The sequence below is a fragment of the Girardinichthys multiradiatus genome, chromosome 15 (assembly GCF_021462225.1).
Source record: "Girardinichthys multiradiatus isolate DD_20200921_A chromosome 15, DD_fGirMul_XY1, whole genome shotgun sequence".
In the NCBI taxonomy this organism is placed as follows: Eukaryota; Metazoa; Chordata; class Actinopteri; order Cyprinodontiformes; family Goodeidae; genus Girardinichthys; species Girardinichthys multiradiatus.
Window position 1 is genome coordinate 19,531,347 of NC_061808.1, and position 140,908 is coordinate 19,672,254.

Genomic DNA, 140,908 nt, shown 5'->3' on the forward strand with positions numbered 1-140,908 from the left:
GTGTACAAATCTGTAACACCATTGCCATAGCATAGATACACGTAAACATTTTTCTTGGACATTTTTTTGGACATTTTATACCCCATTAAAAAAAGTTAAAATTTATTTGCAATATACTTTGTCAATAAAATGTGTTTGTTATTAAATCCTCACTAGCAATTAATGACCCTGGAGATAATATATTGCCAGTTTATGTGCAAGTATTTTGCAAACACTTGAAGTAGTTTGTAGCTTTTCAGTGAGACTTTATTACATCAGTTTCATTTTAATAATGAGACATTTCAAAACAAAGTTTATTATACCTCAGGAAAAACAATGTGTTTAGGAAATTACAATAAAGATGCACTGCATGTTTAAATGTGGCAACCTTCTCTAAAAGCAAACTAACTAAATATACAACAAAGCTTCTTGGCTTATGTATCTCCATTTTGAGTGTCTAAGTTAGAATCTATATCAGTTGGTTTTCTACTCGCCCTGCATGCAACTTTATTTTAGCAAACTAAAATGTGTTTGTTATATCAGAAATATGAAAACACACAGTGTTATCCAGAAACGGCAGTTCAATTTGGATTAACAGAAACAATGTAGGGATTTTATGTGAACACAAATGTTGTCTCCCATTCAGACCCTACTCACAGTAACCACACAGCATTATAATGTTCAAGCAGTATATGAACAGTACTCGCACTTGTCTATAAGAGGTGAACAGAGTATGTAACTGCACAAGCCAATATCAAAAATACGCTGCGTGTTAAGCGTCACAAAGATACGCCTCCCAGAGATGATAAGTTACAGTGTTTTGTATTGCAGTCATAAAGCAAACACCCAGCAAAGACATTAGTGTTTTCTGCACCATGGATTAACATTAAATCGAGTCCTATTAATCTGCAGGGGAACAGTTTTTCAGCAATTCTAAGGTGTGTCTGTGTCAGAACACAAATGTATGTGTTTTCCCCAATATAAAACTAATGCATATCAGTCTGTTGACACCCTTTCATCAATCAAAGCGTTATAAGTAGCTCACATCTTCTCTGCTTTTCTCTGAGTGTTTTTCTCAACGGGGAGAGAATAAAAAATGCATTAACAGTTGAAGATGTAGTAGTTCAAGTTTGGCCCTCTTCTTCTCAGACTTCAATGATGTTTATGGATGGCACAGAGGGGTGAAACTGCAAAAGAGAAGAACAAAGAAAAGTATGGTTTAATTTAGCTTCATTTGTAAACCTTCCCAGGTTGTTCTCTAAAGTCTAAAGACATTATTTCCCAAAAATGGCAACTAGACTTTCTTTAAGGCTTGTAAGATTTCAAGAAACTTCAGCAAATGTTTGTAGTGTTAGTATGGAAAAGCATGTGCTGTTGAATTTCATGTATTGTAATTTGGTGTGTGACTGTCCTCCATTGCTAGCCTTGTTTAGTCCCCCCCCCCCCCCCCGGTAAAAACGTGTTTAATATCTAGTTTAAACCGTATCTGGTTTTTGTCTGAATCAAAGCAGTTTTATTTTATCGAATGGAAGAAGTTAAGACCTTAAATTCATCTGTTTAACTTCAAGTTAACGAGCACATGACAAATTAGGTTATCATTTGAGATGCAAATCACCATCTAACCAGTTTAACCATCTAGAGTTGCACTCATGATGTAATTAATAATATTCACATCAGACATATTTTTCACAACTGAATAAACCAGTTTGAACTCTCCAATGTTGCCTGATAAATTAAAGGAATATTAAAAGAGCAGAGACAGAGACACAGCACCATGCTTGTTAGTCCCAATGTTGAATTCAGTCCCGTTATATAATAAAACACTGAATTTTACACAAGTATGATTACCATCCAGTGTCAGTAACAAAAATAATTTTTTTAATGCTTATTTTCCCAGTTTATTCTAGTTTACCCTGTTTTGGGTTCCCATGCAGCTACTCTACAGGCCAAATGTTTAGAAGCAAGATTACTTTTGTACAAAAACATTATCATTAGTGTAATTTGTATACTTTGCAACAAAATACACTATTATTGTATCGCTTTTCAGAATACATTTTGCTAATACAAACCCCTTCTTTTCTTTTGTAAACATTTGTTAACAAGCATTGTAAATGAAAACAAACTGATCATGCATTACATACAAACCAAAATCCAGAGAATTCATATTGACTTTAAAGATGATGACATGAAGTCCAAATGTTTAGCCTGTATTGGCTTTGTCTCCAAACTTTTTTGGCATTTGTTGTATGTTCTCTGAAAAAGAAAATTAATAAGTTCATATGGTGATTTTTAACTAACAAGCTTTGTTGCTGTTGTGGGTCTCTTATCAACTTCTCAACGTAGAAGGACAAATTCTGCAGAAAACAACAAAGGTAAAGGACAGACCACAGTGAAGCGTGTCAGTACATTACCACAGGAACTGGTGGTCTGCAGCCTAATTTAACAGTACATTAACCGCGCCAAGACAGCATTGTATTTAGTCATAGCGAGGTTGCCTAAGGGAAAGTTATCAGTCATACAAATATTGGCTTTTAGTTACAATTTATGTACAAGCTAGTGTTTGCACTGTAACATAGCTAGCTGGTACAGGAATTTAGGAAAATATCAGTCTAAAAGCTCCAGTAGCCCATGTTACAAGAGTTAATTGTTCACGATTTTTTTTATTATTTATTCATTTTTATTTTGTTTTTTTTAACAGGATTACCATGATTTTTATTGTTTTAAAATGATCATTACCAGTATTTAATAAGTAGAATATCAAAAACTCAATTTGTTTTGTCAAGGCCATCGTCTCAGATAATGCACACGTTGTTTGCATTGTGTGTTTGGACTGCAGGCTTTAATGTGTTCCACACATTTAATAAATATAGTATGGTACTACCAGTTCTACTTCTACTACTACTACTACTACTACTACTACTACCACTACTGTTATTACGAATAAAATAAAATAATAATGTTTATAACACATTTATGCTGCTGGCTGTACATTAACGTCCGCCTGCATTACTGTTTACATATTTCCAACACATTTTACAAAAACTATGATGTTAACATCAGTAATGAAGTTGCACACAATAATCCAGATACAAACATTTCATAATGTTACACGCCTAGTGGTAACCAAGTGAATGATTGTTGTAAATGTGTCCATTAGTTTCCAGTGTTTATGTTTCTGAAGATATGCCTTTAAAACTGGTTATTATTCAGAATCAGCTTTATTGCCAAGTTTGTGACACAAACAAAGAATTTGACTCTGCTACACTTTGCACTGAGTGAACGTTATTATTTTTTTTTATACAATAAATGGAAATAAAAAATATATATTTTTAAATGTACATATATTTAAGTATGCATGGTGTTGTTCTGAAACTCTGACTGTGTTCATCAGAGAAACAGCTTGGCATCTGGTTTCAGCACACAATGCTCTGTAGCGTCAACCTGAACGTACACGCCTAAATATTTTCTGTGCAGGGTGTGTGGGGTCTGCAGAGAATATTTCAATAATAATATTAAGTTCTTCCAGCAATTAATCATATGCTTCTACAAACTCTGCTGGATAGCAAGTCAGAAAAAAAGCCAAACCAATCACACAACTTCATTCACTTGTCCATGGTATAGAGCATTAGTGATTATGTGTGCTAAGTCCTGCTACCCACCTATCCCAGATGTCTTCCCACCCCCATGCATTGTGGGGGATGCAACGGTGATAAGTGGAAAAACCCAGACAGTAACTTTCACATAGGGCAAGGCTAGTATATACCAACAGAGATACCGGAGGCAACATGTTTAAGTCAAAGAAGTAAATTTAGTTAGCCAGAATTTCTAAGCTATGATTTTTATTCATGTTTACCTTGCTCCTTAGCAGTCCTCCGCTTTGGTGCTCCGGCGTGCTCCTCTCCGACAACGGCTTGACCTTTTCCTTATTGTTGCTGGAGTCATTGTCCTTTATGATGTCATACTGCCTGCAGAACAGGGCTATAACAGCTGCCAGGAGGACAGAGGAGGCCACAAGTGAAAAACTCACACTCACACAACAAACAGGAACTCAGTCATGAGGAAACCACTGTCATTCACACTTCCTGCACCGCCACACACTAAAATACCATGTGGGTAATGGAACTTGGCTCCCCAGGGAGCTCGATAGCTGTGCCTTCATTTGAAAAACGGAAAGATGATACAGTTTGGCTTTTTATGTTCTGCAGTCTTTTAGATGCGGCTGTGCTTCCTGTCTGAATTGTATTGTGAATTCAGTTAACTTCCTGACATCACTAAGGCTATGAATTTCTTTAAGGACCTTGCCATTACATTTTCAGAAAGGAATATAGAGTTCTGATAATGAGATCCTTATGAGACGCTTTTTTTTTGTTGTTGCTTACATTTATATCCATGCTGCAATTAAGCCTTATCCAATGTTGCAGCTGTTGTTTGATTAGCAGATGAGAAGAGATGTTGATCTTGTTGATTATGCTCATCATGTTCATGTTCGTCATGGTTAGATTACATTAGATTAATATATGAGACCTGAAAGTGTAGTTTGATTTCTTTTCTTATATGTGGTTTTATTAATATGGACTCAGCTTATGCAGGGATACTCAGATTCATTGTGTTGAGGTCAAATGTTTATGGGAGTGAATACAAGCCAAAGGATTGTGTAGTTGAATACACATTAGCTGGAAATTGAAATTAGAGTTCTGCTCTACCTTTCTATTTTCTATTCAGTCATTGTACCTGACCACAACATCACATTTTGCAGCGTGTACCTAAAAGATGAGAAAAGTGGACAGGTGGAGGATAAAATAAGACTTGTCGAGCATTGTGTGATGTTGTGAGGCACAGAATGAGAAAGAAATGTCTTGAAGATCCAGCACAGACCTGACACAGGCAATGAGAGAAGCAGTATTAATAAAGCAAGTTTTCAGTTGTTGGCTCTTTGGGAATCACTTTGTTGATGCTGAAATACTATAATATTTATGTCAAAATTAGTTATTTGGTATTTGTCATAGTTGTAGTTTAAGAACTGAAAGTTAAGTGTGTCATGACTTGTGGCATCAAAGTGCCTAATAATCCTGTTTAGATTTTTTTAGCTATGTTACCTGTTATGACAAAATTAAATTGTGATTATATATATGTTATTTATACAGTACAGACCAAATGTTTGGACACACCTTCTCATTCAAAGAGTTTTCTTTATTTTCATGACTATGAATATTGTAGCTTCACACTGAAGGCATCAAAGCTATGAATTAACATATGTGGAATTATATACTGAACAAAAAAGTTTGAAACAACTGAAAATATGTCTTATATTCTAGGTTCTTCAAAGTAGCCACCTTTTGCTTTGATTACTGCTCCGCACACTCTTGGCATTCTGTTGATGAGCTTCAAGAGGTAGTCACCTGAAATGGTTTTCACTTCACAGGTGTGCCCTGTCAGGTTTAATAAGTGGGATTTCAAGCCTTATAAATGGGGTAGGACCATCAGTTATGTTGTGCAGGAGGTGGATACAGTACACAGCTGATAGTCCTACTGAATAGACTGTTAGAATTTGTATTATGGCAAGAAAAAAGCAGCTAAGTAAAGAAAAACGAGTGGCCATCATTACTTTAAGAAATGAAGGTCAGTCAGTCCGAACAATTGGAAAAACTTTGAAAGTGTCCCCAAGTCCAGTTGCAAAAGCCATCAAGCGCTACAAAGAAACTGGCTCACATGAGGACCGCCCCAGGAAAGGAAGACCAAGAGTCACCTCTGCTGCAGACGATAAGTTCATCCGAGTCACCAGCCTCAGAAATCGCAGGTTAACAGCAGCTCAGATTAGAGAACAGGTCAATGCCACACAGAGTTCTAGCAGCAGACACATCTGTAGAACAACTGTTAAGAGGAGACTGTGTGAATCAGGTCTTCATGGTAAAATAGCTGCTAGGAAACCACTACTGAGGACAGGCAACAAGCAGAAGAGACTTGTTTGGGCTAAAGAACACAAGGAATGGACATTAGACCAGTGGAAATCTGTGCTTTGGTCTGATGAGTTCAAGTTTGAGATCTTTGGTTCAAACCACCGTGTCTTTGTGCGGCGCAGAAGAGGTGAACAGATGGACTCTACATGCCTGGTTCCCACCATGAAGCATGGAGGAGGAGGTGTGATGGTGTGGGGGTGCTTTGCTGGTGACACTGTTGGGGATTTATTCAAAATTGAAGGCATACTGAACCAGCATGGCTACCACAGCATCTTGCAGCAGCATGCTATTCCATCCGGTTTGCGTTTAGTTGGACCATCATTTATTTTTCAACAGGACAATGACTCCAAACACACCTCCAGGCTGTGTAAGGGCTATTTGGCCAAGAAGGAGAGTGATGGGGTGCTGCACCAGATGACCTGGCCTCTACAGTCACCGGACCTGAATCCAATCGAGATGGTTTGGGGTGAGCTGGACCGCAGAGTGAAGGCAAAAGGGCCAACAAGTGCTAAGCATCTCTGGAAACTCCTTCAAGACTGTTGGAAAACCATTTCAGGTGACTACCTCTTGAAGCTCATCAACAGAATGCCAAGAGTGTGCAGAGCAGTAATCAGAGCAAAAGGTGGCTACTTTGAAGAACCTAGAATATAAGACATATTTTCAGTTGTTTCACACTTTTTTGTTCAGTATATAATTCCACATGTGTTAATTCATAGTTTTGTTGCCTTTAGTGTGAAGCTACAATATTCATAGTCATGAAAATAAAGAAAACTCTTTGAACGAGAAGGTGTGTCCAAACGTTTGGTCTGAACAGCATATAAAATTATGTAGAAGCCATAAAAAGAAAATCGATAAGGAGTCCAAATATATATACGTTTTACACCTCCATCCTCTCCCTGAATATGTAGCCATAAAAGTTCTGATATTATTTAAAAGGCTGTAAATATTATTGTACATTTTCCAAAAAAGTATAAATGAAATGAAAAATGAAATTAGATCATAATTTACTATGAAAATAAATTGGAATGAATGGAATTGACTTTGTGTCTGTCTGTCTGTATGATTGTATTGTATTATGTAGTTGTTAAGCTGCTGAGTAGCTGTAAGATTAAGAAAAACAAACAGGAAAAGGATTCCTTCAAAAACTGCTGAGTACTCTACTGACATTTTTCTAAGAAAGCATCCAAATTTCAATGAAAGCTTCGAAAGAGCTTCAGAAAGTGTAAAATGATATTCATTGCAACCACTTTGAAAGACTGCAAGAAAGTTTAACTCAATGAAAGGAACGAAACAGTGGATGACAGAGGAAGAACTTCGCAAAGCTCTTACCAATTACAGCCAAAGCAGATCCATCAGCCATGTACATTAGCACAGCCCAGATTACTATTTTAATTAATCCATTGTATTACAAATTAGAAATATCTTATTATAATTATTATATAAATTGTAATCTCCAATTCTACCTCTGTATGTTGTTAAATTCCACATGTTGTTGCTTTCGGTACAACTAGGTAAGACCTAAATTATTTGGACCCCTGATTTAGATTTAAAACTATTTTAATTCAACCAAGAAGTTTGTTTGAATGGGAAATGTGACAGACATGTCATAACAGCAATCATACCCTTCTTACAGCCGCTGAGCAGCTTTTTGCACATTTTCACTGGTAGTTTGATGATTTATACAGGTCCTTCTCAAAATATTAGCATATTGTGATAAAGTTAATTATTTTCCATAATGTCATGATGAAAATTTAACATTCATATATTTTAGATTCATTGCACACTAACTGAAATATTTCAGGTCTTTTATTGTCTTAATACGGATGATTTTGGCATACAGCTCAAGAAAACCCAAAATTCCTATCTCACAAAATTAGCATATCATTAAAAGGGTCTCTAAACGAGCTATGAACCTAATCATCTGAATCAACGAGTTAACTCTAAACACCTGCAAAAGATTCCTGAGGCCTTTAAAACTCCAGCCTGGTTCATCACTCAAAACCCAATCATGGGTAAGACTGCCCGACCTGACTGCTGTCCAGAAGGCCACTATTGACACCCTCAAGCAAGAGGGTAAGACACAGAAAGAATTTCTGAACGAATAGGCTGTTCCCAGAGTGCTGTATCAAGGCACCTCAGTGGGAAGTCTGTGGGAAGGAAAAAGTGTCGCAGAAAACGCTGCACAACGAGAAGAGGTGACTGGACCCTGAGGAAGATTGTGGAGAAGGGCCAATTCCAGACCTTGGGGGACCTGCGGAAGCAGTGGACTGAGTCTGGAGTAGAAACATCCAGAGCCACCGTGCACAGGCGTGTGCAGGAAATGGGCTACAGGTGCCACATTCCCCAGGTCAAGCCACTTTTGAACCAGAAACAGCGGCAGAAAGCGCCTGACCTGGGCTACAGAGAAGCAGCACTGGACTGTTGCTCAGTGGTCCAAAGTACTTTTTCGGATGAAAGCAAATTCTGCATGTCATCGGAAATCAAGGTGCCAGAGTCTGAGGAAGACTGGGGAGAAGGAAATGCCAAAATGCCAGAAGGTCCATTGTCAAGTACCCACAGTCAGTGATGGTCTGGGGTGCCGTGTCAGCTGCTGGTGTTGGTCCACTGTGTTTTATCAAGGGCAGGGTCAATGCAGCTAGCTATCAGGAGATGTTGGAGCACTTCATGCTTCCATCTGCTGAAAAGCTTTATGGAGATGAAGATTTCATTTTTCAGCATGACCTGGCACTGCTCACAGTGCCAAAACCACTGGTAAATGGTTTACTGACCATTGTATCACTGTGCTCAATTGGCCTGCCAACTCTCCTGACCTGAACCCCATAGAGAATCTGTGGGATATTGTGAAGAGAACGTTGAGAGACTCAAGACCCACCACTCTGGATGAGCTAAAGGCCGCTATCGAAGCATCCTGGGCCTCATAAGACCTCAGCAGTGCCACAGGCTGATTACCTCCATGCCACGCCGCATTGAAGCAGTCATTTCTGCAAAGGATTCCCGACCAAGTATTGAGTGCATAACTGTACATGATTATTTGAAGGGTGACGTTTTTTGTATTAAAAACACTTTTCTTTTATTGGTCGAATGAAATATGCTAATTTTGTGAGATAGGAATTTTGGGTTTTCATGAGCTGTATGCCAAAATCATCCGTATTAAGACAATAAAAAACCTGAAATATTTCAGTTAGTGTGCAATGAATCTAAAATATATGAATGTTAAATTTTCATCATGACATTATGGAAAATAACGAACTTTATCACAATATGCTAATATTTTGAGAAGGACCTGTATTTGGTGATGAGCTCCAAATGGAAGTTTGACGGTTTGAAGACCTCCCTGCCATCATCCTAATCTTTAGCTTCATTCACAGATTCTCTTTCAGATTAAAGTCCAGACTCTGGCTGGACTACTCCAAAATGTTAATATTTCTTCAATTTTTGTAAAATTAAAAGATTTCTTTACACCTAAGTTTGCTTCAGTAATTAATGTTATTTGATAGCACTAAACTGGTGATCATATTAGATAACAATTAATTTACTGACAAGGTCCTCGAAACATGGCGTTACTCATTAAATGCCTTTTCTAAATGAGTCAATATGTTACTCCGCTTTCCCCTTTTACTGGTGGGAATCCTACACACTCCCAACCAGCAAGAGACAAACCCCAGAAACTACTTTAAAAGGTTTTGCCTACTTTCCAATCTAAAACTTTTAACTCCACACATTCACAAACCTACCTGCCCACATGACCAAGACCACGACAATTATGATCATCTCCCCTGTCTGAAGATGCCGAGACTTGTCCAGGCCCTGCACGGTGGGGTCATCTAAGAGACGGCACAGTTAAAAGGTAATCGCAACATATTTTTAACAACTTTGCAGTAACTATAATGGTTAGAATGCATAAATACAAATTCTGGCAATTCGATCCTTGTGTTTTAAAACGTCCTGCTGAGTAAATTACCTTGACATGATTTGTTTATAATATACCATTGATTTACATTGCTTCTGCATTGATTGTCAAAAACCTTTATCATCTCTATAGCTCATGATGACTGTTATTAGTATTAACTTTCAGAGAATGCAATTGGAGTCACAACAAACCAATCTACAACAATTAATCCTACTCTAAGTGTATCAACTAGACCCTCTGTTATTTCCTTACTTGGGTAGATGGACGTGTTCCAGAGCACCACTCTTCCTAATTGGCCCCTTTAGTGAATCAACTTGTCAGGGAACTGCCCCAAAAGTGACAGTCTGCCAGCTCGTTTCACATTACAGCAGTTTCAGAGAGTGTTCAGTTGTTCTTCCAAAATTCTTAAGAGATATAGTGATGTGGCTTTGTAAGTGGACAGAGCAAGGAAGCCAAAGTATCTTAAAAATGAGCATATAGAACTACTTAAAGCTTTGACCATAATTGTACTAAAGAGGGTATATTTTGTTTGTACTGTATCTTAGCAGAATTACACCAAAATGTTGGCAATGCTTTTGATTAAAGTTGTGCCGTTGATGAAGTTGGAGAGATTGATACATGTAATTTCTAAGCAGTTTGTCCAGTCTTACAATTAAGAATCCCATTAGATTTCTTTGATCAAGCTGTTTATGTCAAACTAAACAGTTTAGACATTGGTGTTGTTGTCAAATACCAGCATATCATTGTAGTGCTTCTTGCGCAGCATCAACTGCAGAACGTCTTTGTGGTAAGAGAAGCATACAGATGCAAAGAGGGTATCACTGGTAGAGTTTGCTGAGGTTTCTGCCTTTGACAAATATTTTTTTTAGCTGGTTGTATTGTATATAATTTGCAGTGTTCCATATCTTGTCAACTTCACAAGAGGACTTCTTTCCTTAATTGAGGTCCATGCCATCTTGGTGTCATTTTATTATTGACTTTCCTCTCTGACATGCCTGCCAATCTATTAACCAGAAAAAATATTGTCATCATGCCTGATCTAGATGAACAGAAGAATCTATGTTGAAATATCTGTTTTTAGTTTCCCTTCTGAATGACCCTGGCAGCAGGAGCTAAAGGGGCAGCAGTGTTGACAGTGAAGCCAGGTGAAAGAATTTGACAACCCTGTCCTGCTGTAGGAAATCTCAACTAAATTCTTTGCAAATAGGCATATACCAACAAGCTGTTCAACAAGTTTAAACATTTGGAGAACAATTTCAAAATGATTCTCCTCATAAACCATATGCACATTTATTAACAGTTTAGTCAGACTGAAAATGAAAAATGTTGAATGAAAAGAGGAGCTTTTCTTCTCCCTGTCTTTCTGCCTATTCTTGCTCATGTTATGTCAAGAGAAGTGACATATAAAAAAAAAAAATCCTTTAAAAATTTGGTAATTTTTTTAAAGATTTTTAATATTAACTGTATTTGTGTATTTATTTCATGAAAAAATAAACATTTTTGAGACTCACCATTTAGATGGTGTGCAATAAGCTCTGTGTAGAAATTAGAAAGGAACATTACCTTTTAAATGCCAGGTCAGGACTGAGGTCAGTGTTTGATGGCTTTCTCAGTGAGCTGTTATCCAGTGTATTACTCCTACACTTCCTCAAGTTGCCTGAACCCACTCAGCAGTTCCTTTTTAGCAACTGGTTCTTTCTAATTAATTTCCTTCTTTCCAGTATGGAAAGAACTACGCAAGTTTGACCAAAACCCACACTGAGACATTAGCAGCATGGCCCTTTAGTCTATAGAGGCTTCAGAACTCTTATGGATCAGTTATTCCATCACATCCCCCAACATCCTGACAGTTGCCCATGTTTTTCTATCAACTACCTCATGCTAATTTCAACAGGGACTCTCTTCTAATAACTTGAAAACCGCAAACTAAAGAGAATCTGACTCGCTCAGAAATGTTTTACTTTTGCCTTTACAGTATTTGTTCTTTTTCTTTCAGTTGAGCATATTGTTTTAGATTTTTATCATATACCCTCGCTAAGGATGGATATGTGGATATGAGAGGCAGCAGGTTTTATACTACAGACTAAGAAAAGCGCTCATGCAGATGACCTGAGTATCATTGCAGTGCATTTTTCTATGTGTTGCATCTTTGCACCACTCTCATATTGTTGCGTGATTATTCGCTAAAGCAGAACAACATGATTTTTGAGCCTCTGGTACATAGTACCGTCTGTGCTAAAATGATTACTTGAAATTCCTTCTGCTCACCCCTAATCCCACGGTGCCGATTGTAACTCAGAGCTGTGACGGGAAGATGTGTAACAACACACCACGGACTCAGTACAAGAGTTGTTACCCATCTTCTACTGATTAATTCTTTTATTATGCTTCTCCAACATAAAACAGTTGTGCTGGCGTACAGTACCTTGCAAAATTATTCATATCCCTTTTAAGGTTTTACATGTCGTCACGTTACAATTACAAATGTCTACGTATTTTACATGGAATTTATGTGCTAGATCAACACAAAGTGCTGCATAATTGTGAAAATAAAAGTGTGGATTTTATGTAACCAGCCTTCTTGAGTCAATACGTTGAAGAACCACCTTTACCTTCAGTTACAACTGCAAGTCTTTGTGGGGAATGTCTCTACCATCATTGAATCTAGAGGCTGAAATTTTAGCCCATTCTCCTTTGCTTAATACCTCCAGCTCAGTCAAATTGGATAGAGAGCGTTCGTTGACACCGGTTTTCAAATTCTTGAATGGATTTAGGTCTGGACTGCAGTAACGACTCTAACATGACTATGCTTCAATCCAAAACATCTTTATTGGAGCTCTGGATGAATGTTCAGGAAGGTGAATCTCTGCTCAAGTCTCAAGGTTTTTCCAGCCTCTTACAGGTTTTCTAGGAGTTAACAGCCCAGGTTCCCTATCTCTGCTGAAGAAAATCAACACCACAGCACCACCATGTTTTACATTGGGCATGATATGTTCATTTGATGTGCAAGATTAGTTTTCCACCACACATAGCATTTTGGAAATAGACCAAAAAGTTCAAGTTTGGTCTCATTGTCTGAACACCTTCTTCTACAGGTCCTTCTCAAAATATTAGCATATTGTGATAAAGTTCATTATTTTCCATAATGTAATGATGAAAATTTAACATTAATATATTTTAGATTCCTTGCACACTAACTGAAATATTTCAGGTCTTTTATTGTCTTAATACGGATGATTTTGGCATACAGCTCATGAAAACCCAAAATTCCTATCTCACAAAATTAGCATATTTCATCCGACCAATAAAAGAAAAGTGTTTTTAATACAAAAAACGACAACCTTCAAATAATCATGTACAGTTTGTGCACTCAATACTTGGTCGGAATCCTTTTGCAGAAATGACTGCTTCAATGTGGCGTGGCATGGAGGCAATCAGCCTGTGGCACTGCTGAGGTCTTATGGAGGCCCAGGATGCTTCGAAAGCAAGCCTTTAGCTCATCCAGAGTGTTGGGTCTTGAGTCTCTCAAACGTTCTCTTCACAATATCCCACAGATTCTCTATGGGGTTCAGGTCAGGAGAGTTGGCGGCCAATTGAGCACAGTGATACCATGGTCAGTAAACCATTACCAGTGGTTTTGGCACTGTGAGCAGGTGCCAGGTTGTGCTGAAAAATGAAATCTTCATCTCCATAAAGCTTTTCAGCAGATGGAAGCATGAAAGTGCTCCAAAATCTCCTGATAGCTAGCTGCATTGACCCTGCCCTTGATAAAACACAGTGGACCAACACCAGCAGCTGACACGGCACCCCAGACCATCACTGACTGTGGGTACTTGACACTGGACTTCTGGCATTTTGGCATTTCCTTCTCCCCGTCTTCCTCCAGACTCTGGCACCTTGATTTCCGACTGCATGCAGAATTTGCTTTCATCCGAAAAAAGTACTTTGGACCACTGAGCAACAGTCCAGTGCTGCTTCTCTGTAGCCCAGGTCTGGGGAATGCGGCACCTGTAGCCCATTTCTTGCACACACCTGTGCACGGTGGCTCTGGATGTTTCTACTCCAGACTCAATCCACTGCTTCCGCAGGTCCCCCAAGGTCTGGAATCGGCCCTTCTCCACAATCTTCCTCAGGGTCCGGTCACCTCTTCTCATTGTGCAGCGTTTTCTGCCACACTTTTTCCTTCCCACAGACTTCCCACTGAGGTTCCTTGATACAGCACTCTGGGAACAGCCTATTCGTTCAGAAATTTCTTTCTGTGTCTTACCCTCTTGCTTGAGGGTGTCAATAGTGGCCTTCTGGACAGCAGTCAGTCGGCAGTCTTACCCATGATTGGGGTTTTGAGTGATGAACCAGGCTGGAGTTTTAAAGGCTCAGGAATCTTTTGCAGGTGTTTAGAGTTAACTCGTTGATTCAGATGATTAGGTTCATAGCTCGTTTAGAGACCCTTTTAATGATATGCTAATTTTGTGAGATAGGAATTTTGGATTTTCATGAGCTGTATGCCACAATCATCCGTATTAAGACAATAAAAGACCTGAAATATTTCAGTTAGTGTGCAATGAATCTAAAATATATGGATGTTAAATTTTCATCATGACATTATGGAAAATAATGAACTTTATCACAATATGCTAATATTTTGAGAAGGACCTTTACATGTTTGCTGTGTCCTCTACATGGCTTGTGGCAAACTGAAAGCCAGTTTTTGTTTCAGGAATTCCTTTTTGTTTTTTTGCAACTTTTCCAATAAAGCCAGATTTTGAGAAACCAATAGTTTTCTTGCTGACAGATACTTCCACCTGAGCTGTTGATCTATGCAGTTCCTCCAAAGTTACCCTGGGGCTCCTAGCAGCATCTCTCAATTAATATTCTTCTTATTCCACCTGTTAGTTCAGGTGGACAGCCATGTCTTCATAAGTCAGTGGTTGTGTAAAACAATTTTTCCATTTTGAACATGAGCTGTTCAAGCTTTGAATATTATTTTATAACATAACCCTGCTTTATACTTATCCACAGCTTTATCTGTCTATAAATTTCTTCCACATGGGTGGGAAACTCCCCATGTATCCGACAAAATGCCGCATATTATTGTGTCAGTGCTTTTAAGGATAGAGTCTAAGTAAAGGTGCTGCCTTGGAGGAGACAGCCGAGCATCTTTTTGAAGTATTATACAGTAATCATGCCTATGGGACCACCTTCTTAGTTAGTGAGAGCTCAGAGAACCATATCGAGAAAATTATCTTTTATCTGAAACAGTAAAGTAGATTGGCAGCAGTTAATATGGCTCTCTTTAGGGGGTGATTTATATTACACCAGTGAAAGATTTTCACACCTGCAATGGATCCTCGGTTCACACAAACAATGCTAATTTACCCATTTATTTAAAAGCACCCATAGCTCATAGCCACCATTCTTATCCACTAAAAGATGTAGATATTTGATGACCAGAATCCATGGGAACAATATACTATATACTATTGTATGTAGATGAATTTTGTTCAGGTATGAACAGGCTTAGTATGTCTTCACATTATTTTAAAGAACTTCATTAATTCATGAGGGCCATAGTCCTAAATGTTGGGAATGTTCACCATATTGTGTGACAGAAATTAATATGGTTTCAATAGGAAGCACTAAACCCTGACAAAGGATCTCTAAAATTGCCCTTTCATGTCAGAGTTAGCTGGATCAAAGAGGCTTTTAAAAGAAACAAAGGTAATAGACAACAAATAGCTTACTTGAAATTATTATTGATTAAAGCCTTGCACACTTTTTTAGTGTGGATAATATAAATATATTTTTCAGAATCTGTTCATACTAGTTCAGTGACTAAAAGAAAACATGTGAGGCATACATTTAATTTATTTATTTAGTAGTAGGATAAGAACCAGTGAGCATGTGTTGAAATGTTCTTGTTTACTACCGGTGATAAGATGCCCTCTTGCATCTTTATATTGGATGTATATGTCTCACACCCACTCCATAACGTTCTGGACACAGCGGCGTGTTAAGCAACAGACTTGTGCAAATGCACTTCAGAACGTCACAACAAATCCTTTCTGACAGGACCCATCCAGCTTTACAACTTCTTCAAGGCTTTTAAACATTTTTTATTGGTTATATTTCTTATAAGTTTATCCTTTGAACGTGTCTGTTGGGTTTTTTCCCAACTGAATAAAACAACACTTTTAGCTGATGTAACTAACAATCTCAATTTCCAATTGACTTTAATATTATATTTTGATTCCAAATTTGAAATCAATTTACACAATAATAGACAGTATTCCAGCTTAGCTTTGAGTTCACTGCTACCAGTAAACCTGTCTTTGTTTATTAGAGGTAGCTGAATGCTGTGCAAGAATGGGTCGATTTTCAGTACAAGGACTGATTTAAGGATACATTGTAGTTACTCTTGCTGATGGTTTTCATACAAAAGACAGAAAGCAATGTGCACATGAATGACAGATAAAATAGATGTTGGTTTAAGCAGATTGCAGCTAACCTTCATTATATCTCCAGACTTGCAATTAGTGGTAATATGTGGAAAGTAAAATGTGTGTACTGCTGATTAGATTTAAAATAAAAATATATCAATTTCAGATTTTGTTTTTATTGATTTATTTTGTACATTTCATGGCGAGATACGGAGGTAAAATTAAATCTTTAATATGCAGCTGTATTTTTAAGTGCAACATGAACTATAATAACTGGGGTTAGCAATAAAACTGGACAAGAGGTTTTGCGGCCTTTCTCCATAAAGTTTGCATGTTTGTCATGTACCTGCAAGATTTCCTCCAGGCGCTTTTTCAGTAAATTTCCTGGCAATTCTACATATTCTAATATATATACATTCCCTATATGGTTTCATAAGTTTTATGTTAAAAACAATGATTTGGAAAAGTGTTTCTTCTTTCTGAATTTGGTATTTCGTAATTTACTTTATTTATTTCCATCTTTAAAATATCAGACTTTGCAGATAACTTTACGTTTTATTTGATAAAATCATGTTCAAATATTAAATCAGATGTTATGATCAGTACTTGAGTAGCCTTTTCACCAAACATTTTATTACTCTTACTTGAGTAATTATTTGACTGGATACTTCAGTAAAATATAATGAAGCAGTGCTACTTTTACTTGAGTACAATTTTGGGTACCTCTGGTCAGTGTTGTGAAAAACTGTTGTGGAAACTTAAGAACAGTATTATCTGGCTTCTTGGTTGTTTTTTATGTTGGAAATGTTCCATGAGTGGAGCGTGTTAGTTTAGGCTGTTGTCATAGTGATTCAGTTTGAAAGTGCGAGGAAAAACCTACAATCCAACCATGGATATATAAATGAATGCTTTTTTACTTTTGTGTAATAAAATGAATAGCATGATTAAAACTCATAATCTGAAAAGAAAATGAGCCAGAAGTTCAGAAAAGTTGCATGATTAAAAGTGATGTTACTGAACTTTAAAACTAGGACATGAAGAGTCAGCATCGCTGGCATTAGATTATGAAAAGCTGGCAGTGATTGCTTTAACACGCCAAAACAAACTCCTAAAAAAATGAATCTCGTTCCACTGAATGGGCTGTTTTTTTGACCCAGTTGGGCGACCTGAAGGGGCTGCAAATCTTGATAAATATTTCACAGTAAGTCTCTCAAACAGTCGGCGCTGGCCAAAACCCTGTTTATGGGCAGTACTTTACTGAGATATATTAATAGTAGGGTAATTGTCTAAAATTAATTGAACAAATTGCAACAAAGGTAACGTGTTGGATTTGTAAAGTAAAGTAAGTCAATACATCAGCACCCGTGTTACTTCATATATCGTGTACAGGCTCTTTCAATGAGCTACTATGTGTTAAATTGTTTTCCCCCTTGGACAGTCTTGCTTGCTTAACAAATTAAGCCAAACCCGAGTCAGCTAAAGAGGAACATTTATGATCCCCTTATATCAGCGTTTCCAGGTTTTCACAACCTCCAACCGGTGTGAATTCATTAGGCAAAATCAACTCGAGGCATCCGGCCCTGCTCACACACAAGTGTCAAGTGAGGCGCCAAGACTGAATACATTTGGCTCATTATATAGTCATGCCTGAGTTAACTTAGATGACTTTACAGACATTTTTTTTACCCTGAGCTAAAAAAAATGAAAGCTGTAGAATTTACTCAGAGCCATCACAGTCTTCCTCTTTCTACCAGTCCCTGATCTGAGCCCATACATTGAATTTAAAATGTTTTGGAGTCTGTAGAGAATTACCACAGGTTATGTAACATTGCATAAATTCAGAGCAGCTTGCCATGCCTGAAGAATCCGTCAATAATGTATTGATGTCTGAGAGAAAAGCATTCTCCCTTCGTCACCACACCCGATCCCACTGTGAGGTTCTGACAGGAAGCCTTCATGTTGTTGCACTCCACAACACTTGCCTTCACTTTGCCTTCACTTTTCAATGTCAGTTTGCTTCAAAAGGATTGAGAGGAAAAAAGGAGGCTTCAGCACAACAGCAGGAGAAGTGTCTGTAAAGGATTGCCTCTGTCTGGGAATTGGGATTCATGCTGAATTAGAAGGAAAAATGTTCTGTAACAGCTTAGTTCACAATTGTTTAAAAAGCAGCTCAGTGTTTAATTGGGTTTAGATCATGTGATCGTGGAGATTCTGCTGTTTTTAATGTTTATTCTTTAAGAAGCAAACAACAAGAAACATTAAGAATCTTATTGTTTTAGTCACAGGTAGTAAAGAAACAGCTCCATTTAACAAACGTCTTTCAACTACTTCAATTAGACTGATGCAACTCATGGCAATGTTTGCCTTTGTTAAGCAGAAAAACAATTTGTGAATGCTGAACACATTTGTTAACAGATGAGGAACAATTTCAAGGTTTCTGAAGACATCGAACTATCTGATCATTTTCTTTTTTTAAATATAATTGTCAGATTTCTGTTATGGCTGTATGCACAGCATTGTATGTATTACATACATTACAGCACCTTCCAAAAAGCATTTGTTTTAAATTTTCCTTATCTTTGTCTTGTTGCAAACACAAATGTGTATTTTGCAGGGATTCATTAACACAACTTTTCACATTTTTTACTATACAAATCTAGCAGCATTATGCTATGGGGACAGTGGCAGTGGAGGTGGGTGGTGGCAGGGGTTATGAGCTCCCAGTTGTCACTCCCGTTATTTACAAGGCATCCCCGGCTTTCTACTGAGAAAAGGAGACAAAGGTCCATGCCTGCACTGCATTTTATTCTGCCCCAGAGTCACAGATAATGTCTTGCATTTTATTTGATTGGAGGGCGACAAAAGGAGGGGCTTACCCAGGACGCAATTCATGGCAAAAAAACCCACCACTTTATGGGGATGTTTTTCTTCAGCAGGAGCAGGAAAGTTTGCCTGGTATGAAGTATCCAGAAATTCTCCAAAAAAAGATCATGTGCCTGAACATCTTCAGCTGAATCCCTTCAGTGCAGAGGAGCAGCAGCTGTATTCTGAGCTCCCAGTAAATGAGGGAAGTCCTCACTCACCCTCGATCTACAATGCTGAGCCCAGCCACCATACAGAGGAAGCTAATTTCAGCCGGTACTATCTGGGCCTCCTCTGCAAGAATGCAGGCTCTGCTCTGGTCTTTTGTGTTGAAGAAAGAGCTGAGCTAAAAAGTGTTCCCACTTGGCTTGTCTGTCTACATTCAAACCCTCTCATATGACTGTTAGGAGGATCATGACCAAGAGAAAAAATCCAAAAGATAAGCTGGTCATATGATAATACACCCTTCCTATTTCTGTATTTGACTGAATGCTGATTAAATTGTTTAAATTATTTGAAAGTCAGAAATTACTACTTATATAATATTAGGATTTTGCTATTATGTGTAGGTTTGTGTACCTTTTTCAGCTTGTTTGAGCCTAGCACAGTTTTCTTTAGCTGACCGATTCAGGCTTAATGTACAGTCTTATTTATTAAATTAGAATATGCGTTCTGATAAGACATGTTGGTCAGCTTAAATGTAGTTAAAAAACTACCATTAAGCAGCTATTAAGCACACTTTCCATCAACTGCTACTTCTGTTGAGAAGTCTGTGTGGATGCTTTGAAATCCATCAGACACGTATCCGATTTAGTGCCACATATAAATTGACGCAATTCTGATTTTCTCAGAGGTGGGAAGATTGGAACTGGGTTGTTCAAATCATCATGAAAAACTGATATGGGTCGCATTTGGGCTAAAAACTCGGATATGGGCCGTATTCGTCTGCTGTGTGAATGTAGCCTTAGACTCATGCTATAAAGACTTGAGTTCCAGACTATGATAACATTTTTACACCAAAAGAAGTCTTGTTCTTGAACCAGTTTGGTTCAGGTGCCTTCAAACTTTGGTGTGTTGTTGAGTACCAACTGGTGTTTCCACCAGTTTTGGGAACTAAGCATGAGTCATCAACAGTGGGCGTTACACAACGTGGGTGGAAAGTGTGGTAGCCGGACAGAGAAGCTTGCTGAGCTGCACACGATGTTCCTTTTTAATACAAAAATACAGCATCTATAGTTATTATGCAAAAGAAGATGGCTACTCCATACAAAAACAATTGTATGTGCAATGTTTTCATTTGCATATGTTCAGTATCCGCTAGTGTAATGAAACGAGTAGTTATACAATGCGTGCTTAGTGTGTTTTTGCAAACATACATTATCCTTAAGTATTCTACAGTGCCAAGTTAAACCAGAGTTCACGCCCTGGAACCTCTTTTCCTTAGTGGAAACACATGCCACTGGTTTGAAATCACGTTCGGACACTGAAATTTAGTTGTTAAGATTATTTGAAAAAATAAATAATCGTCCCCTCTGAATACATAAAGAACTGGTTGTCATAGTAACCTCATGCACAGTTTGGGTTCTCCGTTGTGGAACTATGGACTATTAAGGGTTGATAACAACCTGTTCATAATAATCAAACAGATGTCTCTTAAACTGAAAAATTACTTTAGTTTGTTTCCGAACAAAATAAATCTGGCTTTTTCCCCCCAACGTCTTTTTCTCTTGCTGTTAAGCCTGCATCATTACAAAGACTTGTCCAGTTCTTCAAAACAGAAGCACTTTCTGTTTTATTTGTTCAAAAAGTAGACATCTACTAATTTTCTTTAACATAAATGTATGAGTTTGCTTTTAGTTAGTTAAATATCTCACCTTATTAATTTTTAAGACCATTCACAACACATCAAATTTATAGTTCTGAAAAAGACAAAGATGCTAAACGTTTATGTTAAATTAGTTTACAGGATAATTTAGTGTTTCTAATCAGGCTAGATCCGATGTCAAAATGTTCATTTTAGTCATTTGGTACTTGAAACCTAAATTAGGCTTAAATATAAATGACTTGTGACCATCTCTGATTAGTAACAAAACCTTATAAGAAAGGTGATGAGAGATTCTCTAGCTTTTAGAGCAAAATCAGAATCAACTTTATTCTCCAAGCTTGGGACACAAAAAATGTTTTAAAAAAGCTTCTTTTGTGTATATATATATATATATATATATATATATACAGTGTTTTTACACAAGTGGGAAAGAAGGTTTAATTAGCAGAATAAAATACTACAGACCACAGTGCAGGTTGGCATCTGCAGTGCCATCTTAGCTGTGTAAGAAGCATACCTTGGTTAGAGCTGTTGGAAGAGAACCGGTCCGTTTTTTTGAGGGTGCGAAAGTGAACTTTCTTGCTGGCTTGGCTTTCCCCATATAACCCAATAGACTGGACCTGGATAATGTAGTCCATCTCTTCCTCCAGGTCCCAAAGAACACAAGAGCGACTGGTGGTGTTGACCTCACGAATGAACCGCTGCATGTGTCCATCCTGCCTCTGGAAGGTAAAAGAAATAGAGACAACACAATAACTTAAACTGTTGAGCAATACCAGCAAAGATCAATACTGAGGGAAGTTAGGAGATCAGGGTGACCACACAGCCCTGCAAAACAAGTCTCTTTGAGAGGCATTGTCTTCTCTTGAAATTGTCATCGCTTCGCATCATTAAATTTGATGGGCTAATGTTAAAATCGATAAAGTGTCATGCTGCAAAGGCATTGAAAGGCTTTGAAACAAACTGACCTTCCTCAGAGTCCATACCAATGTGCAACAGAAGGGACCAGCAAAAAAATTACTTTGGAGAACAACAGGCAGAACTCTCTGTCTCAACATTTTATTATAAAGGTTAATTATATGAAAGCCCGTTGAGTCAAAATTGGGATTATTTTTAGACTGTACGCATTTCATGAGAAAAATCTTTAAAATATTAGACTTTGAAACCTTTTCTCCTAGTCAGAGTTTTGTTCTCATCTTTGGGCCATATGTCTCGTTAAAAAGACTTTCCACGCATAAAAATAATGAATAATGCAATGCTTAAACTCTTATGTATGCTTAAGGCAATTATGAGAGATGTTCAGACCCAGCTGCCAAACATGATGAAGAACCCTGAGGAGAGAGACTATTCAGTCACGCTCAACAGAAAGTTAAATGAAATCAATGCATTATAATGTAAGCTGCAGAGAGCATAAAAATTATTACAGGACAGCATGTTGTATTGCATCAGTCAGTAGCAAGAGTCATCAGTTGTACTTTAAGCCTCTAAAATATTTTATCTTTAGAAAAATAAAGTTTGTGTTGTAAATGTATGGAACAACTCTCCTGACTTTACTTTAGTTTTATTTAGACTTTAGGCTTTAATATACCTTAAGAAGGCATATTTCTTAAATGAAACGGAGTCCACGACTTTACAAAAATCATTACATTGATTACAAATCAGTTTTGCCATGCAATCTATAAGCTTCTCAACTAAATATTGATCTGAAAATGGCTAAAGTTCAATATATAATCCACTTCTTAATTTGAATGTAGAATCATTGCCTTAGAAGATAGGCTATTGAAGAAAACTACTATGCTTTGGATTCTTAAAATAACTTGCTCACATTTATGACTGTGCGTGTTAAGAGTAAAGAGCATATAGGTGTAGAAACAAGATTCTCTCATGCGTGAGCTAGGATATACTGAAAGCTGAAATGGGAACAACTTATTCAATTCATTCCTTGTATTTCTACCCAAGCAATTCCCCAACCCTTCCCAGAGTCTCCTTTCCTATTTAAAGGTCTCCTCTACATAGGGGAATCATCTTTATGCCAAAGAATACTTTTTGTACATTTCTATTTAAAAATAGCTCAAGCTCTGTCAAATTGAATGGAGAGCACCTTTCAGCAGCAAATTTCAAGTCTTGCCTCAGGTTTCCAGTTCAGTTTAGGTTTGGAGTTTAACTGAACCAATTTGCCAATGTGCGTTATAAAACCATGTCGATTCCAATGGACTGAGCAATGCTAATAGAGATGTCCAAAGCTTAGGACACGTCTTATAACCTAACCCTGTTTTAACCCTCTCTACAACTTCATCCTTAGCCTGTCTGTTGTGTCCATTAGTCTCCATTATGCTGTTTACTAATGTTCTCTAACCTCTGAGGCCTACACAGATCAGCTTGATTTATGCTGAGGAGAAATTGCACACAGGTGGGTTCTGTTTACTAACTGGGAGACTTCTGAAGGTAACTAGTTGCACTGGAGATAATGTACGGTATCAGAGCAAACACGGCTGAATGCAGTAATGTATTTAATACTTTTCAGATTTTTATTCATAGAAAAAAATTTTACCTTGCATCATTTTCTTCCATTTCACATCCATGTACTAATCTGTTTTGGTCTATCACATAAAATCAAGATAAAATACACTGATGCTTGTGCTTGTAACATGATGTGTGGATATGTGACCTGGATTTTGAGAATTTAAGTCATTACCTGTTGTGAGATGGAGAATCCTATTATTATATCCCCCTCTGGAACCTCCCAGGACACGGTTGCTGAATCAGCTCGCAGGTGCATAACAGACACATTGACAGGGGCAGGGGGCCGGTCTGCACAAAGCAAACAGGAGGACAGAGAATCTTAAAGTAAGCTGATCAACAAACGTTAGAAACAATGCAAGGGCTACAGATTCATGTAGATATTTCAATTAAAATAATACTGAATAAAGAAATTAGGAAATGGTATTTGCCCTAAAAAACACAAAGGAGGTCACCAAAGTGTTACTATTTTATTTCTGCATTTCACAGAAGTACATGTACGGGAAAGAGTCATATATTAAACCTATGTAAAATTGAATTAGAAAGGATCAACTGGAAAAAATGTGGACACAAAAAGATAATTTTTTGCAGCATTATAATAGATCTGACAAATTGTGTTTTTAATGCAGAGAGGGGAGAGGGATCTGTAATTAGATTTATGGTATGTCTTGAACATTCTGTTTGTGATTTAAACATTTAAGCATAAATGTTTAACTTGTCAAAATATTTATTGAAAACCTGGCTTTCAGAATCATTGAAGGTGAGGCAATGAGAGACTGAGCACAATATTTGACCCAAAAACAAACCCCTGGGTCCCATTTTTGATTAGTAGTGCCCTAAAATCTCCAGCTTTGTTGCACCTGGGATTTTTCTGGAGTTGAACATCTCTGTTCTTTGTCTAGGATATAGATTTAAATGCTTTCTTACATTAATAAACATACAGATTTATTAAGTAGTGTCCCCATGATTATATTTGGCATTAACTTAGCCATCAAAACTAATAACTTATACTGAGTTGAGGGTGTGTATGACTGTTTTGGCAAGCGTGCTTCAGGCACCAAGGGTGCTCAGATCTCAGCGTGCAAGCATTTGTGAAAGAATTACAAAAACCACTGAGAAATCCAGCATAAACTTTTGTTTTTACTTACTATCATATATCTAAGTGTAGCTGTACACAGCAAAGATGTCTCTAATTAACTTGAGTGGAGGTGTGTCAGCTGATGCTGCACTTTAATAAAATAAGGTTCTAGTATTGATGTGCAGCAAGATACTTTGAAAAAGGATGTAATAAAACATTTCCTTAATGCTGCTTTTAAGTTTAAATTTGTAGTGGTACTTTTTGATGACCAGAGTAAATTGGGCTGAAATTCCAATGCTCTATACACAGCATACGAGTGCCCCAAGTGGTCAAATAATTGCCGAGTTGTTGAAAAAGTAGGTTGGGCTGCCTTCCGCTGTAGTTGCTCCAACAATTCAGCATCTCAAGATAAGTGAATCTTCATCAGTGTAGACAGATAATCTGCCTAGCTTAGTTTAGCATAAAAAACCTTAATGTTATGATTGCATCATTGCCGCATCATGGTGTAGCATGTGTGTCAATTCCTGTAGTAGTGTTTTGGTTTTTTTTGCTGCATATGTGGTGTACACAAAATGCAGTACCTATGCCACAGAAGCGGTCCAAAAAATGTGAAACAGCCTGGCTTATATGATGAGCAACTGAGGTAGACTACAGTGTGCGATGGCGATGCTGGAGAATTATATACCTAAGGCAGCTCATCTTCCGATGCCTTTGAAACACAACGTTGTGATGCTGAAAATATTCATTTTAGTACACAGAAAATAAAAGAGTTAACTAAAGCCAGATTGTAAATAATACATGATGATACAGTTATGGTGTGCTATTTTATACTTGGAAGTTATAAGTTCTGAGTTCGGAAATAAAAACACTGGCATACCCCCTGAAGTTAGAAATCTGACTTTGAAAAACCCTGTCCTAGAAAACCAACAAGGCTGCTGCTTGTACCCAATATTGTAAAAAAGATATCACATTGTTATTTATTTGCAAGAATACTGTTTTGTGTCTCATTAAATCTGCAGCATGTGAAGTATTGTACAACAACATATATTGTCTAATGTTTTCTCAATGCAAAAAATTATAAGAAACATATTTTATTTTTAAGCTTTTTTTGCTAATGATTGTTTTTTTTAACACTTTATTTATATTGATTTTCAAACAAACATCAAACAAATTACATTTTCACAATTATAGTATATGTAATCCTATATGACAATAAAGACTCACATGACTCAGACAAAAAAGAAAGAGAGAAAAAAAACAACCCCTAGGCATCCTATTACATTTTAGCATAGACAAGACTGATCAACAGTGCATAATAAATGACACGCATAACTATGGCTCCAGACCGAGAAACACATTCACATAAAGAAATGGGTTCCAGATTTTATCAAATTTGTCAGTAGATCCATTCATGGTATATCTGATTTTTTCCAGTTTTATATTTTGCATCATATCTCTTATCCAATGATGTTGGAGATAAGTTGGAGGTTTTGTGTCTTTCTATTTAAAAAGAATAACCCTCCTAGCCAGTAGAGAGGAGAAGGCGATGGCATGTTGTAGCTGATAATGACTGTTTCATGTTGGAACACAACAATAATGTGCTAACTAAAGAATAGTGTCACCTATAACATTGAAAAACATTGTTTAAATGAAAAAATGTATCTCACATGTCCTAGTTGGAGGTCAGTACATTCAATGTATTGAATTCTGTTTCAGTCGGTGTGGGCTGACCTAAGAGCTACTTCTTTTGAAGGGTGACAGACAGCACTGATAGACAAATATATTTTATAGAAATGTCTGATTCAATTCAATTCAATTCAATTCAAAGATACTTTATTGATCCCCGAGGGGAAATTAGAATTCCAGTACAACCCATCCAAACATACATCATGACACAAGACAATGGGGGGACGGGTCACCGAGGCTTTGCTGCCCACTCACAGGCGCTGCCCTTGCTAGATGAGAAAAGAGGCCACATTAGGTAAGTAGAGGGGAAAAAAATCATATTTCACACTTTATCCTTAGCAGGATACAGTTTGAGATTGCAAAAAACCTCGGCACAAAGAAGCAACAAATTTACAAAACAACATCATGCCGGGAACGGTGAAGGTGGTGTGAGGGGGTGCAAATGTTTATCTTGAGCATGTGTGTGTGTGCAAGTGAGTGTGTGCAAGTAAGTCCATGAAGCACTGTCACAGAGGCCATTGTCCTTGATGGTTCGTTGGAATGTACATCAACCGGCCACAAAGTTCTGAGCAGGTCCACAGATATCCTCAGGGAAGGGAGGGGGCAGAGGGAGCAGAGCGTCATGTTTACATAACTTCCAGAAGAAGTTGAAGATAGCCAGCCATCAAGGCCGCGCAGGGGAGCCAGATTCAGAAAAACAATAATTATTTGGGTTAGGCTGACTCTTAATTTTCCGTCAGCCTTGAGAGTCTCACTGGTGCTTCTCAAAGGCGAATCCAAACAGCCAAATTCCTGGTCTTTCTGCCAGATCCGAGCAAACAACTTTCTCCAAGATTTATACCATTTAACCCCTGAGTCCAGGAACCGCAACCCGCTTGCGATCCTGTATAAGGATCACATCCAGTCTGCGATTCAGCTCACGTAACATCTCAGTCTGAGTGTTGATCACTCTGAAGATCCCATCACACATGCCAGGCAGCCTCACAATGGCCAGAACAGCTGATGACATTCTCCGAATTTCCCGATATGCCAGGTAACCGCTGACTCCAAAAAGCAGAAATCCTGATATCAAACATCCAATTATATACACATCTTCCACATCCTCGACTGACATTATCGACAGACACACAATCCTCCACTTCTGCCAGGAGTCCATCGTGTATCCGGAGAAAAATGTCCCGTCCGGGCAAGTGGGCTCTCCCGACCCCTGTCTTCTCGTCGAGAAAATTTGATCAATTGCATTGAGAGACCAGCTGACCAAATCCATAATTCGGAAGAATTTGAAAGATGTGCAAAAAGAGGCTCCAAAAAAAAAGACAAGACACAGAGCTGAAGCAGGGCAGATATGGGAGGGGTGCGGGAGACAGAGAAAAAGCGTCCACCTCCACCGAGAGCAGGAAAGAAGGATGCAGTTCTTATGTCATGTCCTTAACTGCACTGCATACTAAAGCAAAGAGTATAATCGAAATTCAGGTTTACTCTGAAACCTGATATAACGTTTCAGGCAAGCCCTTGAACATAATGAATTTTCTGACTTATTAGCTATCATACACTTGAGATTTGTAAATTATGATTTTAAAGGAGGGCTGCACGGTGGTGCAGTTGGTAGCACTGTTGCCTTGCAGCAAGAAGGTCCTGGTTTGACACCTGGCCGGGGGTCTTTCTGCATGGTGTTTGCATGTTCTCCTTGTGCATGCGTGGGTTCTCACCGGGTACTCCGGCTTCCTCCCACAGTCCAAAGACATGCCTGTTAGGTTAATTGGTCTCTCTAAATTTCCCTTAGGTGTGTGAATGAGTGTGTGCTTGGTTGTTTGTGTGTTGACCTGCGATGGACTGGTGACCTGTCCAGGGTGTACCCTGCCTCCCGCCCATAGACTGCTGGTGATAGACACCAGCTTCCCCGCGATCCACTATGGAAGAAGCAGTATAGAAAATGACCGAGTGACTGACTGATTTTAAAGGAAGGAAACTGAGACTTTGTCCGTTTTCTGACCTAAAATGTTCTGTGCATTAATTTATACTCTATTCTACTACTGAATATACATTAAGGATGTGAAGCTATGAAGCTACAGAATTCCAATTTGCAGATTTTTTTTCATGCCTTCAATTTTAGTCTGACACACATTTGATTATTTAATTCAAGTTCATATGCCTCAGACGGGGTGATTTTCCTTTCCCCTTTATCACTTTGTCGTCATCTGTCACAGTTTTGTTGGCAGCAAACATGCTTGTTGCAAAGTGGGAACAAAAGCCTGGGAAGAAAAGCGCAGGAGGAAAAGGGGATGACAGTTTTAATAGAGGAGCCTGTTGTCTCTGAGCAATCGCACAGGTCAGATGGACAGGAAAGATGGGATTGGCTGTAAACGGCAGAGCTTTTTTTCCCAGGGCTTTTGTGTTTACTGTGTGTCTTATCAAGTTTGTGAGGTGTCAAATAAAGCTGCAGAATGCTATTTGGAGAGGATCAAGTCAGCAGAAATCTCAGAAATATGAAGAACTGACAAAAAAAGCACAATATTTCAAAGACTAGGACTCACATCTAAAGGTAGACACGCTGAATGCCCATCACTTTTGGTGGGATGGCAGTCAAAGTCATTTGCTGTGCACGGGAAATATTTTATCCAGAGTCAATTTTGTGAATGAAAGATTAAAAGCAAAACAATAAAACTACATTTGCAAAAGATTTGCAGCCTCCTTGTACAGTCCTGCTCATAGCAGATCTTTTAATGATGTCGACTCTTTCATCTCACTCTACTTCCCCTTTTGGTTTTTTACCTTTGTCTATTTTATAATGGAAATAATCAAGGTGTTTAGGACAAAAGGAGAACTTGATGTAAAATTGAATTCACTCAGGTCAATCAGGACTAGCAATACCCTAATTAGGGACAAAGAAAGTTGGGTTAAATGACAAGCATGACGATTAGTTCCTCTGTCTCACAATCTGCTAAGAAATGTATCGGTGGGGTGAAAACATAAGTGTAATAAGTTGACAGCTGTTACTTTCCCGGATCTAAAGACTGGGAGATGTGCATAAAGGGCATTAGAAAGGTTTGGGCCATTTGTCAATCAATGCAATTGATTTGGCTTCCTTAGATTGAAAACATTTTATTATTTCGCATAATAAACTAAACCTTACTGCACAAATTTATAAATAGGATTTATTGGAATGTATGTCAGTGACTTTGAATTTTTTTATATCAGATTGAACAGACTGAACTAATTATATCCAACATTCATTAGATCTGTTAGCTTTGTAAAGTACCTTGAGATGACATTTGTCGTTATTTTGCGCCCTACAAGTCCATATTTATTGAATTTGGACTCCTCTAATCCACAGTTAAACAAATCCAGTATTCCCAAGATGGGTTGGTCAACAAACCTAAGTGCAATTTAAAGGTATAGAAATGTTACTATCAAGATTGCAGGCTCAAAACCACTACTTTCTATAAATACACCATGTTGCCCAATGGTTGTCTTAAACTGAAAAGTTTAATTTTTTTTGGAATATCCACCTACAGCATTTGCACCTAATAACCTCATTCCATCTATAAAGCATGGTGGTGTTAGTATCATGGTTTGGGCTTAATGTTTTTATTATCATTTAGTCTAGGGTAATCGCCATAAATGCTGAAAGGATGGTTTTATTTATTTGACAACTGAATCTAGACAGAAAACTGTTCAATTATTGAGACAATGACAATGACAGCAATGAATGGTTAATAAAGAAATAAACTGGGATTAACTACCTGTACCTCTACAGTTCCTCACAGATTTTGAATGTATAAAATATTCAGTTTGCCTTGGTTCTGGTTAAATTTGCTTCTTAATCAACTGTAAATATTTTGTGAAAGTCTGAACATTCATGCAAGAGAAGAAAGGTTTTTGAGGTTTGAATCTTTAAAGCATTAGTTTATTTTTATGCTCATGTCAGAGTTGGAATTTTGAATTTAGAGCAGTATATTACCTTTCTTTCTCATAGGTGGTTACATTTTTCATGTAATCTTGCTCCTGTTAAACACTACAGGCACACTACAGGTTACTGAAAAGAGGATTCTTTAGTAACACTGCTTTTGTTTCTGTTGTGAACAAACACCATCAAGCCTTGATTGCCATCAGCACTTGTCTTAAAGTGAGCCCTCAGCAGGAACAGGTGTAATGTTTATTTAGAGGAGGACATGTTCATTTATCTTACAGCTTGTTGTCCTTTAGGTAATGAGGGTTGCAGTCAGCTAAACGTAGGTGCAAACGTAGCTGCTATCTGTGATGCAATGCCGGTGGGTCATTTAGATGGAGGAAGTGATTGCTCAGTCAAAAAAGGTGAAGAATCATCACTAACATTTAAAGGCTTTATCTTATCCCATGCTGTTCTTATTTCAAGCCGTTGTAGCGCAAATAAGCAAGAAATTAGTTTATAAATGCAAACACTTTTCATGAATTTTTGGCCCACTTATAAATTCCTACTCCCAGTTCACCCCTTCTGTTAAGTCTTTCAGCAGAAATAGTTGTCAATACAAATACCTATGTTGGTTGGATACTAATGTTTTTCTGGCTCTGACTAAGCCCCACAACGTGTTATGTAAGATCTGAAATTAAAGAGCAATATGTCACAGAGGACACGGTCTGTGTTGGTGCGAATAAATGGTACGACCCTCCTGGGATGCGGGAGCGCTGCCAGGATGAATCACAGAATATAGCAAAAGCCCAGTGCATTAACTAGAGTGCACATGGAGAAATTGTGAAAGTGCAGCTGGATCTTTGGATGGTCGTGGAGCCCCGTGAAAAGGAACCCAGGAGGAATTTGTCGGCATAAAATATAAAGCTGTGTCATCTTATATTTCTGACCTCTACGTTTGCTAGCAAAGCACAGTGGACTGTTAGTTTATTGACTGCATATACATTTACATCAAGACTGACAGGAGATGTTTTCATTGTCAGATAAAAGGACAGCCTTGTCAGCTTTTCAATGATGTATTATGTTTATTACAAGTACAATTCAACCGTCAATTTCTGTCTGTATTTTATTATAAGATGTTATGTATAGTTGGTATTATATATAATGTTCAAATCAAAGAAAGAAAGAAAGAAAGAAAGACTCTTATTAGTAAAAGTAGTTTTATTACATTTTTATGACTGAGACCGTGATAAACGAAAGCCATTCAAGTATTTTCAACACGTTAATAAAAATATGTAAAAATTGTACAAACTTAAGGGCTAATCATTGGCACTTATTGGCACTCCTAACATTTCCTATAAAATTAACAATAATAAAATAAAATTAATAGCAGTTTTCTCATTTATACTAGTAACCTTCGACTACTAAAAATCCATGACTGTCTCTTTCTCTGGAGTATAAATATAAGGTAACGCAGATTCTCCTTTAACTTTGCCACTCTTCAAAATAGGAAAGGCAGGAGTACATGCCTTTGAATTGAGGCTGTGTAAGGACCTTCACAACAAACAAAATGTGTGCCTGTCTGATCTGTTTGTTTTATAATAAAAAAGGTTACTGGCCTAATTACCAAAATAGAGGACATTTATTATCCAGATACACTGCAAGTAGGGAACCACAAACGAAATTATAATTAAGAATAATATGTCCGTTTTGAAAAGTACTTATAGCTATAGTAAAGATGTGTAAGAAATATAAAATAAAACAATCTTTCATTGAAGTAGCATATTCTTACCATCTAAAATGTATAGAAAATTTTAAAAATGTCACTAAATAGTTGGTTTTATAACAATTATTGGTACCCGTGTTACCCACTTTTTAATTAAATAAATGTGACTGAAACATTTACAGTTTTTAGTTGATCAGATTATGTTGAAACTTTAAATTAGAAATCAATGACTTTCTGTTTTCCTGGGCGTATACTGTTAAAAAGATGTGGCATAGTGGTTTTATGTTGGCCCATTTTTCCAAAACGGAAAAGACACGAGATATTCAAGCAAGGATTTGGTCTATCTTCAAAAAATGGCTATGAGAAAATACTCACCCTAAGTTGCCTCAAACTATTCATAGGCAGAGCAATAATTAAACACAACTAGAATTGTGGCAATCAAGGCAGGATGAGAACAAGCAGAGAGAGGCATTGTGGGGTCTTTAAGTCTTCATAACAAGTTATTTTAAGAATTTTATACACATTGTTACCAGCGATGTCAATCATTGTGGAGGGCAACAATTGAAACCCCGGATGCATTACCACAATTAATTTAATCGGCCAAATAACTTTACATTTACCTGTAAGATTCTGGAAAAAGCTTAAATCTCTTGCTAGAAACATATTTTTGAACATGAGGGACTGGTTTACCTCACCACCCTCACCAAGTTTGTCTTGTACCTTGCATCAGGGATGTGTGTGTTCTCCAAAGCTTTTAATTCTAAAACAGACAGCAAGATCCCTAAATTATGTTTATTGGATTTTTGTTGTCATTTAAAATATGAGAAACATACATTAGTTTCTCCACTGCTGTTATAATGTTTTAGATAAAGGCAAAAAGTGATTCTGCTTCAAACAGAAAATCATGTCTGACATGAATGAATGCTCTCCTGGCTCATCGGCGGCTATAAATGGACCATCCAATTAATGACTTCAGTAACAACACAATAAAACTCTCACAGTTACATAACTCATGTTGCTTAATCCAGATTTAAAAGGCAAAGCTGTTTTTTACCAGAAGAGGGGACCTTATGTCACAGTATAAATAATCAGATTCCAATTACCTCTGTGATAAGTTTAAAGGACTGTTAAAAAGCATTGTATAGTGTTTAACTGCTGAAACAAATAATGGACTCTTGCATAAGACAGTAAGGTGGTCCAAAATTTGGACTGGTTTCCCAGTCCTCCACCTGTTTTTTTCACATACACTATGGTGGAAAGCCTAAATGTTCTTGTTAGCACTACAGGAGGTTGTCTCACAGCTGCTTGCAATCCCCACTATTGCAAATCACCTGGCAGCTGGGCGGTTAGGCAATATCATGCTGGTTTAATATCATCTGCAGCTCTGCCTTCCCAAATGTTACATTTGAATGTTACCTTCTCTAAATCCCATGCATTCCCAGACTCCCCGTCTTTACATGCAATGCAAGGTGAACTAATGGGATCTTTTTGTAAATCACCTCCACTAGTCCATGGGGATGGGATGAAACCAGAGCAACATCAAGCAATAGGTTAGACATTTACCCCACAAGGCATTACTAATTGCCAGGATTCTTGCAAATCATATGCTATCAGGATAAGGTGTGTTTACTGTCCTTCTTTATGCAAAGCCAGACTTTCACTTCACAGATCCAGGAGCTGTCAAGCAGCAGAGCAACCAGATGGGATTAAGTGGCAGTCTAATGTTTACTTATTTTCTCAACCTAAGTCTGTGGCTTTTTTTAGGTGAAACTCCACACCTCAGTCATCCAAAAACTACAAAATAGACTTTGCAGTGATAGTGCACAGAAGATTCCTAACCAGATTTAGAAAATAAATCAGGGTTTGTAGCCCTAATTGTAACCAACTATGACACCTGTTTACAGGTGTTTAAAATGTATTTCATGTGAGAAGAAATGAAATTATGACAACAAACATTGGCTTTTATTTAAATTGATTCAGCTTGTATTCAGTGTGGCTATTTGTGAAAAATGTCAGCAAGTTTATGAACAGCAGATTGCCAATTTGATTTGAGCCTGGCTGTCCAATAAATGGAATAAATCTTAAATGCAATTTGTCTCAAGCCTGCTTAGGACTTGTATAGAATTAAAGAGTTTAGTTTGAATGTAAATGTAGAAGGAAATATATTGCATTTCTTGTTACTTGATGTAGAAAATGGCAATTCTTGATTTAAATTTATCTGCAATCAGTGGCAGGCTTGTTTGTATTTTCCATGGATAAGTAATTTTACTTAATGCAGTTTTAAAGAAGTAAAAAAGCCTGCTTAAAGATGCATGTGGGGTATTAGATCTCATTGCTACATACATTTTGCAGCAGTAATTACATAATTTTTTGTTGCACTTTCAAAGTAATTACAAGAACTTTATGAATCCAAATCTTAAATCCATTAAATCTGTTTCTCATCTCTCTCTGTTCCTTTTAATTAAACAGTGTAATTAATGTAAACCCTATCCTGTAAGATGTCACTATGAATCATGTAGTCTCCTGGCATGTCAGTTAACTCGACATTTATGTTGATTCAAGTCAAGTGAATACCCTTCTGAATGCCATGTTTGTTATTAAAAAGCTGCTTTCCCTGTTATTGATGGCAGCATAGGTAAATGATCAGAGATTCTTCTAACATTGTCAAGTGTTCTAGTGACTTTGAGGTGCCCACACTTGAAGGACCAGGACCAGATTTCAGATTTCACTCAGTTTAACTTTAATTGACCAGTGCAGACAAAATAATGAAACAGGTGAAAAACTTTCAAAACAGAAAACACAGATAACTTAATTTAAATGCAATGAATAAAGATAAATATTTCAACAAGGGTCAATGTCTCTCAGTTGCTCCAACTGCTCATAGATGGATTCTTGAGACTGCAAGTATGCGAGGAGCTTGTCAAAGCGGTTTTGAGCATTTACCACATTTTTCTTGTCACCAGCATAGGTAAGCCAGTCTTTCTTCAGGGTTTCTGGAAGCTTGCCTTCAATGGATTTTGTTACTAGTGGGTTTTTTATAGCATCTGCATTATTCAATTCATTTAAATCATAGAGACCCTTTTCAACTGCTTGGATGAGCGCTATGATTCTTCTTGGCTGATTACCACGGTCGGCTGGAAGAGCTTGTGGATCTTCAATGATCTCTATGGCAATAGTGGCTCGGTTCCCATAGTGGTTTTCCAGGACTCTAAAGATCTCAGCTGCTATAGCGTACGTTGACAGATGTACAGGTCCTTCTCAAAATATTAGCATATTGTGATAAAGTTCATTATTTTCCATAATGTCATGATGAAAATTTAACATTCATATATTTTAGATTCATTGCACACTAACTGAAATATTTCAGGTCTTTTATTGTCTTAATACGGATGATTTTGGCATACAGCTCATGAAAACCCAAAATTCCTATCTCACAAAATTAGCATAATTCATCCAACCAATAAAAGAAAAGTGTTTTTAATACAAAAAACGTCAACCTTCAAATAATCATGTACAGTTATGCACTCAATACTTGGTTGGGAATCCTTTTGCAGAAATGACTGCTTCAATGCGGCGTGGCATGGAGGCAATCAGCCTGTGGCACTGCTGAGGTCTTATGGAGGCCCAGGATGCTTCAATAGCGGCCTTTAGCTCATCCAGAGTGTTGGGTCTTGAGTCTCTCAACGTTCTCTTCACAATATCCCACAGATTCTCTATGGGGTTCAGGTCAGGAGAGTTGGCAGGCCAATTGAGCACAGTGATACCATGGTCAGTAAACCATTTACCAGTGGTTTTGGCACTGTGAGCAGGTGCCAGGTCGTGCTGAAAAATGAAATCTTCATCTCCATAAAGCTTTTCAGCAGATGGAAGCATGAAGTGCTCCAAAATCTCCTGATAGCTAGCTGCATTGACCCTGCCCTTGATAAAACACAGTGGACCAACACCAGCAGCTGACACGGCACCCCAGACCATCACTGACTGTGGGTACTTGACACTGGACTTCTGGCATTTTGGCATTTCCTTCTCCCCAGTCTTCCTCCAGACTCTGGTACCTTGATTTCTGAAAGACATGCAGAATTTGCTTTCATCCGAAAAAAGTACTTTGGACCACTGAGCAACAGTCCAGTGCTGCTTCTCTGTAGCCCAGGTCAGGTGCTTCTGCCGCTGTTTCTGGTTCAAAAGTGGCTTGACCTGGGGAATGCAGCACCTGTAGCCCATTTCCTGCACACGCCTGTGCACGGTGGCTCTGGATGTTTCTACTCCAGACTCAGTCCACTGCTTCCGCAGGTCCCCCAAGGTCTGGAATCGGCCCTTCTCCACAATCTTCCTCAGGGTCCGGTCACCTCTTCTCGTTGTGCAGCGTTTTCTGCCACACTTTTTCCTTCCCACAGACTTCCCACTGAGGTGCCTTGATACAGCACTCTGGGAACAGCCTATTCGTTCAGAAATTTCTTTCTGTGTCTTACCCTCTTGCTTGAGGGTGTCAATAGTGGCCTTCTGGACAGCAGTCAGGTCGGCAGTCTTACCCATGATTGGGGTTTTGAGTGATGAACCAGGCTGGGAGTTTTAAAGGCCTCAGGAATCTTTTGCAGGTGTTTAGAGTTAACTCGTTGATTCAGATGATTAGGTTCATAGCTCGTTTAGAGACCCTTTTAATGATATGCTAATTTTGTGAGATAGGAATTTTGGGTTTTCATGAGCTGTATGCCAAAATCATCCATATTAAGACAATAAAAGACCTGAAATATTTCAGTTAGTGTGCAATGAATCTAAAATATATGAATGTTAAATTTTAATCAGGACATTATGGAAAATAATGAACTTTATCACAATATGCTAATATTTTTAGAAGGACCTGTAGATCTTTAGCCACCTTTTCATCGAGGCTATAAAGCAGTTGGAATTTCTTCAGCTCTCTGGACCCTGTCGGTTCGCCTTGGTTCTGCAGAGCCTCCCAATCTTTCTTCCATCTGTAGAAGTCATGCTGGCAGCCTGTGAACTTTGGTAGGGCTGTGGCTTTAAGCTTTATGGTTCCGGCGGTAGCTGAGCTGTGAGCTGTAGTGGGTTCTATTCCGGTGTCCTCTTTGAGATTTGCTGCTTTTATCAGGGCAGCCTTCCCCGACACCAACTTGGGAAGGCAGATCTCTAGCTCCATCAAGCAAAAATTAAAATCTTGCTTCTCAGCAGGTGGAGCCCAGCGACTCCAGGTTTGATGTGCTCCTTTGGCTTTATGTACAAGCTTCTCCAAATGAGTGAGCATAAAGTCATAAGCCTCCAGGGACTGGGGTTCAGTGGAGGTGACATTGTCACACTCTGCCTCTGCAATTTGTAAAGCGAGGGACAGTTCTTTCTCACCATATGAAGTCCATAGTGTATCTTGGATCAGGTGCTTTGCTGCCTTTAACTTCTGCTCACACTCTGTCTTCTCGATGTCGGTTTTCTGCTGGTCGCCTAGTGCACCCTTTGCATCTGCTGCGATGTAAGTGGCCTCAAGCTCTTCATTTCCTTCCATCACTTTAGAGCCCTCCACTGTCAGTCTTTTGAAGTTCTCCTCTAGACATGTCCATATAAATCCTCATAATATGGTTGGTGAGTCTTGAAAAGAGTCTTTTTACTGTGGTTCGCTCTACTTTCAGATCTTCAAGTGACTTGAACTCGGCCATGTTGCTCCTCTTGGCTGTTGGACAGACAGATGGCAGACTTCCTCCAGGCCCCCAGAAGGAGTCTTCCCTTCTTTGTGGTGGGCGATTGTGGAGTCTTCACTGATCAAGCAGTTCCACAGGCTAGGGGGGTTTTCACTGTCAAGTGTTCTAGTGACTTTGAGGTGCCCACACTTGAAGGACCAGGACCAGACTTCAGATGCAGACAAAATAATGAAACAGGTGAAAAACCTTCAAAACAGAAAACACAGATAAATTAATTTCAATGCAATCCAATGAATAAAGATAAATATTTCAACAAGATTATGTTAATACAATAGTATGTTTAATATAAAACTGGATATGTTTTATTTCTAAGCACAATACATTAAATTCTATATGAAGTATATTTAATTTCTGAAGAAAAATATAATTCTTTAAGTAAAGGTTTTTTCCTGCATAAACATTTTTAGCCAAATTTGATTTATTTGTATACATTTTACTAATTTTAACTAATGTTTAAAGATGAATTTGGGTTTCCACTTAATTTATACCAACCAGGTGAAAACTCAACTGATTTAGCATTTTAGCTGAATACTTATTTTAAGGCCAAATACATATATATTTAAACCTTTACTCAGAAGACAGCATTCAAACTTCAAATATTTGCCCAAACAAAGATTCCAAAGTGCAAATCAAAAGTGAGCTTACCGATAGTCCTTTTAAAATCAAAGTCCTATTTTCCCTCGCAGTCTTTGTGCCTTTCTTGTAGCTGCCATCTGTTCAGTCAAAACTGGTTTGCTCTGCATCCATGGCCTTTAAATAGGAGCTGCTGATTGCCCAAATTCACCACACCTGGTGGAGTGCTCATGGCACACTGCTGTGCAACTGCTTACAGCATGTGTGCTTGTATGATGGCATGCAGTTCCATAAAGATGGGAAGACAGGTCACCGCGACAAACATCATGTGTCAGAGCAGAATATTAGAAAAATGTTTTTAAGGATGGCAGCACACACACCCACATACAAACACTGATGTGTCAAGTCTGATTCTCTCACAGGTTGGAAACTGTTCCACTGAGAGGCAAAGGAGGGTGTGATAAAGGTAGACAGAGATATAAAGAGGCAAATATACTGTTGCAGACATGCAAACATAATCACCGGAAATGGTTGTGAGGAGTGGAAAAAAGTCTTAAAATACATTTCTGATTTTCTGATTTAAAGATAGCTCAGAAGCTGCCAGTACAGTAGAATCAATCTGTCTAATAGCAATATTTGCTCTCCGGCTATTGTTTGTGTGGTATTTCTAATCCTTTGGGCTAATGGGGCACCCAAGATTATGTTTTTGCTTTTACTTTGTATTTTTAGTCAAATATCTTGCATTTTAGTATTTTCAAAAGAAAAACATGACAAAATATATATAACATAGATGGACCTGTTTAGACGTTTTAGGCGTCTCTTTGTGGTATTAGATTTACTATTCTATTAAGGTTTTTACTGAGAGTTGCAAGGTAATGCAAGGTCATGCTTTATATAAAAGTTGATACATAAAACAGGATCTTTCGTAGCAGACATTTTCGGTTTGTTATGAAACAGCGGATAAATATGTGGAAAAGCACGCCATGCCCACTGTTAAACATGGTGGATAATCTGTGATGTTGTGGGTCTGTTGGAACCTAGAGTCATGAACCATTTGAAATACCAGGACATTTTATATAAATATCTGGTCGACTTTATTAGTTAAAAAGAGGGTCGTGCTTGGATCTTTTGGCAAAATAGTTATCCAAAATATGACCAAATCAAGATAGACACAATTTGCCAGACATAAAATCAACCTTCTTTCATGGCCTCAGTACCCAGATGCAAATCCTATAGAAAACTTGTAGGGGTGAGAGAAGCCCCTGCACTGTGGACAACCTAGAGATGGTGCAAAGAGGATTGGTCCTTCTCTCTGTAAGCTTCAGCCTTGTGAAATGTTACAGAGGGGAATTTAGGATATAGAAGTAGACTAATGGCTGTCTAATTGTGCCACAAGTAATTTTGTCAAAAATAATTATTTTTTTTATTTTAGCTTGACATGAAAATTAAATAATCCTTTCTTGGTTTTGTTATCATTCTAGTTTAAAGTGACCAATACTAAGCCCATTTTGCATAAAATAATGTTTGTAATCTTCAGGTGTCACCTAACAATGAAAGGAGTCCGAAACATAATCTTTGATATATTTAAGTCATAACTAACAATTATGTATGAATTCTAAGACATATGAAGGTACATACAAACGCAGAAGGTTTGCAATACTTACTCGCTCCTACTAAGAAGATGTCGCTGCCAAAAAGCAACAGGAGCACGGAGTTGACCAAAACAATCAGACCAGCCATGCCTCGGAAGGAGGTGGTTGCTCTTCTTGGATTATAAACACCAATTTTTAAAGTGCAAATAAATTACAACAGTTCATGTTTTTACATACAGGGCTCTAAAATTCCTCAGGGGATGAACGGTCACCGGTTGAATCTGGCTGGAGCTGGTCAGTCGGTAGGTAACCTGTGAAACAACGTAACGCACGATGTCTTCAGAAACATTTTGTCACTCAGCCTTTAACAATCCAGCGGCTCCTTCTTCCATGATATCACGCTGACCAACTGTGACAACGTGGGAGGGTTTGTTCGTCTAAATCCGGCGGCAGAGACTGCGGAGCTCCATCATCATTGAGGTCATCGATCATGGGTGCGCACAGGTGCGAACACAGCTCATGGAAAAAAAAATAAAAGGACGACAAAATAATGGACCTGGTAGGCAGATTAAGAGGCGATTCTGTGCCGCGGACAGCGTCTCGGTTTTCGCAGACTGCCCACCTCCCCCTTTCTTTCTCCCTCTTTCTCTCAGATCTGAACGTGTTCATTAACGGGGTTGGTTCTTCTGCGGTACTTTCCATTAAACCCCAACAAGCCAATAACGACACAGGTCCCTAATTCGGATGCACACGAAACACGCACTGATTTATCATCCACGTGTTATCAGAGCAGATTGTTGCCATCGATGCGCTGCCACGCTGCACATGTCCACCTGCTTTACTATTGCGCAATGCCAGAAGATAATATTTACAGCACTATATATGTGGATTTGTTGCAAGACAAGCAACGTGGAGCAAATTCGTATTATATTAAATTGCATCCAACCCCAATTGAAACAATGCACTTCTACATTTATTACTAAGAAGAAACGCTATATAAAAACAACATATTCCTTTCTGCGCTCTGTGCAGCTGCAGGTCGATGCGCCTCTCACCCTTTGTGCACTGCTGGGCCCTAATACACGCCAGATAATCAGGAAGATGAATCATGTTGATAAGATGTGCATTGCTTAATGGGACCATCGTTTTAAGGCAAATTGCTCGTCTAAAGAAGGAACTATCAAATGACTGGGTGCTTTTAGATCATTTGTTTACATTTTACTTCTCAAATGAAAGAAGCCAAGCAATAACTGAGTGTATAAGTTTTGTAAAATATGATCACGTCCTTATAATGTCTTTCAGCTTAATCACTCATAGCTGATTATTGGTTGAGAAATGATTGCTGCCGATAGGTTTTAGATGGTGGGTAGGCTGCTTATCTGTTATTAATTTGCCTGACACATAGATGCATTTGAAAAGAAAAAAAAAAGTGAGCTACAGGAGTTTCCATGACAGCTGTCTACTTCTAGCTGATATTTCTGTAATAGTTATCTCTAAAACTGATTTGTTTCATTACAAAACCATTAAACGTTGAGCCAGTTCTTACTTTTTTTTCCATTTTCTTCTGTAAATTTCACTCCACAATGGTAAGTGCAATCTTTCATTATAAAGTTGTATCTAATTTTGTTTTGTTTTGTTTCCCTTTTCTATTTTGCACAAAGCCCAATTTTTTTTCACTTCTTTGTCAAACTTAACTGAAAAAAACCTGAATCAGATAAACCATTTATTCTCAGTTAAATATCAAATATTTTTTCACTTTGACTTCACATAGCAGGCAAATTTCAATGTAAAATAACTTGTGGTTAAACATAGAAATCACAATATTGTGTTTCTTCTGCAGCAAACTCGCAATCAAGCAGTTACAACTGCCACCTTCCAACCACTTATGATTAATCTTTAAAAATGCAATATATATTGCAAGAAAACACAAAAGCAGGTTTTGGCTTAGACTCATTGAATAAGAATTAAAAGCTTACATTTCTTCACAAAATCACCAAGATGAGAAAGGATTCACAGCATAGAAAACCAGCCTTACAGGTTTTCAGAAGGCCTTTTAAGGTCCTTTTTAACAGTTTCTTTGAGTAAAATCTGACTCCTGTGAAGCAGCACACAGAGAAATGAAAGCTGGCTTATGATTTTCGCAAAGGGCTGTGCTGCTGCTGTACCTGAAACCAGCTAAAGTTTTTGAGGAACAGCATGAAAGAAAATACTTCAACATGTGAATTATAACTTTATATGGATAATAGAGGACTTCTGTGAAGAGTATTTGTCATTTATTAAATCCCTGACATTATTTTGTCCTCTCATTGTTATAAAGATCTTTTGCTGGGAACTGAACACAAAGCAATTAACATTTTAGGTCAGCCTCGTGCCAGGTGAAAGTAATTTGGGAACTTCCAACTTTTGTTCTTGTTTCAAACTTTTCACATTAAACGCTGATGTTTGAAGTTTTGACCTAAAAATAGAATATTGGAGGACAAAAATACAAAAGGGCCCTGCTTTTAAACAATCTTTTGCTCCTTTCCTCATGAAAGTCAGCTTGCTTTAAATTATTTAACAATTATTATTGTTAAATATTAATAATTATTATTAATATTATTGTTAAACTGATTTTTGTTTTAAGTTTCAAAATAAAGAATTCTGAAGGAAATACATGCACACTGAAGGGAAATGTCAAGTTATCTGCTTGTGAAGTAAATGTCTTAGAGAGGATAAGTCAAAGTCCATATCCTATTCAAAAATTAATACTGTGACCAAAAGAAAAGGATCTTTAGTCTTTTGGGACTAAATAGGATAATTTATGTCATATTTATGAAGATATGTAGAAGACTCTTAAGAACCCCCCCACTGTAAACATAGTAAATGGTAGACTGAACACATTCCATATTTTATGTAAACATAACTGTCACAGTACATCTTTTTTACAGAACAACTGGTGAAAAATGGCATTACATTTAAGATTCATGCAAGAGATTTGGCACATTTTCCCTCTAACTGTGAAAACATCAAAAACAAGAACTGTCTCAGAGGAAGAAAAAATCCAAAGATGTCATGAGGTATTATATCCATCAATTTTCTTAAAGGCAACACACACATCAAACAGACAGGGGCATGACATCAAAATGAAAGTGGAGAGCTATCCATTCTTTTGGAGAGCGCATTGGAGACACACAGATATTGTTGCTTTGTGAGGTTTTATTACGGTGGGTACACATCAAACCCTCCACATTATCAAATCAACAGCTGAAATATTGTGTTATTGGTCTTGCTGTGCTGGGGCACTAGAGTTAGAATTAGAATTAATGATAATCACAGCAGATAAAGGAAAAAACTGAGTAAATGAAGAACTAATCAGTTAGAGCAGTGGGTGTATACGTCAGTCAGTCAGTCATTTTCTACCGCTTATTCCATAGTGGGTTGTGGTGGAGCTGGTGCCTATCTCCAGCAGTCTATGGGCAAGAGGCAGGATACACCCTGGACAGATTGCCAGTCCATTGCAGGGCAACACACAAACAACCATGCACACGCTCATTCATACACCAAAGGTCAATTTAGAGTGACCAATTAACCTAACAGGAGTACCCAGTGAGAACCCACACATGCATGGGGAGAACATGCAAACTCCATGCAGAAAGACCCCAGGCTGGGAATTGAACCCAGGACCTTCTTGCTGCAAGGCAACAGTGCTACCAACTGTGCCACCGTGCAGCCCGGGTGTATACGTATGGAAGCAAATCGTTACCATATTTCAAATGAAAATGCATTTTCAGAAATGCTTTTTCATTTTAAGAATGTGGCTGCATTGTTTGACTCATAAATGAAATTAGTAATCAATCGTCCTATTTGCATTTTAATTTTCTTCTTCAAGACTGCTCATTCTGTCACTTAATTAAAACGAAAAAGACAAAAAAAGATTTATTTTTCAAAATGTACCCCAGCAAATAGATACCAAAATTCAATTTGAAATGTAAAATTTGAAAATGAAAAAGCATTTCCAGAAATGCTTTTTCATTTTAAGAATGCGGCTGCGTTATTTGACCCATAAATAAAATCAGTAATCAATCATCCTATTTGCATTTGCATTTTCTTCTTCACCACTGCACATTTTATGCCATAATCAAAAAGAAAACAAAGCAGACATTGCTTTTTCGTTTTTGTGGTCTGCCCGCAAAGTCCTAATGAAATCATTATGTAAAGGTAACAGGCTATAACAACAATGACATCCCGTTTCCCAATAATCAGCATTGGCATCACTTCCGGTGGCAGCTCCATAGACACTATTAACAATAATGACAACCCATTTGCCGATAATCAGCATCAGCTTCCACAAAAACAGCAACCGCAACCGCATTGGCAAGCTTTTACGGCCGGTCTGGCACTTTCTGGCATCCTCGCGGAATCCCCTGCCACCCTGCGGCAGGCTGTGGCAGCTTCGGTGGCAGTTCCGGTGGCAGGCTGTGGCGGAACCGCCACAGCCTGCCACCGGAACTGCCAGTTCTGCCTGCCACTGCCACAAATTGAGCTCGGCCCTGCTGCAATTCAATCAATTTCTCTTGCAATGTAATGCAATGCAGACGTGCACAGCGCCCCCTACCGAACAAGATGGGTAGCTCGGTCAGCAAGGAGCTGAGGTAGAGCGGCTGCTGACGTCACTCTGCTACGGTGGCCGTGGGGTGCAAAACACTTTTACAAGTACCGAAACAAATTTACATTTCAGAAAACAATTTAACAAGATGCGAAACAAATTTACATTTCAGAAAACAATTTAACAAGATGCGAAACAAATTTACATTTCAGAAAACAATTTAACAAGATGTGAAACAAATTTACATTTCAGAAAACAATTTAACAAGATGCGAAACAAATTTACATTTCAGAAAACAAATTTACATTTCAGAAAACAAATTTACATTTCAGAAAACACTTACATTTCAGAAAATCAACCGGAAAGGGAATGTACCAACGCCGAGGCTGACCCGGAAGTCAGCCTCAGGGGCGGCATCATTTGAAGGCCGTATTTGTAGGTCGATTACGTTACAGCGCGGCGACGAAGGCTGTCCCAATTCATGAATCATTCCGAGCAAATGCTGCCGACAAATGTGTCCTTATTTTGCCCGATTTGAAGGATGCGTTGTGAGTATCCTTCGCGGCCCATCATTTCCCATCATTCATTGCGGGTCGAAGCGGATTGGTCAAGCAGGGGAAGCCATGGCGGACCATAGCAACAAAAGCTGTGAGTAAATTGTGGAAAATTACACTTTCTGTGACACAAATTAAGTTCTACAATGTTTTTAGTGCGGGAATATAACTATGTAGACGTGAAATATCTGCTTGATTTATCTAGACATCGCTTAATTTCAAATGTGCTTAAGTTCAAACGTGTTCGGAGTTTTCCGTTCCCGGCGTAGTAACCGGCTCGTCTCGCCAGTCCTACCGGCGGTGAGGTGAGCTAGCCCGGTAGAGATCTGACCGGACTATCGGCACTAAGCTCCCGCTGGCAGTCATCACAGTGAACGTTTAACACAAGTGATTTCTAACAATTTATGTTACTATTTTAATTGTTACTGAAAATCGATTTAACATTTCAGGTGATATTAAGGTTAATCAGAATAAATGGTCAGTTTTATGTAATCCAACTGTATCGCTGGAGAGTGTGATTGAGAATAAATAAGCTTTACAATATTAAATTTTAATGAAGAAATGTGCTATATGTTTTAAAAGTTTATTTATAATTCAGTTAGCATTATAGTTTCTGATTCCAGGTAAACCCGACGAGGAATACACCTCCAAATGTAAGTGAATCTCAGTAAAGAAGTGAAAAGTTTGAAAGAGCTTGTTTTAGACATTTGCATAGAAATATTTTCTTCAAATTAAGACAAATGTGAAATTAAAAAAGGCTTTATTTTTGCTCTGATATTAAGCAAGATGTTTTTTTTTGGTATTTTCATATATTTTTTTTAGGTACAAAGAAGCAGACGGGCCAGTTTATTAAGCTCAGGGGTGAGGACCACCACCTTTTTACTGGAGCTAAAAACTCAGCCACCGTGGCTTGGAGGTACAATAACAACATTCTTTGCAGTCAGTTTCTGTCCAGTTTCAATAACTCCTATCTTTCTAACTTTCATAAATATCCATCCAGTGATTAACATACTTCTTTTGGTTCAGGACAATTCTGGAGAAGATGGACCAACAGGGGAAGGTCACCCCCTTTGCAGGACAAAACAATGTGGGACATTTGAAAAAAAAAAAGAATTTAGATTATGTTCAGAAGTTCTCATGTCACACACAAATAAAAAAATATTTCTAAAAGTCTTGTTGGTTTCTCTGTTTAGTCAACTCTTTTTTTTTTATTCCATCTAACTTTAGGATTGTAAGTATCCAGGGTCAGGAGAGGGAGTCAGTGAAAAGCCCACTGCTGCTACTTGGCCCTGGTTTGTCTTTATGGATGAGGTGTTGGGACAGAGGTCTTCCACAACACCTCCTGTCCTAATTGCCTCCATCCCTGAGGACATTCCAGGGCCAAGCGGAGCGGTGGACAACCAGATGGAGAAGGAAGACAGTGAGCCAGCAGGAAGGGGTCAGAAAAGAAAGAGGGACAGAGATGATGGAGTTGATCAGGGAGGACATGAGGGCACAGAGAATGGACAGACTGTTTTCCAAAGAATGGCACCAAAATAAGATGCTACATAAAAAATATTAAGTTTTGTTCAGATTGTTTCTTAAAATTTTAAGGTGTTCTAATAAATTTCAAAATTGTTTTTGTCACTAGTTATTTACATTTGATCTAACAATACATCAACTTCATTTAAAGTTATAAACAGAATTTATTATGAAAAATACAAACAGCACTTTAAACAGAATGGGGGAAGAAAACATTCAAACAGATCAAGATTACAAGACAAAAGGCATAAAATAAATCTATGTACAAGTATTTACAACGGTGACAGCAGGATCAACCTGAGTGACCAGTTCCTGGAAAAACCTCTTGAACAGAACAAAGAGGCAGATGTCTTTCTGAACAGAAAGTCTCTGGCGATGTGGCTAAATCTTTCACAAGGTCAGAGACTTGGATGGGACGCTGCAACTGAGATCTGTGGTTTGTCTTTCTGGATGGTGAGCGAAGCATCACACAGGTGGTCTGCAGATGTTTGTGATGCCTCTCCGCTGTCCATGTCATCGTCCATCAAGTGGGTTTAAAGGGCTGGCTGAATTGACGGCTGCCACATCACTCAGAGGTAATCGGAAAAATGCAGAATTAGAAGATGGTGCTCACAAAATATTACAGTTAGTTATACCCCTCAAAAATTAATCACATCTATAATATTATACTTGGCTGCACACAGTAGTAATGTTCTGGTGGTACCTCCTCCAGGGCAGACACCTCAGCTGAAAGCTGGTCCCGCCAGAGAGCAACGCTGACTGTCTCAGTCCCGACCTCACCCTCATCCTCTTCTACAGCCTCCTCTGGGTCATCCTCTGGGGCCATGACACCCCCAGCACCAAGGCAGATGTTGTGGAGGATGGCGCATGCTGTTATGACCTGAAAACAATTTAAAAGAGGGTGCATATATGTGTATATATTATGTATAATGTATATATAAAATGGATCTAGGTCAAAACTTACGTGAGGTACAAAGGTGTCGTGCACTTCCAGTGTTGCAGGAAGATGACCCTGAATCTGGTTTTCATCATTCCAAAAACACGCTCTATTATAGAGCGTGTTTTTGGAATGATGGCTGTTAAAGCGCTGGGCTCCCACACCTTGTCTTGTCCTCTTGTAGGGAGTGATGAGGGGGAGTGGATATTGGAGGCATGGGTACCCTCCATCAGCAAGGATAAAATGCCCTGGAGGAGGATAAACTGTACAGTGGGCTGTGGCGGAGCACCCTAGAGTCATGCACTGACCCAGGCCAGCCCACATACGTGTCAATAAAATGGCTCTCAGAAACTGCCAGCAGGATTATGGAAGGGAAGAGTTTCCTGTTCCTGTAGCACTGACCATCAGGGCTGCTTGGACACCTGAAGCGGATATGGCAGCCGTCAATTGCACCCACAGCTTTAAGAAAAACTCTGTGGCGTGCCAGACCTGCAAACTCACGGGACGCTGCCTTAAGTCCTCAGGGGTCTTTAGAAGGTAGATGACCTGGTGACGAATAGCCACGATCTCCTCTGTAACTCTGTGGATGATGCGATGGACAGTAGAACGAGGCATCCCAAACACTCTGCAGACCACTCTGTAGGATGTGCCACTTGCCAGCCAGAAAAGAAAAACCAAGGTCTCAATAGTAGCACCCATCCATGTCACCTATCTTGGTGCAAAAGATTAAGCAGCACTGCCAGAGACTTCCTGCTCAGCTGAAAATCTGGCCTGGTGTCCTCCTGGTTGAAGAAGTGTTTCAGGACTGGGACACTCAGGTTGATCCTGCAGTAAAGGGGTCTGGTCTAGAAAAGGGAAGAATGGAGATGGAAAAACACGTTATTTTTAAGGCATGCTTCTGGATATTTTAAGTGATCAAAGCAAGTAGATACCAATACACCAAAAACACTGCAGTATTATATAATTATCTAAGAACAGCCAGAGGGGATCAAATTTGATAATTCCCATCTATCTTAAAATTTAAAGTTGTTGTTTATAATATATATATATATATATAAAATATGTCAACATACATTAGCCATAAAGTTGCTATCTCTTTGTTTATTGGCTAGTTCAATCAAACATCTTTTTTACCTGAACATGATTGTCTCTGGATTGTACCTGGAATCAGAAACTATAATGCTAACTGAATTATAAATAAACTTTTAAAACATGTAGCACATTTCTTCATTAAAATTCAATATTGAAAAGCTTATTTATTCTCAATCACACTCTCCAGCGATACAGTTGGATTACATAAAACTGACCATTTATTCTGGTTAACCTTAATATCACCTGAAATATTACATCGATTTTCAGTAACAATTAAAATAATAACATAAACTGTTAGAAATCACTTGTGTTAAACGTTCACTGTGATGACTGCCAGCGGGAGCTTAGTGCCGATAGTCCGGTCAGATCTCTACCGGGCTAGCTCACCTCACCGCCGGTAGGGCTGGCGAGGCGAGCCGGTTACTACGCCGGGAACGGAAAACTCCGAACACGTCGGAGCACGTTTGAAATTAAGCGATGTCTAGATAAATCAAGCAGATATTTCACGTCTACATAGTTATATTCCCGCACTAAAAACATTGTAGAACTTAATTTGTGTCACAGAAAGTGTAATTTTCCACAATTTACTCACAGCTTTTGCTGGTATGGTCCGCCATGGCTTCCCCTGCTTAACCAATCCGCTTCGACCCGTAATGAATGATGGGAAATGATGGGCCGCGAAGGATACTCACGAAGCATCCTTCAAATCGGGCAAAATAAGGACACATTTGTCGGCAGCATTTGCTTGGAATGATTCATGAATTGGGACAGCCTTCGTCGCCGCGCTGTAACGTAATCGACCTACAAATACGGCCTTCAAATGATGCCGCCCCTGAGGCCTCGGCGTTGGTACATTCCCTTTCCGGTTGATTTTCTGAAATGTAAAAGTGTTTTCTGAAATGTAAATTTGTTTTCTGAAATGTAAAAGTGTTTTCTGAAATGTAAATTTGTTTTCTGAAATGTAAAAGTGTTTTCTGAAATGTAAATTTGTTTTCTGAAATGTAAAAATGTTTTCTGAAATGTAAATTTGTTTTCCGAAATGTAAATTTGTTTTCTGAAATGTAAATTTATTTTCTGAAATGTAAATTTATTTTCTGAAATGTAAAAGTGTTTTCTGACTTACTAATATCCAGTGAGACTCAGGTACTGACAGATTGATTAGTTTTGTTTTTCTTTTGTAGTCTTAATCAGAGCACAAGAATGAATTAGGTTTGTCCTTTTCCTCACTTATCTGTGAAATATACACAATAAATGTTTTGCTGACTTCTGTTGTCAGCGTTTCAAGAGCCCTCAGTCTTTCTAGACCGCACACTTGTGATTGATGGACTCCATTAATTTAATGACATCAAAGCCCAGGAGAAATAAAATGTTAATAATCCAAACTGAACACAGTTCAAAACATCACTGGAAGATGAAAGCCCATCTCTTTTCATCTGTGGCGACGTGCTTGTTTCTGTCCCTGAGGAGAGAGCGGGGTTATCCTGAACAAATGCTAATAATATGTTGCCTTCTGCCTGGATCAGTCATTAATCAGTGTGGGAGCCATCATTATTCCTTTTAAGGCAGCCAAGATGCAAAGAGGGAGGAGATGGGTTGGGGTGGCCTTGTATCCTTTAGCCTATGTTTCATCACGTGAACATTACAGGTCATTTAGAACTGGAGCTTCTGATCATTTATTTTTGTATTAAAGTGTGAAAATATTAAAATAGCATATAAGTAATATAAATATATATATATCATTGCAAGAACAATATAAAATATATAGATTTAAAGGGAAATAGTCATGTAAACCCTATGAAAGTTTGTTTTTAACAGATTTGGACAAGTGGATATTTAATATAAACCTTTCTGTAAAATGTAATAAAAAAAAGCAATTTCAGGTGAGGAATAAATTAGGACATCCACACATTGATTCTTATTTAAAATGGTAAAGCTTTCACATGGGAATATCACATCAGGTACATTGTTACTCTGCATTTTAAGGAGGTGTGCTCCCTATGTTTGAAGACAGAGTGAACATCACAGTGACATTGAAAGTCCTGTCTACGGTCTTCATGTAAAAAAGCTTGAGTCAGGTGAGGGATTTAAAGAGGTCTCAAAAGGTTTGCAAGTGAGCCATTCTACTGATCAAATAGAAATCCGAAAGTGAAGGAAACTCAAAACGACCATCAATATGCCCAGACCTGGCTGTCTTTCATGAGAGAGGTGCACAAGAAAAAACATCTATGAGGACTGAAGCCAGGGCAAGAGAACATAGACAAAGACCAGGACATATGGAATAAGGGTATCCATTCTAGATGAGTCTAGAATTGAAATATTTGGACATCATCTGTCATGTTTCGTGGTAGTAATGGATCAAAATGTAGGCAGACTGGTAGCAAAAATAATTTAATAATGAAAAAACCTTAAACTTACAGTTTATGGCATAAAGGAAACAGGACATCAAACTGAAGAGAGAAGAATGGAAGAATCCAGCAGTGAACAAAGGAAAACCAAGAGTTTTCTTGCTTCTAATGGTTCTAATTCTAATGGAAGTCTGGAGAATGTGTTTCTATTATTGAAAGGTGTGAACTAATTTGAACTGCTGTCAAAAAATATTGACATAGATAAAGAGTGGAAGCAAAAATTACTTGAGAAGCAACTATTTATAACAATCTACGTTTAATTTGATTTTGCTCTGAGTATTCCCCATCTCTATAGAGCATTATGTATGTGATAACAAATTAGCTCAAATGTAATATAATTAAAACTTTGGCCACATTGACAAGAAAACCCTTAGATGCTAAAGCCAGTGAGAACATGTGATCAGTTCTCAAAGAATCAGATAGATAACCAGATGCCAACAAATTGTGATCGACTCCAAGCAGTAATGAGACAAGAATGGATGACCATCAGTGAGGATTTGGCCCAGACGTTAATATCCAATCACCCAGAGACACACAACCATCCACCTACGCACATACAGCTCTCTGTCGTACCTCCAATTAACCTTTCGGACTTTAGCAGGAAACCAGAGTATGAGGAAAGAAAACCTTGCGTGCATCGGAAAACGTCCCCAGGCAGAATAAAACCCAGGATCTTCCTATTGACAGTCTATACCACTGCTTCACCATGCCAACACTGTTAATACTAATATTCTTTCAACTCATATTTTGTATTAATTTCAGTTCAATTTCATGTGTGTATCATTAATCAAAAACAATACCCATTTAGAAACCTGTTGGTTCTAATGGTGTCCAGTTAAAAACAGTGAAATTCAGCTATTATCAAATATAAAGATTGCCTATCTGAATTCATTCACATTTAACCAAGTAAAACCCAGTTCAAAAGTGCCATAATTTAATAAGACGTTTCTCATAAACAAATTAGCCTTTACTTTGGATTCCTCATCTCCTTTGCAGGTTACTATCAAACATGGATACTTGGTAGGATGTTGTATGACACTGACCCCTGCAGGATGATATAATTCCTGCAACATCTTAAACTTGCAGTTTTTATTCATATAAAAGTTCACTTTCTCCTTTCAAAACAAAATTGTTGCTTTACAGTGGTTGATTTGTCAGTGTTCAGCAAAATGTAATAAATATATATATAATGAAACATGGATAATCTATCCCTTGTAACTGTGTTGTGTTCATTTTGTTGTCATAAAAAATAAACAGTAAATGTTTACTAAACCATATCTTGTGTTTTATTGTCCAGTAGGTTTCAGTTGACATTTATTATTGCACTGAGCAAAAGAATTGAACTTTTAATTTAACTTTTGTTCTAACCAATTAATGTTTTCAGTAGAAAAATATTGTCAAGATGTTAGCCAATTTAACTTAGGCCCTTTTCTCTATGTGGCATTTGAGGAATGCTGACTCACACTTCCTGTTTCCTTTCCATTCAGGAAATGGCAGGGTTTAACCCTTGGCTGCCATGGCCATTCCATTCTCTTATCTTGAAGATACTGCCAGGGCCCCATGGGAGACTTTTAGTTACAAGGATGCAAACTGCTGCAATTTAATGTAATTTGTTGCATTTGAAGGCTTCCTGTACATCGTAGATTGTGGGCTTTTAACAATCAGAATGTAGGTGAAGTTGCGCAATCATTTTGCTGTTTTTTTTACATTTAACATCAACACCATTAAAATCATAACCAGTATAAGTGATGATGCAAATGTTAGTTTATGTTGATTTTATCTTAGCGTGGAATCCTGAGCATACAAACACCAATAGCTCTTTTTTTATTAGCATTATTATTCCTTTATTTATACAGGTGGTCTCATTGAGACACGAGTTCTCATTTACAAGAGAGATCTGTTTCAAAGCCTGAAAGAAGCCTTTCATAGTTCTCCATTTAAAATGTTTTAAATGCAGGTTGAGGAGAACGTCTTTGCAATGACTATATAAGAAATCATAAAGAACTTGGTGCATTCAGAGTCTACAAAGTCCCTGTGACTTAAACAGATGAACAGTGTTAAACGCGAGTATGTCGGTTCTAATCACTATAAATCCCGATATGTATAAAAACTTTAACGCAGCAGTAATTTCTCTTTTAAAAGCGCTTTTATTTTCAAATACAATTAAATGAAGAAAAAAAGTGCAAAGTATTGTGCATGTAATCTCAGTCTGTTGCTTTTGGTACCCTGCAGATGTTTCATCTCCAGCCTTTTTCTGCGTAGAGTCCCGCTGTTGATTATACTCACATTCCATTGCTTCAATCAAGAATAAGAGGCATCTACAGCTGAAGCAAAGTGAACATAATGAAATCGTGTTGAAGTTTTTGACTTTGATATGTTTCTGATGCTCGTTTCCGTTGTAGATAGTAGAAGCCAAAAATAACTTTGACATTCACTGAGAGGAATTATTTTATATAAATCATTTGTATGAGTCATAAAGGAGATGCTAAGTGAGTACACACATAATTACCAAGGAGCCTTTCTGTTTTTGCCACCTATGGATGCATCTCATATTGTCCCTCTGTGGCAATAAAAAAATCATTGAGAGTGTTCTGCAGAAAATCAAAAGTGGGCCGTTCCTCAGGCTTTTGTTTCCAGCACATCATCATGATACTGTAGAGTTCCTCAGGACAATCGTCCGGCTGTGGCATCCTGTAAAACTTGTCCAGGTTCCTGATCACTTCTGGATTGGTCATTCCTGGTTGAAGCCAAGAAAACGTAAAATTAAACTCACATCTATGTGAACTTACTACATATTCCATTGTGTATATACAGGGGTTGGACAATGAAACAGAAACACCTGGTTTTAGACCACAATAATTTATTAGTATGTTGTAAGGCCTCCTTTTGCGGCCAATGCAGCGTCAATTTGTCTTGGGAATGACATATACAAGTCCTGCACAGTGGTCAGAGGGATTTTAAGCCATTCTTCTTGCAGGATAGTGGCCAGGTCACTACGTGATACTGGTGAGTTGAGGTGCACATTTAACTCTGCCGTGATTTGGGCAGCCGTGGTTTTATGTTTTTTGAATACAATCCAGGTTAGCACCCGAACATCCCTTTCAGACAGCTTCCTCTTGCGTCCACAGTTAATCCTGTTGGATGTGGTTCGTCCTTCTTGGTGGTATGCTGACATTACCCTGGATACCGTGGCTCTTGATACATCACAAAGACTTGCTGTCTTGGTCACAGATGCGCCAAAAAGACGTGCACCAACAATTTGTCCTCTTTTGAACTCTGGTATGTCACCCATAGTGTTGTGTGCATTTCAATATTTTGAGCAAAAATGTGCTCTTACCCTGCTAACTGAACCTTCACACTCTGCTCTTACTGGTGCAATGTGCAATCAATGAAGACTGGCTACCAGGCTGGTCCAATTTAGCCATGAAACCTCCCACAATAAAATGACAGGTGTTTCAGTTTCATTGTCCAACCGTGTATATATATATATATATATATATATTATAATGTTATAATTAACAAAAAACATGGACAGTCATGGTTTGGAAACCTAAAGTGCCACCTATTGCTCTTATCAGGGTAATGCTCTTTTAAACCTCCAGCTGGCCTGCTATGATCTAGTTAGTGAGGTCATTTAAATAAAAGCAGTTAGATCTTGTCATGCATTTTTGTTATTATCATTAATACGAAAGAGAGAAACTGAAGTATCTTTCCCAAGGTTATAATAGCATGGGAATCTTATATCGGTCCATTCTTTCAAGTAGTTATTTCTTAATGCTTTTACCTGGATATGGTATTCTTCCATAGGTGACTATTTCTGTTAGCAGGATCCCAAAGGACCAGACATCTGATTTGATGCTAAACGTGCCAAAGTTGATAGCCTCTGGAGCCGTCCATTTAATGGGGAACTTAGCACCTGAATATTGAAAAAGATAAAACGTTTTACTGAGAAATACCTGCAAATACTTCATGTTTGTTTATTCCTGCTTGAAGATTTGTCAGATACAAAGTTTATTTGAATCACATTTTTGGGGTTTGAAAACTTTGCAGGGACCAAAAACAGCCCAGTTAGCAGAGAAGATAGGTATCCAGAAGATCTAATTGTTTTAGGTATAGAAATTTCACAGCCTATCACAGTGTGAGGCTTTTTGTGTTTATAGTTTACATGTATGTGTGAATTACTGAAGTATTGTTTTGAATTAGCTGAGCAGCATATGACAAATGACGAGTTTGAGATAACCTTTGTTTTTACTTTAGAAGACTAACAACATCCAGCTCCTTTAGATCACAGTATGGCTCAAGACTTTCACACAGCAAATAAAAACAGTCTCATTTGAAAAAATATACATACTAATTGTAAAATTCATAATTTAGCTGCATAAAAACTATGCAACGTAGTAAATATTTGATTTTAAACTTTAATTTTAAGTTACACAAAGATGCCTATAGGATAAATTTCTGCTTATACTTCACCTTCCTGTGCTGTGTATTCATTCTCAATGATTCTGGCCAGGCCAAAGTCGGCTATCTTGCAGTGCAGTGTCTCACTGACCAGTATGTTAGCTGCACGAACGTCACGGTGAATAAAATTCCTCTTTTCAATGTATGCCATGCCTTCAGCTATCTGTCATAAAAAAGACAAAAAAGTTGAGATTGTGTTCTCAAATGCGTTCTTAAGTGCGTAATGTATAACTAGACACAACAGATATTTCTTTTTGCAGACTTCTGGACATATGGATAGCAGTTTGCATGCTGTATGTCTCTGTTTACCCTTGCCCCCATTTGTAGCACGTGTGCTTAGTCTAACAGGTGGGCTTTCAGCAGTAAGAGAGTTTAACAGCATGTGCCAAGTATAAAGAAGTTAAAAAGTTTGTCGGAGCGGGCAAAAGACTTCTTGTGTGAGGGGAGTAGATGGAAAAATAGCATGACTTCCTGTCCGGATGTTAATAATTGACGTAGCGCAATGCTTTCAAGCCAGTTGAGCGAAAGCCCCACCACAGAAACCACACAGCTTGTGTTGACAGTTTCCATGTGTGCTCACATTACAACTGGTGTCAGAGATTATAATGCAGTCTTAAAGACGTTCAAAGCGTTACTGTAGAACAACTAGATTATAAATAGGCTTTGAGGTCAGAATAAAAGCTAATAAATCTTATTTTGATGGAGGCTTCGGGAAGTCAAAGAGCTAAATGCAAATGTCAGACTGTTACAGACAAAACCTGCAGCAGTTATAGTAACAATGACAACAATTTCTGATTGAGAAATTGACTCATAGGTAATCACTTTGAGGAAATTGTTGTGTTATAGCATGGACATTTGAGATGAAATAATCAAACCAGTTTCCCACCTGCGCTGACATATCAATCAACTTGTTCATCTTGAGATTTTTCCCTGCATCTGTTTTTAGAAAGTCTAGAAGGCATCCTGTAAGAGAAAAAAGAAACACATGATACTGTCAGAAAAAATGCCAGCCTAGGAAAAAGCCAGAGTATAACCATTTTGTAAAAGTGATCATTTATGACATTTTATGATACGCTACAGTACACTATAGTGTAATACAATGTGCTACAATATAGTGAGATATGTTACGTAAACCATGTCATAAATGTAATTCACACTATGTTTCCATCCACGTGTTTTTCACATGCATGGTCATATTGGTTAAATAAATGTATAATTACCCCTTTGACTGAGGCTACAGGCTTAAATCTTTTTTAACACAAAAGTAACAAGCTTTTTTCATTTTTCACTAAATAATGAATACCATTAGGAAACATGCTAATTAATCTTTCTTTTATTAACCAAGTACTTTTGGAATTAAACGTACCACAAATAACTCTACAGATCTTTATTCTAATCAGCTAATTTTCAATAAAATAAAAATAGCAATTTTCTGTATTTTCACAGTGGGTTTAATTTATTTTGGACTGTAAAGAGAGCAGGAAAAACTGTAAAAAAAAGTCATACTAGACCTTAACAAACCCAGACCTTTAGTTGGGGTAGTTAGTCTAAGACCTGGAAATAATTTTGGTACATACATATGTAACTCAATCAGTTATTAAATATATTGGGTGGAAAAATCCGAATATTCTCCATTAATGTGAAGATTAAGTTAAAAAATATTTAATTCATCCTGTTTTTTTCTGCCTTCTGGGTGTTTTTTAAGTTTTGGTTTCTAAGTTCTAGACAACACTGTTATAAATCTGAATGCAGAACCATGAAAGGCTGGCAAACAGAGAACATTTCTTAATTTAAATAACCCTTCTACCTACTCAGAAAGAATGTGCCACAGACTATACTACTGTGTCATAGTATATGCCGTCCTTATTGTGACTTTTATAGTTTCATTTAACAGTGTTTCCTCTAATAGGAATTTATGGAAATCAATCTACCCCTCTACAAGCAATGTTTATCTAACATGCCTGCAAGCAGCCAACTACACCAAGTTTCTATAAACACTTTTTGTACTCCCCTGACTTTTTGGTATTTTTTTTTATTTTATATAAAAGATGTGATGTGTTAAATGCATAAAATTTGTTAGTGTATTTTAGGGGAAACTTTTATCTTTCAGGATTTTTTCTCTTTAAGTCTTGCAGCCTTAAAGCAATCAGTTTTCCATTCATTTATCCCATCAAAAATGTATTTTTATGCTGCATTTAAATTTTTATATCTATTTTTCCTCCCTTTTTGTTGAAATCCCTTACATTTTTTGGCATTATTGTTTTTCAGCAGGTGATAGTATTATTTCACGTACTGTTTTATTATTTTTGCCCAAGCAACGGTCAGGATCAATTTTAAAAATAGGTTTTGACACTCCCCAGTTTGCATATTAACCTCGTCAGATGGTTATTATAAACCTGTAGACGCATCCTCAACCGATCAGTTCTGTACTTTCTTCTTATGTGGATAATAAATGACCTACAGGATATTTTCTTGATTTCTTTTGATTTCTTTGATTTTCATAATTGATAATGATTCATTAAAAATAATTTGTTACTTTACAGAGGTGTATTGTGTGGCTGCAGCTCTACTGTGATCAAGATACGTGTTTTCTTTTGATGGATACAATTTGATGAGAGAAATCAGGTCAGTGTCTGCAAATTCTCTACTCTGTTTACAGTTAGTAGTGCAGTCAATAATATATTCCTCTACAAGCCTCTTAATATTTCTTACCATTAACCATAAACTCAGTCACAATGAGAATAGGCTCCTTGGTCACCACAGCATGGAGTCGTACAAGTCGCTCATGCTGCAGCTCCTTCATGAGGTTAGCTTCCTGAAGAAAGGCCCCAGGCTCCATTGTTCCCTCCTTCAGCGTCTTAATAGCAACCTTTTGGGTATTCTTGTAGTAGCCTGTCAGGATTCATGGAGATTAATTAATAAATTACACTTTTCCATCTTATGAGACCTCTTTTGCTTATAAATTCTGTCTTACCCATCCAAACTTCTCCAAACTGCCCAGCGCCCAGTTTCTTCACCATTTTCAGTGTTTCTCGGGGAATCTCCCATTCATCCTGAGCCCACGGTTGCTTAGGGGCCTTTGACTTACAAGGAGCATACAGCCGTAGACACAACCCATCTGCTGTCTCTGCACCCAAGTATGATATTTTCTAATTTAAATAATATTTCCATATCTCACTGATGCTAAAGTAAAGTTACCCATATGGGGGAAATTTACTGCCAAAATTCAAGAGCAAATATTTTTAATTTGAGAGCAGGATTTCATTCTGCTTGTACTCAAACTTAGTAATGCTTGCACTCAAAGCTAGTAATGCCTGCACTCAAAACGTCTGCTTTCTTTCAAATATACTCTGTTCTCTCTCAAATCTTTGTTTCTGCGCTCTGATCTAATGCTTGTTGCATAGATAATTTCTCCTCCTGCTTGCTTCATCCTCCATGTGCACTAACATGCTCTCTGCTCGGATCAAAACTGCACTCTCAAGTTTCTTCCCTGTTTGCAAATTCTTTTTGCTCTCTCTCAGATTAAAGTCGTATCATCTCCTAGCAACCATATCAGCCAATAGAATGACAATGTGCAACTGCTAGGTCACAGGTTTAGTTGGGGTGCGCTTCTTTCCTTCTTCTGAGCGTACCTGTGTTGCTACTTCCCTGACACAGGTCATACGGAGCAAAATCTGGAAGTAAGTGTTTCTATGCATCCGGCGCGCGTCGCAATTTTGTGAAATAGCTCAATCTATTTCAATGGATAGCTCAACTCAGCAAAGTACAATGACAATGGATAATTCAAATTATCCTTAAGTAAGTGATTTTAAACATTCAGTAGTTTAATATGAACGTCTGTTTCTATCAACATAAACAACATTAAAATAAAACATGACAATCAAACACATCTTTTCAGTGGAAGACATATTTAAGAATTGCATTGTAAATTTGCTAATTCATCTTGTGTATCAAAGATAACGAAGCGCAAAAGCGGAAGCGGAAACAAGCGCACCCCAACTAAGCTTGCGACCTAGCATTTGCACACTGTCATTCTATTGGCTGATATGGTTGCTAGGAGATGATACGACTAATCTGAGAGAGAGCTAAAAGAATTTGCGAGCAGGGAAAAAACTTGAGAGCGCAGTTTTGATCTGAGCAGAGAGCAAGTTTGCGCGCATGGAGGATGAAGCAAGCAGGAGGAGAAATTATCTACGCAAGAAGCATTAGATCAGAGCGCAGAAACAAAGATTTGAGAACAGAGTATATTTGAAAGAAAGCAGACGTTTTGAGTGCAAGCAGAATGAAATCCTGCTCTCAAATTGAAAATATGTCCTCTTGATTTTTGGCAGTAAATTTCCTCCATATTACCACTGAACCAAAACTGTTCTTGTTTCATCTATGATAGTTAAAGCAAATTTATTTGCTTACATGAACAACTTTTATCAGGAGCAGCTGTGCTTTGGCAGCTACTACGGGGTTCAGCTTTTTTATCTTGTGGTTTAGTCACAGGAGAGGAAGGACTATCAATATACACTCACAAGAAATACAACATGCATCAAGAGGGTCTAACTTCCTGATTTAATTCAAACTCAGATAGAGATGTCAAAATTCATTGCAGTGAAATCTGCACGTCATTTGTGAAGAATAAATTCTGCAGCACTAAAATTTATAGATGTGTCCACTTTTATGTGATGTAACTTTAAACCTATGATGAAAAAGAAAACTTTGCGTGTAAGTGAGCTGCAAACTTACGGGTATAGTACTTGACCAGCTCTTGTAAGGATGGGAAGGTGTTGGAGGGAGAGATATAGTAACCACCTTTGTCCAGACAGCGAATCTTGTAGTGTTTTACTACATCTCCTTGTTCTCGGTCATCGTCTCTTATCGACAGCGAGTACGACCCTGAGGGAGGAGTAGATACAAGTGAGCAGAATGCTGAGTTTTACTTTTGGAAACACTAATTGTTTAAAACCAAAGATTTTTTGCACATTTTTAACTATGCTGCTAATATTAAGGCTTGCAAACTCCCACCTTTAGAGGTCTCACTCTCCCGAACAAGGAAAGAGCCCGGTTTATTTCCAGGAGCTAGAAGCAGTCGTTCGGTCTCCCTTCGACTCAAATCTTTAAAAAACCATCTTCAACACAACAACACATTTGTATATTTTTACTTTCATTTCAAATTACAAGATCACATCATTAATAGTTGCACTTCAAAATATGAGTGATGTCTGATACTGTAGCACCATCTATTATTATCGGCACCCCTGATAAAACATGAGGAAAAGCATTTAAATAAATACTTACTATTGAAACCTGATGACCCCAAGATGCCACTTGGGGCCTTCTCCAGGCTTGTAGGTCACAGTCTCGGTTATTTTAAACATTTTAAAACTTGCTCTGACTTCAGATTGGTGCAAGTTTATTTTCTTGCTGGTATTTCTAGATTTACAAAATGGTTCATACCTCCAGAAGATGTATGTTTAAAATTATCTTAAATTTTTGCCAACATGTTCCTCTGACTGTAAGTAATACAACGTAATAATACGTTTTGAATTGGCACAACCAGAGTCCCGACTTGAATCTGACAGAAAATCCATGGAGGGAGCTAAAGTTTAGGGTGATGGGAAGGGGGCCTTCCAGCTGGAAAGACCTGGACCTCATAACCAATGACAATTTGTCAAAATTTCAGTGGAAGCACATGAAAACCTAGCCAGTAATAATAAAATAGATTTCATTGCTGTAAGACCAGTAAAACGTTTTCCATTGAGCACTGGGAACAATATAAATAATTTTCAACGTCCATTGTTTTTAATAAAATGTCAATAAAAACATATATATATATATTTTTTTTTTAATCTATACTTCTTTTCTATTATTACATTAAACTACCGGTCTCGTTTCCCACCAGAAACAAATTTCTTGGCTAAATGAAAATAAATTTAAATCTAAATCTACCTGGGGGATGGGTAATTTTCTAACCAAATGAAGATCAACAAATTTACCTTACTTAAATGGTGTCTCTCGCATCTTTTCTGTTTTGATCAGTGACTTTGAAGAGAAACGGATGGCTGCATCACATCATATTTATATCCCAACGCAACAAGAAGTCATTGTCTACTAATTACAGATTTTTAGACACTCTGTTAAACTTAAAAAGTAAAGTAAAAAAACAGGACAAAATAATTGAGTTATACTCGTCGTCTTCCGCTTTAATTGAGTTATATTTACTTTATATTTATTTATGATTGGTAATAATGATGCCACCATTGAATTTGTTAAAATAAATTATTTCATAACATGGGACGTTCTTCTCTAGTGAATAAATATACTTCAATTAAAGTTAGGATCTTCCTACTTTTTTCAAGATTATGCAACTGCATTAAAAGATACATTTATTTTAAGCCTTTTACACATATTTACCAGGGGCACCCATACTCTGGGAGAGTGTTATATGTGGTCTTGATTAGAAATTGTTTCCATACTTCTCCACTTCCAGCGTGTCTGCTCGGGCTACATAATTAGATGGAATGAAGCCCTCTTGTTCTGAGAGAAGCGATTTAGCCAACCACCATTCTCCACTCCTACAAACAAAACATGCGACACACATCATTTTTGTTTCCAGGGTGAATGGTTTTAACAAATTTAATGGATTAATGGATGGAGACTGGGATGACACTTACTCTTGCAAAACTTTGAGTTTGTCCCCTTTTTTGAAAGGAAGATCACTGCTATTGGTTACGTTGAAGTCATGCAGCGCTATAAACACATTTTCTTCTGAAAAACAAAGATCAGCAATTCTTCTTTACCAACATGCTTTCTCTGCATGCTCCTTAATTCATCCTCTAATTTTGATCGCTGCTTTGTGTCAGAGCTTTGTATTATCAACGAGTGTTTTTCAATACCAAAGAGGCAGGCTTTTTTAATTCTGCCATGATGTTAAAACTACTTTCTTTTGCGTGCAGCCTTGTCTATCTTATTCCCAGAAGAGAACGGAGGAAATGAAGCTGCGATTTTAATCACAGTGTAGCTTTGTGTTACTGACACTAATATCTTGTTGGCCGTATAAATGCAGACCCAATACTTTTGAGAAGAAAGCTTGTTGTAAGCAAAATGTTTAGTAATTACCGTTAGATGAATAGGCGTTAGCAGTTCGTTCCTAAAAACAAAGAGAAGGATGTTTTTGTCTTCTATTATTATTAATGCAGATTTTATAACTATTTATGGTACTTTGAGGAGATAGAAGGTATCCTTTTAGTATTTTACTTACTGTATGGTTTGATGAGTTGGATGTCTGGGGGTTCTTTATTTTGTAAAATGTATCTTCAGCTTCTATTTCTTTCTGGCCACTGCAAGTGCAGCCCATCCTGAGATTAAAAAATAAAGGTACATAAGCTGTGCTGTATGCCAACTACAAAATGCACTGATAACAAGCATCAATAAGTTCTTAATATTGTAACAGCACCAGCCAGATTAGCTCATGAGACATGATGAAACATCTTTTTCCCTTACCTGATTAAGCCGATGAGCTTTCTGATTTTCAGTCTCCACTCCTCCTTCTGCAGGCCCACGTCTTTGACCTCATGCCCTGTCTGAAAAGCAAACAGAAAATAACTACATAGAAATCATTCAAAGCTGCTAATCTGTCTTTATTAATTCTCTTCAGTTTCATTTCTTAGAAATTTGTCTTCCGATGAATTTAAACTATTCTGAAAAGAGGAAGTTGCTTGGTGGCACTTTAGTGTTGTGTATCTCTCATAAATTGCTAAGAACTGATTAAGAAGGCGATTCAGAAATCCACATTTACCTCATCTTATCTACATTAGTGTGAGAACATCATATTTTGTTCCAGACCTACAAGTTGTTGAGTGTTTATTAACATATTTAAAGTCATGTTTCATTCTATGATGGGCTTTAAACTGTTGTAAGTTAAAAAATTCAAAGAAACCTTTGTTTTTCTTTCCATTATATTACATTAGCAACTTTCTAATTTGTCTTCTGAAAGGATTTGCTGTTTGCTGTGGAATATAAACTTTATGGCTCAGGATGCAAATGAGCATAAATGATAACACTTGTGCCCATTAAACATTGTGCCTCAGCTCATCTAAAAAAAAAAACTATTTTATATTTATGCTTTGACAATATTTTACCCTCCTTGAAATTTGGTTTCTGATACCATGAGCAGAGGTCCAATTGACAAATGTCTTCGCAAAGTTTGGTAGGTTAAGCCTTTAAAAATTTAGTTATTACTTAAAGGTAGTTAATAGCTTTCTATAGCATTGATACAAACATTTATGCAAACATTTTAACCTTATTAAGATATTTTTCCCGCCAAATTCTTAATGTATATAATTACATAATGTCATCACCTTTATCAATTTCTGATTCATAAGTAAAACCTTTAGTTGCATTATCTCTTGTAATTCTTAATATAAATGCATGTGGTGTGTTTCTCCATAATTTACCATACAATAATTCTAACAGAAGTATTTTTAGTACTTCTTTTGATTCTATAATAATAATAATAATAACACAGGAGGTAAATACCTTCAGTTTGTCCTCAAAGGTAACCCAGATGCAAAATGTCCTGAGTGTCCTAAATGAAAACAGACTGCTCATCAGCGTGTCACTCTCACTCACTCACTCTAGTTTGGAAAGTTTCTCTCTCTGTCTGTTTCTCTCTCTCTCTCTTCTACACACACAGTGATCGGACCTCCCCAAGGGACTCTAGTGCAGAGTTTACTGGAAAACAGTCAACAGTTTAGGTCGCTCTGTAATTATGTCTCTGTGTGTTAAACCTCTATTACCTTCAGTCGCTGAATTAATACAACAAACAGTATTCGTCCTCGATCTAAGCATTTACAAGCCTTATGTATCAAAGCTTAATTTCTACAAGGTTTCGCTCCAAACTATATATGTAGTGGAAAAGTAACACTGTTGTACTCGCTTTGTTTGTATAGCTACTGAGTGTCAACCTTAGGTGTGGTAAGTAAAACAGGCTGCATGGTTTCCATGACACATTTCTCAGTTCCTCTAGTGGTCTGTGCTTTATCTCTACAGTACATCTTATAAGCTAAGCAAAGCATACATGCTTACACTCTAGTATAGGGCTGTTTGTGTGTATGGAGATCAATTGGGGAAGTAGCCCCTTCTTTATTTAACTTATTTATTTTTTTGTAACTATTAATAGTAGAAGAATATTGCAAAAAATATTTACAACAATCATAATTATATGCAGTCATAGTACAAAGTCGATGAATCCTCTTTCATTTTTATGTAATTGAGGAACCTGATCCTTAACAGAAAACATGTTGTGGAAAGCTAAGAGAGCGACTTAACAGTTTTCTCTTAAAGTAACTGACTTAAATCTCTCACATCACTGTGGAGGAATGCATACAATTATGTGCAACTCCCTTAGGATCCTACTTCAGATTATCAGTAAGGTTTCATTGACTGTGTTTCAGATTGTTGTCCTGTTTCTGACTTGAGGGCACTTTTATATACAGAGGACGTGGTCATCTCAATAAACTACAAGACACCCATGTCTCCAGAGACATGATTCCTATAAATGCTTTTCAAATTTGTTTTACAAATAGAAAATCTGAAAAGCGTGGCATGCATTTCTGTTCAGTCGCTTTGAGTCAATACTCAAGCAGAAACATCTTTTGCAGCTACAAGTCCTTAGAGGTATATCATATATATTTAGGGTCTGAAACTGTTCTTTCACAGTCAAAATGGATGGAGAGAGTCTATGAAGAGCAATTTTCAAGTCTTGCCACAGATACTCAAATGGACTAAGGTCTGTTTTTTAATTGGACCATCCTACAAGATTAATTTATTGTGATCTAAAGCATTGCATTTCTAGCTGTATGTTTAGAATTGTTGTCCTGGTGCCTTGTATTTAGCTCCATTCATTCAATGTTCCTGCCCCTGTTAAAGAAACAAATTTCCACAAAATGATGCTACCACCTCTATGTTTTCACAATGTTTTGACAGACATATGTACAGCGTCTGTTTGCATGGCTTATGGCAAACTGAAAATAGAACTTCCTTTGACTTTTTTTTAATAATGGCTTTCTTCTTGCCACCCCTCCATAAAGGGCAGATTTTTGGAGTACATCAGAAATAACTCTGACCTAACCATTGCATCTCCTCCAGAGTTACCAGGCGCCTATTTACTTCTTTGATGATTAAGGCTCTCCTTGCCCAACTTCTCAGTTTTAGTGGACAATCATGTATTGCTGGATGAACTTGTGCCATGCTGTTATCACCAGGTAATACATTTAACAGCACTCTGTGATGTTACTGTATAATCTAACCCTTCTTTACATTTCTTCACAACTTTATCCCTGACCCACCAGCTGTGTTCCTTGGCCTTCATGAGGTTGTTTGTTCACTTAGGTTCTCTGACAAACGTCTTAGGTTGCTGTGCTTATAAATTACAATCATGAAATCTATTCAAATGTTCGGTAATTTTTGAAAGTAAGTGGCTGCACTTGTTTTTTTTTTTTTTTTTTTAGGCAGGTATCAGAGTAAACAAAGCTAAATACACTGCTCACAAAATAAAGGGAACACTTAAACAACACAATATAACTCCAAGTAAATCAAACTTCTGTGAAATCAATCTGTCCTCTTAGGAAGCAACACTGATTGACAATCAGTTTCACAGCTGTTGTGCAAATGGAATAGACAACAGGGGGAAATCTTTGGTGATTAGCAAGACACTCAATAAAGGAGTGGTTCTGCAGGTGGGGACCACAGACCACTTCTCAGTACCTATGCTTTCTGGCTGATGTTTTGGTCACTTTTGAATGTTGGTGGTGCTTTCACACTCGTGGTAGCATGAGAAGGACTCTACAACCCACACAAGTGGCTCAGGTAGTGCAGCTCATCCAGGATGGCACATCAATGCGAGCTGTGGCAAGAAGGTTTGCTGTGTCTGTCAGCGTAGTGTCCAGAGCCTGGAGGCGCTACCAGGAGACAGGCCAGTACACCAGGAGACGTGGAGGAGGCCGTAGGAGGGCAACAACCCAACAGCAGGACCGCTACCTCCACCTTTGTGCAAGGAGGAACAGGAGGAGCACTGCCAGAACCCTGCAAAATGACCTCCAGCAGGCCACAAATGTGCATGTGTCTGCACAAACGGTTAGAAACCGACTCCATGAGGATGGTATGAGGGCCCAACGTCCACAAATGGGGGTTGTGCTCACAGCCCAACACCGTGCAGGACTCTAGGCATTTGCCTAGAGAGAACACCAGGATTGGCAAATTCACCACTGGCGCCCTGTGCTCTTCACAGATGAAAGCAGGTTCACACTGAGCACATGTGACAGACGTGACAGAGTCTGGAGACACCGTGGAGAGCAATCTACTGCCTGCAACATCCTTCAGCATGACCGGTTTGCCAGTGGGTCAGTAATGGTGTGGGGTGGGGTGGCATTTCTTCCCACCATGTGCTCGCCAGAGGTAGCCTGACTGCCATTAGGTACCGAGATGAGATCCTCAGACACCTTGTGAGACCATATGCTGGTGCGGTTGGCCCTGGGTTCCTTCTAATGCAGGACAATGCTAGACCTCATGTGGCTGGAGTGTGTCAGCAGTTCCTGATGAAGATGAAGACATTGAAGCTATGGACTGGTCCGCCCGTTCCCCAGACCTGAATCCGATTGAGCACATCTGGGACATCATGTCTCGCTCCATCCACCAACGTCACGTTGCACCACAGACTGTCCAGGAGTTGGTGGATGCTTTAGTCCAGGTCTGGGAGGATATCCCTCAGGAGACTATCCACCGTCTCATCAGGAGCATGCCCAGGCGTTGTAGGGAGGTCATACAGGTACATGGAGGCCACACACAATACTGAGCCTCACTATGACTTGTTTTAAGGACATTACATCAAAGTTGGATCAGCCTGTAGTGTGTTCTTAAACTTTAATTTTGTGTGTGACTCCAAATCCAGGCCTCCATTGATTAATACATTTGATTTCCATTGATGATTTTTGTGTGATTTTGTTGTCAGCACATTCAACTTTGTACAGAACAAAGTATTCAATGAGAATATTTCCTTCATTCAGATCTAGGATGTTATTTGAGTGTTCCCTTTATTTTTTTGAGCAGTGTATTTATTCAAGGCACACTTTTCAGATTTTTGTTGGAAAAAATACTTAATAACCATGATATTATTTCACAATTATGATCTACTTTCTATTGGTCCTTCAAATAAAATCTGAAAAGTTACGAGTATAAACACTTTTATAAGTCATTGCAGTTTCATTTTGTTGTGCTGTGAAAAATGCCAAATATCTCCCCTTTTGCACAATTTTCCTTACATTTTATTAAATTAAAACTGTGTAAATCAAAAAACAACATTTTACCTCTGGCATATTTTTGAAATATTTCATTTTTTTATTCTCTCCTGAAGGTAAAGATTCAACATCTTTGGTAAACCCTGTAAACTTTGAAATCTAGATTGTTTGCTTTTTTTGTTTGTTTCTTTATTAAAGCATTACATCACGAACTCAACAGATGACTTTCAGCATTTTTATTGTGAATAATCATTTTCAAAATAGATTGAGGAACTAAAAGCTAATTAGAAAAAATGTTTTTTACCTCATGTGCTGGAAGACTAATTTTAGAACTTGAAGAAGTTGCATCTACTTTTTACCTTGATTGTATTTTGTCTTATGAGGAGCTAGCAGGTTACTGTATTAATTTTGAATTGCTGCTGTTGCTCAGTTTGGACACCAGGAGGTGTAAACACTCATGCTTTATTTAATCCAAGACCCTCCTGGAGGCCAATGCCTTTTTCTGTCCGTTTCAACAAGCTCTTCCTGAAATTATTCAATTGCTATTCATAACTAACCCTTACGGTGACCTCATGCAGCAAGATGATTCTATAAGTATTGGGCTTTGGGGATTTTCATTGTGTGTTTTTTTACATCTCTATGCAGGGGGGTGGAAGTGTGCAGATGTGAATGTAGTTGCAAAGTCAGTCAAAAATGTAAACTTGTATGTGGTCAATCTATCAAAGTATAACAATGCTTTGGTTTTTCCTCTCTATACAGCACAGCTAACCAGCTCTTTCCTTTTCTCACCACACAATACACAGAGGAGGGAATTCTCCCCTCTTCTTGAGTGAGACAATGAACACAACACAGCACGTCCTGGAGTTCCATGTCGGTGATAATGAGCCTATAATCTGTGCTTATTGTTGGTAACATACTGTGGAAAGGTGTTGAGAATGACTAATATCATTCACATTATACTGTAACCTGAAAGTGCAGGGGTGAATAAATCTTGCAGCACTGGAAGTGTTTGTTTCCTATGGGTGGGCTTAATACAAAACACAACGTGGAGATATTACTCTCTGGGCAACACTTCACAGGTTTTTGTTTGGACCACCTGTGCTGTGTGTGGTGACTGTGCGGTGGTGTAGTTCTCTGACGGAATAACCTCACTTGGCTACACACGCATACACTTACACACAGACACACACAGAGGCTGCAGGTGCATGCTGAGGGTTATTGAGTGTGTCCTGGTTCCTAACTGTTGTTCCTCTTTAAACTCCTTTCTTCTAGTTTTTCCATCAGCCCTTGTTTTCTTCCCAGGGCTTGGCGGATGCTTGTGTACGGCTCTGTTGGGGTCCCCAGACATTGCATCCTGCCTGCAAAAGGGTCATAAGTGGCCCCACAGGATAACCTGAACAACAGTGGGAAAGAAAGGGAATGTGGGTCTCTTCTGGTAATGTAGTTCTGACCACATCTGTGCCAAAAACATATACAACTACTGCTTTCAGTTCCCATTATTAATGTGAGTGTGCACTATATGAAACAGAAAATGTCTCCTGTGTGCACTTGTGAGAATGTTACAACTGTCTTTGTATGTGTGTGTGTGTGCGTGTGTGTATTATGCAAAGATAGGCAAAATTAAACATTTGAAGGAAGTTATGCATTCAGTGAGTTTATCAAAGCTTTGATTTATTCACAAGTACACTCTTTTCAGCACACACACGCTTTCCTTAATTTTGATCCCCCTCTACATCACAAGAGGCCCCTTTTTGACTTCCTGTCTGTGTGGGAACCATTTCTATCCTTTGTCACACATGAAGTGAGAGGTCTTGTTTCTCTATTTGCCATAGAGACAAAGTGATGGACAATAAAAGCAACAATTGAGCTCCACGGTTCGATGAACATGCACTACTGTTCTCCCAAGAAAGAGACACTTAATTTTTCTTTAATGTAATATCAGTAGCTGTTTTGCAGATCTTACTACATGAAGTTCATTGTTTCGTGTATTTTTAAAGTTTAATGGACAGAAGAAAAACGTACTGATTGGATCAACCTTTTCTCAGTAGAAACAATATCTGATGTTCCTACTGACATGAAATCCATATAAGATTTAGGTAACAACCTAAGCAATCTGCAAGCAACACAAATTAGTCCGTGAAATAAGTTATGTGAAGTGGAATGTCGGGGGAAATAAGTGTAAATACTAAACTTTTTATATATTTGGTAGAAAATCCTTTATTGCTAACGACATGTTTAAAACCTCACCTATATAGAGAACCTAGTTGCATGCATTGCCAAGGTGTGATTTTGACCCACCTGTCTTCAAATCTTGAAGGTCCATCGCCCTCTTGTATGTTCTCTGATCCTCGGTTCTTTTCATAGATTGGATTGAAGCTTATTAGGTCATTCTACCAACTTTATTTTTTATTCTACCGGCTTTATTCTTTGTCTGAAACTAGCTGAGAATTTTCTTCACTCTTTATTTTTATGATTCTTAGTTAGAATGTCCTGGAACATTTATCTTATCATCTTTCCTTCAATTACATGAAGTTTGGCTTCAATCTGTTTTTTATATAGCAGTGCAGTCAGTAAGCATTCATTGAGACCACAGTGGTTGAGTGCTTTACTGATTGTTTTAATGGAAAAACTGTTTCTGTGAATTCCAGGTCTATCTGAAATCGTTTGTGTGTAATCCGTGGCTGTTAAAATAATCTTCTGATTCATCTTTGGACTGCTCTGATAGACGTCTTATGAAGAACACCTGACTAGTTGGTTATGAAACATTGTTCTTCCTATTTTCAGATTTTGGCAGCAACAGTGATCTCTGGGATATTCAGAAGGGTAGAAATATGTCTGTAACCAACGCCATCCGTTTGTTTTGTAACAACATTAACACAAGAGAGAGAGTCCTTTACTTTTACTCATCATGAAATGCTTCATGTGCAATACGTTAGACTTCATAGATGTTTTGGCTTTCTGTGCCTTTTTGTACTTCCTTTTCTTAATGATTTCAAAACATGTTTCCTCTGTCATTGCACCTTATTACACATAATATATGCACTGATTTCCGCTGATTTCTTTGTATTAGTAGATTACTTGGCTTATTACTGACAATCAGATTAAATTTTTCATCTAGTGGTCCATTAGAAATATATTCACTTAGAAAATTTTGACATATTTTCTCATCTGTATATGATCATGACATATTTTCTGATTAATCTTTTGTGTTTTGCATTTCTCCATAGTAATTTAGCATTTCTTCATACTTGTTAGTCTCTTATGAAATTTACAGCAATAAAGTTGAAGAGAGCTGTTTAGGTTGGTTTGAAAGACAATGCTGTTGGGCTCTGCAGCGCCGTAGCTGGATGCAAATCTTTGCAGCTGGTCCACAGGCAAGTTGCTCTGAGGTAAACATGGCTGCGGGAAAGCCCCGTATTATTGTGCTCCGGATGACGTTCCTCACTCTTCCAGTGTTTACTGTGGAAATTACTGCCAACGGCCAGCAAGCAGGTGCTTCCTCAAAAACTCTCTGCTTATCCAAAGATTTGAAGATTGAATTAATCTCAAAGTGTCAAACTCTCCAGCAGCATGTTTCTTTTTTTCAGGCTCAAAAACCTAAATCATTTTATTTATGCTTATTATGCCTGGTTGTATTTCCTTTTTTATTATCCAAATAGAAAATATGATAAATTGCAGAAACTAATAGCAGACTGAGTTATGTCTTTGAAGTGATGTTAATGTTTGCATAATAATAATAATGTTTAAACCTGCTGACTCATTATGCTATTCATTTTAAGCAGTTGTTCTTTATACATACTTAGCAAGCTCCTAAACACCTTAAACACTCAATTTATTTTCACAAATATCTTCACAGAGAGGAAACAGTAAATATATGAATAAAAAAATTGTAAATAACATATCAGCATAATATCATATCCATGTGTGTAATTGCATATGTATTTGTTTCTGTGAAGAGTTCTGATAGATTGACCAACTGTCCAGGTTGCTCATTGTTCATGTCCTATGACCAGCACCCCACAGAGTGATAGAGGGGTAGAAAATGGATTGACAGATGGAAAGCTTTTTATAATTATTGTTTTTGGCCACTTGGGGGCAGAACAAATCTTACATAAAGGTCTGATATCAACGGTTTGTTGTTTTCATTTGAAGTTTTTACTGAGTTGAAGATCAGAAATCAATGTTCTCTTTCTACTAAAAACTTTCTAAAACAATATGATGATAGTATCATTATTATCTCTTTTCAACCTTGCATTTTTTAGCTCTATCAAATAATTTTTATTTTATCCATATTTATCCCAAGCTCCTTGTAATAATACTTGTGATTACTGCTTTCCTTTAACACATTGGACTATCAAGTAAAGTCCCAGTCATTTAGAACAACTGCTTAAATTTCCATTGTTAAGCAAACTGTACACCTGCATTTATGTGTCAATTAGTCTGAAATTTATATGTTTTTCAAGTACAATTCTACCCGATAGTAATGAAAAACCTGGATGACCTGTAACAGTGTTTGTTGTGACACTGTACTCTATCCTGCCATGTATGCTGGTGTTTTGAAAATACCCGTTACACGGGTCCCAGCATGAGGAAATTAAGAAGATTGATGATTATGGGTAAATCTTCATCTTTGCACACAACGTCTACATGGTGTAGTATGAAATTGTGTAAAGTTGTTGTTGGGGCATTGCTGAGACATTTGCATAGCATAGCACTTTGTTGCAGACACACAACATATACTTGCAATATATATGTTGTCTCTAAATTGGAATTTTTTTAAATGTGTATCAGCCTGTTTGTAACTATAATATACAGGGGTTGGACAATGAAACTGAAACACCTGGTTTTAGACCACAATAATTTATTAGTATGGTGTAGGGCCTCCTTTTGCGGCCAATACAGCATCAATTCGTCTTGGGAATGACATATACAAGTCCTGCACAGTGGTCGGAGGGATTTTAAGCCATTCTTCTTGCAGGATAGTGGCCAGATCACTACGTGATTCTGGTGGAGGAAAACATTTCCTGACTCGCTCCTCCAAAACACCCCAAAGTGGCTCAATAATATTTAGATCTGGTGACTGTGCAGGCCATGGGAGATGTTCAACTTCACTTTCATGTTCATCAAATCAATCTTTCACCAGTCTTGCTGTGTGTATTGGTGCATTGTCATTCTGATACACGGCACCACCTTCAGGATACAATGTTTGAACCATTGGATGCACATGGTCCTCAAGAATGGTTCGGTAGTCCTTGGCAGTGACGCACCCATCTAGCACAAGTATCGGGCCAAGGGAATGCCATGATATGGCAGCCCAAACCATCACTGATCCACCCCCATGCTTCACTCTGGGCATGCAACAGTCTGGGTGGTACACTTCTTTGGGGCTTCTCCACACCGTAACTCTCCCAGATGTGGGGAAAACAGTAAAGGTGGACTCATCAGAGAACAATACATGTTTCACATTGTCCACAGCCCAAGATTTGCGCTCCTTGCACCATTGAAACCGACGTTTGGCATTGGCATGAGTGACCAAAGGTTTGGCTATAGCAGCCCGGCTGTGTATATTGACCCTGTGGAGCTCCCGACGGACAGTTCTGGTGCAAACAGAGAGTTGAGGTGCACATTTAATTCTGCCGTGATTTGGGCAGCCGTGGTTTTATGTTTTTTGGATACAATCCGGGTTAGCACCCGAACATCCCTTTCAGACAGCTTCCTCTTGCGTCCACGGTTAATCCTGTTAGATGTGGTCCGTCCTTCTTGGTGGTATGTTGACATTACCCTGGATACCGTGGCTCTTGATACATCACAAAGGCTTTCTGTCTTGGTCACAGATGCGCCAGCGAGACGTGCACCAACAATTTGTCTTCTTTTGAACTTGTTATGGCTTGCGAGATATAGGACCCCAGAATGCAGACGAGCAGGCAGCGTGATGCTAAGTGCAAAAAGGTTTAATAACAAAAACTCACTCACAGCAGGAGGCAGGAACAAAACAACAAAAGGGAAAGCGAGACAGGCATGGCATGATCAAAAAACAAGACTTGTTTTGAGAAATGTTTCTGCCATGACTAACTGAACAGGTGTGTATATATGGAGGGAAAACCATGTGGAGCAAGGAGACAGAATAACTTGGAGCCGGCGAACCGAATCAACTAATTGACAGTGTTGGGACCCACAGCCATGGATTTCAATATTAAACTCCGGTACGGACTTTTCTGGAACTTTCAAAATAAAGTGCATTAACCTTCTTCCAGCACAGCCAGGAAACGGGATAACTGTGGACTTCCTGTGACGCCGCTACCCAAATAAAAGCACAGCTACATCCGCCCTCTTTCCACACAGCCTTCGAGAAGGACCAGTCAGGGGAGGCACTGATGTCTTTTGCTGGCAAAAAGACAAACTCTTCAAACTGGATCCAAGAGTGTCATAAGATCACACGATCATATGCACAAGATAAGTATGAGTGGAGCACTGTTTGTGTACCCGGTGATTTCAGTCATGATCGGGGAAATTAAGGCATAAGAGTTGCTTACCTTTTCTCTCCGAAGCCCCCGCAGAAGCAAAACTGTGTCGCAGAGAGATCCCCAGTAGAGAAGCTGTTTCTACAAGCCGAGTCTGAAGGAAGGACAACGACCTGCACCACCGTGTTTACGGTATGCACAGCTGGTTGACGGACAGAACGAGGCGCCCAGCTACAGCTCCGGAGCTAACCCTTTTGTTCACAGAGCGAACGCACCTTCAACCCCAGAGGTTAGCTGAAAGCTAACCGCTTGTTGACTGTGGACGTTTCTTCAAGCTTCGCCCCTTGGACGTTTCCTCACCATGGTTCATGAGGTTAGGTGTTTTGGGCAGAGACAGATTTAGGATGAAATGATCTAAACGTTTTTCATTTTATAAAGTTTGTGTGAAACTCGGCTATCTTAGTGCTAGCTGGCTATCTGCAACACACGTGCCGGTTTGTGTTCTTTGTATGTTTTAAGGTTAAGATAAACTTTATTTAAAGAGTGATTTTAAACAGAACATTGCTCATAACGCGCCGTCCACGCTTATGCATTATAAGCCTTTTATTAACCCTGGTATTTTAAAGGTATGTGTTGATTCTGGTGCTAAGCTATCCGCTTCTTTGTTAGCTTAACTGCTAACCGGTAAGAACACGTGCTTGCTACTAAAGAGTATTCAACAGAAAGGTTGTTGGTTTTCAAGCTAGTGAATAATAGTTCCTAAACATCATTTACTAAATTTGATAACTAAGTAAACACCATTAAGCCCCATTTCTCCAGAAAGATTTGGCTCTTTTCCAAAATACTCCCTTAATAATATTTCTTTGAATATTATTTCAATAACTAAAGGCAGCTAATGAGACACCGTTGAGAAATGGCAGGTGACCAGGAGGTCATCCCCAGCAGGCACAGAGTTCCAGCGGGCGACCAGGAGGTCGTCCCCAGCAGGCACAGAGTTCCGGCGGGCAACCGGACCTGCACCACAGAGTTCTGGGCGGTCAGCAACGAAGCCGTGGCGGCCTCCGACAGGAACCTGCAGGTAGGTCAGGAGGCCGATCGAGCAGAGTAGAGGACCTCCCAGAAACTCTGTGGAACCCTCAGAGGCAGAAGCAGAGCCTGGCAAACCCTCACAGGCAGAAGCAGAGCCTGGCAAACCCTCACAGGCAGAAGCAGAGCATGGCGAACCCTCGTCTCTTGGTTCAAAGGCCAGAACGAAGACAAACTGTTCCTTAAACCCCTCAGGAACAGGGTTCGGCGGTGCTTCCTCCTCGAACCCCTTGTTGCAGGGTTCAGAAGCCAGAACGAGGACCAGTTCCTCACTGAACCCCTGCTGACTAGAAACAGGAGCTGAGGTGTCAGCAGGACCCTCAGTGGCATGAGCAGAGGCATCGCCAAGACCCTCAGTGGCGTGAGCAGAGGCATCGCCAGGCCCCCGATGACTTGAGCCGGGGCATCCCTCTTACGATGTCCTCTGCGCCGTGTGGAGGGGGTTGAGGCTCACTTAGGGTCAGGCGTCATCCCAGGCTGTGGTGTGTCAGGCTGCTCTGCAGTAGCGCTCTGGAGACCTGACATGGGCTGCCCTGCAGCAGCAGCGCTCATGTGGCTTGGTGTGGGTGAAGGAGGATGGCAGTAAAACAACCTTACTGCCGTTTCATAATCCATCTCTATCTTCCTTATCCTCTCCATCAGCTCAGGAGAGGAATACAGGAGACTAGTCATCCTGAGGATCTTTATTTGGCGTGCATAGAACCTCAAGCGCTGCTCCAGCTCCTCAGGTGTTGCCTCAGAACACCGGGCTGGAGCGAGCGCAGAAGGCATGGGCAGAGGTGCAACGAGCCCGGCAGACAGTGCTGTGGCAGACAAAGATGCGGGCTTACTTGCTGCAGCGAGCCTGGGAGACAGTGCTGTGGCAGACAAAGATGCGGGTTTATTTGCCGCAGCCTTCACGTAGGCTGGCAGGGAAACCACCTCCTCGCCAGCCGAACCACAGGAAGGTGCTCCACGCCGGCGTTTCTTTCGGCGGGAGGAGGGCGAGGGCTTCACTGCCGGGCCAAAATGCGCAGCCAGGGGAGCATGCGGAGAACGGCGACGAAGGGGACCTGTCCCCGGACATGGAATTGCCAACCTGGATCCATCATAAGCCAACTGCGGCATAGACAGCCCTACAGACCGGCGCAACAACTTCTCCGCATCCCGAGACAGGAAGGTAAAGAGGTCCATGGAGCTAGCCTGATGCTCCTCCGCGAGGTCCATTGTTGGCGGAAACATACTGTTAAGGTTTACGAGATATAGGACCCCAGAATGCAGAAGAGCAGACAGCGTGATGGTAAGTGAAAAAGGTTTAATAACAAAAACTCCGGGGGTCTTTCTGCATGGTGTTTGCATGTTCTCCTTGTGCATGCGTGGGTTCTCACCGGGTACTCCGGCTTCCTCCCACAGTCCAAAGACATGCCTGTTAGGTTAATTGGTAACTCTAAATTGCCCTTAGGTGTATGAAGGAGTGTGTGCATGGTTGTTTGTGTGTTGCCCTGCGATGGACTGGCGACCTGTCCAGGGTGTACCCCGCCTCTCGCCCATAGACTGCTGGAGATAGGCACCAGCTCCTCCGCGATACACTATGGAATAAGCGGTAGAAAATGACTGACTGACTGACTGAACAAAAACTCACTCACAGCAGGAGGCAGGAACAAAACAACAAAAGGGCAGGCGAGACAGGCATGGCATGATCAAAAAACAACAAGACTTAGTTTGAGAAATGTTTCCGCCATGACTAACTGAACAGGTGTGTATTTATGGAGTGAAAACCAGGTGGAGCAAGGAGACAGATTAACTTGGAGCAGGTGAACCGAATAAACTAATTGACAGACTGAACAAAACGTGGCTGCGGCAAAAACAGAGACTCTAATATACAAACAAAACCAAACTTGACAAAACATGAACAAGACTAAAACATGACCAGAAAAATGATAAACAGAAGCATGATTCAAAACTTGAGCAGTGAAAAACATATAAGGAAAAAACCTGTTGAAACCATCTCTGCTTCCCCGGGTCCATTGATTTGGGTACAGGTTTCAAAGAGTGAAATAAACACAAGTACAATCTACTTATGTTCACCTTCTGCGCAGAGTGAGAGATGGAGGCCCCATGCAGCTGCAGGCCCAACTCTGCTCAACTCTTGCTTCCAGCTTGTTTTATTCAGTCTCAAGGGTGTGTTCAACATATACATATATCATGTCACACATGTATAACATAACAGTCCCTTAGGTCCAAATAAGGAATACTTCTGATTGTAACATGCAACTCATCCTCCCCTGTCTCTGGCTTTCCTTGTCCTCTTCTAATTTATGACCTTGCACTCTATGCTTCTCACTCCCTGTTTTCACTCCCCTAGGCCCCTTCTATGCTTCACTCCCTAAGCTTGACCCCCCTATTTCCACACATTCCAGTTACACACATAGATAGTTTATATTACACACATAGATAGTTTATATTACACACATAGATAGTTTATATTCTACAATTCCCCTTTTGAACACAAAAGAGTTCACAATCTAAAATGTCCTTCTAAAAATAAGTAGAAATAAGTAAAAATATTACTGTACCACCTGTAAAAGAAAAAATCATTAAAAACATGCATGCATCATATTATGCGTCCATGAATTCACACTCTGAGTCTTCATCCTGGTTATAGTCAATTTGCAACAGTGGCATCATAATCTTTGGATCCTTCTGCTCAATTGCAGAGGTGATGAGGCGCACCATCAGAGAACGAATGCATGGGACACAGCAACATCCACAGGTCACCATTATCGCTACAAATACTGCAATAGAAATCATAACCTGAAAAAGATACAGAAACATCAAAATGTAATATAAAATATAAAATGTTCGCCAAAAGGTGTCTTCTGGGGTGGGAGAGAAGCTCCACCACTCCCAGTGAGAGAGAAACTCAATCACTCCCGCCTCTCCTTCTGCTGTTCTTTCTTCTGTCTTCAGCTCCCAGGTGTAGAGACTGACCTGGAGCCTTGCGTTCTCACACCTGGGGATTATTCTGCCCCTTCAGAGAAATCTGATCTTCAGCTCTCAGGTGTAGACTGACCTAGAGCTAATTTCTCTCACCCGGGGATTATTCTGCCCCTTCTTGGGTGAGAGAAGTGAGATTGTCTTCTCCTGTATTTTCGCTCAGATCCTCCTGGACCTGAGAAAGGGATCGTTGAGGTGGTTCTGCTCCTGCACACTGGCTCCAGTGATACCAAGTAGCGCCTTTGCCCTTCAGCCTGACTGCATGAGTTGTCCTCTCTGTGACCTGGAATGGACCGGTCCACCTTGGCTCTGACCACTTTCTTTTGATGACTTTCAGGAGGACCCACTCGGCTTCTGATGTAGTAATTCCAACCGTGGTCTCTGGTTCTGCTGGGATCTGTTTGGAGAAAGCTGTAACAAGACTGTGGAGAGATCTGTAATAATCACGATGAGACATAGATTGTTCACACTCAGTGAGAAACGGTAACCTTGTTTGTGGACCTGGGAATGGCCTCCCTGTTTGCAGCTCATGTGGGGTCAAACCATGTTTCTGATTTACAGAACTCCGTACAAACATCAGAGCTAGTGGTAAGGGGGTAACCCAATTCAGTTTGGACTGTGCACAGATCTTAGCCAATTTGGTTTAAAGGGTTTGATTCATTCTTTCAACCTTCCCCTGTGTTAGGTATTAATTAGTCAACTCAGAGGCAAGAACGACACAGAGTCAGTTTTTACTTGCGGCAAGGGTAGCTCTGCATTACAGACACAAAGTATTAGCACCCCTCCCTCTCCATCTACACATGCTAGCTCACACACAGCTCAACAAACATTCAGAGTGTGTGTGTGTGGGGTCAGAAAGGCCAGGGTTCATGTGTCTTGATTTTAAACAGAGGGAGTGAGGACTCGGTACCAGTCCCTAGATGTTACTGATAAAAGCATAACTCACTCTTGTCTCCATCTCCCTTCCTGTGGCATGTAAGGAGGGAAAAGCACTTAGAGCTGACATGAGTGATAAACAATAAAAAGTTGTCAAACCCTAACACCCTGTGACTGTGGATGGTACACAGTGCCAAGTGAGTGTTACAGTCCCAGAAATTTTTCCACTTCCTTGAGTTCCTCATTTTTAAAATGTGTTCCGTTGTCAGACCTTATTTTAGCCGGGAAACCGTGTCTAGGGATATAATGATTTATCAAACACTTCACCACAGTTTTGCTGTCTTCCTTTTTTGTAGGCCACGCCTCCGGCCATCCAGTAAATGCATCCACACACACCAACAGATATCTGAACCCATTTACTCTCTCAGTCATGTCTTTATAATCAATGATAACCTCTTTCCTGCTATTGGGTCTACTGGGAACTTTCCAGGTGCTGGCTTCAAGGTTGGTCTGGCATTCAACTGCCTGCACATCTCACATGAATTAATCCAATGCACTGCCATTGGTTTCAAAAAAGGATGCCACCAGTGTTCAAGATTTTTCAACATTTACATTGTTCCAACATGTCCTACTCCGTGTGCTTCTTCTAGGGCTACTTTGGTGAGACCTAGTGGCAAGATGGGACGTCCATCTGGGCTTCTCCAGAGACCATTCTGATCCTCTGAGCCCCCTCGGGCCTTCCAAACTGATTTTTCCTCAGGAGAGGCCCCCTTTTGTAATTTCAGTACTTCTTCCAGGGTGGGTTCTGATGTCCACCCTGCTTCTGAACACAGCATTATGTGCCTGGGCTGATATCCTGCACACTGTTTAGCAGCCCGGTCAGCTGCCTGATTACCTTGTGCTGCTCTGGTGTTACTGCTGTCATGTCCTCTGCATTTAATGACGGCTGCTTCTTGAGGGAGCAACAAAGCTTCAGCCAACTTTCTCATTTCCTGTTCATGTTTAATGGGTTTCTGTCCTGCAGTTCTGAATCCTGTCCTCAGCCTGTACTGTGACAAAATCTGTCCCTGTGTCTTCCACAACCGCGTATGCTGCCTTAAGTCTTTCTGTGTCATGTCTGAAGCAGCACCCGTCTGTGTACAGGTTTCAGGCGTCTGTTAGGGATGTACTTTGTAGATCTGGTCTGATTTTTTCATTAAACTCCACTTTTTCTGCGCAGACATGTGGTGTACCGGTAGTTATTCCATCCGCCATGTTGATTCCCTCGTGAGCGTAGGTTATGTTGGTGCCTCCAAGATTTTTGCTGAGCCTGTGTTGTCTCAGAGCTGTCATGGTGAAACTTTGAGAGTTCACATATGCCACCACACTGTGAGTTGTTAAAACATTCAGAGGGTGTCCCATCACTAAGTGAGCTGTTTTTTGAATTAATTTTGCCAACCCTGCTGCATGTTGTGTGTATTGTGGGTGGCGTTTTTCCATGTTATCCATCATTACTGAAATGTACATCAGCACTCTCCTCTCTCCCCCTTTTTTCTGAAACAAAACTCCATTTACTGCCAGTTTTGTTACAGAAACATCCAAATAAAATGGTGTGGTGTAGTCTGGGAGCGTAAGTTCTGCAGAAAAAAGCATTAGCTAGATCAATACATGTATACCACTGAGGTGAAAGTTCAAGGTTGGATTAGAACAACATAGGGATTTGTGACAGGAACACTAGGAGTCACCTGAACTGAATTTATTGCTCTTAAATCATGTGCCATGCGGTATTTTCCAGTACCTTATTTCTCTACAGGAAGGATGGGCGTGTTCCATGCTGAGGCTGAGGTTTCTAACACACCTGCTGCCTTCAGGCCTTCAATGGTGTCTCTGACGCCTTCCTGAGCTTATTTTTTGGGCGGATACTGTGGAACCCAAATAAGCAAGGGAGATGCAACCTGAAAAGAAACTTAAGTTGGTGACTGAGGTGTCCTGCCAGTCCCCAGCTGCCAGAGAGCGCTTTACCACTCCTCCCAATTCCTTAGCTTGATGCTCAGGATGCAAAGAAAGAGAAACATGAGGAACAACTTCATCTGACAGTAAATACCATTCTGCTTGGTCAGGTGTTAAAATCAACTGTTGCAGCCACACCCTCAGGAGCCACATAAATATTGTTGGATGAAATAAACCATGTCCGACCTTCTACTGTTTCATTAAACAAATCCTGGTACCATTCAGTGTGACAACGGTTGTAGAACAGAGTGACATGGGGCGGGTCAGGCGGAGAGGTGTAGGGGCAGAGACTTTGAATCCAGGGTTTCCACAGCTGATACACCGAGAAGATGCTGCTTGGAGAAGAAGGTGCGGTCAGCAGTCCCCATTAGATGTCAGCATATTCCCTCTTCAACTGGCTGTAAAAAATATTGTCCATGCTGAAGCATTTGTCCACATGCCAAAGAGGAACCATCTGGAAAAGTTAGCGTTAACCCATCAGTACCACACAGCACTGATGCTCCCAGCTTCAAAAATAAGTCTCTGCCTAACAAATTAACAGGTGTGCTGGGTGAACACACAAAAGGGTGAGTTACTCTCTGAGTCCCAATCTGAACAGGACGTGGTACAGTCACAGGCAGAATATATGCAGCCCCTGAGAAGTCCATCACAGAAACAGTCTTGGTAGAGAGCAGTGGTTTAGGAGGTTGCTGTGTTATGGTGGAATAAGTAGCTCCAGTGTCCACTAAAAATTCAGACAGTTCTCTCCCACCTTTGCAGGCAACATGGGATCTGCTGTGCCCACGCTGCCTTGGTCCTCCTCTGGGGCGTCAGTATGGGCTGTAAGACGGGTGTCCACCCATCTGTGGATCCTAATGTCCAGACTGACCGCAGTTGTAGCACACATCTCCCAGTGCCCTGCTGGCTCCACCCCGTCCTCTGGGTGCCCCACACCATCCACCACGACCAACTGACCACCAACATGCCATCCGCCTCCACGACCGGGGCCTCTATACCTGTAATTATAAAAATAGATAGGGTGGAAGAGGGGTTAACCCCCCTCCTTGACACTGATCAGTCACAGACGTAGGGGTGTGTGCTGATGGAGATGGAGATGCAGCCGGAGGAACAGGTTGAGCTGCAGCTAACATTACATTTTCAGTTTTATCACTTTATCTCTTAATTAATTTCTCTTTGGCCTCTTTAAGCAGCATTTTAAGGAGCTGATTCTGTAAATGCTCTTTTTCCTCTTTTCTTTTTCTCTGCCTCCTGAGCTGTATGTAAATGGTGAATTAAATGTTTTTCCCACTTTGTAAAGTCTGCTCCCTGCAAATCAGGATTATTTTTCATCTTTTGACACATGTCAACAGGAACTCCTTTTAATATGGCTTTTTAAACAGCTGTCCCATTCCTGTCCCGTCACCCTTGGGATTAACTCCTGTGTGTCTCATCCACGTGTCCACTGCAGCACTAATGCGCTCTTTAGGATGCTGATTAGGGTCCCAATCGAATTGAGGGACGGCAACGGAGGCAGATACTGATTTCTTATGGCCTTCCCTAGGGCTGTCATTACACGTGTCAGGGGTGTGTCATCAGGGTCCTTACTGCAATCGGCATTCTGTTCTATCTCCCTAGCCACTGAGGGATGCACAGATCGTCCCAAAATTGCTCTAAAGTCACCCAAGGCCAGTGTCATGCCTTTAGTCAATGTATCTAATTCCTGTAACCAGACACGTCCACATCCTGCAATAGGTGGCAACTTATCCACTAATGCCTGTACATCTCCCAATAAAAAAGGGACATATTTTGTCATTCCAACTGATGAAGTCAACAACGGACATTGAAATCTGGATGGACCGCTCTGGCTACGAGTAGTCATGGTGTGTGTTCTTCCAGAATCTTTAAACTGTTTTTCTGTCATCTGTTGAGAAGCTTTCTCATATAAATCATGCACTTTTGATTCCAATAGTGTAACCCCTCTTAAAAGTCTAAGCGTTTCTTGTGCTTCTGTCTCTCTTAGGCCCTACTTCATCTCTTTTGCTTCAACTTTACACTTTATTCCACCAAGTCGCCCTTTCTCATCAGCTTTAATCAACCAACTTTCTTTATCCTTCAGAAACTTCTTATATTCTCGGTTCAATCATCTACCTAACGGTTCCCTGTCATCTACTCCTCCTTCGACAATCAATCTCTCCTGCCATGTTGAACAACTTGTCTTTTTTTTTTTTCTTCACTTTATGGCAATACAGTTTGTAATATAATCACTGCTTCTACAGTCACTCACACTCAAGTGCAGCCATTCGCAGCCACTCATTTGTATTCTCTTCTCACTCATATGCATAGTAAATCCAGTTAGACAAATACGAAAACACAACAGAATATATAGCTTGTGCGCACGGAGGGCCTTTAACCCTTCCACTCAGCGGGACTTTTTCAATCTCTCCTGGTCCAACCGCTGTGATGCCAAACCCGGATTGACACCTAGGAATCAACCCTCCGTTGACTCCCTGGAATTCCTTTTACTTAATCTTATTATTACAGTTTCACCATTTAAGTATCTCAACTGTCTTCCCTCACCTGCCAGTACAGGGTCTCGGGGTCCTATCCCTGGCCACTTTGAGGCGTCTTTAATCCCTCGGGGAGGCTCTTACTAACCCCGGCATAAATACCTCAGTCCTCGTCAGGACTGAGTTTGGATTGCCAAATCCGGAACTTATTTACTTCAACACCGTCACCATTTAAGTATCTTCGGTGAAAAGTATGTTACAGCCTCAACATTCAAGTATCTCGGCTAAAATTTATCTTGTGTCTATCAACAAATAATTTTACGCAATATATCATTTCTTTACCGTAATACATTATTTCAACCAACAAATATTTTACCCGAAACTGATCAAGACTGTAAATTTAAGAGAAAACAGATATCTATTCCACAACACCACCTACACTATTAGCAGGCAAAAGGAGAATAAATATAGATCTCCTTACCTTTTGTTTTGGGTCGACCCTGTGGTGTTGTAGAACGACGTCCGCCTCGTAATCAATTAATTATCCTTTAGTTAGTGCCAAATCCCTCTCATTTTTTGCATTTTTATTTTTTTTTCTTTCAAACAAAACCACTTGCGAACACTCTCTCTATCTGTCTTGTTCTTTCCATCTTATGACAATTACTATGCTTTTTTCTAAAAGATATATTTAATGCGTTATCTCAGTCATTCACTCATTCAGTTCTGACCAACCTCCAAGACACCAGAACACATTCAACCCCCAAAAGCTTGTTTTTATTGGCCAGTGTGTGTGTGTGTCTCACAGCTCATGGACTTAAACTATACATCTTGTCTAATGTTTGCCGGAGTGTATGTGTGTCCAGCTCATGCACTCTTCTAACCCTAACAAGTCTGTTGTTGGTTATTTCTCCAACTAACAGTTTATCACTTCACAGGACTTATTCTCAGACTATGTGTTTGTGCTTTTATTACGTCTGTAATCCGGTTTTACTGAGGCAGAACTCACGTAAAACACGGCATTCACACCCAAGTGTTTGTGCCTGATCTCAGTGTATTTACTTTTCTATAGAATTTGAGGTTTCTCAATTCCTCGGGCCTCTAACCCAGCTAACAGTAGACCTCCGTCGAGGACGTAGTCTGAACCGCCACGTTCGAGAAACTACTAGATTTTTCCACACAATACCACCACTAAATCTTGTAATTCTCTTAAAACAACATCTTATTCACCAGTTTAAAACAACCTCCTATTCACCAGTTTAAATCCTAGTCAACATTTATGACACTCTTTTTCTTACGTTTTGGCAGACTCAGACTTACTTAGACATCAGACACAATATTAATTTAGCCTATCGAAAATCCAAAAGCAGAGTTTGATTAAACAGGTTCTGCTTACCTGCTCTGTAATTTTGGCTAGCCCTTGTCTGATGTCTGTCAGTCCTCGTCAGTGGTCCGAATTTCTTTCGCGTGTTGCTCCAAATCCCGGACGAGCCTCCAATTGTTGAAACCATCTCTGCTTCCCCAGGTCCGTTGATTTGGGTACAGGTTTCAAAGAGTGAAATAAACACAAGTACAATCTACTTATGTTCACCTTCTGCGCAGAGCGAGAGATGGAGGCCCCATGCAGCTGCAGGCCCAACTCTGCTCAACTCTTGCTTCCAGCTTGTTTTATTCAGTCTCAAGGGTGTGTTCAACATATACATATATCATGTCACACATGTATAACATAACAGTCCCTTAGGTCCAAATAAGGAATACTTCTGATTGTAACATGCAACTCATCCTCCCCTGTCTCTGGCTTTCCTTGTCCTCTTCTAATTTATGACCTTGCACTCTATGCTTCTCACTCCCTGTTTTCACTCCCCTAGGCCCCTTATATGCTTCACTCCCTAAGCTTGACCCCCCTATTTCCACACATTCCAGTTACACACATAGTTTATATTACACACATAGATAGTTTATATTCTACAAACCCGAAACCAAAAACCAAACAACCCCAAATCATAACAGAACTCTGGTTTGTCACCCATAATGTTGTGTGCATTTCAATATTTTGAACAAAACTGCTCTTACCCTGCTAATTGAACCTTCACACTCTGCTCTTACTGGTGCAATGTGCAATCAATGAAGACTGACTACCAGGCTGGTCCAATTTAGCCATGAAACCTCCCACACTAAAATGACAGGTGTTTCAGTTTCATTGTCCAACCCCTGTATATATAATATAATAGGATCAAACTGAACTCTATGTTATTGATTGAATGTGTGTCTGATTATTAAACTCACTTGTAACTGCAAAGAAGTGAATTGCATTTCACAGCATTCGAACTGAACTTGTAACTGAAATTTTAACTATTTTAGAGATTTTTAGTGTTGGCAGTATTGGGTGCCCTAAACATTTGTAGATGTTGTATAATGTATGAACATTTTTAAAGGAACTGTATCACTGAGCAAGTTGCTACATCTGTATGCCACAAGCTGCAGAAGAGCTGGTTTGTGCAGCATTTCTTCATATTAATTTTCTGTGTTGCTTCTTAACAAAACAAAATTTAAAAAAGCAATCCCTTCAGCTCAATTAACAATTATTCATTGTGATCTAATATTTCTAAATGAAACATTTAATTAAACACTATTAAGTGTGTTAAACCCAAGTCCAAGCAGGAGCAGACTGCCCACTATTGTGTTAGGCAGTCAATCAGAGTGACACCAATTATCTGTGTCACATGACCACATGAGACTGTAACGAGAAACTGTAGGAAAGGCACATACATCAACTCTGTCTGGGGTTCACTGCAGAAAGATAATAAAGGAATTCTCCGTGGGGATCCTGACGCCCTCCTGTAGTCACCATACTGCATAAGGATGTTAAATAATGATGCATGTAAAATCTTACATAAAGTAATCAGAAATATGGATCAATAAAGGCCTGCAGTAGACTGTATTCATCATTATAATATCAGCTTAGTGTTTTGCTCCAGAAAATGACCACTCACAGAATGTCATACAAAAGCTTCAGTGTTTCATAGTTTTTTATATTCGGTCATTTGTGACGTAGCATTTTATCACAGATAATCTAGATGTTGTCCACTTCTTAGCCAGTCGGACCATAATGCCATTCATCTCTTACCAATATATCACCAAAAGATGAAAAGGGAGAATCCTGCTGTTAAGTGTTGGACATCGGGTTGTGTCAATGAATTGAGTACTAGTTTTAAACTCACTGACTGGGACTTTTATTTTAATCAAGGAGCTCTCTGATAATAACTCTGAACTGATTAATTTTACCATCACCAGTGATTTTACCACCAGCAATTTTTGTGTTGATCCTATTATTAAAATAAGAAAAGTCAAAATCACACACACAATAAATAATCCAATTTGATAATAAAGAATTGAAGCATCTTTTAAACAAAGAAATAAACTTTTAAGGGAGGAACTATGTAGAAGGTGAGGGAATTATAAAAGCTAAAATAATGATTGATTAAGAAAGCAAAAATAAATTACAATGATATGGTTGAGCAGGGACTGAGGGGTCTGAACACAATAATGGGAAGAAAAGAAAAAGATTTTCCTCAGTATGCTGACCCTATCGGCATTGTAAATTACATTAATACCCATTACTCTTGGTTTGACAAACATGATTTCAGTGATAAAATGTCATCTCTTTGTGCTGCTTTGATACCTGGTCCTGTTACATTAAGGCATCAGGAGGTAATTTAAGTTTTTGAGAAAATACATTCCAATTAAGCCCCTTGGCCAGACAAAATTAAGGGTCAGGTTCTCAAGGAATGTGTCAAACAATTGGGTCCCATTGTATTTGAGAGGTTTCTTAATGCTGGTTTTACCCCACAAGCTTGGAAAATGTCATTCATTGTCCCTGTGCCGTAAACAGCACGTGCTAAAGCCCTAAATGATTTGAGATTAATAACTTTGCAGCAAGAAGGTCCTGGATTCGATTCCGGGCTGGGGGTCTTTCTGCTTGGCGTTTGCATGCTTTCCCCGTGCATGCGTGGGTTCTCACCAGGTACTCCGGTTTCCTCCCACAGTCCAAAGACATGCCTGTTAGGTTAATTGGTTAATCTCTCTAAATTGCCATGAATGAGTGTGTGTATGATTGTTTGTGTGTTGCCCTGCGATGGACTGGCGACCTGTCCAGGCTGTACCCCCGCCTCTCGCCCGTAGACTGCTGGAGATAGGCACCAGCTTCCCCGTGACCCACTATGGAATAAGCAGTAGAAAATGACTGACTGACTGAGATGTCTATTAAGCAAATGCATAGCATGTCTGGTGAGTAAAAACCTCATGTCCTCAGGGACCAACCACATAGACCCCATGCAGTTTGCTTACAGGGCCAATGGAGGCACAGAGGATGCCAATCTCATCCTTCTGGATAACATACTTTATCATCTAGATAAGCCTCGGACTTATGTAGGTGTATTTTTCAAGGACTTCTCATCTGCCTTAAATACACCTATAACTGTATGGGAAACATCAAGCCCAAGTTTTAAAGAGAAATGTCAAATATAATTTTCACATCTTACATTTCTTAGGATGATGACAAAAATGAATAAAAATACCATTTTACAATTTTTTATTTTTGAAGTTGTTACAGTTTCTGCAGTACAGCCGGCAAAAGCTTACAAAGAATAATGTACTTTCTGACTGAGAGACACAGCTGCATACTCTAAGAACAGACCAAAATCAAAGTATGTGTTATGATATCATAAACAAGCATTGCTCCCTGCCACTTGTGCAATATATTTGTCTGCTGTAATATGTTGAGTTTGGAAATATGCTTCCACTCAATATTAACTGTCATCCAATTTTATTATGACTAGAAAAATATATAACTTTGTTTAAAATAGAGGTATTTTAGATAAAATATGGTCAAACACAGTTTAATCCTACAAATAGAATATAACCAGCCACAACAGAGTACATGCACTACAGCAATATACAGTTATGGAAATCTTCTACATACAGCATATACATTCAAGTACTTCAGATATCTTTTCCATGCAAATGTATAACAAAGTGCATGCAGTTTTTTGGTTTTTGCTTATCTGAAACTTTTAATACAGTAAATCCTCCGTTCACTTTTCAGATGTAAGCAGTCTGTCTTAAAAATATCTGATGAATTAAAATAATCCAGATCATTTCCAACTTGTAGTATCATATTAGTCATGCTAACCAATCTTTTGATGTTCTTTGTCACAGTCAACTTATACCTTTTTCAAACTCTTTGACTCGAGGCTTGTAACATCTTTTTGGCCATGTATTTCATGTTCAGAATCTTCAATATCAGCATAAGCTCCATCCTCTGACTCAGTTCTCTCTTTTCTTAAAGTATCTAGAGGGATTAATGTTTTCTTGGCAGCTCTCTTAGTTGCATCTAAACTCTCCAGCTTGTCTGCAGCAAAAGATGTCTGTCCATTATTAGTGTCTTCTTCAGGTTCCGAGTCTTCCTCAGCTTCATCTTCTCCATCTGCTGAGTCTCCTAAGCTTTCACTACAGCCTGCATGGGGTGTGTCACTATCGTCATCTTCCATTTCAGTAAATTGTGGTTCATTCTCTTCTTCAGATCCATCTGTTACTTTATTATCTTCATGTCCTTTAGAAGCAGCTTCAGAGCAATCTTCACATTTGGACTCAGATTCACTTTCATTTTCAATTGATTCAGATTCTTCAAGAGGTGTTTCATCTTCTACTAGTTTGTCAACATCACATGTTTCAACATTTTTGCTTTGTTTTTCTTCTTGAAAATCTTCAATGCTTTCTTCCACTTTTCTTGATGATTTAAGTTCTTTGGCCAACACCACATGTTCAGCCTTACTTAAAGGCTCATTTTCATCAGAATATTCTTGTGAAGTCTCAACTGCAATCTCATCTTCAAACTTGGCTTCTGAATCCTTGTCTCTCAACTCATCATCACCTTTAACTGTTGATGTGTCTTCCTGACCCGTGGTTTCCCCTGTGCTTGCTGTTAAATTGTTTGCAGACCTTTCATCATCTATTCCTGAACTGTTGCCTTCTTCCTCAGATTCATTTTCACTCAGAGCTTTGGAGCTTCCTTCAATTTGAGATCCTGGATCAGTTTCTTCAGAACCATCAGATTCTTCACAATCTATTGTTTCTCCTGGCTCTTTTTCCTTTGATTCATAGGGCTTGTTGATTTCGTGTTCTGTTTCTGGAGCTGATGTTTCATCATTTGAAAAGGCATCATTATCTTCTGCAGAGTCACTCTTGCTTTTAACTGTATCTTCCTCCTCCGCATCAGTAGCTTCAATACTTTGTTCTTCTTTAAGCTTGTCTTCTTTCTCTTCATTAGTCTCATCTCCTGAGTCAGATCCCTGCCTGTTCATGGCTTCTTCCACTGCATCCTTACCAGATTCATTTTCAGTTGTATCTGCAATAATCTCATCTTCTTCACTATCATCTTCAGCTTCACTTGTGAGAACAAGATCATATCTATTTTTTACTTTAACAGGCTGCTCTTCCCAGTCAACCACTTCTTCCTCTTCTACAACCTCATTTTTATCCGATTCTTGTACACTTGTAGCTGTCACAGTTGCTTCATCCCCAGTCTGCTCAGCTTTTGTATCACTTTCAGCATGTTCATTCGATAATTCACTACTCATGGCATCAATGTCCTCTGCAGTTTCATTGTCATTTGTGATGCCATTTATGTCTTCTGTAGAATCACTCTCACCAGCAGTGCCAGTTTCTTCTCCATCAACTGTTCCTGCTTCTTCAATTATTTCAATGTCTGTCCCATCTGCTGCAGTTTCATCTTTAGCAACCTCATTCTTTGATTCACCATTATCAGTAGAGATCTCATTTTCAGTGGTTCCTCCTTTATTGTATTCTTCTGATGATTCATCTTCTATTGATAAATCCCTGTTTTCATCTCCAGACGCATTTGCACTGATGGCAGAAAGCTTTTCTTCGTCTGTGCCTGTTCCTTTTTCCTCTGCTGTGTCTTTCTCAGATTTAAGTTCACTTGCAGCTGTCTCTGATTCTTCATATTCATCTTCACTTTTCACTGAAGAACTCTTGAGAACATCTGCAGCTTCCATCTCCTCTTTTGGATCAACCTGTCTTCCTTCCTTGTCTTTTTCATCATATTCTTGATCAGTTCCAGGTGGCAAAACCATTTTATGTTCTCCTGTGACTGCAGGCTGATTTCTAACAACCATCCCATCTTCTGCCCCTTCATCTGGTCCTTCAGAAAACTTAGCTGTAGCCGCTTCATTCTCATCTGGGGAATCATCTGAATTCACAGGAGAAATGGTATTTTTCTCATCAGCTATGCTGCCCTTCTCAACATCTCTTTCAGATGTTTTAACCTCAGATTCTGCCTCATTGGTTTCTTCTGCGTCTTCATATCCAACTACAGTGATTAGATGTTTCTTCAGTTCTGTTTCACTTATAACAGAAAGCTCATCTTCAGTTGCTTCTTCCTCTTGTATACTTGATAGTTCATCAATTGTAGTCTCCTTTTCATCTTCAGTTTCATCTCCATCACTGGTGCCACCTGACTCCTCCACAGAGTCATGGTCACTGGTGGTACCTTCCCCAGTTTCTTCCATGTCAGAGTTCTGGTCAGTTAAAGTTGCCACAAGAGTCTGCTCTACAATCATATCATTCTTGGAACCATGTTCACTTGTGGCTATTGAGGATGTTTCTGCTTTTTCATCGTCTGACAAGGTTGCATTAGATGTCATCTCTAAAAAGCTCTCCTCGTCCATTTCTGCCTCCTCATCCTCTTCTTCGCTGAATTTCACATCGGTTGTTTGTGTTTTATTAACCTCAACTGCAGGTTCGTTATTGTCAGCCTCGCTATAATCAGCCTCTTCTGATGACGCATTTTCGCTTAAGACTGTAGTTTTTTGTACCACAGCAATTTCAGCATCGCTTTCTTCCTCTTCTGTCCGATCCTTTACCATTTCATTAATCATAACTGTGTCATTAACCTTGGCATTCATCATTGATTGTTTCTTCTTTTTACCTTGAAGAACTTTTCGCACCGATGGAAGCAATTTCCTCTTCATATTTAACCAATCCTTCATTGCTTCCCCATGGTTAGCATTCACTTTGGTTGATGATACTTCTTTCACTAAAGCATCTTTCCCTTCTTGCTCTGACTCTTCTTTACTTTGGACTTCAGTGTTTGCATCAGTATCATCATTCATTTCATTTAAGTGGTTAGGTAATTCCTTCGTAGCAGCAGTGATATATCTGTGCTCAGAGGACATGGTTTCAGTTATTTCTTGTTCATCCTCATCCACAGACACTCTTCCCAACATATCTGTATCTTTTTCTTCCAGTTCGATAATTGCATTGGATCCAATTTCTCCACTTGGGGTTATTGCATCGTCAGTCCCTTCCTCTGACGCTGTTTCAACTGTGTCTCCAACTGTGCTTGTGGCTCCACTCTCACTTTCTGGTCTTTCATTTCCTGCTTTGCTTATCTCCCCTTCATTGTCTATGGCAAAGTCTTTACCTGTTTCTTTAATAGTTGCCTGGCCATCTTGGCTGACATTATCTTTTTCCTTTTCATCTGCTGAAAATTCAGGGGGTTTGTCTCTAACTTTGTACACTTCATTGGATTCTATTTCTTTCATGGCCCCAACAATAACTTTTTCTACAAGTGTTTCTACTGTTGTGTCATTGTCATTTGCACAGGGAGCTTCCCAATCAGTTGTGGTTTTCATCAGCAGAATCTTTTTCAGGTCATAGTCCTTAACAACAGGTGCAGTTCTTTTGACTTCTGCTGAGAGAGGTGGTCTGGAAGTAAGTTTTTTCTCCACACATGTTTCACACGGACAGTATTCATCAATATTTTCACCTCGTTGGTCACTATCGGATGTCCCTGTTGTTGAATCGCTTTTTTCAGCTTGTGAATCCATCGACTGTTGTTGCTTGATCTTCATCCTCCGTCTTCGCTCTTCTGTTTGTTTAGTTGAACCTCTGGATATTGCCTCATTAGGAGGTTTTGGTAACCCTCCTCTGCCTCGGATTTTCCTCACTTCCCTGTCAATGCTTATTTGAATTTTTTTGTGCACCTCACTTTTGAGTTCATCTATCATCTTGTCAAGCTGATCAGTATCTTCCAGGCTCCATTGATTTTTTAGTTCTTTCATTGCACTGATATAATGTGTCATAAACTGCTTTTCTATTTTATTCAGCAAGGTCAGCACCCAAACCGGATCAGTATCTTGAGACAGTCTCTTGGAGACTTTTTTGTCATTAACGCTGGATTCTCCAGAACTCTTGTTTGAGGATGATGGTGTTTCAGGAAGTTCTTTTGGACCATCAATGGTTCTTATTGTTTCATCTGTGGCTGGGTCATCCTCCTCCTGTTTTACTTCTTCTATTTCAGGTTTCGACTGGGCATCTGTTTCAATGTGTGCTTTGTCTATCAGAGTCAAACTGTTCTGAGGATGCGATCCATCAACGTTCACATCATTACTACTCTTTACTCCATCACTACTCTTCCCAGAACCAGTAGATCCACTGTTTACATCCACACCAGATGATGAGGTGTGATTGTACTCGCCCTCAACAGAATGATGATCAGTAGTACTTTGTATATGTTCCTTTTCTGGAGGATCTGAAAGCCAAAGAGACTGAAGAATACTCATAAGCTCCTGGTATCTTTCATTCTTTTCATTTGCATTCTCAGGGTCATAGTCTATTATTCGCAGCTTCACAAAGCAGTCTAAGAGACCTTTAGCTGACATACTTAACTTACGCCCATACACAGGTGAGATTTCTGGTAAACTGTTGCACCTGTCAAGTTTAGAGTTTAAAAGTACCTTCATGACTTGTATGGAGGAGTTGAACATTTCTGAGCCGCATTCCCTCTGAGTATAGGTTTTATCCTCATTTGGTGACTCTGTGCTTTTTTGGCTGTCATCATTGTGGACATTGTCCATGCCATTTACTTTAAAATTTTCAGCTTCAGACTCATTCTTCTCAGCATCTTCTGTTCCATTGGCTTCCTCAGCTGCAACATTATCTTTTACTCCATCACTGTTTTCATTAAGTTCCTCCATATCATAAAGGTCACTCTCTGTTGGTAAGGTTTTGAGCCATTCATTTACCACCTCTGTGGGTGATGCATTTGGTAAGATAGATGGAACCAGCTCAAAGTCATGTGCATCCATATCACTTTTATCAGAGACAGTGTCTGCAGCTTTGAGTATACCGTTTACTATCCTCTTTGAAACATGAGATTCGGATTCTCCAGGGGAGAAAGTTTCACAAATCTCTTTCATATTATCTGAACACGACAGGGTATGTGACTTGTCACTTTCAGCTGAATCTGCGTGGCAAATTATGGGATGTTTATTTGGACAAATGTCTGCCTTTTCTGTACGCTGCCTTCTTGACCTTTTGGTCTTAGAATGTTTTTTATCAGTTGGACCATCTTTGACTTCTTTATACAAACAGGGTGTACTGTCTTCTGTAGGAGTCACATGTTCTCCAGTGTTCTTAGAAACCACACTGGCAGTGGACATATCTGTTACATTGGTTTTTTTGGACTTAACAGACAAATGTGAGTGCACACTCAAAGAACTTTGTGATTTTCTTGCACTTCTTGCTCCTTGAATTTCCGAGGTTTTTGATTTTTTTGAGCGCCCTGAAGTTTTGGATTTTAATGATGTAGCAGTAATAGATCTGTCTTCACTTTCCTCAACTGTAACATAAGGGACTTCAGATCTGCTTAATGCTTCAGATAGATCTGATTTTGTTGACACAGGACTACCTGTCCTCTCTTCCACAAATTTAGAACTTTCTTCAGATAGAACAAAATCATATTTTGATTTTGGGGATTTTTTTGATGCAGGACTCTGGGTTCTCTCACACTTCTCTAAAGCATCTGCATCACTGTGAGCATCAGATTCTTCAGTAGGTATATCAGGATCTATTAATTTGTCATCATCTTTCCTAATCCCCTTCGTAGGGGTGATGTGAGATCTGTTTGACTGTATGGTCCTTGAAGAAGCGTCAGACTTTTTTGACAACGCACTGTGAGTCCTTTGTGATTGATCTTCCTCATTGGCTGTCTGTGAATGTGAAGCTTTTGATTTTGTGGATACCGATGATACAAAATTTTCAGGAGAAAGGCCCAAAGTTTCAGAATCATTTGATCTGCCTTCTGAATGTCTTGATGTTGTTGATTTGATGGATGAATTACTGTTCATATTTTCCACATTTCTTTGTTCACCTGGTTTTTGTAACTCGCAGGATTTTGTAGATGTACTGGACTTTGTCGTTTTTACATTAGCTGAGGTGTTAACTGATGACCTTTCATTGGTATTTTCTTCATTGAGAATACTATCAGAAACATCCGAACATCTGGACTTTTTTGAACAACCAGAAACATTTGACTTGGTCATCTGGGATGACAATGGGTTTCCTTGCCCTTCAATATCTGAAGCAGCAATTTCCTGTTCAGATGGGATGTTAGAAGCTTTTGATTTTGTAGATGTTCCAGAAACATTTGACGTTGCTGATTTCGCTGATTTGATTGACAAATTGCTTATTGGTCTTTCTACCTGATCAAGATCACATGCACATCCCTCTGTTGAACCAGCTAAAATCTGTGCAGACATTGCACTAGGTGAATCTGGTCTTTTCATGATTTCATGACCTGGGATATCAGTTGAACATTTTGACATGCCTGATCTTGCAGAAATATCTGACTTGGCAGAATGGATTGACATTGAACTCACTGATCTGATTTCATTGTCTTCTTGAGATGTATCTTCGTCACCACTTTTAGAACTAGGCTCACAAGTAACAGCAGAGACATTTGATTTAGCTGATGTTGCTGATCTGGCAGACATACTGCTTGGATTTCTGTCTTTATGTTGGCCATCTTCTCCATGTTCTTTTACTTTAGAAGATTTTGTAGAAGTAGTTGACTTTGCCGTTTTTGATGATAGAGCACTGTTTGTTTTTTCATGACTTTCAGTTCCCTTTTTATACATTTCCACAGTTTTGCCAGACTTTGCATCAGAAATATTTGACTGGACTGATTTTGCTGAAGTGTGTGACTTTGCTGATTTAGCAGATGAAGCACTTGGTGGTCTGTCTGCAGACTTGGCAGATTTCTGAGAAATGCACGAGAGGACTGATTTAGCTGAGGTGCTGCTTGGTGGTCTTTCATGATTTTCATTTTCATTATTGTCATCGTCAAACGTTTCACATTGTGACCTAACTGACTGAGCAGACACTACACTAATTGTGCTTCCTTCACTCTCCCCATCAACAATTCTTACATCGCAATTGTCTGCACTGTTTTCCAAGTGAACTTCATAAACCTCTGATCTTTTGGATAAATTTGATTTTGCTGATCTCCCTGATTTGACTGACAGATTACTGGATGATCTCTCTGTGTGTTTCTCATGATCCAGTCTTGCTGACTTGGTTGATTTATCAGATATTGATGAATTTGTAGATTTGACTGACATGACACTTTGTGTCCTCTCTTTATCTTCACTGTCTACCTCCTCAGGAAGAGCAGGTATTCCAGACGGGACTTCAGAAATATTTGTTATCTCTGATATCAATGAAGCATGTGACTTTTCAGACAAAGCACTTGCTGCTCTATCTTCAGACTTGATAGAAATATCTGAGACACTTGACTGGACTGAACCTGTTGACATGCTGCTCCGTGTTCTTTCTATATTCGTCTCTTTGTCATTTTCATTATCTGAAATATCCAATCTTTTTGCAACTAGAGAATCAATGCAACATTTTGATCTATTTGATTTTACAGAGGTATTTGACCTAACTGACTGCGGTGATAAAGGTTTATTTTCACTGCCATTTTCTGCACCTCTTTTGTCAGGATCAACTGCCTTCTGTTTCAAACAAACTTTGGAAACTGTTTTGCATCCTTTAGAGACATTTGATTTTGTTGATTTTTCAGATTTGGCTGACAGATTGCTTGGGGCTCTCTCCACATGTTCATCATCGTCAACCATTTTTTCATCTCCTCGAATATCCAGTCCATTTGACTTGGTAGATTTGGCAGAACTTGCTGACCTTTCACTTTTGCATGAGAGCACACTCTCTGACTTTGTTTGTGTTGGTCCAATGATGTTATTTTCATCAGGACTTTTTCCCGAATAAACCTCAGTAGTACTTGATTTAAAAGATTTTGCTGACAAAGAACTTTGTGTTCTTTCTGCAGACTTTATTGATATTTCTGACATGCATGACTGGACAGATTTTGCTGACATGCTGCTTGGTGGTCTATCCTCACCACGCTCATTGTGTTTCTCCACTTCATTGGCCAGTGAGCCATCTTCCCCTTCGACATAAGCTGAGTGCATTGACAAATTTGATTTTGTTGAAACAGTTGAGTTAACTGACTGTCGTGACATTCGTCTCAACTCACTCTTTTCTTCAACAACTCTTTCCTCTGGGTAGACACCCTCCAAGCAACCTGCAGCAACCTTTGACTTTTTAGACACTGTCGAAATATTCGAATTTGTTGATTTTTCGGATCTGGCAGACATATTACTTGAAGCTCTTTCTCCATGATTAGATATGTTTTCATATAAACCATCATGTTCTGTTGACTTAGTCGATTTTACAGATTTAGTTGACAGTACACTCTGAGCTCTCTCTTCAGTTTCATCTTCACAATCTCCTTCATCAGAAAGTTCAGCAGTTGCGACTATCTCAATATCAGAAACTCTTGATTTGGCTGATAGAGTGCTATGTGGTCTCTCTGCACACTTTGCAAATCTCTCAGAAACAGGTGACCCTCTGCTTGGTGGTCTTTCCTGAGGCAGCTCATTGTCATTTTCTTGATTAGAGGTCTTGGAGCTTTTCTCCTGTAGAGCGTTGATATAACATTTTGTTTTTGTAGATTCAGTGGAAGCAGTTGACTTTGTAGATTTGACTGAAAGTGCACTCAGGACCCTCTCTTGAATCGTCTCCTCACTAGTGCCTTCACCATTTCTTATGCTTGAACACATGTTTGAAGTATTTGACTTGGTGGATTTAGCAGAAACATTTGATTTTGTTGATGTAGCACCCATAGCACTTCCTGATCCCTTTTGTTGTGACTCAACTGATTTGGTTGATGTGCTGCTTGCTGCTCTTATTTCAGTGTTCATTTCCTCTCTCTCTTGATTAAACAAGTCAGTGGCTTCAGCAGGTGGAGCATGAATAGAACAGTTTGACCTACTTGAACTTGAAGAGATATTTGACCTAACTGACTGCACTGACATTGAGCTCATTGATCTTCCCTCAATCTCTTCTTCACTAAATATTCTTTCAGGGGGATCACAACAGACTTCAGAGGCATTATCGTTTACACATGCAGCAGAAGCATGTGACTTTGAGGATTTGGCAGATGCAGTTGATATATTGCTTGGAGCTCTTTCTCTTCGTTCAAGTTGATCTACAGAATTTCCTTCAGCAATAGCATCACTTGGCTTTAACGGATTAGATTTTGCAGAAGTTTTTGAATAGGTTGATTCTGTTGTCACATCTGATTGAGATGATTTTACTGACATAGCACTAGGTCCTCGCTCCTCATTTGTCATATCACCTTTATCCAACTTGTGACAGCCGTTTGACTTACTTGATTTTACTGAAATGTTTGACTTCATGGATTTATCTGACATGCTACTTGATCTCCCCGCAGTAGCATGCAGATAATTGTTTTCATCACAAAGATTATCAGTTTGGTTTGTAGAAACTTGAGAAGTTTCTGATTTTAAAGATACTACAGAGGTGTGTGACTTGTCAGACTTAAATGATATGGCACTCCCTGCCCTTTCTACAGTTGCTTCATCATTTCTACAGGCATTTTGTTTAGTGGGTGTGACAGATTTTGATCCAACAGATTTATCTGACACCACACTTGAGGCTCTTGTTTCAGCAGTATCTGGTGTTTCTGTAATGTTGCAATAATCATCCTTCATATTGTCACAACTTTCATTATGAGCAACTTTTGATGTTTTAGACTTGCTAGACTTTGCAGATTTATTTGATTTGACAGACTTTTCTGATTTGACTGATAGCTTGCTTTGTGGTCTCAGTTCACTCACACCTTCAGTGTTATAATTTTCTGTGATGTTAGCCTTTTTTGTAACACAAATTTCATGGATCTTTGATTCTCTAGATTTTGTAGATATATTGGATTTTGATGACAAAGCACTGGTTGCTCTCACAGATGTATCCTCCTGTCTCAGTGACATACTAGATGTTGGAGACACAGTTGACCTCCCAGAAGTATTAGACATTGAACTTGGTCTTATTTCCCCTTCAGATTGATTGTCCAATAGCCTTTTCTTAGTTGTACCTTCTGAAGTTCTTGACGTTAAAACATTAGACTTCTCAGATATTACACTTTTTACTCTCGGTTCAGAGTCCTTCTCGTTTTCCTCAGCTGTATTCTGATTGTCCTCCTCAGATGCCTCTTGTGCTAGAGTCTTTAATTCAGCTGACACAGTGGATAAAGCTGACAGCGAACTCTGTGTCCTCAGCTCTGAATCATCCATAGCCTGTTTTTCCAGATCCTCTTCTGACTTATGTTGTACATGTGGTGCCTTTACAGAATTAGAGGATTTAAAGGATTTCATAGACAGACTGCTGGATGTTCTCTCTTTTATTTCTTTGTCATCACCTGCTTGCAATCCTTCAGTTGCAACATCGAAAACAGCAGAATTGCAATTTGTTGAGGCGTTTGATTTAACTGACATGGCACTTTTGGATCTTCCCCCCTCTTCTATACATTGCACTTTCTGAATTTCTTCAGATTTATTTGATCTACAAGATGTATCTGATTCCACAGACATGGCACTAGATTTATATATTTGCATCTCATCTTCTGCTCCAGATTTGGTCTTAATTTTTTCTTTTGGTTCAATTTGAGCACTTGCAGATTCTCCACAGTGACAGAAGTAAGACGGTTTTAAAGTTTTTGGCTTGGTGTGGTGCTCTGAACTTTTAGATGCTTTATCTTTTGAGACTGGAGATAGTTGTTGAATTAGCAACCCTGTATCAAACATTTCATTGGTCTCTTTTCTGTCAGGGTTGCTAATTTGAGAAAATGACCTATCATTACCATTATCCTTTTCTTTATCACCTGTGAATATCTGAGAAGCACGTGTAACATATCCAGCTTGTTCTTCTTCTTCTTGGCATGATTCTTGAGCAGTTTTGAGATCAAGATTATTTTGATTGTTGTATAAACTAGTACATTCATCATTCTCCATAGTGGATGGTTTCACATTGCACTTTGGTGAACAAGTCTCCCTCTGGATGGTGCAAAAGTCCACCATTTCAGCTGCCTCCATTATCTGCGTAACCTCCACCACTTGGTCTGCAAGCTCTTCACTCGATCTCGACATAGTTTGCCTTTCAATCACTGTCTTTCTGGAAACCACTATATGTGAGGATGCACTTGAACTAGAAGAATGACTACACCGATTTGCACCTTGTGTCCCTGGTACATTTTTCCATGTCTCATATCCCTGGCAGTGACTGCAGCAGTAAGGACAGTGACGTTTCTCTTTGTGCCCCTGATAGTGATGAGTGAAATAAGTCTCATCAGCAGACATGATTTCAGATTCTGAACATCTCACATCATTAATCTTTGTTAAATTAGGGTTATTATGACCTTTGATATGATCATAGGTCCATCCCGCTGTCTTATTTACTTTTGTAGACCAATGTAATGTTTCGTCATTTGGTAGTCTGAAGCGCACTTTCATCTCCATGGACAAACTCCCGTCTTTATTAACACGAACCTGTTTCTCTATGTCATCGTCTCTCATGCTGTCACCACCAGGTGGGCAGGAGTTAACAATGTCTGCAGAGTCTCTTCCGTCTGGTACAGATTTGCCAGATGACACCGAGTGCTTGGTGGCTCTGTTGTCATCTTCCAAATTTGGGAGGATGATACTTGTCTTTGCAGTGAGTCCTTAGTTAATCATACAGCAATAGGAAAGAGAAAAATAAAAACAAATTAGTCTTCTTTTGCATCTGTAGTTATTTGCTAAATGTTTTATACTACAGCCTGGAAATTCATTAAAGAAATGCTTGCTTTTGGTGACATAAAATCTAGGAGGTAATAAATAGAAACTGTGGTGTCTTGCATTGAGGAGAATTCTCATGCCTTAAAATGAACTAATATTGGGTCAAGGGATTGTATTGGGAATAAAAACAGTTTCTCCTACTTTCTTTCCCTTCTGTGTGTTCAGTGGCACGTGACTTCCCACTCAGCTTTGGAAGTGTGTAGCTGGATGTCTTGTCAAAATTATCCATGATTAATGGGTGAGAAGGCTCCCGTCCCACACAAATGAGAACACCTGGGCAGTGCAGGAGGCTCTGAATGCTGTCAACCTAAAAAACAAGAGATTTATTTAATTGTAAAGCTATACAGTGAATATTTGAATATTTGACATCACTAATCCACCAATTACATGTGGAGCTCCTCAAGCTTGTATACTGGGTCCTGTCCTGTTTCATTGTACATGCTTCACAATGGGTGTGTTTTTTGGAAAACATAGATGCTATTACACTTTTTTTGCAGATGATATTCTCAATAAATAGCATAATTATTTGTAAATTCAATTAGGTTTAATAAAGACAATTTATAAATTCAAATTATATTCGTCTTAATAAAAACTAAGACACATTTTATTTGGGCAATTAGATTTTATTTATAATACAAAGCATTCTTTCTTTTTGGATTGCTGGGAGTGCTCTTGAAGACCTATTTTGACTGTGGTGGTATCAGCCATCTTCTATGGTAATGTATGTTGGGAACAGCAGTCTATCTACAGCTGGGAGGAAGCAGTTAAATAAGCTCATCTGGAAGGCCAGCTCTGTCGTAGGATGCACCCTCGACCAAGTGCAGGTGGTGGAAGTGTGGTGGAAGACAGAAGGACTTGTTTTAAAATAACATGTCTGTTATTGAGAGCTCATTTAATGACAGACTGTTGCGTCCTAGGTCCACAAGGAGCGTTATCAGAGATCCTTCCTCCTAGCAGCTGTTAGACTTAATAAGTGTTTAAATCCATGCTGTCTTCTGCACAGTTTTTTCAGTTTTTGTTTAGTCTATTGCTGCTTTTTCTGCACAAATATGCACAATGTACATTTTTCAAATCACCCTACTCAATTGCACATTTTACTGTACAGTATTTTTAATGCTGTAAATTGTCCCTTACTGTACAGTCTGTTATTCTTACTTTTTGTTTTGGTTTTTTACCTTTGTGTGTATCTGCATGCTTCCATTTGCCTTTCACTTTGCTGCTGGTACATGTGAATTTCCCCACTGTGGGACAATAAAGGATATTTCTGCTTCTAATGCCTTCTATGGGTCATAGATCTGATATATTTATACTAAATGCCTTTTAACTGAATCTAGAAAACACGTGTACATCACCCCAGTATTGGCTTAGCTTTACTGATTTCCTGTCTATATTGATTCAAACTGTCGGGGTCTGGGAAACTTGTTGCCTGCTGCTTACTGTGCTTACTCACCAGATGGCGCCGGAGCTCCTTGTGGAGGTGTGCAACAGGTGTCGCTCATCTTCAATCAGGTCCTGAGGTTTAAAAGGAGCGAGCAGTCAGCACTTCGTTGCCTGAGTGTTTGCCAATAGTGGTAACTAACTGGCCAAGTTAAGCTTGTTTAAAACTCTGGGTTTTTTCTCCCAAGAACTTACCTTTTGTGTCTATTCTTCCTCGGGTCTTCCTGACCTCCAGGCTTCAGTCTCGGTGTCGTTCCTCTGGCAAGATCCCCAAGTATTCCTGACTTCAAGCTCCCTCGCTTACTAAGCTCCAGCTGGCTGACTCCAAGCTCCAAACCTCCAAAAAACCTGCAAGCGAACCTAGTCCACCCTCCAACGTGAGTACAGAATCCACCACCAAGTGCACTCACCTCACTCTGACGTCGTCTATCCTGGAAAGGCAATCCTAGCTTGTGTTCCTCCAAACCATTCATCTGAGGATTTCAAGTCCTACCTGCACAACAGACATCCACCAACCTTCCAGGCTCTGCTTCATTTTTCCCCCCTCTGAAGACTTCCTTCAGTTCCACTCCGTAAGCAAACAAGATCTTCAAACTTTTAAATTCACCTCTGAACCCCTCATCCACTTACCTGTTCTCCCCCTCCATACAGCTGGTGTGCTTCCAGTCCCGGGTCCGTTACCTGAAGTTATGTGTTAAAGGAAAATAAACTGTTAAACCTTTTCCTGTCTCCTGAGTGTTTTCTGCATGTGGGTCAAAGCAGTTAAATTTACCATGACAGAACACTCAGGCCAACAAGACCCAGCAGATTCACTTAGAAGAACCTTATCAGATCATAGTCATCAGATTCACTCCCATGATAATACTACCCGTTCTCTCCTAGAAAGTCAAAGGCAAACCAACCAGCAGCTCGAGCAGATGGCGGCTCTACTACAACACACTCTGAACAGCCAGACATCCTTGACGACAGGTGGCAGCAACGAGTCTCCGGTCTCAAAGCAGCTTCCGCATTCCAGAGACGTCACTTCCCCAAACCCGGAAAAGTTTTCCGGAGAGGGTAAAGATTGTGGAGGATTCCTCATACAATGCTCACTAGTTTTCAACCGTTCACCTCATTCCTTCCCACACGATGATGTCAAAATTTCATTTATGTTGAGTTACTCACAGGCAAGGCGCTTAGATGGGCTGAGGCTCGATTCTCCAATTACAATCAGTTTTGCTGCACCTATGAACAATTAATTCAAGAATTTAGACAAATCTTCTCTACTGAGACAGACCAAACCAACATAGCCCGCCAGTTATGGACTTTGAAACAGAACCATCGATCAGTATCGGAACATTCAGTCGAATTTCGAATCTTTGCCGCAGCCTCTGGATGGAATGAATGTGCTCTAAAATCAGCATTTTTTTAGTCATTGAATGAATCACTGAAGGATCAGTTAGTTGTTTTGGAAGAGCCTAAAACTTTAAATGATTTAATTGTTCTGGCAGCTAGAATTGACCAATGGATTCGGGAGAGGAAAAAGACCTGAACGGAGAGATTTGCTGTAAAACCCAACGTACCATCCACTTCATCCACCCCCAGTCAGCCTTCTCAGAACACTTCCACGTCAGAGCCCGAACGCATCCAGGTGGGGTGGACTCGTCTAATTCCTGAGGAAAGGCAGAAACGAAGAGAATCAAATCTATGCTTGTATTGTGGTTCACCTAATCATTTCATAGCCGCTTGTGATGTGCGGCCAAAAGAGGGGGTCCGCTGACTTTAAAGGGGAGGTCGGTGGACCAACGAATAGCCCCGCAATCACCTCGATTCATTCTTCCGGCAACTTTACTGTTTAAACAGAATTCACTGGAGGTATCTGCATTGATCAACTCAGGAAGTGAACAGAATATAATTGATGATCTGTTAGTAAAACAAGCCGGTATTGAAACTGAGCCTCTCCAACTTCCGCAACGAGTTCAGGCTCTAGATGGACGAACACTTCACAAAATAACTCACAGAACCAAACCTCTGGAGGTTGTTCTCTCAGGTAATCACAGGGATTTTATTTCTTTTTACATTTTCCCAGTCTCTCAATCCCTCTTGGTGCTAGGGTTCCCTTAGCTGCAGCAGCATAATCCCCAGTTAAATTGGGCTGAGTGCCGCATAGATTCCTGGTCGACTAAATGTTTGTCTTCTTGTTTACAGTCAGCCGTCTCCCCTAAGACATCTACCCCGGCGAGCGAAGACAATGAAGTGCCTGACCTATCTCAAGTCCCAGAGGAATATTAAGACCTTAGACAAGTATTTAGCAAAATCAAGGCTCAATCATTACCACCACACCGTCCTCATGATTGTGCAATTGATATACTTCCTGGAGCACCGCTGCCCACCAGCAGACTTTACAATATTTCTCATCCTGAGCGTGAAACCATGGAGAAATATATTAATGATTCTTTAGCCGCAGGCATCATTCTCCACTCCACGTCACCATTGGGGGCGGGGTTTTTCTTTGTTGGAAAAAAAGATGGAACGTTACGACCCTGTATTGATTACCGGGGGTTAAATCAAATCACCGTTAAAAACAAAATACCCTCTACCTCTCATCTCATCAGCTTGTGAACCGGTCCATGACTCAACTGTGTTTACAAAACTTGGCCTCCGTAATGCATACCACTTAGTCAGAATCCGCCAAGGAGACGAGTGGAAAACAGCATTTAAAACTCCACTTGGTCATTTTGAATACTTGGTAATGCCTTTTGGTTTAACCAATGCCCCAGCAGTTTTTCAGGCCCTCGTAAACAATGTCCTCAGAAACTTCCTGAACATCTTCGTCTTTGATAACCTCGATGATATCCTAATCTACTCCAAGAATCTCTCTGAACATCGCCATCATGTGAGGCTTGTACTCCAACGCCTCCTAGAAAACAGACTGTTTGTAAAAGCTGAGAAATGTGAATTCCATCAACCATCTGTTACTTTCCTTTGGTTCATCCTCAAAGGTGGGCAGGTTCGCTCACATCCGGAGAAAATAAAAGCCGTCGTGGAGTGGCCCATTCCGGAGTCCCTCAAACAGCTGCAACGGTTCTTAGGGTTCGCAAACTTCTACCGGAGATTGATCAGAAATTACAGTCAGACAGTTGCTCCCCTCACTGCTCTCACCTCCACCAAATCGACCTTTCAGTGGATTCCGGAAGCCAACACCGCATTCCTCTCCCTGAAGAAGAGATTCTCTCGGGCACCCATTCTAGTCCATCCCGACCCTGCAAAGCAGTTTATCTTGGAAGTTGACGCTTCGGACTCCGGTGTGGGAGCTGTTCTATCCCAAATATCTAATCCAGATAATAAACTTCACCCATGTGCCTTTTTTTCACACAGATTGTCACCAGCAGAACGAAACTATGATGTTGGAGAGCGTGAGCTGCTCCCCATTAAATTGGCTCTGGAGGAGTGGCACCATTGGCTAGAGGGCGCAGCTCAACCCATTCTGGTGTGGACTGATCATACAAATCTGGCATATTTACAGACAGCCAAACTTTTAAACTTTCGCCAGTCTCGCTAGTCTCTGTTTTTCTCCCGTTTCAACCTAACCATCTCTTACAGACCAGGTTAAAAAAATATAAAACCAGACGCCCTCTCTAGACAGTTTTCCTCAGATGATGTGGAACAGGAACCAGCACCCATCCTTCCTCCCAGTTGCACTGTTGGAACCATCACATATGAGATAGAAGATCTGGTGAACCAGGCCTTGAGATCTGAACCTGATCCTGGTACAGGACCTCCCAACCGTACATACGTACCCTCCTCAGTCCGACCCCCAGGTAATTCACTGGTTCCACACAACTATTCTCTGCTCTCTGCTCATCCTGGAGCTAGTCGCACCACAGCTATTGTCTGCTGAAGATTTTGGTGGCCCTCCATGCACAAGGACATCAAGGAATATGTGCATCCGTGTTCGATTTGGGCTAGGAACAAAACCACAAATCAGCCACCTGCGGGGTTATTCCAGCCACTCTATGTAGCTAAAAGACCGTGGTCCCACATCTCCCTGGACTTCGTTAAAGGTTTTCCAAAGTCACAAGGTATGACCACTATTTTAACCATCATTGACCGTTTTTTAAATTCATGTCATCTCATTCCACTCACAAAACTCCCTTCAGCCTTCCAAACAGCTCAACTCTTAGTGAAACATGTTTTCCGCCTACACGGCATTCCTAAAGACATCCTGTCCAATCGGGGTCCCCAGTTTACCTCACAAGTCTGGAAGCAATTCTGCTTGGCCCTGGATGCTAAGGTCTCGTTGACTTCCAGTTATCACCCACAATCTAATGGACAGTCTGAGAGAATGAATCAGGAGCTCAAGACTGCACTCCGTTGCCTCACCTCCGCCAGCCTCTCTGATTGGAGCAAGTACCTTCCCTGCATCGAGTATGCACACAACTCCCACGTTTCTGCTGCAACTGGCCTATAACCTTTTGAAGTTTCCCTAGGCTATCAACCTCCCTGTTTCCATCTGATGAGAAAGAAATAGCTGTCACATTAGTTCAACACCACATCCGTCGATGTAAGCGCATCTGGGACTCCGCCGGACAAGCTCTTCACTGCACTGCGGCTTAGAACAAACGCTTTGCTGACAGGAGACGCAGACCTGCCCCCCAGTATCAGCCTGGCCAGAAGGTTTGGCTGTCTTCATGGGACGTTCCTTTAAAATCTATGTCAAGAAAACTATCCCCCTGCTATATTGGTCCTTACGTCATAGACTCTGTGATCAGTCCCACTTCGGTCTGCCTTCGTCTCCCTCCCAGTCTCCATATTCATCCCACTTTTCATGTTTCACAGCTAAAACCCGTGTTTACCAGTACATTCTGCCTTCCAGCCAAACCCCCTCCCCCCACCCGGGACTTCCAGGGGCACCCGGTCTTTTCGGTTCGAAGGATCGTGGACTCCTGTCTGCGAGGTAGGGGTTGGCAGTACCTTCTCGACAGGGAGGGTTACGGTCCTGAGGACCGATCTTGGGTGCCCTGTTCTTTCATTTGTGACCTGTCTTTGATATCTGATTATCTTGCTTCTTCTGGGCCACCAGGTGGCGGCCGTTGAGGTGGTGATGATGTCGGGGCCTGGGGAACTTGTTGCCTGCTGCTTACTGTGCTTACTCACCAGATGGCGCCGGAGCTCCGTGTGGAGGTGTGCAACAGGTGTCGCTCATCTTCAGGTCCTGAGGTTTAAGAGGAGCGAACAGTCAGCGCTTCGTTGCCTGAGTGTTTGCCAATAGTGGTAACTTACTGGCCAAGTTAAGCTTGTTTAAAACTCTGGGGGTTTTCTCCCAAGAACTTACCTTTTGTGTCTATTCTTCCTCAGGTCTTCCTGACCTCCAGGCTCCAGTCTCGGTGTCGTTCCTCTGGCAAGATCCCAAGTATTCCTGACTTCAAGCTCCCTCGCTTACTAAGCTCCAGCTGGCTGACTCCAAGCTCCAAACCTTCAAACAACCTGCAAGCGAACCTAGTCCACCCTCCAACGTGAGTACAGAATCCACCACCAAGTGCACTCACCTCACTCTGGCATCGTCTATCCTGGAAAGGCAATCCAAGCTTGTGTTCCTCCAAACCATTCATCTGAGGATTTCAAGTCCTACCTGCACAACAGACATCCACCAACCTCCCAGGCTCCGCTTCATCTTTTTCCCCCTCTGAAGACTTCCTTCAGCTCCACTCCGTAAGCAAACAAGATCTTCAAACTTTTAAATTCACCTCTTAACCCCTCATCTAATTACCTGTTCTCCCTCTCCATACAGCTGGTGTGCTTCCAGTCCCGGGTCCATTACCTGAAGTTATGTGTTAAAGGAAAATAAACCTAAATCCTGTCTCCTGAGTGTTTTCTGCATGTGGGTCAAAGCAGTTAAATTTATCATGACACAAACATTTTATTGTAGATTTTCCCTTGATGGTCTAGCTAAATTTCATTCACTAGATCTTTTATAACTTCAACTTAAGAAGTGATATATCAGTCCTAAACACTAATCAGTGCTTAGAATTATAGAAGGTGATATTAAAGACCCATTTCTCCTCCCCAGTCTGAAAACTTGATTTTTTTATCAGCTTTGTGAAACCTTTTCTGTTTGGCTTAATAAATCAGTTGTGACTGGTATTTCAAAATAGAAGTTGTAAAGTATCTACATCAAATATAACACTTCACCAGTGGCTAACTTCATTTCCATGTATGCTTTTCAGTATTGAATACTGCTGCCAAGGTTTTATGTTGACAACAGGGAAACGCCCTAAAACAAGTAGGTTGACATATTGAATTTTTTTCGTTTTTCTTATGTGCAGTTGGTTTTGATGACTTCGCACTTTTAAATTTTAAATCTGTTGTCAGAAAAGGCAGATGAATGGCTTCATCTGTGGTCACACAAAGCCCAGGTGAAGATAATTAATTGCCACCGTGGAAGTCACATTTCTGAAACACCTCTGGTATCATAGCAGCCACGTTTCAACATTGACCTGTTTCTCCTCTCAAAAATAGCTCTGATTTGACTAAGATTAATGGGCTTTTGGGGAGATATCCACAGTCTGAATGGGTGTGTGAAGGAATATCCCTATTTCATTCCCTCATACACACCCACACTGATAATCCTTATCCCACTTGGATAAAAAAACAACTTAGTTCCAACTAAATGATAATATCTTCTTAATGCACTAGTTTTATAAATGCCACTTATGCCCACCATGTCACATCAATTGCTGTCCTCTTTCTTTATGTATTATTTTTTGTTTACCAGCATAACTTAAGTAGAATAACTAACTGATTAAATCACTGCCATATATCAATGAAAGATAGTATTTGCTAGCTATTTGGTACCGGATGAAAAGCTATTTGAATGCATCTTTTAATGAAATCATGATTTATTCTTCAGTTTCATTTTCTACTCAGGGGAATTTTAAAATCCTTTCTAATGTCATTGAACATATAAAAAACTGCTTATTATATTATATGCAGATTATTATCTATGTTCTTCATCAGGAAAATATTTCTTGGGTCTAAAAAATATGGTTCTCATATACTGTTATTTTCTATAATTTTGCTATAATGATACAGTATATCCATTCACAGTCTATATGGGCTTATCCTTGTAGGGTCGAAGGTTGGCTGGTGCCTTTCTCCAGCGGTCACTGTGTAAAAGGTGGGATACACCCAAGACAGTTCTCTGAACCTAACATGCATATTTTTAAACTGTTGGAGGGGTATCTGGAGAAAACCCATGAATGCATGGGAACAGGCTGAAAGATCGTTGGCCAGGATTTGAACCCAGGACTTTTTTGCTGCTATCAACTTCACCACCATACAGCCTTTAATGTTATGTGATAATATGTCAGGTTATGTTGTGCATTTAACTGATCTGAATTCATTGGAGAGGTTACCCTTTCTGCTTAGATACTGAGATACATTAACTGCGTTTTAAATTATAAAAAACTATATAGGACATTTTTACATTGTTCATGTTTAAATCTGTGGATTTGATTTGCATTCAGTTTGGATTTTGAGCGTTTGTTTAGTCACTACAGTCCTCACCTTCACTCTTTTTTGCAGTCTTCTGTGTGCATTAGGGATAGGGGTTAACATGCTCTATCATACTTTGTTTTTGTATTTTTATTATGTCAAACCAATGCAAGCAAAAGGTATTCCTAGCATGACTGTAATTATTGGATTAGGTCATTTAACTAAATAAAAAAACAAATAATCTTTCTACAACTAATTAAAGAAAAATAAAACTACAACAACAGGGTGAAATATACTTGCTGTGGCTAAATCTTGTTCACCTCACCTTATAGCCCTCCTGAGTGTACAGTTTCCTGATGTGGTACTGCATAAGCTCAGAGACCTCTTCCAAGAACAGACCAAAGCTGTGTAGACCCCTAAAGTGCAACATTATGGTCTTCTTAAATGAAGGGTCGCTGTTTTTCACCAGCACAATCTTTTTATTGTTTCTTCGGTCATGAAGGTGACATTCATTGGCTGAGTGTGTCTCTTCATGTCCACTTGGCCCCCTGAGAACATACTGGTGCGGCTGATGATGATATGGTGGGTGGGTGTGATAGAAAGGCAACAGTTGGTTTTCTGCATCTTCTAGAGTTTGTACATGTCTGTACGTGGAGCAAAGACGACATTCCTGTTCTAATTCATGATAGGCTGCCATGCCATGTTGGGGGATCCTGGGTAGCCAGGTGGTGTGATGCTCAAAGGGGAGAGAGGATTTGTGATAGCCTTCTCTTCCAACAGCACTGAAGCAATGGAAGTTGTGCTTGTGACAGGACATCTTGGCGTTTTGTGATGTTGATGATTGGGTCTGAGATGTCAAAAGACCAGAAAAAAGTTCATCTCATCTCAAACCGATGTTTGAGATGAGTGGACTAGAGAAAGGTGGTCCAGAACTTTTCTTCATAACTTCCACTTATCCAACGCTAAGAGAAAGATGAGAAAGTAGTGAACAACTGGAATTCATGTATTTTTTCTCTAATTAAAATCAAAACTGCAAGAACATGCATTAAAAACTGCAATTTTATATCATGACCTTAATGACGGTCAACCCAGTTTTATACTTTTATTTATTTATCTATTTTAAGCTGTTACATGTAAGTCACCATTATTGTTATTTTTCTGCTATAGCATGCAAACTTGTCTGTCCACAAATTTGCTTATAAGAAGATAATTTACAGACTGTTTGTAATCAGGACAATACAATTGTAGATTTTAATAATTTACCTATAGAAAGTGAAACATTGCTGTGTTTTGGGTGCTCTTTTTACAAATCTTTGCCTGCTCTCCTAAGAATTTTCCTAAATTTAAGATTTAAAAATCCTCTCACAATCCGATGACTAGAAATGTTAACAGGCATAAGCTATGACAATAGTGACCTCAAAGAGCTATGGCCACAGACTATTTTGATTAAGTTTCATGCACAGCAAACTCCTTAATGCTTTGGCTTACAGTGCTGAATGACAAAAATAGATGTAATCTACAATTATCTTTGGCATTTTAAGCAGGACATGGTTGTTACACTAGGTTTGTACTGACTAGTGGGGCGATCAAACAGTAAATGAAGGCACAGATAATGGGTATACAGTCAGAAATAAATCCCCCAAGTGTCTTTAAATAACAAGCTTACGTCTGTACAAGCAGTGAAAGTGGACATTACCTCAGTGATTGTCCCTGTCTCTGACAAAAATATACTGTTTGCCAGTTTCTCCTGCAATAAAAATCCAAGGATTACTAACCATAGCCAAAATATCTCACATGAGCACAATGTATTCTTATTGTGACAATACTTAGGGGGTTGATGACAATTCTTTCTTTTGGGAAGGGATGAAATGCCTTCCTGTCTACAATGAAATGCTAAGCAAGAAATTCTGCATGTAGTAAAATAGGCTAAGCTTGACTGACATTCATAAAGAACTGCTTTGTCTGTCAGCCGCTGTTTTGTATTAGCTATACTTTTTTATAGTGTTTTTTTTTCTCTGTTATAAAAACATGACAAGGAAAAGTCATTTACTGCTAAAAACGCATTTACAGATCATGCTGCCAACATAAGTTAGATCTTATTCCATTTATAGGCTACAAAAGTCTTTTATTGTGTCAAATATATCTTGAATAAAATGTTTTTTATCCTGTTAATTCAGGATTAGAGGTAAATTCTGTGTTTGCCCTGTGTGTGTCCTCAATATATTCTTTGTCATAGATGTTTCAATGCTCTTTCATTACCTACAGTGGTGACTAAATATTTCCACTGAAATAATATTAACACTCCATGTTTATATCATCCTGGTGGTCTATGACTTCAATGGGAGTCAAATCCTCAAATGTGAAAAAAATATTTCTGGTCATTAATAGAAACAAAACAAATACCTTTCAGTATAAATTTGGATTCCCTGTGCAAATAAAAAGGTTAATGGAAGGCGGAAATTATAGAATGCTACTCTAACTGTCTAATAAAGTTTATATATATTTTAGTGCATATATTCATTTAATTTTTTGAGAGTAGAGTCTATTTTACTGCAAATTAGCTATTGTTAACAAATAAAGTGTCTGTTTATACCTGCTGAATTAGTAATGCTATTTTTTTAAAATCTTTACTCAACATAAAAAATAATATACAAGGGCTTGGATCCTTTGATTAATGTGATATACCTTTTGGGTTGGTCAAAAGGTCTAGAAAAAGTTCTAACCAGCGAAAAAACTTCAAGAAATAGAGCAGTTCAGCTAAAATAAGGTGAATATAATCAGGTGCATATGCATAGATTAAGAAGAAGAATACTTACATTGCATACAGCCATACTCCAGATAATTACATGAGAAAAAATGAAATACAGTTCCAAAGCTGTAGAAAGTCGGATGGAAGTTCCTGATGAGACACCGGGACTATGGCAAGTATTTGATCCGCAAACCAGTTCAAAAGCTTCTTTGCAGAAGTTGGCCTGCCTGCTAATCAGATGCAAGGGACACTAAGGATAGACTGAAAAGCCTTGCTAATCACTCTGAGATTGAACTAAAATCAGCTGAGGCTTTGGACACATGACTTGGACTTTACCATTGCATAAAGCCAGTTAAACTTTCTTTAGGGATCAAGGTGAATGCTTACTAATACATAATGACTGAGCAAATATCTGTCCTCCCTTTTATCACATTTGTCTTTTTGATCAGCAATGAATGTTTAATTTTTTTTACTGTGATGTGTATCTAAACTGCTTATTGGCATGCTGGTTGCATGCCTTTTTACCATACCTGCCCATGTAATTTCACCGTTTTTCTATATTTAAAAAATCCATAGCAGGCTTTTGTAACATTCAGGATAATTAAGATATGCTTTTTATATTTTATCAATATATTCAAGTACCAGTTTCACACTTATTGACTACACTGTAAGTGCATTGCAAAAATGCAGATATCTTCGACGTCAGAAGGAACATTACAGTTATCCAGCAGGGTTTTCTTCTTACCAACAGTCAGTTTTTCCAATATCTCAAAGATTAGGAATTTACTTTCCTTCAGATATCCACGAGCACCTTCTTCCTATCTGGAATAAACACTATGAATAGATAAAGTTTGATCATGTTGTAATAGGGATTCATAAATGCACACTGATTAGATCATAGCACCTGACAATGTATATAAACACATCTATAAAAGCTATTTATGCATTAGGCTTAAAACACCAATAGTGAATGAGCTTAGTGTGACACCTCGGGGAGGTCCATATGGCTACGTAAAACATTAGGCCTACTTCACAGGAACATCAAAATGAAAATCAGAAATATAAACCACAATTCTTTGACTTCTTCTTTTACTACACAGCTCAGTGTAGTTATTACCTATCTTGTTTGTATTAATCTGAGGTAGTGGGAGGATGTAGCTTTTAAATAGGAGGGACCCCAAGATGGAACTTTGGGGAACCCTGCATGTGATTTTTATCAGCTGATATGTAAAGTTATCTATTGAAACACTTATTGAAGTTACCCATGGTATGCAACATATTGACTAGGCAATATTTGTCCACTCTGCCTTGCAAAATGTCACCAAATCTACAACATTGTGAAGATTTCCTGCTCATAGGTCTCAGGGGACCTAACAAATATTTTGTCAGATTCATATCTAGGCTATTCCAAAATTTGTATCTGCAGAAGCCATTCTTTTGTTAGTTTGGGTGTATGTTTAAACTGACAGTGATGCTGAAACACAAAAACCCTCTTGATCTTTAGCTTTCCAACAGACACCTTTTCATGATTTTATTCACTTTGACAAAAAGTCTAGTGCCACCTGAAAAAAATAAGCCTACAGCAGAAGGCTCTTTATACCACCATATTTCACGGTGGGTATGGTGTTCTTCCAGTGATGCACTGTGCAGTTTTTGTGCCAAACTTACCTGTTTTGGCCTAAAATTAAACTTTGGGTTCATCAAACTATAATACATTTTTTCACAGAGTTTTGGGAAATTTTCGACAGGTTTGGATGTACTTCTTTGTCTAAAAACACATGGAGAATGCAGTGTATTGTCACGTTGGGAGCACTTTCAGACTGACAAAAATTTCCTGCACCCCCTTCATTGTTGTTGTTCCTCACATGGTTCTTCTCAGTAAAGGCGAAATGTACAGTTTCTCCAATGTTCCTGTTATTAAAAACGTTCTTCAGTTATAGACAACTGTCTTTACTGTGCTATGGTATAAATATATATTGGTGTATTTTTTTTTTTTTTTTTGGCATTCTGCGACTGACTGATACCTTAGTCCAACGAGACAATTTTAATCCTTTCAAATTTCACTGAAACATATAGCTTGATGAGATATAGGCAAATGAACAACAGTAAAGAAAATTCTTCACTCAACTCTGCACAGTTTGTTTTCAAAAAGCAAAAATAAAAGCAACTCATGTTGATTAAAGAACTACACAAAAGGCACAAAGATAGAAAGACAATACATTGGAAATAGATTACACGTGAACGAACAAAGCTGTTTCTAAGTACCATGTAAATACAACTAAGGACATTTAAGCCTTATTTGTGATAAATTGGATTATCTAAAATTGACAGCAATTGTGAACTCAAGAAGACTAAATTGTGGATCAGAAAAAAAACGCTTCAGTGAAGTATCAATTTTAGGGTGTGCACTCTTAGGCAACCATCTTATTTTAGATTTAATTAAAAAATTTTCTCCTGTAACAGATGTGCTTGTTTTCAGTTGAACAATAGGCGGAAAAAGTTCTGAAATTATGTGTCTTGGTCAGATTTTTCACATCACAAAACCCCAGTATTTTAACAGGGGTGTGAGGACTTTTTATATCCACAGCAGCTTTTCTTTTATTTATAAAGCTAAATATTCTAGTTAAACTATTGCTACTGCTTATAAAAGTAAATAAAAGTGTGTTGGGTTTGATTAGAGATTTTTATTTGAAGTGTAACAGAGAGTCTGGTCAGTCAATTCAAGGACAAAAAAAGTGCCACAGAGTACATTAGATATGTCTCTGATTAGAAGCTAATGATGTCAGTTGTTACAAGGAATGATTCGTCTCACGAGCACCCATTCTCCACCCTGTGGACCATCTGTGTTCTTTCCTAAGGAGCTTCACGGGTCAAGGTGGGAGAGTTAACTCAAAGTGCACTGACTAAATTTATCCTGAATCATGTGAAAAAACAGACTGAAAGACCCTTCTGCTGAGTCATCAAATTTAGGTCAGTATGAGTCAGGAGGAAATGCAGGATATGGTGTTTGCTGTGAACATTTGCGAAGGATAGTACTGTCACTCTCTGGAATAAGATAAGTGATGAGTTTCTGTCAACTGTAATAAATATTATAACTCCCAGTTATGAAAAAAATTATTTGTTCATTTACTGAATGTCAAAAGAGGAGTATCTACTGTTCTATTCCACTAAGTTTGGACAAATGAAAGTGTGTGACAATCCATTAGAGGTTAAAAAAAGATTTATCTCAAACTATAAAACTAATTTTATTATGCTTTGCAATCTGTCGAGCTGACAGTTTTCTAGCCTCCACCGTGTGAAGGCATTGCCGATCCCAGTCACAGCAGGACACTACAAAGCTTATCAGCCCTCAAGCTCACACGTGGCCAGTGATTCCCCAGCTTAGCACTCCCTCCTCCTGGTTTCGGTTTAAATATCAAGGCTAATTAAGGAGCAACCTGCTGTGCACCAGGACTCCTGCTATATTAAGTCACAGTCCCAGCAAAGAAGGTGGGATAATACAGCACTTTTGCATCATCAATCCAAAGTTGTCATATTATGTAGCTATATTAATTTTGATGTCATAACAGAGATGTCGGCTTAAAAAAAGTTATTTGTACATAATGAGCTTTTAGTAAAGTGTTCATCAAGGTGATGAACTAAGGTGCCACATAGTGTCACTACATGTTTTAGCTTTAGAAATGTTGACGTGTCTAAGTGCGGATGTTTCTCAACTGATATAAACTGTTTTTTTACCAGATGATGGTTTAAAATGTTACTAAACAGTGTAAAGATTCCATATTGAAACATGCTGGTTGGTCAAATTAAAGCTGTAAATCCCTTCTAGACTTCCAACAATCCCTCCTATTCAAAAAAGTACTTAACAAAAGAAATCCAAGCATATTTTATAATCTGTCCACAAACTTTCCAATTTGTTTAAGTTTATTAAACATTATCAAATCTCACCTAGCTCATTTTTGTTTGAATTAGAAAGTTAAAATTTTTATGTTTTGAAGGTTTAAATTAATCATATTCAATTAGTATTTAAATCTCTCTTTCATAACTTAATATAGAATCAAACCTATATGAATATGCACAAACAGTGAAAATTATACTTAAGAATTTTCTTTTTCATGTTTTTATTTATTCAATTCTGAATCTGACCTAGAATGTTTAAATAAATGAAAGTGCACCCCAAGACAATTTCATTACTTTTGAAGGGATTCATCTTTACAGTGACAAAGCTACACCAATCCAATCTATGACAGTGTGGCCAGACAGGCTTTAGCTCAGCTCACTTTTTAACCTTTTCAGTCATGGTGAAGCCTCAGTCTATTTGTAGTGTTATAAATTCCCTTTCTTGTACACCATAAATATATTTCAGCATATTTAATGCATAATTTTGAATATTGCATTTTCTTTTAAACTCAGTATGTCTAAATTTTGCAATATTCTAACTGAAAGATGCTTAAAATGTTTTTAATCCACACTTCAAATAATGTTTTTGGGAAAAATTATAAATTGTTCAGGTGGTTGCACTAAAAACAGTTCACAAAAACAGCAACAGATAGCAAAGGCAGAAAATGCTCCTTGAGATACAGCTGGAGACAGTTCCCAAGTTATAGTTTAAAAGGACACTGCAGATGCAAGTCTGCAACTGCAGACCACAAACCCAAGAGTTTTAATAACCTGTTGCCCTTTGCCCAAGAAGAGTGGGCAATTATTCTTCAAGAACTCTACCAAATACTAAAAATGATTTTCATTAAGGGGGTTGAATCATTTTGAATTTTATTTAGCAATAGTAAGTAAACGTGTTTAATTTAAAGGACCCCTTTATATTAGTTGTATACAGCTAACAGAACAATGTTCATGTGTTATGAGGTGATGAAATTATATTTGAAGCACATAACTGAACAGCCGGAGCAAAAGCAAGTTTTTTGTACCAAAATCATGTGCTGTCCGAAGTGGGATTCGAACCCACGCCTCCCGGGGAGACTTCGACCTGATAGCGAGCCGCCGAAGAAGTCCGTGGAAAGGTTAAAAAATGTTGAACATTACAGCCAATAGCGTTTCAGCAATGTTGAGAGCTGTTGAAAATGTTGAAATGAATAGCCAATCGCGTTTGAGAAATGTTAAACGGCCAAAGAAACTTTGCTGAGCTTAAGTAAAAGAACAGTGCAGGTCTGCAGCTGCAGCAGCCTACTAAGATGATTTTCATTGAAAGGGTTGAATCATTTTGAATTTAATTTAGCATTAGTAAGTTAAAGTGTTTAATTTGAAGTACCACTGTATATTAGTTGTATACAGTCAACAGAACAATGGAACAAGGTTTTGAAATTATATTTCAAACACGCAAATGAACAGCCGGAGCAAAAGCAATTTTTTTACCAAAACTTATGTGCTGTCAGAAGTGGGATTCGAACCCACGCCTCCAGAGGAGACTGCGACCTGGACGCAGCGCCTTAGACCGCTCGGCCATCCTGACTGGAGCCACTACGTCACAAACGTCCAAAAAATGCGTAACAGTGTTGCGTTATTGATCTACATCTGAATTTTGTACGAACACGGCTGTGTCTTCAGGATAAATACCTACAGTAATGATTGTTATAACTGCGAGTTACTGTCGCTAAAAATCAACGAGAAACAAATCGGGAATCTACGAGGTTTGAAAGCCGATAAGCCTGCCTCGGATAGAGTATAACTGGAGGAAATGTGTGTCTCGCAATAGAATGCACACATATCCCTCGAAAAGAAAAAAAACGGCTTAAAGCTGCAGCACAGTATTCGTAACATGTCCATATTCTAGCTGCTATACATTTAATGTCCTCCAAGGGCTGACTTCGGTAAAGTTAGAAAGATATTCACAGATTCGGCTTTTCAGGCTCAATAACTCATCAGCGGAACATTGCCTCTAGAAAACCCAACACCTGTCTGCAACCACAGCAAGGCAGACAGAGAGCTACAATCGTATTTTCCTCAAAACGAGCCTGGTAGACTTGCATTGTCCTCTATGCAGAGCTCGCTGATCCTCAAATGCGCAGGGACCGTCTGCAAATTGCAACACCAGAAAAATATGATGGAGAAATATTCCATAAAGTCGCCAAGGAGAGGTGTATTGTCATTAAAATAATTGTATGTGTATGTGATGTCACGTTTTTCATACTACATTTCTTGGATTGGAAATTAATACTTCAAAAAAAAAATTTGGAATTTCCCAAAGACTATAGCTTAAATAGCCAAATATTCAGTGAAATATGCATAAAATGGTCAATAACTTCACTATAGCATGTTGTAGTGCCATCAAACTCATAGCACACATAGATCACCTCGTCTTGATCATACTACAACTCTTACTTTAAGAAAATGTACTTAATAGATTTTTTATGATTTTACCATTAAAATAAGTATAAAATGGTCAATAACTTCGCTATAGCATGTTGTAGTGCCATTAAACTCATAGCACACATACTTTTGAATAAACATAACATTGCCTTTATTGATGCAGACATGCTTATACTGATAATAACTCTGTATTACAACCAAATAATATTTAACTTTTCCTTTACTGTTTGCAATGTGTCACAACCTGAGATCAGACACCATTACATGAGCACACACAAGTCTTACAGCTTGTTCATGCAATATGACATAAAATAAAATCACAATGAATAATAAAAATCCCAATATTAAAGAAGCCCTTACAGCTGCACACAAAATCCTGTTCACCTGAATACCATTTTCTGTCTTGTTTCTTGCATTATAATGAGGGAGACTGCAGTGGGAATTGCCTGCAGGCTCCACATCACTCCAACTTGCTCACTGATAAAAGAAGAATTTAACTGGAATAACATATCTTAGTTCTAGTTAGTATTTTCAATTAAACTATGGTTTAATGTATAGTAGATTCATAATACATTTGGAATATTGTAATCTTAAGTACACTCACAAGTAGACCCACTTTTTCTGTTACTGAATGCTTAAACAACTTGACTTTATATAACTTAAAATGTTCTGACTATTGTAAATTTAAGTTGACTATACCTAAACAAATTAAATGAATAACCAAAACCACTTGATGCAATCACTTGATGCAAATGGTTTATGTACTACCGACTTTACCAAGGTTTACAGTAGTTCCATCTACAAAGAAAAAACCATAAAGTCCACACAATTTAGCATGCCCCAAACATGCAATATTCATATTCTCAAACTGTTAATCTTTGAGTTTTCACAAATTTTATTTCCCACACTCTCAAACATAAATAATTCAGTATTTGGTTACAGTCAGCAAACGTTACCTAGAGACTCTCTAGTTATTGGACAACACACAGTACCAAGGGTGTCTTTGGCGTCTGTGCTGGTGTCATCTCAATGCATTCAGTGTGGAACCATCGCTCACAGGTTTCACACTGTATCTACAGCATGGGGATAAACATGTTTATCTTTGTAAAACTTTTGATATGAAGAAATTCATAAAGAATAAAATATTGTTAGGCACTGGAGTTAACGTATTATTGTTTATTAAGTTAAAATTGATTATATTAATCTTGGGCTGCACGGTGGCACAGTTGGTAGCATTGTTGCCTTGCAGCAAGAAGGTCCTGGCCGGTGGTCTTTCTGCATGGAGTTTGCATGTTCTCCCCGTGCATGCGTGGGTTCTCTCTGGGTACTCCGGCTTCCTCCCACAGTCCAAATACATGCCTGTTAGGTTAATTGGTCACTCTAAATTGCCCTTAGGTGTATGAATGAGTGTGTGTGTGGTTGTTTGTGTGTTGCTCTGCGATGGACTTCCGACCTGTCCAGGGTGTACCCCGCCTCTCGCCCATAGACTGCTGGAGATAGGCACCAGCTCCCCCATGACCCTCTATGGAATAAGCGGTAGAAACTGACTGACTGACTGACTATATTAATCTATTAAACCTTTTTGTCTCACCCAAAGGGCAGCAATGACAGGATGGAGCAGGTCCCCATTTCCACAGAAGGAGCAGAACATATACCTTGAATCTTAAAATAAACAAAGAGTATAAAATAACCTATGATTATTATTAGTTACAAAATAAATGAATGTTTACAAAAACTAATCTTTTATTACCTGATCCTTTGAGAATTTCTTCTGCCATGTCTTGTCTGAGTGTTTTAATACACCTTTTAGATTCAACATGGAAGTTCTTTGGTATGTTGGGAAATTCCATCACCGTCATCTTGGTCATCTGTATGAAAGGAAAACAAGCACATGCATTATGTTTGATCCCACACTGTAAAATATTTATTTATCAACAATATCAAAAATGTTGTGTATATTTACCTCCATGACAAAAACCCCACAGCTGGTCCTATCTTTCTGGAAGGTGTGGGTTATCGTCCCAGGCTTGTCACCTGATGTTAACCCTGTCTGCTTTGCCAAGTCTATTCCGACGCATCTTGAAGTACTGTCTACGGGAATCAAGTGTCATTTATTTTGACTTATCAAGGTTTGTATTGTTCTGCTGTAAAAAACGCTGGTGTAAAATGTCAGTTTTTAAAAATACTGAAAAACAATACTGAAATCTTTAGCCAGCCTTCATGGAGTCCACAGCCTCATTCGACCACAAAAAATCTATTTAAGTACATTTTCCCAAAATAAGAGTTGTAGTATGATTAAGAGGAGGTGTTCTCTGTGTGCTATGAGTTTGATGGCACTACAACATGCTATAGTGAAGTTATTGACCATTTTATACTTATTTTGAGAGTAAAAAAAATGACATAAAATCTATTTTACATTTTCCCAAAATAAGAGTTGTAGTATAAACACCAAGTCGGTGATGTAAATTCGTATTCTCAAAGAAAATAAATCATATTCACAAACTGTTATAGCATATTGTATTCATAAAGAATAAACCACAACTGTAAACTTGAACTTTGTGTTTGTAATTTCTTGAAGCTGTAACATTTGTTTTGGTATTCTTACAGAGAAAATATACAATACCTCTTTTGGATTTTACTTATGCACAACTATTGACTAATATGCACACATTTCCGTCTTTACATACACATTGTTTTTGACAGCGTTCTTACCCCATAGTTCTCCTTTACCCTGTCTTCCCGTCGAAAAAATTTGATCAATTACGTTGAGAGTTCAGCTGACCAAATCCATAATTTACAAGTTTGGTGGATATGCAAAGCGAGGCTCCGATAAAAATACAGACAAAAGCAGAAGCAGGAATCACCAGGGAGGGAGGGAGAGAGAGAAAACGCGTGTATCTTCCACTGAGAGCAAAATAAATCAATATTTAAACACAAGTTATGGCATTTATCTATCTTACATATTGTTTCCCTCATAGCATAATTACCCAAGTCATATTTAAGTCTTTGGAAAACAAGAAAAAAAGGTTTTTCAGTATGCAAATCCTTTTCTTGGTATTCTAATGGTAAGCCAAAATGTGACTTAGGCAGTTATGCTATGAGGGTAAATATATTAACTTTTAAACACACAGGTAATGTACTTATCTATCCTAAAACAGATGAATTCTCCTAATCCGCAAATGACATTAACCGTCTGCTGTCATCGATAGGTGCATTATAGTTATTAAAGGCAACCTACCAGGTCCGAGGTGGCCACAAGGGTGGCCAATCAGATTTCACTCAGAATAGCCCTTGTACAGCTGGCCTCTTTTCACCAATTAGATTAATTTGTAGCTCTAGATTTTATGTAAGGGTATCAGACAAAAGAACCCTAAATACATGAGGCCACAAATTAAAAACGTTTATTTTTTATGAACATTTCTGAAAATTTCCTTTTCCTTCACATCTGTGTTGGACACATAACATTAAAAGAAAATACATAAAATCTTTGTGCTCCTAATTTGACAAAAATTTGAAAAATAATTCACTTTTGCAAGGCATTGTAGAATCACAAACAAAATTCTGTTTCCTGGAAATATCTTTGCCAAAGCGTAATTTAGCTAGGGTACAGCAATTATATCAGTTGTTATACTGAAAAATGTATTAACTTAAACTTGTATCTATGAAATAAATGGTGAAGAATGATCAAAATGTAACTTCTACCTGAACTGTGACATGTAGTCCAGGTTTTAAAAACCCCAGTATCGGTCATGATGGATACGTGACTTTGGCTTATCTAAGCTTTCAGCTATCACTGCTCTTTAAGTACCCTGCCATCTGTAATAAACATAGACCTATCTAGCTCATATCCTGTTTTGAATCTGTCAACATGGTACTTTAGCTGATGAATCTGAACTCTTGGGACTACCATGTGAGTCATTTCCATGCGTCTCGTTTTTGATGTCAGGTCTTTAAGGAAACAGGGCTGAGCATCCAGCAGGAAGGGATTCCTCCATGCTGAGACATTCACAACATCCCAAGTATTGAAGCTAAACTGTAAGATTGGAGAAATGGCTGGGGGGAAATGGAAATGATGCAGGGTTGACTGTGACCAAGGTCAGCCAGGGGGAGTCTTAGACGGAGAACCCCTGAGCATAAACAGCTGACATCAAGGCACGGGAAATGCTGTGTGTCATAACTGACGTACTTTATCTCTGATTAACCAGCAATAAATGAAGGTTGTTGTTCATGTTTGGAGGAACTTGCATCACTGAGCAGCCATCTTTCGCACATCTTCTTACACCATGAGTAAGGTAGAATTAAATTCCAGAGATCTGAATAAAATGTTTTTAGGGTTTTAACGTTTGCCTTATGAATACCCATAAATATTGTTGCCGGTTAAAAACAAAGTTTCCGTGTTTTAGGAACATATACAGGTCCTTCTCAAAATATTAGCATATTGTGATGAAGTTCATTATTTTCCATAATGTAATGATGAAAATTTAACAATCATATATTTTAGATTCATTGCACACTAACTGAAATATTTCAGGTCTTTTATTGTCTTAATACGGATGATTTTGGCATACAGCTCATGAAAACCCAAAATTCCTATCTCACAAAATTAGCATATCATTAAAAGGGTCTCTAAATGAGCTATGAACCTAATCATCTGAATCAACGAGTTAACTCTAAACACCTGCAAAAGATTCCTGAGGCCTTTAAAACTCCCAGCCTGGTTCATCACTCAAAACCCCAATCATGGGTAAGACTGCCGACCTGACTGCTATCCAGAAGGCCACTATTGACACCCTCAAGCAAGAGGGTAAGACACAGAAAGAAATTTCTGTACGAATAGGCTGTTCCCAGAGTGCTGTATCAAGGCACCTCAGTGGGAAGTCTGTGGGAAGGAAAACGTGTGGCAGAAAACGCTGCACAATGAGAAGAGGTGACCGGACCCTGAGGAAGATTGTGGAGAAGGGCCGATTCCAGACCTTGGGGGACCTGTGGAAGCAGTGGACTGAGTCAGGAGTAGAAACATCCAGAGCCACCGTGCACAGGCGTGTGCAGGAAATGGGCTACAGGTGCCGCATTCCCCAGGTCAAGCCACTTTTGAACCAGAAACAGCAGCAGAAGCACCTGACCTGGGCTACAGAGAAGCAGCACTGGACTGTTGCTCAGTGGTCCAAAGTACTTTTTTCGGATGAAAGCAAATTCTGCATGTCATTTGGAAATCAAGGTGCCAGAGTCTGGAGGAAGACTGGGGAGAAGGAAATGCCAAAATGCCAGAAGTCCAGTGTCAAGTACCCACAGTCAGTGATGGTCTGGGGTGCCGTGTCAGCTGCTGGTGTTGGTCCACTGTGTTTTATCAAGGACAGGGTCAATGCAGCTAGCTATCAGGAGATTTTGGAGCACTTCATGCTTCCATCTGCTGAAAAGCTTTATGGAGATGAAGATTTCATTTTTCAGCACGACCTGGCACCTGCTCACAGTGCCAAAACCACTAGTAAATGGTTTACTGACCATGGTATCACTGTGCTCAATTGGCCTGCCAACTCTCCTGACCTGAACCCCATAGAGAATCTGTGGGATATTGTGAAGAGAACGTTGAGAGACTCAAGACCCAACACTCTGGATGAGCTAAAGGCCGCTATCGAAGCATCCTGGGCCTCCATAAGACCTCAGCAGTGCCACAGGCTGATTGCCTCCATGCCACGCCGCATTGAAGCAGTCATTTCTGCAAAAGGATTCCCGACCAAGTATTGAGTGCATAACTGTACATGATTATTTGAAGGTTGACGTTTTTTGTATTAAAAACACTTTTCTTTTATTGGTCGGATGAAATATGCTAATTTTCTGAGATAGGAATTTTGGGTTTTCATGAGCTGTATGCCACAATCATCCGTATTAAGACAATGAAAGACCTGAAATATTTCAGTTAGTGTGCAATGAATCTAAAATATATGAATGTTACATTTTCATCATGACATTATGGAAAATAATGAACTTTATCACAATATGCTAATTTTTTGAGAAGGACCTGTACAGGAAATTTTGCTGAACTTTACAGACACCAATCCCATTTTTATTAAAGTATGTGGCTCTTTTGAGAATGCTACCTACCTTATCTGTACATATTATCCTGCTCATTTTCAGGCTGATTAAGGGTCAAAGGAAAAACTGTAAACATGCATACAAATATATTTGGATTGGCAAACATTATGCTGTTGTACCCAGACTGGCCAAACAAACAATTTATATCTCTTTCTGTCATTCAGAAGTGTCTCAGACATGGGGCCTCTATGATCAAAAGCCTATCAGCAGGTAGTCATAGAAATGACACAATGCATGCTATTCCTAGCTAAAATTACTGCAAGTCCAGTGGTCTTTAGTGGGAAAAGTAATTTGATTGATGATCATTATTTTTTTCAGTGCATCACAAAAACATGTTTTGTTTTGGAGATGTACAATATATTGAATCAAAGTTAAAATCGCAACATCAGTGTTTCAGAATTTTATTTTGGGGGCCGCATCCAGCAAAACCCATTTACAAGTATTACAAACGTGGGAGAGTCAAGAAGGCATGTTGATGTTTAATACTTTGGAAAAATGGCTATTGCATGTTCCTCTACTTGCAAGCTGTTACATTGTACATAAAATACAACACCAGTTTCAACACCTGCAGTAGAAATTATTAAATTTTAACATAAAACATTTTATATTATGATGGTAAGTTATGAATTTGAAATTTTAAAGGGTTTCAATGTATAAAAGTGTGCCATTTCTTTAATTTATTTTATTTTTGCCACAGCATATTGTTGGACATATGTTCTGTTAATTAAAGTGCTTTGTGGCCTCCAGGTCAGCATGGGAGCTTAAATAGTTATACATTATGCTCATATTTTAGGCCAAATCTGCAATTGGCAGTACAAATCAACCTTAATAAGACTTTAAATCTATTCAGTTGTTTTTAATTAACTTATTTCATGTAACATTGGTTTACTGCTTGAAAATGTATTTAACAGATATACCTAATTATAAGAAGTGGATGAAATTTTACACTTCACACAGATAGAAATAGCAAGTATGTCTGATTATTGGCTCAGATAACTTACCATATGGCCTCTAGTGATTCTTTCACATAAAATGCTAAAATTGTTAGATAAAAAAAAAAAACACCAGTGCTGAGTGGAATATCACAAAGTAATCATTATTTTGAAATACTTTCCTTTCGATTCGGTGCATTATCTCAGAATTAAATCTTTTTTTTAGTATGCATGTGTAACAACAACTACTATTTTAGAAAGGACATCCAACAATCCTTATTATAAGAGAACTTTTAATTTACAAGGTCAACACAATGGATACTACAGATAAAAACTGGGGAAAATAAAACGACGAACAAAAACGAGAAAAGGGAAAAAACATTTTTCTGACCAAAGCTAAACATGAGAAACATGTAAAGGAATGTGTAATTAACATATATGAAAACAATGTGTTTCATTATAAATTTTTACCATACATTATCAGTTTGGCAGGTTATTGGCAGATGCTTAATATACTGACAAACAAACAAAAAAATGTCTTTACAGAACTAAAACAAATACCATATAGAAACTGAGTGATTAAAAGATAGCTTCAATTTAATATACTTTCAGAAGAGGTCAAAATGATCTTCCCCTCAGCCAGTTCTAACTGAGTCAATATGATCTATTCACACAATAGTGTAAAAGTCACCGGGGACATTTTTCTGCATTGGATATTTCAATTATTCAGAGTAATTTCCTGATTCTACCTTAATACTGTAAAATAATAATTTCCAAATCAGAACGCGGAACAAAAATACTTCTACCTTTAAAAAGGAAAAATAAAAATAATAATTTCATCACATATTTGTAATAATGATTGAAGATATCTGGCTAATCAAACCACATTTAGCTCAGCTGTGAGGGCACCAGTTGTATTTTATTTTATGAATCAAATTTGCTGAAACAAAAATTATTCAGAGGCTTAATGACTCTCTTTGTGTCTCCCGAGCTGCCATCAGGTGGCCTGGTGGTTTGCTTTGTCTATCCTCCACAGTAGCTGTTAAAAGGGGCTTTCTCACACCGCTGAGCTTATAGCATCACTCATCTAAATCATTACACCGTCTGCTTTTCAGGATGCGTGCTGAGTAAACTCTGTTAGCGCTGGACCAGCAAGGCCTGAGCCAGTGTGGCTGTATGTAGCCCCATTAAAGTGGAAAAGATGGGGTCTGACTTAAGAATAAAAACATGTTTAATAAAAAAACATGTTTTTCTTTCAATCTCTAGCCATGCACTTGTCCTTTTTTATGACTGAACATGTAAATAACTGACAGCTTCTAAAAATATGGCCCAGATTTGAGGAATTTGCTTGTGCCCGTTACAATTTCAATCAGTCAGATTGTTCTATAATCAAAACTTTACTTCATATAACTGTAGGTAATCCTATTAAAACATGTATCAGTGTCTTTTTGTAATACTCCCACACTACAAGATCACACGTGAAACGCATAAGGATGTTCTATCTCTTAAATGGAACAACCACATTGCAATTAGGAAGCACAATAGGAACATCCTCCTCTACATTGAGGTGAAAAGTTACACCACCCCAGGGAGAATGTGCAGCTCTTAAAAACAACCAGATAGCGCTGCAGCATGTGTACGATAGACCAATGCACCATGGTGTGGAGAGAGACCAATGCAGGCCAGGCTGTACACATAGGGCATGTGCTGCAATTTTTTTATACAACACACGTATTAACAAAGGTTTTGCAGTTTAAAGTAGTTTAAAATCTTTTGAAGCACATTTCTCAGAGCTTGTTTCGAACACTCTGCCAAATCCCTCAAAAGCTTTAATGCCTGTGTCGATTTGGTAATCAAGCTGCATTTTCACATAAATAGAAATCTAGCCTTCTCCTTCTCCTGGATTGGCAGCCATGTGCTGGCCTCCCTCTGTGCTTTCGCTTCTCGCCTGTATCTGCTCAGAACAGGTGCCGCATCCCGTTCGGCAGTAGCCTTCGTGCCGCAGGTAGGGGTGGGAGGCCCTTGGCCGCTTGTACCGTCCCCCAAGTTTTCCAGGGGTCCCCATCTGCGTCCCCTGCACATCCGCTGCCACATGGCACCTGTCCCTTGACGAGTCTGGTCCATTCTTCGCCCGGCAACTAGCGCGCCTGCCTGCCTGCCTGCCTGCCACCAAATACTCCGCCTGGTTTGGAGCCACAATGAGATGAAGAATAGCTGCACCCATAATCCCTTTGCTGTGAAATATGTTTTTCTGTGTGTGATTTCCTTCTTTTCCTCCTTTGGCCACATTTAGGGCCAAGTACAAATTTTGAACAGGTTATTATGCTGCTGTAATACACTCCTACTGGAAATGCTCTCCAACAGCATTCAGTGTTTACAGATGTAGATGGGTGTTTATCCGGCTCATAGAGTAGTTTAATTTGGTGTAAAGTTCACTGCATTTAGCGTGATTTGCCTGCCAGATAAGCTTGTTGCAATAATTCCCTCAAAAGCAACTTGACGTTTAGACAAACTCATTTTCCTATTTGCAATAAAGATGTTATCCCCTTGTTTTTTTTTCTTTTTTAATTATAAAACATTTAATATTATGAGAAGCAAGCATGCAATAGTCATACAGTACAGTGTCTTGCAAAAAGTATCCATACCAACGAGCCTTTTTGCACAATTTTGTGCATTATTCAATGTCATTCAGCCCCTCTGAGTCAATGTTATGTTGCCCATAGTATTGATTCCTTTAGTTCCAATCCCTGCTATGAGTCTTTTGGGGTATAACTTTTCAAGCTTTGTGCATCTAGCAACTAAAAATGTTGCCAGTAAAACAGAGTTACCCAATATATTGAATAGCCATCATCATTGCAATATTCATGATGCAATATACATTATGGCTTCTTGGATGCTATTATTGGTAGACTAGAATAGTTCAGGTACTATGCTGTTACATTCTGCTTTCCAATCGGTATATCTGGCCCCTTGCAAAGACTTTCACTGTTCTTTATACTAAGAACTGATATAGATCTTAGTCACCAACAAAGATAACCTTAGAGAGTTCAAGGTTTGCACATCAGATCAAAATAAAACACATTATGCTTGGCCCTGAAGAAGATCAGCCTTTGTGTTACATCACTCAAACACCAGGCCAAATATATTTTAAGGGCATCTCTGCCTCAATCAGTGCTTTATGCCTTAGTCACGTAGTTCAAATCAGCCATTTCCTCTTGACCTACAGTTATTACATTAAGAATGTCATATAGCTGGAATAACCTTCTTCCAAAAGAGATGTGACTGGACGCTCCCTCCCTGGCTACACAATGGACTCTGGACCAACCAGACACTGAGCCTCCTCTGTCCCTCCTGAGAAAAAGATCAGTGGTCAGCAATGACTTCAGTCCCATCAACATGGATAATACATTACACAGCTGTGGTGGCTGCAGGTCCTACACACACACACACTCACACACATCAGCCCACACATACAGTATGCAAGGCTGCTACCTTAACCGTTGGCGTTGTGTTAGACCAGCAGTCTTGTTTGTTTGCCCAGGGAAGTGACATGACGGCAGAGGAGGAAATAGGAAACATAACAGACTACCTGACAGACTCATTCCACGGGCTTGACCTGAGAATGGAGCTGAGCCAGGCAGCAATCAGAGAGAAATAACAAGAGGAGCCTTTTTTGTTTGTTCAGCCTATATCCTCATAATCACAAATATTGTAAACCTTACGATCTGCAAATGTGTGAAGAATTCAATTTGTCAAATTAATAGTAATTGTAACAGGGAAAATGGGGACTATGGCAATAGTTCAGAGTTGAGTCAGTGTGTATTACGTGTTAAATCTGCTGTTCACAGAAGTGTCATCATTTTACTTGTTGTCACATTACTCTTTCCTTGGATTCTTGCTGATTTATAGCTGCTGAAGCAGCACTAAAGGCTGTCTCTGGGTTTCAGCTGGCAGCTCTGACTACATTTTAAGATGACAATGAAAACTTCGAGGGAGTAAAAAACTGAGCTTCACAAGTTGAGTGTTTTGCCTTCACTTCACACAAGTGTAACATTCTCAAGATGCACAAACTGCTCTGAAACAGTCCCACATTGCTCTCCTGTGAATTTCACTTCAGAGGTTTTTTGATCATTTTTGCCCCAAGCACTTAAGTGGTTCATTAACTATACGCTTGCAGTTAAGTAGTTAGTAGTTCGATTCTCAGTCTCTCCAAATGTGGGGCATTATGGAATAAGTCATATTCCAAAAGTTAGTGTTTGTTTTTATGTTTCATTGCATGGCAACTCCACTTATATTGGTGTGTTTGAACAGTAAATGGTTGAATCCCTGAATGTCTCACTAAATATAAACTGCATTTTCATTTCTTTAATTCTCTTATTGATTTTTATAGTTTCTCAATGTGTTTTTTATTTTGGTTATTTTATAGGTTGTATTAAATTAATATAACAACAGCAATAATAATAATAAAAATAATAACAATAAAGAATTTCACCAAAATTAAAAAGAGGAATGTTTAACTAAATTTGCATGTTTGAGATGTGGTTACTCTTCTAATAAAAAAACAAATTGTTGCCTTCATTTAATTGGAAAAGAAAGTAATAGAGAAAGTTTGTTTCACATTTATTTCTTATTATGGTTACTTAACACATCTTGTATATGTCTGAATCTGATGTGATGATGCTGGGTTGACACTTGAGTCTTTGTCCTTGTCCGTGTTACCATGTCCTACCCTCAGGTGTTTAATATGATTGTTGAGACATTACACTTATTCTTTAACAAGGGAGTCTGCCGCAACCCCCTTAGCTAACACAATGACAACTCTAGGGCCCGATGATCATCAAAAAGTGCTTTTTCACCATGAATGCCTGCGGCTGTCCCTGTCTGGCTCCCACATTCAGAATGTGGGTATGGTCAAACAGACTCACTGCAGAGTTTAAAAACCCCACAGGTATGCAGGGTAATGGTCTAACCTTACAGAAATTAGAGCACTGGCCAACTGAAAACACTGCTACATGATGAATGTTGTCACTCCACTGAGTGTAATCACATTCGCTGCAAGGTGTGTCAGAGGCATGCAATCAGGGTTGGATGTACGTGCATTAAATCTGACCTAAAAAGGTCAGATTTAATGCACGTGGTTATTATCTGCACTGTTCTGGTAAATGTACAAGAGGCCACATTGTTTAAAGCCTCCAAATTAAATACGGTGGAAGACGAGTCAGTAAAGATGTTAATCAACACAGCAGTGCTTCTTCCCGCCTTCAGAACAGCAGGTTCCCTTCTCTCAATCTAGCTCTTTTAATGCAGGGCCCAACCGGGCCCAAACATCCTGACAGAGAGAAGCTTTTCCCTTATCAGTCAGGAAACACTGCTCCTCCGCCACATCCTCTTTACAAGAAGCACGACTCAAACATTCCCAAAAAAAATCAGGAAGAGCAAGCCAGACTCCAGGATTTGTCAAAAGCCCCCCAAATTCCTTGTTTCGAAAAAGGAAAAGAATCAAGAGAATGCAGGGAGGGCAAGAACAGGAGCAGTGTGAGAAAAACTGAGAAATCACAAGGTTTTAAAGCACGAATTAGCTTTTTATTTACTTTTAAACAGATTACAAAAAGGTCTGCATCAGCAAGATATACCATGGGGTGAGCGTGTGGGTGTGGGGGAGATGGGTTGGGAAGGGGGGACCGGCGTGCCTTAGAATGGTACCCAGAATAAGATTCCATAAAAACAAAAGGAGGGCTGAGATGGAGGCGGGTGGCAATGAATGCGCCTGTTTTACACTAATCCTCTGAAGTAGGATGATACGAAGGAAAAAGCGGGCCAATGGGAAATATGACGGAGAGGGTGGAAAAAGCTAGTGAGTGTCAGAATGGGTCGCTTAAACTTCAACAGAACCCAAAATAGAAAAACAGATGATGTGATGCCAAAATCAAAGATGGATAGATGAATCATAAACGTCTCACAATAGTTTTTTTCTCCCAAAACTATTCCAAAAAAAGTAGACGTTCTATAATGTTTTATTCTTTTATTCTTTATTCTAGGCAACTAGTCAATCTATGTGGCGGCATCTCATCATATATCAGTTATTTCCAGTATTTTCTTTTAATTACAATGAACAACATTTGTTCTCTTGTGGTATCGTTATAATATAAAAATCAAACTTTTACAGTCTTTCATGAATCTAAATCAGCATACACTTAAATTTACTGTTATTTTTCAATGAGGATGTTGACTATATGACTATATTACTAGAGAAGTTGTTAAAAAAATGCCTTCCTTTCTTCAATATACACAACTTAGTTTAATTGCATAAGAAATGTTCAACTAAAACTGTTTTCAATTACAACCACTGAGGTAAGACTCCCAAACTGATGAGAGTGATAAAACAAAAGCCAACATTCAAATGGAAAAGCATCGATAACAGCAATACATTTATGCAAAACAAAACATCAACGGACTTAAATTAGCTTTTAAAGAGCGTCTGCACATGCCTCTGTAGCTACATTAATTGGTGAATAAACAAGACTTTTACGATTGTTGCACTAATGTTAGAAATTTAGAAACAACTGGAGGTGGCATTCTATAGTAGTCTGTGTCTGCATCCCTGAGGTGTCCATCTCCATATCTTCTTGTTTCTCATTGCTTGTTGTTCACACTCGGCTCCAGACAAACATATTGCTCAGTTATCAGTTCAGCTCTTTAGGATTGGAGGAAGTTGTTCGTAGATGCTAAAAACTGCAACATTATCCTTCATCTCTGAAACTATCTTTACAGTCTTTCAGTATCTTTATTTAGTCTCAAGTCTGTTAGTGCGACGAGCGTGCTTATGAGATGCCGTAGTTGTTGTAGTAGGCCGCCGTTGCGTCTGCGAGCACGGAAATGAGGCTTGTTTCCGTGGTGCTACTGGGACATGCTGCAGCAGAGGTGGTGGTGGTCGATGCCACCTGGATGTGTCCAGTTACAGTCATGCCACCAGGTTGTTCTGGGTGGAAACCACCCCCAGTGGAGTTCAGGTACTGGTCGAACTCATTACGGTCCACCTCACCCAGAAGCTCAGCTTGGCTCAGCTGGTCTAAAGTCTCCAAGTGACTCTGAGTCTCTGGTGGCGGGGACAGTTGACCCAGGTGGCCCTGGGGGTGCCCATGGTGGATCTGCGGGAATGACGAGGAGCTGTAGTAGGACAGGGGAGGGCCAGGGATCAGTCCACCGCTGCTTCCAGTTTGGGACATGTGAGGGATGTGACCTAAGATTGTGCCCCCACAGTGGATTTGGGTCTGCGTGTAGTCAGTGTGGTAAGGAGGTGGGCTGCCCATGTGCATCTGATTCTGGTGGTGTTCATCTGGACAGGAGGCCGTGGATGAGACCGAAGAGCTACCAGATGTTGAATAATAGGTCGGAGGCATGTGCTCGTGGTCCATGGCATCTAAGGGGGACATCTCGGGAGGTGTGGGAAGGCCGTACGGGTAGGTGTCAAAGCTGCTGCTGGAGCCAGCAGGCTCTCTGAAGGTTCTCACACTGGGCAGAGCAGGGCTGGAGCCTGAGAAGCCACCGCCGACTCCATTAGAGCTGCCCTCGTCTTTGTCCAGTGGGTGACTGAGGGCTCGCTGATCAGGCAGGGGACCATGGTCAGGGGCCAGCCCACTCAGGAGAAAACCAGGGTCCACTCTCTTGCAGATGCGTTTGAGCTGTTTCTTCCTGCGGGGCCGATACTTATAATTGGGATAGTCCTGCATGTGCTGCACTCTGAGCCTCTCTGCCTCCTCCACATACGGCCTTTTCTGAGGGGGAGTCAGGGCTTTCCACGACTTTCCTGCATTTAAAAAATTAGGAAGAAAATTATTTTATTTGTACTGAAATCTAATCATTACATAAAGTTACATATATCCTTGGCCTTTTTTATGGCATTTCTTTCTTTTTTTTCTTTTTGGGTAAAGCATAATAATTTAAACAACTAAAATTATTCCTAATATCAACATTTGTTGTAACTTGAATGTAAGTCAAATAAGTGTTTGCCTTGATTTGATTTTTCTACTGGGACATTTAGATTTGAAATTCACCATATATGTAAAAAAAAAAAAAAAAAAAGCTATAAATAAGAATAATAAATAATTGATAAATAATTACGAAAAGTTAAAAACATTTAAAAATGAATAATAATAGTTACTTTATGAGGGTATTTGGCAACCAAAAAAGTGCGATTGTGATAAAACTTTGAACTTTTTCTTGTTCCTTTTCGTTGCCAAAAAAACTAACAACTGATGTATAACTAAAAAATAACAGAAAACAAATATTTACAAAAAAGATTGTTCACATTTTAAAACAAAAAAACAAACAAACATCAAAATCAATAAATATTATAGATAAAGACTAATTAATAAGAAATTATTAAAATATGATGTTCTGGATTCTGATTTAGAGTTGTCTAATTTGAAGTTTACCATTACACCTTGTGCCAGATAACCTAAGAAAATAATCGTCTGATATAAATGTTCATTACAGAAAATGCGGGTATTTTTACATTCATTTGGAATAAAGCGATGCGGATTCAAGGTGACTTTAACCTATGTAAACTTATGTTTTTAAGTATTACTTGAATATTGTATATTAAGTCATTTACTTCTTAACTATATTTTATAATTATGTATTTTGATTTGTTTGTATTTTGATTTTGTAACATCCAAACTTTTGTAAAGCAACATATAGGCCTCAAGACAAGGAAGACAAAAAGTTAGGACTGTCACATAGTATAAAGCTAATAATATTACTATTATTAATAAAAATAATAACTTGTCTTACCCAACATTTTGCTGAGCTCTGCATTGTGCAGGTCTGGGTTCTGAACCGCCAGCCGTTTGCGCTCGTCTTTGGCCCACACCATGAACGCGTTCATGGGCCGCCTGATCCGCGGCTCCGGCGCCTTGTCCACGGGAGTCCTGTGCGAGACATGAGCGTCGGGAACATCTCCGTCTCCTGGAGGACACTCGAAAGACTCCGGCCACGAAGAGTACGCGCTGATGAGAGCAGCCATCTGCAGCGCGCTCTCTCCTCTCCAAACTTAAGAAGCGCGTCTCAGTCTCCTAAAGAAGTTGCGCGCTTTCTGTTTTTCAGCAGCCTGACTGAAAGCTGTAAAATAAAACAAAAAAAACAGATTTTTCAAACAAAAATCCCGCGTTGCTTTACATACTACTTCAACCTGGAGACGAATGCCTGAACAGATTTTAGGAGAACGCACAGATGCACACATGCAGCTGCTCCTCCATGTGGGTTATGATTCTGTCTTTCCTGGTGGATGGGGGAAGCGCTTTATATTTGAGGAGCAGGTTCCAGGAGAAACCCCGCTGGACTATCGACTCCTCCTTGATTCCAAGTTAAACCCAGTGAAAAGGAAGGGAGAGGGTGCAACATTTCAACACAAGCAACTCCTTAAACTGCCCTAAGAACACAACAATTCTTGTCCTTGACTCCAATATTAATTTAACTAATAGAACAACTCATAACATTACATTACACGGTTATATTAAGCTCCTCAGTTTTAAAAAGTGGATAAATCCACATTGAACCCACAGAGAATAATTTTTTTTGTGTGTTTCATTTATTAATTATTTTTCTGGTAATGTCAAGACAGATTTTGCAATAGACTTTTTCTGGTCTACATGGAAAAGCTTGCATGACCAACTTACCAAACCTGTTTTGCAGTCTTCTCATCTTCCAGAAAACCCCACTGGTTAAATGACTTTTTGAGATTTCCATTGCACTTTAGGCGTCAGTTGTTTTTTTTTGTTTTTTTCCATTTGTACACTCAATGAGAGATGCAAAACTTTATAACGTACATAGCATGGGAGGTTTTTCCTAATTGTTACAGAATTGAAAAGTTTAATAGTTTTGCACTTCACAACCAATCAACATTAAAGAACCAAAACATGTAATTTTTCTCTGCCTGGACTGGTCATTCTGAGCACATTTCTGGCTGAGCAAATAAATAAAACCACTGAGCACATAAACAGACTAATCAGTTTCCTTCTGTGGCCAACAGCGGGTGCATATCAAATCCAGGAGTTCCTGTTGACAGGATACTCTCCGGCTGTAGTTGTGGAGGAGCTCCCACTCCCACTTGCTCTCTCTCACTGCTCAAACACAGCTACCAACCTCAGGTCACAATTGATCTTATCAGTAATATCTTTGGAGATGGGAGAAACCTGACCACAGATTTAAAGCGCATGACGTGTTCAGTTAACATGCAGCTCAATTGGAATCCATATCTTGTAGAGTCGTGCCGCCCCACTTGTCAGAGCTCAAGCTTTAGTTTAACCCCCAACAGGAACAGGATGTGGCACCTGAAGCCACAGATTGTGCACGATGCAGGCACATCAGTGATATATATGGCCACACTTCCTTTCCCTGTCCTGACTTGGGCCATACTAATGTGTTACCAGTGAAAGTTAGAGACTGAAGTGATGGTGAGCTCAATCAGACAGTTAATGTGAGACAAAATGTTCAAACGTTTGAAATGTTTAATTTGACGGTTAGGGATTATTTAATTATTTTGAGTTAGGGAGCTCTGAAATGACAAATGTCTCCAAGTTTCATCCATTGTCGCTAAGTAGCTCAGGCATGGCAGCAGGGATTGTTTCTCTACATATTGTGTTGGAAAAATTATATAATTGGAGAAAGATGTTTGCTGTGGAGCATTGCACAAAACAGAAAGATATAATAAAATTTCTTTAAACACGTGTGGCTCAATCTAAATACAAGATACAGATTTCTTAAAATTTTTAGAAATCACTGGCACAGAGTATAATCAAAAATAATTATGATAAGTGAAGGAAATAATTACTTGTTTTGCTTTTGAATGCGACGAACACACCAACCTTTAAAATGTGACTTTTTACCTCTTTGCTGACCTGCCCACTTCAGGTGGCCAGCTGAATTCTGTGATTTAGATTAAATTAACTTTAGCTGTGAATGCTTTTCATTATAATAATAATAACAAACATAACTTGTTTTTGACATTCCAGGGTATTGTTGTATCATTCTGTTTGTACTAAGCCCATCTGCAGCCCCTCTGGATTTTAATAAATGTGACAAAACAAGGGAAGGTGGTTATTCACCTTATTTTCTTTTCATAAAAATTACTCTAACATCATTGTAAAGTTTATCACTGAATGTGCTTTATGTCAAATTTCTGAATATGAAGTTATGTTTATTCAATAGAATAGTTTACAAAATAGACAGTTTCAGTTAGGATGAACCTTGCGGGTTGAAACTCTTAAACATAAGCAAGGAAGGACTTTTGGTAACTTGTTAACGTTAGACTTTAACTCATTGGCTGTATGCTTTGATGCAGTTTCAGTGTTGGCCAAAAGTCAACTTCTCTTTGGCCCATCAGCCCCTCATGATAGATCATGTCCTGGAAGCTTCTGCTGTTGTGTGTTCAAAGATACAGACACAACAAAGATCTCACAAAACCTTTAGTTAATCAAAAATGTTGGTTGTGAGAAATGTTTGTTTTGCTCTGTACGCTAGGTTGAATCTATCTTTTTTTTGAGTAAAGCTTTGGAGGATGCATTTTTGTATTTTTCTTGAAGGTGTGCCATACTTCATTCAATACTTTCTGAGAAAACCCTTTTCGCATTATAAAAAAACAGTTGATGAACCTCAAAGTGAAGAACCTCAAGACACCCAAACCTGAAGAGAGAGCAATGCTGCTGTCCCATCCTAAAGTGACCTTTGGTGGCTGACAGAAGCAGTGTTGCCCTCTGTGTCTAGATGTGCCACTGAGCCAAAGAGGGAAGCACATATCTGTGAAAACAGTTGCACGTGTCAGACCCACAATGTCCCTCTGTCCTCATTCTAAAGCAGATTCTTACGTAAATGCCGGGGGATTCTGTTTGTTTCATAAAACTGGAACTTAATTTTTTTTATTTTCCATTTTCCCACTGTAACATCCCCTCTCAGATTAAAACGGGTTAGAAAACTCTGAATTAGACCATCAAAATAATTTCCGTTTACATCGAAAGAGCTTTCAGATAACTTTTCAATTTATTTATTGACAACATCAAAAGAAGTTATTTATTTCAAAGTATTTTCCTGTAATGGTGAGGATAAAAAAAGTGTCTGGAGCATCAGGAATGTCGGAAAGAGACACTAAGCTAGTTCTAAAAGATTCCTGTTTAACGTTTGCCCTGTTAGTAGAGACTTTTTAAAGTCAGTCAAAAGGTTCTGTGAAAATGGCTTTAGACATAAAAAAAAAAAACACGCAATCACGTAACGATTTCAAGCTGAAATCACTGAACACAGCTCATGTATAAAACAAGCAAAACAGTAAAACACGGAAGAAGAAAATTTCTCTTTACTATATATATGCTTCCAATAGGTCAAACTATCAGGCAGCATGGGATACATTTTCACTGTTACGTTGATGATACTCAGCTTTACTTATCCATAAATCCTGATGAGCCCAACCAGTTAGATAGACTACAAGCATGTCTTGAAGATATAAAAACATGGACGACTTTAAATTTTTTGCGTCTAAATTCAGACAAGACAGAAGTTGTCGTCTTTGGAGTCTTTAAAAAAGAAACTGCTTAGTCAATCACTTAACCTGGATGGCATTAAATTGACCTCTGATAATAAAGTAAAAAACCTTGGTGTTATTTTTGACCAGGACATGTCATTTAAATCCCATATTAAACAGGTTTCTAGGATTTCCTTCTTTCACCTCCAGAACATTGCCAAAATTAGAAATATCCTATCCAGGAGTGACGCTAAAAAACTAGTCCATGCATTTGTTACTTCAAGGCTGGACTATTGTAATTCTTTACTATCAGGATGTCCACAAAATGCAGTTAAAAGCCTTCAGCTGATTCACAATACTGCAGCAAGAGTTCTGATGAAAATTAAAAAGAGAGATCATATTTCTCATATTTTAGCTTCCCTTCATTGGCTCCCTGTTAAATCCAGAATAGAATTTAAAATTCTCCTCCTCACATATAAAGCCCTTAATGATCTAGCTCCATCATACATCAGAGATCTGATTGTTCCATATGTTCCTAACAGAGCACTTTGTTCTCAGACTGCAGGTTTACTGGTGGTTCCTAGAGTCTCCAGAAGTAGAATGGGAGGCAGATCCTTTAGTTATCAGGCTCCTCTCCTGTGGAACAAGCTCCCAGTTTTAGTCCGTGAGGCAGACACCCTGTCTACTTTTAAGGCTAGGCTTAAAACTTTCCTTTTTGATAAAGCTTATAGTTGGAGTGGCTTAGGTTATCAGGGAGGGAGCCTTCCTCCCTCCCTGTTGGTTGGAGTAAGGGGGAGTCAGGTTTAGCCTAAACCGGCTCAGTTATGGTTGAGGTGCAAACACACCCTCCATTTCTGCTACCTGTATGACCCCCTCTCTTTTCCAATGGTTATAATCAGTCTGACAGAGAGAGGTATCCCAATCCTTGTGGTTTTTAGTATAACAATGACCATCAGTGGGACCCTTTGTGGGGTTCCTTGAGACGACATTGTTGTAAATAAGCGCCGTTTAACTAAATAATCTGAACTGAAACTATCTGTGTAGTTATGCTGCTATAGGCTTAGGCTGCTGGAGGACATAACGACCACTTTCACCCTCTTCGCTACATTCTCACACTACTCTCCAATTTTGCATTATTTGCTGTTATTTCAGCTTTTAACCTTGTTCTCTCTTTTCTCTTCCTAGAAGCTACACCTGGCCTGACTGTGTATCTACCTGTGACACCTTTCTGGAGAGGGGCATTGTCCAAGCTTCTGCTGGCAACAACTTAATGCTCACCCTCTACCGATGATCCACTTGGCCCTGTCTTTCAGTGTTTAACCCTTTCTCTCTCCTAGACATGGCGATTGACTGAGCTTAACTGTAACTAACTCTATGTGCTCTCTTTCAGACTCTAACCTTGAAAACTGGCTCAGAGTTTATCTGTTCTTTCTTTCTAGGTGAAACGACTAAAGGAGCTACATCCATTAACATTTACTTTTCCTTCCCATAGAAAGTACTCCTGGATCAGTGCTTCTTTGTTCTCTTTGTGTCTCTGCTCTGTTCTCTCAAACCCCCAGTCGGTCGTGGCAGATGGCCGCTCACACTGAGCCTGGTTCAGCTGGAGGTTTCTTCCTGTTAAAAGGGAGTTTTTCCTCTCTACTGTCGCTACATGCATGCTCAGTATGAGGGATTGCTGCAAAGTCAACGCCAGTGACTGTCCACTGTCTCTACATGCTCATCTAGGAGGAGTGAATGCAAGTCACTGACTGGATGCAATCTGCTGGGTTTCCTTAGATAGAAAAACTTTTTATCCAATTTGAATAAATAACTAACTCTGACTGCACTGTTCAATGATTAGGATTAATTGGAATGTATGTACCTGACTGTTGTGAAGTGCCTTGAGACAACATGTGTTGTGAATTGGCGCTATATAAATAAAACTGAATTGTATTGAACCCGGGCCAGCCAACTGAAACAAGCCCACCACCAGCAGTGCAGGACGAATGGATGAGATGATGGCGATCCACCGGACAGGCCAGGACCGCAGGCACAAAGCAGACCCCAGCAAGTGCTCCCAGCCTCCAGACCCCTACTGTCCACTCGGGGATACCCAAACCCCTCAACCCCCCTCCCAGCCCAGGTCAACCAAGCCTCACCCGCCGAGGCAGGGACACCGAGGACGCATTCCCACCCAGTGCAGTTAGCCACACTACCCAGTGCCACAGCAGGCCCCAGCTGGAAGTCACTTTGTAGGGCTCTGGCAATACTCATGTCCCTCTTGCACAAAGGAGCAGATGCAGGTCCTGCTGATGGGACCTCTGACAGCCCTGTCCAGCTCACCTTAGGTAACTGCCTACCTCCTCCATGCTCTTGAGGCTCATGCTACCAGTAGTGACACTGACCCTGGTTGAATGTAAAACTACTGAAAAGCAGTCAAAAAAAAACATGAAGGGGGAAAATGTCTGTGGCCTCCACCTGCAAAACCATTTGTGTTTTGGGGGTCTTAAGTGCACCTGTTAATTTAATTAACACCTAAACCCTACACTGATTAACAACCCCCTCTACTACCTGACTGACATCAATATTCCAGAAGTTTAACAGACTTATTATACTCTGATTAAAGTGTTCCTTAATATTTTTGAGCAGAGTATTATTATAGATTTGTCAGATGTACTTCTGAACTAGAGGGACTAATAATAAATAGAAGGGAGATTTAGCTGATGATAGCAGGAAATGGAAAGATAATGGAAAAGGAATAACCACACCTCACATGCCTACGTTAGTCTACCTTTCTTTTGTCGAGGGATGTCAAAACACTTTCAGATCATTTCAACACAGACAAACCCAAAATAGAGATCAAGAATGCTACAGCATTTTCATGTGCAACAC

At 39.1% G+C, this 140,908-nt stretch overlaps 6 protein-coding genes, 1 long non-coding RNA gene and 1 other non-coding gene across 13 annotated transcripts; all 8 read right to left on the reverse strand.

The window, feature by feature from the left end:
• Nucleotides 1-228: 228 nt before the first annotated feature.
• fndc4a (fibronectin type III domain containing 4a) lies at nt 229-40,561 on the reverse strand. 2 transcript variants are annotated; one of them, XM_047387027.1, is made up of 6 exons: nt 39,977-40,561; nt 23,666-23,781; nt 21,488-21,692; nt 9,671-9,760; nt 3,833-3,966; nt 229-1,166 (listed from the first exon to the last, which is right to left on the reverse strand). In XM_047387027.1, the coding sequence occupies exons 2-6, from the start codon at nt 23,747-23,749 to the stop codon at nt 1,125-1,127; spliced, it is 555 nt and encodes a 184-aa protein (XP_047242983.1). In that variant the 5' UTR covers nt 23,750-23,781; nt 39,977-40,561; the 3' UTR covers nt 229-1,124. The 2 variants fall into 2 exon arrangements, with proteins under 2 accessions (XP_047242983.1, XP_047242982.1); XM_047387026.1 differs by having other exon boundaries at nt 39,812-40,561.
• LOC124881465 lies at nt 34,586-39,803 on the reverse strand. 2 transcript variants are annotated; one of them, XM_047387024.1, is made up of 3 exons: nt 38,220-39,803; nt 36,743-37,760; nt 34,586-35,123 (listed from the first exon to the last, which is right to left on the reverse strand). In XM_047387024.1, exons 2-3 carry the CDS (start codon nt 37,379-37,381, stop codon nt 35,094-35,096), a joined length of 669 nt encoding a protein of 222 aa, XP_047242980.1. In that variant the 5' UTR covers nt 37,382-37,760; nt 38,220-39,803; the 3' UTR covers nt 34,586-35,093. The 2 variants fall into 2 exon arrangements, with proteins under 2 accessions (XP_047242980.1, XP_047242979.1); XM_047387023.1 differs by lacking the exon at nt 34,586-35,123 and having other exon boundaries at nt 36,649-37,760.
• Nucleotides 40,562-52,960: 12,399 nt separating the features above from the next.
• Nucleotides 52,961-63,899, reverse strand: blk (BLK proto-oncogene, Src family tyrosine kinase). Of its 2 annotated transcripts, XM_047387210.1 has the most exons (15): nt 63,821-63,899; nt 62,786-62,865; nt 62,544-62,640; nt 62,402-62,432; nt 61,957-62,050; nt 61,759-61,857; nt 60,308-60,411; nt 60,029-60,178; nt 58,269-58,421; nt 58,007-58,186; nt 56,181-56,257; nt 55,307-55,457; nt 54,618-54,749; nt 53,343-53,570; nt 52,961-53,157 (listed from the first exon to the last, which is right to left on the reverse strand). In XM_047387210.1, the coding sequence occupies exons 1-14, from the start codon at nt 63,890-63,892 to the stop codon at nt 53,368-53,370; spliced, it is 1,623 nt and encodes a 540-aa protein (XP_047243166.1). In that variant the 5' UTR covers nt 63,893-63,899; the 3' UTR covers nt 52,961-53,157; nt 53,343-53,367. The 2 variants fall into 2 exon arrangements, with proteins under 2 accessions (XP_047243166.1, XP_047243165.1); XM_047387209.1 differs by having other exon boundaries at nt 52,961-53,570.
• Nucleotides 63,900-88,023: 24,124 nt separating this feature from the next.
• Nucleotides 88,024-93,764, reverse strand: rp1l1b (rp1 like 1b). Its single transcript, XM_047387413.1, has one exon. The coding sequence runs from the start codon at nt 93,727-93,729 to the stop codon at nt 88,672-88,674; it is 5,058 nt and encodes a 1,685-aa protein (XP_047243369.1). The 5' UTR covers nt 93,730-93,764; the 3' UTR covers nt 88,024-88,671.
• A 4,835-nt stretch (nt 93,765-98,599) lies between these two features.
• Nucleotides 98,600-112,331, reverse strand: LOC124882485 (retinitis pigmentosa 1-like 1 protein). Its single transcript, XM_047388907.1, has 6 exons — nt 112,248-112,331; nt 109,757-110,393; nt 100,663-100,828; nt 100,234-100,406; nt 98,839-99,030; nt 98,600-98,680 (listed from the first exon to the last, which is right to left on the reverse strand). The coding sequence occupies exons 2-6, from the start codon at nt 110,246-110,248 to the stop codon at nt 98,600-98,602; spliced, it is 1,104 nt and encodes a 367-aa protein (XP_047244863.1). The 5' UTR covers nt 110,249-110,393; nt 112,248-112,331.
• A 5,230-nt stretch (nt 112,332-117,561) lies between these two features.
• On the reverse strand, nt 117,562-117,644 carry trnal-cag. The gene has a single exon. It is a non-coding gene; the product is annotated as a tRNA-Leu (tRNA).
• Nucleotides 117,645-119,940: 2,296 nt separating this feature from the next.
• On the reverse strand, nt 119,941-121,273 carry LOC124882457. Of its 2 annotated transcripts, XR_007041908.1 has the most exons (4): nt 121,214-121,273; nt 120,465-120,592; nt 120,252-120,369; nt 119,941-120,163 (listed from the first exon to the last, which is right to left on the reverse strand). It is a non-coding gene; the product is annotated as an uncharacterized LOC124882457 (long non-coding RNA). The 2 variants fall into 2 exon arrangements; XR_007041907.1 differs by lacking the exon at nt 121,214-121,273 and having other exon boundaries at nt 120,465-121,013.
• A 10,260-nt stretch (nt 121,274-131,533) lies between these two features.
• Nucleotides 131,534-134,899, reverse strand: sox7 (SRY-box transcription factor 7). 2 transcript variants are annotated; one of them, XM_047387054.1, is made up of 3 exons: nt 134,756-134,899; nt 134,320-134,646; nt 131,534-133,333 (listed from the first exon to the last, which is right to left on the reverse strand). In XM_047387054.1, the coding sequence occupies exons 2-3, from the start codon at nt 134,549-134,551 to the stop codon at nt 132,348-132,350; spliced, it is 1,218 nt and encodes a 405-aa protein (XP_047243010.1). In that variant the 5' UTR covers nt 134,552-134,646; nt 134,756-134,899; the 3' UTR covers nt 131,534-132,347. The 2 variants fall into 2 exon arrangements, with proteins under 2 accessions (XP_047243010.1, XP_047243009.1); XM_047387053.1 differs by having other exon boundaries at nt 134,320-134,808.
• Nucleotides 134,900-140,908: the final 6,009 nt, after the last annotated feature.

What these genes read in the sequence shown, in the direction of transcription:
- sox7 (XM_047387054.1), bottom strand. Translation starts at nt 134,551, where the DNA reads ATGGCTGCTCTCATCAGCGCGTACTCTTCGTGGCCGGAGTCTTTCGAG. An exon ending in AGAGCTCAGCAAAATGTTGG is followed by an intron (nt 133,334 to 134,319) that starts GTAAGACAAGTT and finishes TTTTAAATGCAG; the next exon opens with GAAAGTCGTGGAAAGCCCTG.
- LOC124882485 (XM_047388907.1), bottom strand. Translation starts at nt 110,248, where the DNA reads ATGTCCTGTCACAAGCACAACTTCCATTGCTTCAGTGCTGTTGGAAGA. An exon ending in ACACACAGAAGGGAAAGAAA is followed by an intron (nt 100,407 to 100,662) that starts GTAGGAGAAACT and finishes TGATTAACTAAG; the next exon opens with GACTCACTGCAAAGACAAGT. An exon ending in AGAAGGACTCTGAACCGAGA is followed by an intron (nt 98,681 to 98,838) that starts GTAAAAAGTGTA and finishes TCCAACATCTAG; the next exon opens with TATGTCACTGAGACAGGAGG.
- LOC124881465 (XM_047387023.1), bottom strand. Translation starts at nt 37,381, where the DNA reads ATGGAAGGAAATGAAGAGCTTGAGGCCACTTACATCGCAGCAGATGCA.
- rp1l1b (XM_047387413.1), bottom strand. Translation starts at nt 93,729, where the DNA reads ATGAAAGAGATTTGTGAAACTTTCTCCCCTGGAGAATCCGAATCTCAT.
- fndc4a (XM_047387026.1), bottom strand. Translation starts at nt 39,887, where the DNA reads ATGGCTGGTCTGATTGTTTTGGTCAACTCCGTGCTCCTGTTGCTTTTT. An exon ending in GATTCTCCATCTCACAACAG is followed by an intron (nt 21,693 to 23,665) that starts GTAATGACTTAA and finishes TTTACCTTCCAG; the next exon opens with AGGCAGGATGGACACATGCA. An exon ending in GGTCTTGGTCATGTGGGCAG is followed by an intron (nt 3,967 to 9,670) that starts GTAGGTTTGTGA and finishes TCCTCCTGGCAG; the next exon opens with CTGTTATAGCCCTGTTCTGC.
- blk (XM_047387210.1), bottom strand. Translation starts at nt 63,892, where the DNA reads ATGAGCAGTCTGTTTTCATTTAGGACACTCAGGACATTTTGCATCTGG. An exon ending in AAGCTCATCGGCTTAATCAG is followed by an intron (nt 62,641 to 62,785) that starts GTAAGGGAAAAA and finishes TTTTAATCTCAG; the next exon opens with GATGGGCTGCACTTGCAGTG. An exon ending in GGAGAGTGAGACCTCTAAAG is followed by an intron (nt 60,179 to 60,307) that starts GTGGGAGTTTGC and finishes CTCCTCCCTCAG; the next exon opens with GGTCGTACTCGCTGTCGATA.